We start from the raw sequence: 144179 nt of genomic DNA, 5'->3' as shown, positions 1-144179 counted from the left end.
ATGAAGTACAATGTGTCACGAGAAAATAATCTCAGAATGGCCTGGATAAGTAAAAGTTATTACCACATAAAGTGACACATGTCAAATTAGCAAAATGTGGCTTGGTCCTCATAGTGAAAACTTGGTCTTGAAGGGGTTATTAACACCCTACACTGTAGGATCCATTTTTGGTGGCCAATGCCTTCTTCTCTGTCTTCTGATCTGTAAAATGGTGGCCGCCATTTTGAGCAATTTGCGAAGGACAAATCACAAAAGTTTTGGATTTGGTAAAACTGAAATTTTGGGGGAAATTCATAGCAAATTTGATTTGTGTAGAATCAATTAGCTCATATCTATTTTTCATTTAGCAGACCACACTTTGCATTGTATGGAACCACGTTGAAAATCTGCAAAAAATCTGTGCTCCAAATCCGTGATCATAAAGGGATATTACAAGAAGTGACACCTATGATATGCAGTGAATGGCCAGTCCTGTTCAGCTGTTTGAGAAGGCAGTGGTGCTCGCCGTAACACCGTGGCTTTCTCGCTGCTTTTCCTAGGCCAGTGACGACATGTTAATGGATGCCGTGGCCTAGGTGCAGCTCAGCTCCATAGAAGTGAATGGGGCTGAGCTGCGATACCAAGCACAGCCGCTATACAATGTCCGGCGCTGTGCTTAGTGACAAGGAAGAAGGCCGTGGTGCTCACAGGAGTGCCCGTGCCTTCTCAAACAGCTGATCAGCGGGGGTCTAACACCCACGATCAGATACTGATAATCGGTATTAAATTCTCAGAAAACCCTTTTAATAGGAGAATGGCAAAATTGTTAGGGTAAATGCACATGATCAGGATTGTGTGCAGATTTTCTGCACGGATTTGCATGTGGAAAATTCGCACACTATGCAGATTTTTTCCGTGTGGCTTGTGACCTACAGTGCGGATTTTAAAATCCGCAGAATGTCAGTTTATTTTATTTTTTCCTGACCAGATTTTCTCCATTCACTTCAATGGGGAGAGTAAAATCCGCATGCAAATCTGCACCAGTTGGTGCGGAATGACCGCACGGAATTCTTTGCGAACACCTGTGAATTTCAGTGTGAATTGTCTGCACATAAATCCTGAACGTGTGCCTTTTCCCCATAGTCTTCTTTACTTTTGCCCAAGCTTTGCATAGTAACAAGGTACACGGGATCCCTATTTTCCTGATGAGAGGGGGTCCCAGCAGGTAATTATGGGTACCCGTAATGCACCATATTAATGGGGGGGTATAACAGGTACAGACAGAGACCTGTTACAGAAAGTAGACTGTAATCTACTGCAGATAATATGAGCAATAGAACAGTTGTACACCATATAATAAAAACAGGATACAAAGTCACAAATAGAACAGTAGAAAGCTATGGCCAAGGGGGCATGCAAACATTAATATGGGGGGCTAACCCTTCAAGATGCTGTATATCAGGTAATAGTGAAGTGATAAATCCAGTCCCACAGAAACAAATGACTACAGAGAGAATAGGAGAAACAAGGGAGGGAGATATGGAGGAAACAAGGACACCACAAGGGGCAAAGCACCATGGACAGAATGAGCTGTCATCTTCATAGTACAGGCACCGGTCACCATCATGGAGTACAGGGAAGCTAGAGATTGTTACTCTAACCCTGCATGGTATACCATTTCTCTTCTGTCTCATGTATTGCAGATCTGTATTTATCCTTTATGTGCTTTCTTTGCTCGTTATATCTGGAGGTCATTAGAAGGAATGGTCACCTTTGTATATGCTTTACAATGATGGCTGTGGACTGGTGAGAGAATTCACGGGGTGACGGGGCAGATTGACGTGAGGAGCACAGTACAGTCACAAGGCTTATGACTCAATGTTTACTATACAGTTATGAAGGAGACTGAAGTCATTTTAGAGATCTGCAACCTGACAGTACCTAATTTATTTCTGTTTACTCATATTCCTATTATCAGCTCTCAGGTTGATATATTCCACAATTGTATGCATTATTTTTTAGTTTCTATCAAGTCATATTGTTTTGACAGGGTGCGCTGGTAAGCTGAGGTGCGTGAGGGAACCCTGGTTTGCTGTCAACATCTGCCGTCAGGGGTAAGAAGGACTGGACGTGTTAGATAAAAAAAATGCCCGGTTCTTTGTTCCCCTGGGACTTAAAGGGGACTTCGCTAGGATATGGCGCCAGTGTTAGATAGTTGGTGAAACCCTCACCCATCTCTAGAATAAATATAGAAATTGCGTGCGTATAAATGTCTAGAGAGGGCTAGAAGCCGTATGAACCGTAACCAAGTCAGATCCAATAAAGTGAGAATATAGGAATTAATAAAATCAGTACAGATCCGTAAATAAAAGTAGATCAGATATTGCCAAGTTGTTGTTGTAAAATATGGACATAAAGAAAGGCCAATACTGGAAGAAATACTTCACCTGGGAGGTGGGTGTGCAAGATAAACTTAAGACACTTGCCACCCTAACCTCCTTCGCCGAGGTCGCCTATCGTTTGTGCACACCACATCCGAATACAGGATGGACCAGGACTTCAATATTAAAGGTGCTTTATTTTGAATAAGCTCGATGCGTTTCGAGGAACCAGTATCTTCCCCTTCCTCAGGAGCATATACAATATGCAAAATACCGATGTTTAAATAGGTAGGCAATCGTAATTAGAACACACCTGTGTGGGCCGATCATTTGGCTGTAAATCACGTAAAATAACTAGAAAAATACCCCACAGGATAGTAGGATATAGTTCCCTTTGGTGGGGATGTATCCTTAATGAGGGTAAATCTATAATTTAGATAATCTAGGAAATATGTATACAGACAGACGGTCTGCTGGCCGTAAATACGCGCCACTGGGGCGCACATGCGTTCTGCTGAAGGACGAGACTGGAAGAGTATTCTAGTCTCTGCCGCAGAACCGGAAGAAGGAGGGCATCCCATATAAATTGGATCCTTGGAAAATAAAAGTGTGGACTCTACGCCCCTTGGTAGATTTAGATAAAACCAGGGACCATACACACAGAAAGACAGAAGCCTATCTCCCAAGAACTGGTGCTTAAACCATCAAAGACTTTCTACGACATAAGATAGACTGGTACTTATTAAAACTATATATTTCTTAACATCATTCCTAGAGGTTTATGACTAGCTTTTAAACCATTTTTTTCTAATGACATTACTTTTATAAATGAATAGTTTAATGAAATGGATAAATGCTCCCAATCTTTGATGACTACACTCATCACCAAATTTCAGTTAGTCTTCCAGGGACTAATCCAAACATTAAACAATTATATAGATAACACTAACAAGGAAAACACCACAACAACATTCTTACTACCCACAAGACACTACTTCCGAAAGTTTTAGTATAAGGAGGTTAGCAAGAAATGCAGCAAATTTCTTAGGGATATCCATGATTATCAATCAGGATAGATAAGAACTTGGGAATGTAATAATATAGCCCATGTTCTATCGTACCCTGAGATCAATACTGGGAGCACCCTCTCGAGAAATCCAACAGGTCAAAAAAAATTGTTCTCCTTCCATATCCCCTACTAAAATCAGTGCATCACAACTCAGACGTTCACCCAAGAAACATATGTCCACTAATTCAGCATCTTCTACAAAGTCTTCACCTGTCCATTTCCCCCTGTCTCCACTTCTGACAACTGATCCCATTAGCCCCCTGGGCCCAGACCCTGATCCACTCCTTGTCTGTAGGTCTTCCCCCAACAGCACCAAGTTACCCAACCCTTCTCCGAAACACTCTGGTGAATTTATTAACACTACAAATTTGAGAATAGTGAAAACTACACACGAACAACTTAACAATATTTCAGTATATAGCATTGAATCTTCAAATTTGGATAATTTTTTAGCCCTACCAACCAATCTCTCTGAAAACCCGCCATTAAATCAACTATCTCCTTCCCCAAGGCCCACACCACCATGGTCAGTTTTAACCAGCATTCAACTACTGTCCCGTTTTTTATCTCAGCCGTTCCCCCTACCCCCAACACCTGTTTATAACCCAACGCCCACAACAGACATTAAAAATAACACATTTTTACAACCCAATCACGCCATTATCCTGAAAAAACAAAAGACCGCCAGAAGGAGAAGAAGGTGCAGAGGGGGGAAAGGAAGAAAATCCAATCAACAAAAAGGGCCCGTCCAAATCTGAACCCATTATTGAATCCCATATTCCTTGCCTAAAAAGTAGAGATATTTTTTACTTATCTAGCTATACCCTCATGAGAGATGAGATGGAGGTACTTTCAAAAGGATTATCACTTTGCCCGACTGATCTTTTTGAACTTTTTGTTGATTTAAATCAATATGTCCGCAGATTAATCCTTAAGCGCCATTTCTCTCTCCGTCCATCTGCACCCGAACCAGGTTTTAGCATCCACCCATCCTAACAGGAGGACTCTGTGGAGGATATTGAGACACTACTGGACACATTAGAAACATTCTATAATATGGTTCTTCAGGATCTGTGTAACTGAACTACTCTAAGAGACCATGATTCTAATACTTCACATAACTTATCATCTATCCAACAAAAAGTGATTAAAACTCTAAATTCAAATCAAAGTATTGTGATTAAGAATACAGATAAAGGAGGAGGGGGGGGGGGGATAGTCATTATGGACTCCACTTATATAATGAAGAATCTATGCGGATTTTATCAGATGCCAATTACTATGAAAAACTCGAAGCAGATCCCACAGAAACTTTTAAGAAATCTCTTTTTGATCCCATCAATAAAGGAAAAGATTTTAAAATCCTAAAGAACGAGATTAAGTTTCTAAAAGTTTAATTCCCAGCGTTAACTTATTTTTACCAAAAAATCCACAAATCTCTTACCAATTCCTCTGGTCGCCCCATTATTTCTGGCATAGATTCCTTAACCTCCAACCTCTCAGCTTACATAGAAAACATTCTACAGAAATACAGTATGTACTGCATCTTCCATATTATCTATGAGACTCTAGCCATCTGATTACTTCCTTACAAGGGTTCATCTGGGAACCGGACATGTATTGGGTAACCCTTGATGTTTCCTCACTTTACAGTAACATCATACATGATCTGGGTATATGAGCAGTGGAAAGATTCCTTCTAGAAGACTTCTATCTCCCACCCATACAAAGATAATTCATCTTAGAATCAATCAATTACATCCTCCAACACAACTATTTCCATTATGGAGAAGTTTTTTACATACAAAAGTGAGTGACTGCGATGGGGATGAAATTTGCCCCATCCTAAGCAAATCTCTTTGTGGGTGCTTTCAAGAATGATGCACTCAATCATACCAATATAAGGTTTTATAAGAGATACATTGACTACATCATCTTTATTTGGCAGGGAGATTTCGACATCCTTAATGAATTTGTTCATAGCCATAACTCCAACACATGGAACCTCACGTTTACTGCTCACATTGACCCGCAAGAGGCGATCTTTCTTGATCTTGCACTATATTCAAGGCACTTCCATCATAACTAGCACTCATTTTAAAAGTGTGTATGCCAACAGTTATTTAAATTTTAACAGTTGCCACTAGCCAAATGAAGAGGGTCAGAAGGAACTGTACCGATGATAAGACTCTGAGGAAACAACTTACTGTTGTACAAAAGAGATTCCTCGAGAAAGGTTACCCATCTAGCCTAATTTAGGCCTCTTTAGAGAGAACTATGAAGTAAGGCCAACATGAATGTTTAAAACCACGAATCCCTACAAATGAGGTTGGATATTTTGGCTACAACTTCCTTACGAGATATAATTCTGAACACAATCTCATCAGGCAGATTTTTAGACAACACTGGACTAATTACAGAAAAAAACCATTATAGGGAAAGCACTACCGAATCAACCCAACATGACCTTCCGTAGACCCCGTACCTTGAAAAACCTTTTAGCCTCGCCCCGCCCTGAAAATCCAAATGAGGCAGTTCTCACTAATGCAAAAGGCTCATACAGATGTGGCTCTAAACATTGTAAATGTTGCGACATTATCTCACATGAGATACATGAGGAACAAATCACCAATACTAGTGAGACTATCCAACTTACACACCATATGGATTGCAGCTCGAGTTATGTTAGCAGTGCCCGTGTAATCTCCGATATATAGGTCGCACAACTCAATCTTTGAGGGAACTATTAAACCAACACTGCTTGAATATAATATCGGAATTATACCAAACATAGTGTTTTCAACTACTTTACCACTATTCACAACGGTGATCCATGTCTCCTTAGAAAAACCCCCGACAGACTGGATCCCTCAATCATATACTCAATTATGTAGGAGGGAGATGTTTTGGATATTCAGTTTCAACACCCTGACTCCATTCGGGCATTACAAGGCCCTGGAATATACCAATTATCAACTAGTTTATATGTTATTTTTGGAACATAAGCCCTATCTACCCTTTGCAGCGCTCTCTAAATGAGTGCTCACTGTGAAGGCGGCTGGGGTTAATTATTTTTCTCTCCCTGGTGGTTCCTATATATTTTAAAAAATTAACGTACTGTATGTACTATGCATATATATTTGCTCTGTCCTCTGGTCTGCAATTTTGACACTGATCATCATGGCTGGCACTGACAGTGAATAATTCTTCTGTAAAGGGCAGATCGTACAGTCAGCACTGGCTATTGAGGAGGAGAGACAGGGAGAAGCTGATTTACAATATATTAGGACCGTATATACTATAATCAGTGTGTCAATAATGGAGGAGGGCATAGAAAATATATATGCACAGTACAGATATTAACTTCTAGAAATGTATAACAGGGAGGGAAAAGCCATCTTCACAGTGAGCGCTGCTCTGTACCATATAGACGGACATATCTTAGCAACACTCATTTAGATAATGTTGCTACGGAACATTTCAGGCAAGTTTTCTCTTATAAATGTACAAGTTCTCTAAATAAAGTGTATTAGAAAAATGTTCCCTATCACATCCAAAGAAAAAAAAAAAAAAGCAGTTACTCTTTAATTTACTAGTGACTTTGAAGCAGTCATGGATTCTTTGCAATGGTCGCAACTGTTTCTCCCATGGGGAAATTCTGTGTAGCCATGACACCATATCCATTAAAAGAGTTCAATACTGATGGCCTATTCTCAGGATAGGTCATCAATCTCTGATGGGAGTTGGACCACCACCTAACACCCCCACTGATCAGCTGTTTGAAGAGGCCGTGGCGCTCTGGTGATTGTTGCAGCCTCTTCCTATGCGAGTGAGATCAGGTTCAGCGGTCACATAGCCTATTTAAATTTCCATCTCATTCAAATAAATAGGCCTGGGCTGCAATACCAAGCACAGCCACTATACAATGTACAGTGGTTTGCTTGTATGTATCCTCTTAAAAAAAACTGATCGGTGGGCGTACCATAAGTCAGACCCCCACTGAAACAGAAGAAAAATCTTTCCTCCAGTGACCATCAGACGCCTGGTAAATGAAAGATTTATGATTGACATTTCCCTGTGCTGGATCTGTTTCGGATTATATAAAAAGTCACTAAATCATTTATGTAATATGTAAATGTCCTGTTTTTCTGTTTCCACAACAGATTCCTCAAAATGTAACTCCTCCCGAAATACATAATTCCTCTAGTCTTGTGGTTTATCCTTGGTTTGGCTGTGCAACCCAAAGTTTAATCAGGCATTCGTGAAATTGCCTATGCTCAAGTCGTTCGCTTTCATGAAAAACACTGAGGATTTCACAGACACACTCCTCACACCAGCAGTAAAATACTAGTATGTCGAAAGTGTTTTACTGAGATAAAATATGTAAATCCCATCAAACTTGCATATTTACTGTTTTTACTTTATTTTGCATTGAGGAATTGCAGCATATTTGTACCTTCAGTATGCTGATTGCATATATCATCATTTACATTCCATATTTTTTGCTTTATAAGACGCACTTTTTTTCCTCCAAAAGTGGAGGAAAATAGCACTGCGTCTTCTAAAGCAAATACTAGTTAGCACTTTCATTATGTAAATGCTCATTGGTATGCTGGAGGCTCAGAGAGCAGTGACTGTAGTGCTTCTAGTGTTAGCTGTACTCATCTCTCCCTGGTCTTTTTCTTGCTATACTGTGTATAGTGTCAGGACGTAGTGCATGTAGGGGTGCACTTTGACTTGACACTATGCAATGTCAGGTCACAGTGCAGCGTGGGGCCAGCAGAAGACCAGGGAGCGGTGAGTGCAGGAAAAATGGAGTAGGAGGGATAAGTTAATTTATGTATTTTTCTGATAAGGTTTGATACAGATTGGGGGTCTGATCTGAGGTCTGACACAGATTGAGGCTCTGAAGTCTAATAACTATTGGGGGTCTAATCTGAGATCTTATAAAGATTGGGGGTTTGAACTGAAGTCTGACAAAGATTGGCGGTCTGATCTGAGGTCTGATGAAGATTGGCAGTCTGATCTGAGGTCTAATGAAGATTCGGGGGTCTGATCTGAGGTCTAATGAAGATTCGGGGGTCTGATCTGAGATCTGGTAATGATTGGGGATCTGATCTGAGGTCTGATAAAGATTGGCGGTCTGATATGAGGTCTAATGAAGATTGGGGAGTCTGATCTGAGGTCTGATGAAAAATATTTTTTACAGAGTTTCCTCTAAAACTTAGGTGTGTCGTTGTCACGGATGGTGTTGCAGAAAACTAGAAGACACAAATGAAGATCCGACTGACTTGATCCAAAACTAAGGAACAAGAGGGTAAGCCCTGTAACAGCCCTAGCACTCTCTCTTACTGCTCAGCCTATGCAAAAATCTCTATGGTAGATAATTGCATACCCTCGTTCCTCGACTGTATGACACCTGAACACCCTATAATAGTGAGGGGACATGACCACCGGCTCCCTAGGGAGTCAGGGTCACCTAGAATCAAGACCACAGGAAAACAGAAATAAAGGAACAGACTTATCTTGTGCATGCAGCAGTAGCAGCTTCTAGCATCAGCACAGTCCAGGAAGTTGTATAAACAGCAAGGTGAGTCAGTATGGGGAGGAGATATATAGGGAGGCAATCAGTGCTAATAGATGACAGCTGGGAGAAGGAGGAGAGATGTCAGAACGAAAGCAAAACAAAAGAAGACCACGCAGGAAGTACTGAAGAGCGTCTATCAGAACTTCTCAAAGATCTGGTGGTGACAGTCGTGTCTTATAATCAGGTGCATCTTATAAAGCAAAAAATATGGTATATTAAAATTAATATCTTACCTCCCCAAAGCACTATTATGTGAAATACTACACGAATAATAGAGTCTAGATCATTAATATATACACTGCCCGTCCAAAAAAAGAATCGCCACCAAAAATATTTTGTTGGACTGCCTTTAGCTTTGATTATGGCACACATTCGCTGTAGCATTGTTTTGATAAGTTTCTGCAATGTCACAAGATTTATTTCCATCCAGTGTTGCATTAATATTTTACCAAGATCTTGCATTGATGATGGTAGAGTCTGACTGCTGCGCAAAGCCTTCTCCAGCACATCCCAAAGATTCTCAATGGGGTTAAGGTCTGGACACTGTGGTGGCCAATTCATGTCTGAAAATGATGTCTCATGCTCCCTAAACCATTACAATTTGAGCCCGATGAATCCTGGCATTGTCATCTTGGAATATGCCCGTGCCATCAGGCAAGAAAAAAATCCATTGATGGAATAACCTGATCATTCAGTATGTTCAGGTCGTCAGCTGACCTAATTCTTGGAGGACATACTGTTGCTGAACCTATACCTGACCAACTGCAGCAACCCCAGATCATAACACTGCCCCACAGGCTGGTACAGTAGGCACTAGGCATGATGGGTGCATCACTTCATCTGCCTCTCTTCTTACCCTGATGCGCCCATCACTCTGGAACAGGGTAAATCTGGACTCATCAAACCACATGACCTTCTTCCTTTGCTCCAGGGTCCAATCTTTGTGCTCCTTAGCAAATTGAAGCCTTTTTTCTGGTTTTCCTCACTGATTAGTCGTTTTCTTACAGCTACACGGCTGTTCAGTCCTAATCCTTTGTTCCCTTTGCATCGTGCATGTGGAAATGCTCTTACTTTCACTATTAAACATAGCCCTAAGTTCTACTGTTGTTTTTCGATTTGATTTCACCAAACGTTTAAGTGATCACCGATCACGATCATTCAGGATTTTTTTCCCCCGCCACATTTTTTCCTCGAATACGATGGATCCCCACTATCCTTCCAGTTTTTAATAATGCGTTGGACAGTTCTTGACCCAATTTTAGCAGTTTCTACAATCTCCTTAGATGTTTTCTCTGCTTGATGCATGCCAATGATTTGACCCTTCTCAAACAGACTAACATCTTTTCCACGACCACGAGATGTGTCTTTCGACATGGTTGTTTAAGAAATGCGAAGCAACTCATTGCACCAGTTAGTTAGGGTTAAATAACTTGTTGCCAGCTGAAAGATAATCGCCCATGCAGTAATTATCCAATAGGAGGCTCATAACTATTTGCTTAGTTTAAATCCAGGTGGCAACTTTTTTTTGGGACAGGCAGTGTATGTGGATACTGCCCCCGATTCACCTGTTGTTTGAAAGCAAATGGCTGACTGACAACACAAGCTAAGAATAGAGAGGACATTCTGACACGTATCCCAGGAGCGGTTTGTGTAGAAATGAGAGGGTAGAATGTACAGTACATATAAATTAGCCATCTGGACTGGGTGGCAGCAGTATTATGTAGTGCTGCACCTAATAGTGCTTGGGGGAAGTGACAGATTCCCTTTTAAGAAATCAAGCTGTGTGTAACCCTCTAGAAACCAAGTGCGGCCTCAACCAAATGATATCATATATAACATCCCTCTCTTATAAAGAGAAGAATGTCCTACGTCTTTTTATGGCGGTCACTAAGGGGCCTTAGACTGGCCCGCTGCCTTTTCATGGTGGCCTGTTCTAAGCACTGCACTGGTCCCCCATGTAGTGCTGAGCGGTGGCACAGCTCTCACATGAGAGCCGCGCTCCTGCTCTTAATAGCCTGGATCAACAGGAGTGCTGATCCAGGCTATTTAAACACTTACATGCTACGGGCAGTGGCGCCTGCAGCATGTAAACGTTGACAGAGGGAGTGGACTCCCTCTGTCTCCATTGGCATCCTGAAAATGCGATCGCAGGGTGCCAATGTGTGTAAAGGCTGGCTGGGACCTGGTGTAGGCCCCAAGCCTGCCTTGAGTGTTCCCCAGCAGTCAATGTCAGTATAGCACTGATATTAAAATGCAATGTACTATAGGGATAGTGCATTGTATTTTAAAAGCAATCCAAAGATTGCCTGTTATAGTCCCCTTGTGGGACTTAAGTGGTAAAAAAAATGTTAAAAAATAACTAATTTATTAAATAAATAAAAAAACATATTTTTTAATTAAAAATACACTTTTCAATTAAAAAAATTGCTAAAATATAATCTCTGTGACATGTTTGGTATCACCGCATCAGTAACGACCTGCACTACACAAATATCATAAAGTATCCCCTAGCCGTTCCACAAAAATCAAGTCCCCACATAACTCCATAGAAATAAAAATAAAAAAGTTGTCGGTCTTGGGATGCGGCTAAGAAAAAAGATTTTTTAACGGGGTTTATTGCTAGTAGTAATACGTAAAAAAATAAAAATAAAAAAACTATGTATTTGGTATTGCTGTTTTTGTACTGACCCAGAGAATAAAGACATCATGTTATTTATGCCAAAAAATGAACGCCGCACAATTTATAACAGAAAAACTCAGTGTGGCGGTATTGCTGTTTTTTCCCAACTTTCTCCGAGAGGGAGTTAAAAAAAAGTTAATCAAAAAGTTATGTGTACCCCAAAATGGTACCATTAAAAACTATAACATGTCCAGCAAAAAAAAGCCCTCATATACAGAAAAATAAATAAAGTTATACCTCCTGAAAGGCGACGACAAAAAAAGGAAGAAAAACGCTTAGTCAGTAAGACCCAAAATAGGCTGGTCACTAAGGGGTTAAAATAATCATTTATGGAGGCAAGTGTAATTTTGTAATTGTATAGTCTAATCATTTATTTTACCTTTATTGCTCCTTTCATTCTGTGGTCACATGACCATGTCCATGCAGCCCATTCTTATGTCCTGTGATGTTATGTCCATTGGCATGTCACAGCAGCAACAAGGGAGGTGATAGGGGAGTGTCTATGTAACTAGCTGGTGGGAGGAGCTATAAACTAGCTGGGTGTTATGGGCAGTGATAGGGGAGTGTCTATGTAACTAGCTGGTGGGAGGAGCTATAAACTAGCTGGGTGTTAGGGGCAGTCATAGGGGAGCGTCTATGTAACTAGCTGGTGGGAGGAGCTATAAACTAGCTGGGTGTTATGGGCAGTGATAGGGGAGTGTCTATGTAACTAGCTGGTGGGAGGAGCTATAAACTAGCTGGGTGTTGTTAGGGGCAGTCATAGGGGAGCGTCTATGTAACTAGCTGGTGGGAGGAGCTATAAACTAGCTGGGTGTTATGGGCAGTGATAGGGGAGTGTCTATGTAACTAGCTGGTGGGAGGAGCTATAAACTAGCTGGGTGTTGTTAGGGGCAGTCATAGGGGAGCGTCTATGTAACTAGCTGGTGGGAGGAGCTATAAACTAGATGGGCATTGTTAGGGACTGTGCTAGAAGTGTGGTAGAAAAAGGAGAAGTGCATTTTATTATATATATATATATATTTATATATATATATATATATATATATATATATATATATATATATACACCCCACATGATCTAACCTGTCAGGTGAACACCGTAAAAAAAAAAAAAAAATGCGCCAGAACAAAGAGAAATGAAAAAACATGAATACCACAAAATAGTACAAATAAAAGTGTCACCTTATGCTATAATTTCCAAAATAGGGTCCCTTTTTTGAAGTTTATACTTTAGGGGTGCATTAGGGGGTCTTTAAATGTCATATGGCAATTTAAAATTATCCCAGTGAAATCTGCCCTCCAAAATCCATATGACGCTCCTTTCCTTCTGCGCCCCTCTTCCCTCCGCCGATCTGATATTGATTACCTGTCCTGAGGATAGGTCATCAATATGCAAAAAACAAACAACCCCTTTAATACAAGGCACTTCCTAAAATATTGTAATTGTCCATATTGCCTCCTTTGTTGGTTGGATTCATTTTTCCATCACATTTTAAATTGGTAGTTTCCATGGTTATGGCCACCCTGCAAGCCAGCAGTGGCGGTTATGCTTGCACACTATAGGGAAAAGCACAGGTCTCTCTGATTGCCGGGATTGTGGGAGCGTACATAGGCATACATGCACAGCAGTCCCATCCTGGCCACCTTGTATCTGTACTGCAGGGTGGTCGTAACCCCTGGAAACAAGCAGTGTATAATGTGACGGAAAAATCTATCTATCCAACAAAGGAGGCAATATGGGCAATCACAATACATTAGTAAGTGCCTTGTATTAACTTTGTCTACATGATAAATGCTATTTGCTGAAATGAGAAAACCCCTTTAAAGGTCTTAGTCCCATCTTGGCACATAGGAAATGCCCTGTCGCTGACTCAGTTGGGTCATGTGGAGAGAGGACCAGGAAGGAAAGACCAGAGGTGGCCTTTATTGACGGCTATATAGTGACATGTAAACCATATACTTTTATAAGCTGTGCAAGGAGAAATAACCGGTCCACAGGATCACCAGTGTTTTATTAAACCTTCAGAAAAACTGGCCTTATTGCCCCAAGTAACCATTGACAGTGATGGTCTGATTCATTGCTATGGGCAGCAAGGGCAGCTTTTTGTTAGTTTAAAATATAAAGGTACCAAAGTTGATCAAGATGATTGTTGGTCAGGTGAAGGCTAGCCAAGAACTATGGTTTTAGGTGACCAGTGGCTGAACAGGCATTGTCTGAAAAGAAGTGAGTTGTGTTTTATATTTTCATCAGATAGTTGGACAAAAAATAAAGATCTTTCATCCCTTGCCCCGGTGTCATTGAACATGTATGACCTTTTGAAGAACTGTAATGACTAATATGGACTAAGATGCGTATGTCTGCAAAACAATCGTTCACCAGATGACTAGTTGTTCAGAAATCAATTTACTTCTTTATAATGTGTATAGCCGCCTTAAATGTGTCTGTACATGTGCCAACATGCAGGGTAATTATGAGAAAGGAGTGGTCATGGGAATCCTTGTTCTTGATAATTGCCCTGTGTAAAGGTGCCACCGATCACCTGGTGAAGGCATCACTGATGTGGACACCTAACTCATCGTGCTGTGTGAACAGCGATCTGCTGCCCAGAAATAATGATTCTCTGTGGGGACTAGCGATCGCTCGGCTCCATAGAGCAGAGATGAATTCTGTATGTAAATGCAGCCTTCACCTCCTCTAACAAGCAGGCAATTATTGGGAATCGACAGTTTGTTCCCGATAATTGCCTGCTGTGTCGGTCCGTGTAAATGGGCCTTACTACCGTGGCTATACTACTAAACTTTAGGTGTTCAATAGAAAATGTTCTGAGGGATTGCTCTGTAGAACTCAAGATCCCAAATGCCATTGTGTACGGTAACTTGTAACCTAATACTCGTTGTATCTGCTACTATAATCTGTGCCTAATCTAGAATATCTGTATCACACAGGACACCCAATACAGAACTACAGCCGACTACGTAAAGATGTCACATTATACATACTAATTGTGCTTAGCAGGGTTCATAATTAGAGCTTTCATGTAGAAAACGGTGATTGTAGGCTCTTGGCAGAAGAAATCTATTAGCATCCTGGTTACTCATGCATTCGATAGGAGCATGGCAATAAATGCACAGTCACTCCTGATCCTAAATCCTATGAACCTTTTTAACTTACCAGGCTTTGCTTGAAGACATCTGCTTAGCAGGGGCCTGTTTTCCGCTGTATCTCATAGGCTGTTTGCAGGTGGCATAATTGTAGATTTACAGTACAGCGCAAGTGAGCCTGTGTTCAGAGGTACACAACAAAAGAATTAGGCAACTTATGCATCTGACAAAACTTTGTGATGGACGCCATTGTATAGGTATATAGTCATATATGGGCAGCACGGTGGCTCAGTGGTTAGCACTGGTGTCATGCAGTGCTGGGGTCCTAGGTTCGAATCCTAGGGGTTTGTATGTTCTTCCCGTGATTGTGTGGGTTTCCTCCGGGTTCTCCGATTTCCTCCCACACTCCAAAGACATTGGGTACATGGGGCACTATGACTACATTTAGCATATGTTCTGGAAGATTTCCCTGTGCATACACCAAACCTATTCAAATAATGAAGTGTAAACCAAGCTTTAATGGGGTAAGAAATTATCCATGCAGATTTGTAAATGCACACCACTGCAATGCAAAGGGTGAAATCCGCAGCAAAATTTTGTAAACTTCCACAAAAAACTACAATAAAAAATGTGTGGGTGTTGGTTTGTGTGTGTGTGTAAAGCAGCAATAATATTTATGAAGGCATGAATTTAATAAAAAATGGTTCACAATGAGACAAATTGAACAAAATCACAATTTTCTAGTCAGGTTAAACGCATCCCCTTTTGCTACCTCATGGTTAGTGTACATTTACACAAATATTTAGCGCACATCATAAATTTGGCCGCGTTTATGAATCCTCATTGCTATACCCCTTTTTCTTAACACCTTTTGAAACTGATGAGGTAGGCATAGGAAATAATACGTGGTGCAGTTATTACAGGATTCAGATCATCTAAAAAGGTTAATTCCTGGCTAAAGTACAAGCAGATGAGGTGAAAGCATACAGAAAGTGTCATTACGGAGAAAGTCTTTAGTGAATTTGTATAACTTTTAGCATTTATGAAAGGTAAATGATGTACTTTATAGATGCGAGTTTGTAACGCGAGGCAATACTTGTTATTGTGTAACCTTTTCATAAGACCCAGAGTTTTCCATTTCAGACCTTTATAATTATGCAAGTTAGATGTTCTTGTAATGCCTCCTTCACACGCCAGTGTTTTCATTAGTGACTGAGCCAAAACCAGGTGCAGCGCTAAACACAGATCAGGTGCAGATCTTTCCCTTAGGGCTCATACACACAAACATATTTTCTTTCCTTGTCTGTTCCTTTTTTTTGCGGACCGTATGTGGAACCATTCACTTCAATGGGTCCGCAAAAAAAAAAAAGAAAGTTACTCCGGAAGCATTCCGTTTTCATATGATCGTATGTCCGTTACGCTAAAAAAATAGAACATGTCCTAATATTGTCCACATTACGGACAAGGATAGGACTGTTTTATTAGGGGCCAGCTGTTCCGTTCCTCACAATACAGAATGCACATGGATGTCATCCGTATTTTTTGCAGATCTGTTTTTTGTGGACCTCAAAATACATATGGTCGTTTGCATGAGCCCTTATACCTTATGTCTGTGGAAGTTCCAATCCTGGTTTTGGCTCACAATTACTGATGGAAATCACTGACCAAAACACTGACATGTGAATTAGGCTTTAATGTAAAGAAGCATAGAGGCCACCACATTGCTACTGATTTTGAGTATTGCTTACAAAACAGCACATATATTACCAACGTTTATATTCTGCACTGATTTTCAGTAAAAACTGCATTTCGCTAAGACTTTCAACCACACTGCAACCATTTCTCAGCCAAACAGTGCTAGCTTACCATTAACCTTTTCTACCCTGGGCCATTTTTCACCTTAACTTAGCTTTTACTTATCCAAGCCATTCTGAGATAGTTTTCTCGTCACATATTGTACTTTATGACAGTGGTAAATTTAAGTCAAAATATTTAATTTTAATTTATAAAAAAATACCTAATTTACCCAAAATTTTGAAAAATCTGCAATCTTCAAAATTTCTATTTCTCTGCTTTTAAAACAGATAGTGATACCTCCTAAAATAGTTATTACTTTACATTTCCCATATGTCTACTTCATGTTTGGATCATTTTGTAAATGACATTTTCTTTTTTTTGGACGTTAGAAGGCTTAGAAGTTTAGAAGCAAATCTTAAAAGTTTTAAGAAAATTTCCAAAACCCACTTTCTAAGGACCAGTTCAGATCTGAAGTCACTTTTTGGGGCTTACATAATAGGCCCTCAAGGTATTCAAAACTGTTTTTACAAACTTGGTTAACCCTTTAGGTGTTCCACAAGAATTAAAGGAAAATGTAGATGAAATTTCATAATTAAACTTTTTGGGCAGATTTTGCATTTTAATAATTTTTTTCCAGTAACAAAGCAAGGGTTAACAGCCAAACAAAACTCAATATTTATTACCCTGATTCTGTAGTTTATAGAAACACCCCATATGTGGTTGTAAACTGCTGTACAGGCACATGGCAGGGCACAGAAGGAAAGGAACACTATATGGTTTTTGGAGTGCAGATTTCACTGGGATAATTTTAGGTTGCCATGTCACATTTGAAGACCCCCTGATGCACCCCTAGAGTGGAAATTCCCAAAAATTGACCCCATTTTGGAAACTACAGGATAAGGTGGCAGTTTTGTTGGTACTATTTTAGGGTATATATGATTTTTGGTTTCTCTATAATACACTTTTTGTGAGGTAAGGTAACAAAAAATAGCTGTTTTAGCACAGTTTTTTTTTTATGGTGTTCACCTGAGGGTTTAACCGCCTCCGGACCGCCTAACGCAGGATCGCGTTCCGGAGGCGGCAGCTCCAGGCACAGTCACGCATATACGTCTCGCGAGATGACGCGCTTAGCCGGCCCGCGCATGCGCATCGCGGGCCGGCAAAAGTTAGAGGTAGGTCACGTCACCAGCCTGCCAGCCAATGATCGTTGCTGGCAGGCTGGCGATTTTTAAGATCTCAAATCAGAAGCCATCTAACACATTATATTTGTAAATATGATGAGTTAAATGGCTTCCCTGCTCCTCTGCTGGTCCTTTTCGTCGGTTGGTCTCAGCAGAGGAGCAGGCATCACAGTGAGTAGCACCAAACACTTCACTTAGCCCCAGATCACCCCCCAGCACCCCAATTAACCCCTTGATCGCCCCTGTCAATCACCTAGTGAAAGGAAAAAAGTGATCAGTGTCACTTTTTTTTTTCACTGGTATTGACTGTTAGGTTTTAGGGATAGTTTAGGCCCCTTGGTTAGGTAGTTTAGCGATCGTTTAGCGCCCAGCCCAGCCCACCGCAGTCACTTATTCGCTGATTAGCGTATCGCTAATCAGCTTTTGTACTTTTATAGTATCTGTAAGTGATCAAAACTGATCACAGTCAGATCTATAATAGTATTAGTGTCACCTTAGTTCGCCCTCCATCCAAAACGCAGTGTTTGCCTGATCAGGCCTGATCGGTCGCCCACACGTGCGTTCACCTACGCCCTCCCCGCCGCAGTGACAAAAAATATATATTTTTTGATCACTGCACAATCACTTTACAAGCGCTGCAGCGGTAAAAAGTTTTGATATTTTTTATCAACCGCAGCGGCCTCCGGTACTTTGCTAGCCTCTCATTTGTAAGACAGGCTTGCTTTTTTTCTTGGGTAGTCTCAGGGAATACCCCTAAATTTAGTAGCCCAAATGTCAAACAGGGGGTATTCTTCTAAAGAGGCCTACAGGCTTCTGACCCAGTCGGATGAGGAATGGGAACCCTCATCTGATGAATCTAGCGGGTCAGAATATAAAACCTGTAGAAAGCAGTGGCAGTCTGACCCAAAGTTCGGACGAGGAGGTTGAGGTCCCTGATACCATCAAGCGTACCCGGCCCAGTGTCGCTAGACCACAGATTGCGCAGGATCCGCTTCAAGGGCAGCAGAGTGGGGCTGGCGCTGTCGGATTACGTGGTGAGGCATATACCAGCAGCGCAGCCCTCCCTGGACCTAGTACCAGCACTGCCGTACAACATGGTGAAGTGGCGAGCACCAGAAGGGCAGTTGAAGCTGGTACGGTGGCACGTGCAGTAGTTACCCTGTCGTAGCCACCGCACAGACAGGCCCGTAGACCTCCTAGAATCCCTGAGGTGCTGGCAAATCCTGATTGGCAGTCCCCAACTTCAGCTGCACTATTAGTTCCCCCTTTCACCGCCCAGTCTGGAGTTCAGGTTGAGACAGCTCAGATCGGTTCGGCCCTGGGATTTTTTGAGCTGTTCTTGACTGCGGAGCTCTTGGACTTAGTTGTGGCAGAAACAAACCGGTATGCCACTCAATTTATATCCGCCAACCCGGGAAGCTTTTATGCCCAGCCTTTCCGGTGGAAACCAGTCCAAGTTTCCGAATTAAACATTTTTCTGGGCCTTCTCCTCAACGTCTAGCAAAAAAGCATGAATTGCGGTCATATTGGTCCACGAACCCAATTCATCACATGCCCATGTTCTCTGCTGCTATGTCCAGGGCACGATTTGAGGCCATCCTGCATTTCCTGCACTTTAGCGATACCACCTCCCGTCCCAGAGGCCACCCAGCTTTTGACAGGCTCCACAAAATTCGGCCCCTCATAGACCACTTCAACCAGAAATTTGCAGATTTGTATACCCCTGAGCAAAACATCTGCGTAGACGAGTCCCTAATACATTTTGCCGGGCGCCTTGGCTTCAAACAATACATCCCAAACAAGCGCTCCCGGTATGGGGTCAAATTGTATAAGCTCTGTGAAAGGGCCACAGGCTATACCCACAAATTTCGGATCTATGAGGGAAAAGATCAGACCCTGGAGTCGGTCGGTTGCCCTGACTACATGGGGAGCAGTGGGAAGACAGTCTGGGACTTGGTGTCACCCTTATTTGGCAAGGGGTACCATCTTTATGTGGCCAATTTCTACACAAGTGTGGCCCTCTTCAGGCATTTGTTCCTAGAACAGATTGGCTGCTGTGGCACCGCGCGAACTAGTCGCGCGGGCTTCCCCCCACGGCTCTTTACCACCCGTCTTGCAAGTGGGGAGAGGGCTGCCTTGTGTAACGAAGAACTGCTCGCGGTGAAATGGAGAGACAAGCGTGACGTTTACATGCTCTCCTCCATTCACGCAGACACAACAATCCAAATTGAGCGAGCAACCAGAGTCATTGAAAAAATGAATAGTGAGGCGGTAATAAAGGAAAAACAGCGGCACTGCTCCTACATGAAAGACGCTACAACCTCCTGCGATCCGGAACTCCTGAAACTTGTGGCTGTGTCAGGGGACCCAGATAATGTGGTGCTCAGCGTGGTGAAAGTAATGCAAAGCCGGGAATGTAGGTAATAGACACGCGGCACTCACCAGGGTCGATGCTTCATGGATGCTTTATTTGCCGTTCAGCAAGATAGCGTGGGGTGCACAGGCTGGGGAGCGGACAGGCCAAGGTGCGGTTAGGCGGTGAGCCCCTCTGTGTCCACGACTATAATTTGCTCATGGGAGGGGTGGACTTTAATGACCAGATGTTGTCTCCGTATTTAGTTTCCCGACGCACCAGACGCTGGTATAAGAAGGTGTCTGTATATTTAATTCAATTGGCTGCATATAATAGTTTTGTTCTCTACAGTAAGGCTGGGAGAACAGGATCCTTCCTCAAATTTCAGGAAGAGATCATCGAGAACCTCCTGTATCCAGGAGGTTCCGTGGCCCCATCCACCAGTGTAGTTAGCCGTCTACACGAGCGACATTTCCCCAGTGCCGTTGCCGGTACCTCAACCCAACCGTCACCCCGAAAAAGATGTGTCTGTAGCAGGAGTGGAATAAGGCGTGACACCCGCTATTTCTGTCCTGACTGCCCTGACCACCCTGCCCTATGCTTTGGAGAGTGTTTCCGGAAGTACCACACACAGGTACACTTAGCATAGGGATCACATCTCACAGGACAGGCACACAGGGCTATTAGGGCCCTTTCACACACAGCTGCTGCAAACCTCTCCTTTCACCTGGGACAAAGTGCATAACGCACGTCGCCACATCTTTGGGCGATTTGCGCTTTGCACATTGTCCCATGGGAAAGGAGAGGTTTGTCCTATAAAAAACACCAGTAAGCAAAAAAGTTAACGTTCAGTTTCAAAGGTTAAATAAAGTTTATATGTTCTGTTCTAAAGTTATTATAAAGTTAATAAAATTTATTGCGTTGCGACCTGTTTTTTTCTTTTTTTTACCTTCCAGGTGTACCAACCAATCGACTAGCTGCAGCACTGATGTGCATTCTGACAGAAGCCTTGCGCTGCTGTCAGATTACACACAAGTCGGTGTATGCGGTTCTGCAAGACGAGATTTCTCCTCTGCAGTAAAAGATACGTTTGCCAAGGCATATGAGCTGAGGAGGCGGCGGTGTTCATATGCTTTGGCAAACACTTTGTGTGTGTATAATATATATATATATATATATATATATTAAAATAAAAAATCCCGGCAATGATTTATTCATCCACATCAATTGATGTGAATGGAGAAATCGGGTTTGCCAGGGCATACGAGCTAAGTGGGTATGGATGTTGGGCGGAGCTCCTATGTCCTGGCAGACGCCTTTCCCCTCCTTTTTTTTTCTGGCAGAGATTTTTTCATCCACATTGATCGATGCGAATGAAGAAATCTGTGCTGTTCATTTTTTTCTTTCAGCCCAGAGGCTGAACGAAAAAAAAAATCTCATTACCCGTATGCTCAATATAAGGAGAATAGCAGAAACTCCTAATGCTGGCCATACATGTAATGATTGCGGAGACCCTCAAATGCCAGGGCAGTACAAACACCCCACAAATAACACCATTTTGGAAAGAAGACACCCCAAGGTATTCGCTGAGGGGCATATTGAGTCCATGAAAGATTTAAATTTTGGTCTCAAGTTAGCGGAAAGGGAGATTTTGTGAGAAAAAACAAAAAATAATCAATTTCCGCAAACTTGTGCCCCAATTTTTTTTTTTCTATGAACTCGGCATGCCCCTCATTGAATACCTTGGGGTGTCTTCTTTCTAAAATGGGGTCACATGTGGGGTATTTATACTGCCCATGTGGGGTATTTATACTTTTTAGGGGCTCTAAAGCGTGAGAAGAAGTCTGGGATCCAAATGTCTAAAAATGCCCTCCTAAAAGGAATTTGGGCAACTTTGCGCATCTAGACTGCAAAAAAGTGTCACACATGTGGTATCTCCGTACTCAGAAGAAGTTGGGGAATGTGTTTTGGGGTGTCATTTTACATATACCCATGCTGGGTGAGAAATATCTTGGTCAAATGCCAACTTTGTATAAAAAAAATGGGAAAAGTAGACTTTTGCTGAGATATTTCTCTCACCCAGCATGGGTATATGCAAAATGACACCCCAAAACACATTCCCCAACTTCTCCAACATTCCAATGAGCACCTTTCTGATTTCACAGGCCATTTTTTACAGATTTTGATTTTAAACTACTTCTCACGCATCTGGGCCCCTAAAATGCCAGGGCAGTATAACAACCCCACAAGTGACCCCATTTTGGAAAGAAGACACCCCAAGGTATTCCGTGAGGGGCATGGCAAGTTCCTAGAACTTTTTATTTTTTGTCACAAGTTAGCGGAAAATGATGATTTTTTTTTTATGGGGTCACTTGTGGGGTAGTTATACTGCCCTGGCATTTTAGGGGCCCAAATGCATGCAAAGTAGTTTGAAATCAAAATCTGTAAAAAATGGCCTGTGAAATGAGAAAGGTGCTCTTTGGAATGTGGGCCCCTTTGCCCACCTAGGCTTCAAAAAAGTGTCACACATGTGGTATCGCCGTACTCAGGAGAAGTTGGGGAATGTGTTTTAGGGTGTAATTTTACATATACCCATGCTGGGTGAGAGAAATATCTCGGCAAAAGACAACTTTTCCCATTTTTTTATACAAAGTTGGCATTTGACCAAGATATTTATCTCACCCAGCATGGGTATATCTAAAATGACACCCCAAAACACATTCCCCAACTTCTCCTGAGTACGGCGATACCACATGTGTGACACTTTTTTGCAGCCTAGGTGGGCAAAGGGGCCCACATTCCAAAGAGCATATTTTGGATTTCACAGGCCATTTTTTACACATTTTGATTGCAAACTACTTTGCACGCATTTGGGCCCCTAAAATGCCAGGGCAGTATAACTACCCCACAAGTGACCCCATTTTGGAAAGAAGACACCCAAGGTATTTCATGATGGGCATAGTGAGTTCATGGAAGTTTTTATTTTTTGTCACAAGTTAGTGGAATATGAGACTTTGTAAGGAAAAAAAATAAAATAAAAAAATACATTTTCCGCTAACTTGTGACAAAAAATTACAAAAGTTCTATGAACTCACTATGCCCATCAGCGAATACCTTAGGGTGTCTACTTTCCGAAATGGGGTCATTTATGGGAGTTTTCTACTGTCTGGGCATTGTAGAACCTCAGGAAACATGACAGGTGCTCAGAAAGTCAGAGCTGCTTCAAAAAGCGGAAATTCACATTTTTGTACCATAGTTTGTAAACGCTATAACTTTTACCCAAACCATTTTTTTTTTTACCCAAACTTTTTTTTTATCAAAGACATGTAGAACAATAAAATTTGCGAAAAATTTATATATGGATATCGTTTTTTTTAAAGAATTTTACAACTGAAAGTGAAAAATGTCATTTTTTTTGCAAAAAAATCGTTAAATTTGGATTAATAACAAAAAAAGTAAAAATGTCAGCAGCAATGAAATACCACCAAATGAAAGCTCTATTAATGAGAAGAAAAGGAGGTAAAATTCATTTGGGTGGTAAGTTGCATGACCGAGCAATAAACGGTGAAAGTAGTGTAGTGCAGAAGTGTAAAAAGTGGTCTGGTCATTAAGGATGTTTCAGCTAGGGGGGCTGAGGTGGTTAAATAATGTTATATTTTTATACAGCAGATCGTTACGGACGTGGCGATACCTAATATGTTTACTTTTTTTATTTATTTAAGTTTTACACAATAAAAGCATGTTTTAGTGTCTCCATATTCTGAGAGCCATAATTTATTTTATTTTTTGCCCGATTGTTTTATGTAGGGGCTCATTTTTTGCGGGATAAGGTGATGGTTTGATTGGTACCATTTTGGGAGGTATACACCTTTTTGATCACTTGGTGTTGCACTTTTTGTGATGTAAGGTGACAAAAAATGGTTGTTTTAGCAAGTTTTTATTTTATTTTTTCTATGGCGTTCAGGTGAAGGGATGGATCACTTGATATTGTTATAGAGCAGGTTTCCCGATGGGACCCAATGGAGAAGCGGAGGGCACACGTACCCTCCGCAAACCCTCTGCATGCCGTGGTCAGCTTTGACCGTGGCATACAAGGGGTTAATATTCCGGCATCGGTGTCTTCACCGATGCCAGCGTATGCAGCAGGGGCCCAGCTGTCAGTGACTGCCGGGTCCGTGCCGCTGATCGGGCGGGCGCAGCTCCTGCACCCACCCGATCAGCCCGCCATACATGTACAGCGCTGGTCTTTAAGTCACGTCCACCAGCGCCGTACATGTACGGTGGGGGTCCTTAAGGGGTTAAACATTGTTAAAAAATGAATGTCTTTAAGGGGTTTTCTGGGATTTTTGTATTAGTAGCCTACCTTGATTGCTTGTCCATCAATATGTGATCTGTGGGGGTACGACACCCTGCATCTCCACCGATAAGCTGCTCCTGAGTAGCTCCACTGTTGGAACTACACAGCTCTGTCCATTGTGTAGTGGGCTAAACTGGTTACTGCGGCATTCACCTCTGTCCTCTACACAATGGAGCAGTGTAGAACCGACTTGGGAACAGCTGATCGGTGGAGGTGCAGGGTGTCGGATACCTGTCTATCAGACAAAATGGAAAAACCCTTCAATGGTTTTATTAACTGTAAAGGCAGACTTCAGTATAAGTTCCTTATTTTAATTATTGAGGCATCATAGAAACATGTTTGGTTAGTGGCGGGCTAGCAACAGTGTGTATTGCCACCATATTTTAGTATGGTAACCAAGTGCACCCCAAATAAAGCCCAACTATATAAATAAATATATTGACTGTCTATGTAATGCTGCACGTGTCGCCATTCACTGTATTGTTTATCCACCTTCATTTCAATGGGGCCGCAAAAAAATTAAAGACAGCACGCCGTGTACTATCCGCATCTGTGTGTCCATTCTGCAGTCCCGCAAAAAGATAAAACATGTCCTATTTTTGCCAAAGTGCAAAAATGTGTAAATTTCAGCATTTAGGCCACTGGTAAAATTCCAGCGTTTATTGCATCATCTTAAAATCCATTAGCCGACTGGATGCAACACAGACATCCATATTTTTTGTGGATCCGCATTTTGTGGACTGCAAAATACATACGGTCATGTGAATGCACCCTAAGAAGGACAATACAGGTCATCTGGAGTTGGAAATTGTGTGTTAGTACTATTCCTTGTTATGCTACTGGGAAAGCACTGACCTACAGGACTTCCATTTAAATGCCACAAGTAGTCTATTTTGAGGTAGAGTGGCTGATTTACATATTCTTCTTTAATCATCTGTTGTGTATGGCAATGTTATCCAGAAGCATTCAAGGCTGTATATAATGGAGGAACGAGGAACAAAGTAAAATTGTACAATTATGGAGAGAAGGCCACTCATAGTGACACGTGGCTCTACAGCGGCATAACCAGTACAATATGAGTGAACAAGACCTTGCTGCGGGCCAACCCCAAGATTGCTGTATTCATATCTTTGTTGCACAAATGTTTGAGGACCTCTTTGGCAATACAAGTTGACATCAGGAACAGACCAGGTAGCCCTAATCAAGGGTCATTATAGAAAACGACATAATGAAACTGCATGAATAATCCTGTTTTTTGGGGAAAACAAAAACTACTTTTGTCTTAACCTGTGTTATTTGGTTAGGCAGCCACAAAAAATAACTATTTAGTGAATTTTATGTTCACTGATGTTTGAAAGCATCTGACTGGACAGTCATTCAGGGTCTCTCATAGGGTGGGTTAAATGGTGGGGTTAAAAAAAATATACAGTATGTAATACTCACCTAGCAGTCATTCCCAGAGGCTCCACCTCTGGCTCACTGCTTTAAAATGGAGCAAGCAGGTAGACTTAGTCCTCAGGCTCCTCTGGCCCACCAGGGGGCATGGCTCTAAGGCCCCACCTTTTATCCACACAGAATATGCACACATCCATTTTTAATTGCATTGTAAACTTTGCTTTTATTGCATGCACAAAACATTATCAGTAAGCTGATATAGATTTGTGAATCAACTCATAAGAATGACGTGAGGCCTACCTGGATAGTCGATGCTCATGGATGGCCACACATGGAGGTCAGCTCCTCTGGTGTGGAATCTGTGGGTAACGACTGACATGAGTAGAAACTAGTTCATAGTACCAATGTAATTTTTTGTCATTTCAGCAAAAGAGCAGGGCTGGCAGAGTTCATGCAACACAATAATCAAAACGGCAAAGGTAAATGGCAGAAGATTAAAGCTAGGGGCAATCCAAGCAATACCGAAACTGACAAACCTATTGCTCAGGTAAGCAGCAGTGGTGGAGGGGTCCTTAAATATTGAGTTCAGAACTGAAAGTGTTAAGGACTGCTTTGTTGTTGAACTTGTTATGGTCAGGTTAGATAGAGGTAAGATGATCAGGAAAGATGGCAGAGCTGAATATGATACATGACATCCAGTTGGCAACAACAGATATAGTGGGCAGAGAGCGTGATAAAGAAGCAGACTCAAGGCTCCAAAATCACCTCCACATGGGGTTATTTTCTGCTAAATCTTTATTAAGTCTGGACCCACCAGAGAATTCTCTGGTACACTAATGAGCCCGCCAACTCTGCAAAGGTGAGTAACATTACTAGCTCTGGTAACCTATTGCAATCACTGGACTGTACTGTGCCAGTCTGGAGGAATACGTAATGCTACTGATGTCAGGGCTGGAGAAGCTATTCAGCCCAAACATCATGTCTGAGGCCTTGTTCTCACGTCAGTGCTTTGGTCAGTGATTGTGAGCCAAAACCAGGTGCGGGTCATGAATACAGAATTTGTGCAAATGTTCTCATCTCTGTGTAGGCTTCACTCTTTGTTGTGGCTCACAATCACTGACATGTGAATAAGGCCTAACGTGGATTTGAATATAATGAGGTGAACATCAAAGATCTATACTGTTCTTAAGATGAGTTCTTAACAGGACCATGACTGGTATGATAGATATTTTTATATTACTAACTTATGTTGAGGTCTGTCAGATTTCAGCCAGGGTTCTTGCTGTTTTTGACAACAAGAATAGAGGTACAGACTGTGCTATTCTTGCTGTCCGAAACACTCAAACCTCGGGGAGTAATAAATAACTGATTTATTGCTGTAGCCCACCAGTATATGGTGTTATTTGGAAGATGAATTGCAGTACAATGAGAAAACTATATGGCAGTATATTATGGGTTAGTATTTTGATATTGTATATTATTTGGCCATTATATGGAGGTGTATGATGTGTATATTGTAGTATTATTTTGACATTAATATACAAGCAGTTCTGTAGAGACCGTATGGCGGTATTATTGAAGCATTTTACGATGGTATTTTTGGATAGCGAACATCATTTTTATTTTATTTTGCATATGGGTCATTAGTCTTACAGTCAAGTCCATAAATATTGGGACATCGACACAATTCTGTTTCAAACAGTTGTTTTGGCCACACCTAATGTTTTTGCTATCTCTCTGATGGGTTTGTTTTGTTTTTTCAGCCTAATGATGGCTTGCTTCACTGATAGTGACAGCTCTTTGGATCTCATCTTGAGAGTTGACAGCAACAGATTCCAAATGCAAATAGCACACTTGAAATGAACTCTGGACCTTTATCTGCTCATTGTAATTGGGATAATGAGGGAATAACACACACCTGGCCATGGAACAGCTGAGATGCCAATTGTCCCATTACTTTTGGTCCCTTAACAAGTGGGAGGCACATATGCAAACTGTTGTAATTCCTACACCGTTCACCTGATTTGGATGTAAATACCCTCCAATTAAAGCTGACAGTCTGCAGGTAAAGCACATCTTGTTCGTTTCATTTCAAATCCATTGTGGTGGTGTCTAGAGCCAAAAATGTTACAATTGTGTCGATGTCCCAATATTTATGGACCTGACTGTATATACTGTAAACCTGCCACTTTGTAATATAATCAAGTGACTTGTATCCCTATATCTGACTGTCAGTCTGACAGCCCATCATACTTCCACCAGTGTCACGTCCATGACTTTGCTCTTTAGTCTTCCAGTCCAGAGATATTCACAAGAGTCAACAGCCTTTCTAATTTTTTTTAACAGTTTTTCTTAACTAAACCATCAATTAATGAACACAGATAAAAATCTGATGCCAAAATTGAGCAGCATAGGCTGGAGTGGAAAGATGGCACAAGGAGTTGGCAATTCAAAGGAATATGCAGGGAGGAACTCAGGATGTGCCTGACTGAGTGTAAAGGGAAAGAAGGAGTAAAGTCTCATTTACACAACCATGTCCGTTTTGTGGTCCGCAAATTGCAGATCCGCAAAATGAAGACTAGCCTTGTGAATCCTGCATTTTGCCATTCCGCACATCTTCTCCTATGTTGAAAATGCCTATTTTTGTCCACAAAATGGACAAGAATAGCATATGAATTGCATCTTTTTTGTGGGATGGTGGAACAGACATATGGATGCGAACAGCACACGGTGTGCTGTGGCTTTTTTTGCAGCCCCATTGAAATGAATGGGTCCACATTAGCTCCTCAAAAAATGCAGATTGGATGTGGACAAAAAATATGGTTATGTGCATGGGGCTTAAGGCAGAAGTTGGATAACCCTTATAAATGTCATTACTGTGGGGGCAATATATTTCAATAGTATGTAGCATTATATTTGGATAGTGTATGAAGGTGTTATTTAGATATTGTATGACAGTATTATCTTATATATTTCTTGTTTAAATTACAAAAAGGCCTGCCTAAAAATGGTGAGGGTGACCGCTACTTCACTTTTTACCCAAGGCTCTATTTTCTATAAAATCAGCCATACTATTAATGATCAGACAGATCCCTGGCTTGAATATCGTGTGTGTGTGGTTTTTTTTAATTATTTTTTTTTTTGTTGTTGTTGCAAGCACTCATCACTGAAACTTAGTTCGATTCCTGGAAGGAAGCCAAAAATGTGTCGAAGGTTTGTCCAGTTGCATCAATTTCAGCTTATCTGACAAACACCAGGAGGTGTTATCTCCATCTATAGAACAAAGGGCATATTTACACTTTGTCAAAGATTAGACGAGAATATGTAGGAGAACAGAAGCCATGGCTGGGTGAGGCGCTTCCCCATTTTCTTTTTTTATCAAATACTGGAGGCAATTTGGTAATTTTTCAAATAATATGTATGTATGTGCCTAGTATAGCAGTTTAGAACCATTCATTTTAATGAGGCAAAATTGTAATACCAGACACAGACCATGGATATGAGGGGCGCTGTTTCTGTAATAAAAGCAGAACACTTTTCTCACCATAAAAATTTTTTTATAAAAAAAACATGCTAAAAGAAACTCATGCACAAAGACTAAACAGCAGATTTAGGGATGAGCAAGAGCATACATACCAAAAATTCAGGGCAAGTAAACCCTGCCCTGGGAACACCCTAAATCCACCCAGGAACACCCACATTCATGCAGCCTTTTGAATTTGCCAAGACTGTTAAAGACAGTCCCTCCAAATTTAAGGCCATGGGACTAGCAGCTATGGAACTAGAGGGTCCTTGGATGCCAAGAAACCCTGTGACCGGGTTGTATATAAAATTAGGGTGTCTGGCATAGTGGACTGTCAATTGAACCTTCTTTCTGTTTTCTTCCTCACCCTCCCAGCCTTATTTTTCTGTTGTCATAACCTCTTTGTAAGAAGGAGGGTTAAGTCGCTCTCTGTTAGAGAGTGGAAAGGTAAAATTTGAACTGGTTTTCAGTCGAGCTTATGGCTGGTTTAGTTATTGATTTATTTATTCAGAGTTTTTATTATTATAGTTTTGCTTATTTCAGGGTTTATCTTAAAGAGGCAATGTACTTTGACACAATTTCATTTAATATAGAATGGTGTAACTGGCACATTTCTAAATAACTTAAAAAATATGCCTGCGTCCACCTGAAAAAAGCTGTAAAGTTATGGCTACTAGGGGTCTCACTTCTACTTATTTGCAGTCGACTGCCTGTTGTCAGGCAAGATCCATCCCTGGTAACAGAGACTTGGAAGATGCTCCTGGAAATTGGGGCGTGTTAGAGCTAGTTCAGCTTTTGAGCACTGCTTCTACACTGCTTTTGAAAAACAGAGAAGCTCCTGTGTGTCTAGAATTCAGATTTCTCCCTTCTTGTCAGCTTTCCGAGCTTCCTAGAAAAAGACAAAATGTAGTGGGAAGTGAGGTCACTGCATACATTACTGGCAGATGCATCTAGCTGTGCAGCTGAAATAGGGAATAATATGGCTGAAAAGACTTTAGGGAAGCCCAAACGTAACTGTTCTTTTATAGTTATGTGTTACTAAGAAGCACAGCCATTGTGCAAACTTTTTTTTTGAAAGATTAGGACATTGTTTAAGATGATATTTAATAAAGTTGGCCATGGCCTAATTTCTGTGTCCATGTGTCTTATTTAAAGACTATTAAATTGTGTGTGGTCTATAATCCCATGAAAGTTTCTTCACACATTTAGACAGTTTATTAAATCTCATGTCAAGTGGACTTTTTCCAAATAAAAGCAAAACTGGCATGCACTCCATATGAAAATGCATTAAGCTATTTATTCATGCACATGACTTACTGGTGGCCATATCTGAGATAGGTTTTAGCATAGGTTATTACTGGTGAAAATAAAGAGCACTTCACTGGTCCACATAAAATCACCATAATGATCAATTTAAATGGGATGAATGTATTAGGACTGGTATTTCATTCACCAATCTTAATAGTAAACCCCACTGGTGTCTGATGCACCATAATCATTAAGAGGCCATAATTCTGGCACATGGTGCCACAAAATACTGCCCCAGCAGAACCAAATACCAAAGTGCAGCAGAAATTACTGCTGCCCCTTACCACAGTATTCATCTATATCACCGTCCTAAGGATGGTTATACAGTTGAGTTCAGGGTGGACGCTCACTGCAATCGTTGGTGGCCATTTGGCACCAGGAGAGGTGTGGAGTGGGCTCGGCATGCATGTTGGTACCTGCATTCCCTGGATTTAATGGAGGCCATTTTGGCACCAAAGATAATAAAAATTAATATGGGCCCAGCATGCATGTGGAACCTACACTCACTGAATTGTATGGTAGCTGTCATGGTGCATAACAGGTAGAATTTAGTGTTAGGATCTAGTCTTACAGAGATCACCTTGACGTTTGGCAGACGGGCCCAAATAATTTTGTACAAAATGTATTTGCCAGGCATCTCTAATTTACATCTCTAATTTACATAATAAGCATAGCATTAGAATACTTTTTTGTACTTTATTTGGTTTGAAGAGAGCTGTTGCATTGTATTTTTTACTTTGTGTTTTCAGCCACAGCAACGTGCACCTGACTGACCCCCTTTTTTTTGTTGCATTATATACCCAGCCCATCGACCTACTGGGAAATCTCCCTGTAGGGTCTATGGTTAGTCCGCCCCTGTATGCCATTTTGTGTGTCATGTTTTTCCATAGGACTTAAATCCAAAATAAATTAAAAGACCAAAGAATTATGAAAACCCCTTAAACAAACTGTCGAAACTTAGCACTAGAGAACAACTTAAAGGGCTTCTGTCACCCCACTAAAGTCATTTTTTTTGGCTTCTTATAATCCTTATACTGTGATATATTAATATATAATGCTATTACTCATTTTGGTTCAGTAGTTACCGTATTTATCGGCGTATAACACGCACAGGCGTATAACACGCACCTTCCTTTTAAGAGGGAAATTTCAGGAAAAAAAATAAAATTTCAAATAAAGCCTCTGATCTGCCCCCTCTGGTAACGCAAACCCCCCCCCCCCCCTCCCTCCCCAGTATTAATCATTGGTGGCAGTGGCCACAGGGTCCCCCTCCTCCCCCCCATCATTGGTGGCAGTTTGCAGTTCCGATCGGAGCCCCAGCAGTGTAATGCTGGGGCTCCGATCGGTTACCATGGCAGCCAGGAGTCACGCTACTGAAGCCCTGGCTGCCATGGTATGTTAGTGAGCAGAGAGCAGCGCATTATACTCACGTGCGCTGTGGCCGACGGTCGCTCCTTCTCATAGGTCTGTGCGGCGCATTGCTAATGCTGTAAGCACTAGCAATCCGCCGCACAGACAGAATAAGGAGCGACCGGCGGCCACAGCGCATGTGAGTATAATGCGCTGCTCTCTGCTCACTAACATACCATGGCAGCCAGGGCTTCAGTAGCGTGACTCCTGGCTGCCATGGTAACCGATCGGAGCCCCAGCATTACACTGCTGGGGCTCCGATCGGAACTGCAAACTGCCACCAATGATGGGGGGGAGGAGGGGGACCCTGTGGGATATGGCCGGCACATTCATTGGTGGCGCAGTGGCCACAGTCCCTCCCCTCCTCCTCCTACTCTGTCCTCGTTGGTCTTCAGCGGCAGCCGCGCACAGTGGGGAGGGAGGGACTCCCTCCTCCTTCCTCCTCCCTCCTCCTCCCTCCGCTGTGCCGGCCGGCTCAGTCCTGCCTCTCAGCCCTAATCGGCGTATAACACGCATACATCATTTGCCCCCTATTTTCAGGGGGAAAAAGTGCGTGTTATACGCCGATAAATACGGTAATTAAAAAAACGGACTTTTATAATATGTAAATTACCTCTCTACCAGCAAATAGGGCGACTACTTGCTGGTAGCAGCCGCATCCTCCTTTCATAAAGACGCCTCCTCCTCATGTTGATTGACAGGGCCAGCGAACGCACTCGTCTTCTGGCTGGCCCTGTCTGCGTTAAAAATCTGGTGCCTGAGAGGAGGACGCTTGCTCGGCCGCTCCATCCTCAGTGCGCCTTCACCGGGTGTAGATGTGACGTCATCGGCGCAGGCGCATTGAGGATAGACCGGCCGAGCGAGTGTCCTCCTCTCAGTGCGCCTGCGCCAACTGAAGACAGGTACGGCGCAGGCGCCAGATTTTGAACGCAGACAGGGCCAGCCAGAAGACGAGTGCGCTCGCTGGCCCTGTCAATCAACATGAGGAGGGGGCGTCTTTATGAAAGGAGGATGCGGCTGCTACCAGCAAGTAGCCTCCCTACTTGCTGGTAGAGAGGTAATTTACATATTATAAAAGTCAGTTTTTTTTATTAACTACTGAACCAAAATGAGTAATAGCATTATATATATAATATATCGCAGTATAAGGATTATAAGAAGCCAAAAAAAAAAAGACTTTAGTGAGGTGACAGAAGCCCTTTAACTGGGAGAATACCCATGAAGGAAAGAGAACAGACATTAATAGAAGGTTTAGAACCACTAAGAACAAGTGCAGAACAGGGAACTCTCTACGCTTGTGCAGTGACTTCCCTGTGGTGGACACCAGACTCACTGTAGGTTCAGTGTATGTGCCAAGCCATTGATAATGCAGGATTTTCTTGAGGCAGATGCTGTCGCAGGTGGAGTTGAAAGAAGACAGTGAGGAGGAGGAGGAGGTGGACTGGAAGGAGTAAGGGGAGGTACTGGGAACAACTTGGGCATTTGGGAGAGGCAAGCTTGGGCTCTTGAAGTAAGCTGGCTTGAGTGCTTAAAAGAGGTGGGCTTGAGCTTCTTGAATCGTTGATGCCCCATTGGGCACTGAGCCTCATTTGCATACCAAACAAAGTTAATTATCTGGGGTTCAGAAAGCTGGATAATCCTAATAAAGGTACTGTATCGTTTTAATGACAGAGGTACATTGCAATGGCATTGGTTAAATACAGTGGAAGCAGGTGACAGATTCCCTTTAAAGATAAGGATGGTCCTTGGTGAGTGCAAAAGGTTTATTCAGTCTAAATAAACCTTTTGTGTCAAGCAAGGACTGTCCCCATCTTCAATCTAGCAGCAGAGTGGTCCATACAAACCAGTGTTCTTTCTTTTCTATGATTTACTGCATATGCAGCATTGTATATTGCCTGAAATACCGGGGATATGCAGCAGCCGAGAGTTGTGCCTACGTTGCCTAATTTATTCAGATGAGCAACTAGCAATAGGGTAGCTCTTCACCAGATCATGTATGCAAAGTATGCCATGTCTGCTTTTTCTAGTTTCTACAGCTAAACCTGCAATAACCCAATAAGGCTACTTTCACACTAGCGTTAAAGTTTTCCGGTATTGAGTTTCATCATAGGGGCTCAATACCGGAAAAAAACGCATCAGTTTTGTCCTAATACATTCTGAATGGAAAGCAATCCCTTCAGTATGCATCAGGATGTCTTCCAGTCCACCCCTTTTACGGTATTTGGCCGGAGAAAATACTGCAGCATGCTGCGGTAATTTCTCCAGCCAAAATTCTGGTACACTTGCTGGATCCAGCATTCATGTCCATTGAAGTGTATTAATGCCGAATCCAGTACCAAGTGTTCGGGAAATTGCTGCATTGACGGATCCACTTTTCCAGTCTATGCATGCGCAGACCTTTAAAAATGTGAAAAGAATAAATACCTGATCCATTTTTCCAGATGACACTGGGGAGACGGATCCGGTATTTCAATGCATTTGTCAGACGGATCCGGAAACAAATGATATCCGTTTGGATACGGATTTCCTGATCTAGCAGGCAGTTCCTGCAACGGAACTGCCTGTCGGATTCTTCTAACGCTAGTGTGAAAGTACCCTAAGAATGCCACCTAATATGGTACTTAAAGGGTTTCTGTCACCACAATTTTTGCTATTAAACATGTGCAAATGTCACCTGAATTTAACTCTGCTATTCTTTTTTTTTTTCAGTGTGCCCCTGTTTTTATGCAATTATAACTATTATATGCAAATTAGCCTCTAGGAGCAGGGGGGCGTTGCACATGCTCCTAGAGGCTCCGATCTCCCACCTCATGTCATGTCCTTCTACTCGTGATTGACAGGGCCAGGCCAGCATTGGTCTCCTCCTGCCGGCCCTGTCTGCCAGGGAAATCCAGCGCCTGCACCGTCCCGTTCAGTATTCGGAGCAGGCGCAGTGAGGAAGCCAGCAGCCAGAAAGCATCCTTTCCTCACTGCGCCTTCGCCGAATACTGAACGGGACGGGGCAGGCGCGAGATTTCTCTGGCAGACAGGGCCGGCAGGAGGAGACCAACACTGGCCTGGCCCTGTTAATCAAGAGTAGAAGGGCATGACATGAGGTGGGAGAACAGCCTCCAGGAGCAGGTGCTTTCTGGCTATTATATCACTTGTATCTGCCATTTTTTTAGCAGTTTTCCCCTGTGCATGCTGAATGTCTAGTCTTTCATTTCTCTTAGATGTGATGGGTGGAGACTAGCTACCATCCACTGCACACAGAAAGTAGAAAAGAATCTGCTTCTTGACTTTCTCTTACGGACTCGCAAGCAGCCCCAGGATCACAGAGGACATTACACAGAAGTACTGACCTGTATGGTTGTGAATAAAGTACTTGCTATAAAACAAACTTCCTATTTAGCTGCAGCGGTCTCTTTTGCTGTGCCCGTCTCACACTGCTGCTGCTGCTCACTCCCCCCTCCCCTCTCCATGAACTTGTATTGACGTGCAATATGATCCTTCTGTGAGCTGCTTCTGTACTGGATGGATTCGAAGCATATTTCAAAGAGAATACCATTTAGCAAGGAAGGGGGAGAGATAAACTGTGATGAAACATAAGAACTAGACATTTTCACTGATAAGACATATTTAAAAAGTTTCTAGTTGCTTGTAATATTGATTTATGCAAAAGTTGTGTGAAACGTTAGTTAGCATTATGAAAGACAAGTTGTATTTTTTATTGCCAACATTATTTTTGAGGTACCTCTACTGTATTGGAATTTTTATTTTTATTTTTTATGGGGGGGGGGGTGACTGAAAAAAACATTGCAATTCCTGAAATCGTTTTTTAGGTATTTACTACATGGCAAAAATTAAATTAAGTTTATTCTACGGGTCAGTACGATTATGGTTATACCAAATTTATATGCTTTTACTTTTGTCTTACTACTTTTAGAAAACTAAAAAGCACTTTTCTTAGAATAAAAGATTGCTTTCTGTTGCCATATTCTGAAACCCATAACTTTATTATTTTCTACCGCTGGAGCTATAGATAGGGAGAGCTATAGATTTTTATTGATGCCATGTTGAGATATATGTAACCTTTTTGATATTTTTTTTTTATTTGAGGAGGTATTCTGGCATATTTCTTTTTTTTCAGCAGTGTATGTCTGCAAAACGAATCTGCACCATCGCATTTACAATTCTGAAATTTGGCACACAGATACATCGGGTGTCCGGGAAGGTTTTAGACGGGTCTCAGCTCTTTAGCATGTACCGTTACTGAGATATTTCCAAAAAATGCATTACCCTATAGAAGCCTAGTCACATGACCCTTCTCAACCAATAGAAGCTCTTAGGCCTCTTTCACACTGGCGTCGCGTTGCGGGAAATTGAGCGAGTGCAAAGCGTTTTAATGCGTTTTGCACACGTGTGAGAAAAATCTGCATGTTTGGTACCCAGACCTGTACCCGGACTTCTTCACAGAAGTTCGGGATCGGTGTTGTGTAAATTTTATTATTTTCCCTTATAACATGGTTATAAGGGAAAATAATAGCATTCTTAATACAGGGATGGAGGGGTTAAATTTTTTTTTTTTTAACTCACCTCATCCACTTGTTCGCGCAGCCTGGCTTCTCTTCTTTGAGGACCTGGGAGAAAAGGACCTTTGGTGACGGCGCTGCGCTCATCACATGGTCCATCACATGATCCATCCCCCATGGTGATGGACTATGTGATGAGCGCAGTGACGTCACCAAAGGTCCTTTTCCTCACAGGTCATCAAAGAAGGCAAGCCGGGCTCCGTGAACAAGTGGATGATATGAGCTTAATAATTTTTTTCCATTTTTTAACCCCTCCATCGCTAAGTTCTGTATTAAGAATGCTATTTTTATAAATAATAAAGATCGGGTCCCCATTACGATAGTCTCCTAGCAACCGTGCATGAAAAATCGCACCGCATCCGCACTTGCTTGCGGATGCTTGCGATTTTCACGCAGCCCCATTCGCTTCTATGGGGCCTGCATTGCATGAAAAACGCACAATATAGTGCTTGCTGCGATTTTTCACGCAACGCACAAGTGATGCGTGAAAATCACAGCTCATGTGCACAGCCCTATAGAAATAAATGGGTCCGGATTCAGTGGGGGTGCAATGCGTTCACCTCACGCATTGCACCCCCACTGAATCCGGACCCATTTATTTCTATAGGGCTGTGCACATGAGCTGTGATTTTCACGCATCACTTGTAAGTTGCGTGAAAATCGCAGCAAGCTCGCCCGTGTGAAAGAGGCCTTAGTCTCAACATACACACAGTTTTACACCAGATTTCTATAACAACCCAGCCATTTTTCTTCACTGCTATAGGTCGGCTTTAAAGGGGCAGGGTGCTGTGGAGGTCACAGTTAAGGGGGCAGGTAGGGTGGCCATTAAGGCCATCCTCAAAAGACGGACTTAAAAACATTACCCCCAGTTCCTGCTAAGCCACGCCCCTGACCCAGTTAGGCCACACCCCATACCACTCCGCAGCCGACGGGGATTTAAAAAATGAAGGTAAAAAAATCAACCTCTGTGAGCTACAGTGCTGCTGTCTGAGAGTGAGCTGTTCAAAAGGACATCCCTGTATTTGTCCAGACCCTGCGCCGGCCAGAGGACAGGGAGTCTGAAAGCCGGACTGTCTGGCCTAAAACCAGACCTCTGGCCACCCTAGGGGCAGGCCGCTGTAGAGGTTACAGTTAAAGGGGTGGTTCTCTATGGAGGTCCGTGTTAAGAGGCAGATTGCTGTAGAGGCCACTGTTAAGGGAATGGGTTGTTGTGGAAATCACTGTTAAGGAGATGGGGTACTGTGGAGCTCACTAATAAAGGGGTGGGCGCTGTGGAGTTCTCTTTTAAGGGGGCAGGGAACAGTGGAGGTCACAGTTAAGGGTCGAGGTGCTGTAGAGGTTACTGTTAAGGGGCAGAGTGTTGTAGAGGTCACGTTTTAAGGGAACGGAGCACTGTGGAGAGCACTGCTAAGGGGGCAGGTTATTGTGGAAATCGCTGTTAACAAGACAGGGTACTGTGGAGGTCACTAATAAAGAAGCGTCCGCTGTGGAGGTCACTGTTAAAGGGGAAGGGACTGTGGAGGCCACTATTAAAGGGGCAGTGGCATACTGTGAGGTCACTGTTAAGTGAGCACGGTACAGTGGCGGTCCCTGCTAAGGGAGCGGGGTACTATGGCAGTCATTGTTAAAGGGGCGGGTGCTGTAGAGGTCACTGTCAAGGGGGTGGAGTGCTGTGGAACTCATAGTTAAAGGGGCAAGCTGCTGTGAAGGTGTGTGAAGCCGAGTCCTTCTGTATACATATACAGTTGCAAGAAAAAGTATGTGAACCCTTTGGAATGATATGGATTTCTGCACAAATTAGTCATAAAATGTGATCTGATCTTCATCTAAGTCACAATAGACAATCACAGTCTGCTTAACTACCTCCCGACCGCTGAACGCACGGATGCGTCCGGGAGGCGGTCGATTCATTTCTCCTGGACGCATCCGTGCGTCATATCGCAAGACGCGAGATTTCGGTCTGAGCCGGCCCGCGCATGCGCATTGCGGGCCGGCAAAAGTTAGAGGGGGGTCACGTAACCAGCCTGCCAGCCAATGATCGTGGCTGGCAGGCTGGCGATTTTTAAAATCACAAATCACAAGCCATCTAACACATCATATTAGTAAATATGATGTGTTAAATGGCTTCCCTGCTCCTCTGCTGGTCCTTTTCGTCGGTTGGTCTCAGCAGAGGAGCAGGCATCACAGTGAGTAGCACCAAACACCACACATAGCCCCAGATCACCCCCATCACCCCAATTAACCCCTTGATCACCCCTTCTTGCCCCTGTCAATCACTAGTGAAAGGGAAAAAAGTGATCAGTGTAAACGGTCACTTTTTTTTCTCACTGGTATTGACTGTTAGGTTTAGGATAGTTTAGGCCCCTTGGTTAGGTAGTTTAGGGATCAGTTAGCGCCCAGCCCACCGCACCGCAGTCCCTTATTCGCCGATTAGCGTATCGCTAATCAGCATTTGTACTTTTATAGCATCTGTAAGTGATCAAAACTGATCACAGTCAGATCTATAATACTATTAGTGTCACCTTAGTTCACCCTCCACCCAAAACGCAGTGTTTGCCCGATCAGGCCTGATCGGTCGCCCACACGTGCGTTCACCCACGCCAGCCCCGCCGCAGTGACAAAAAAAAAATATTTTTTGATCACTGCACAATCACTTTACAAGCGCTGCGGCGATAAAAAAAATCTGTTTTGATATTTTTTATCAACCGCAGCGGCCTCCGGTACTTCGCTAGCCTCCCATTTGTAAGACAGGCTAGCTTTTTTTCTTGGGTAGTCTCAGGGAATACCCCTAAATTTAGTAGCCCAAATGTCAAACAAGGGGTATTCTTCTGAAGAGGCCTACAGGCTTCTGACCCAGTCAGATGAGGAATGGGAACCTTCATCTGATGAATCTAGCGGGTCAGAATATGAACCTGTAGAAAGAAGTGGCAGTCTGACTCAAAGTTCAGACGAGGAGGTTGAGGTGCCTGATAGCACCAGGCGTACCCGGCCCCGTGTCGCTAGACCACAGGTTGCGCAGGATCCGCTTCAAGGGCAGCAGAGTGGGGCTGGCGCTGTCGGATTACGTGGTGAGGCATACACCAGCAGCGCAGCCCATCCTGGACCTAGTACCAGCACTGCCGTACAAGATGGTGAAGTGGCGAGCACCAGAAGGGCAGTTGAAGCTGGTACGGCGGCACGTGCATTAGTTACCCCGTCGCAGCCACCTCAAAGACGGGCCCGTAGACCCCCTAGAATCCCTGAGGTGCTGGCAAACCCCGATTGGCAGTCCCCAACTTCAGCCGCACCTGTAGTTCCCCCTTTCACCGCCCAGTCTGGAGTTCGGGTTGAGACAGCTCAGATCGGTTCGGCCCTGGGATTTTTTGAGCTGTTCTTGACTGCGGAGCTCTTGGACTTAGTCGTGGCCGAAACAAATCGGTATGTCACACAATTTATAACCGCCAACCCAGGAAGCTTTTATGCCCAGCCTTTCCGGTGGAAACCAGTCCAAGTTTCCGAAATTAAAACTTTTCTGGGCCTTCTCCTCAACATGGGTCTAACTAAAAAGCATGAATTGCGGTCATATTGGTCCACGAACCCAATTCATCACATGCCCATGTTCTCTGCTGCTATGTCCAGGGCACGTTTTGAGGCCATCCTGCGTTTCCTGCACTTTAGTGACAATAGCACCTCCCGTCCCAGAGGCCACCCAGCTTTTGACCGGCTCCACAAAATTCGGCCCCTCATAGACCATTTCAACCAGAAATTTGCAGATTTGTATTTCCCAGAGCAAAACATCTGCGTAGACGAGTCCCTAATACATTTTACCGGGCGCCTTGGCTTCAAACAATACATCCCAAGCAAGCGTGCCCGGTATGGGGTCAAATTGTATAAGCTCTGTGAAAGGGCCACAGGCTATACCCACAAATTTCGGATCTATGAGGGAAAAGATCAGACCCTGGAGCCGGTCGGTTGCCCTAACTACCTGGGGAGCAGTGGGAAGACAGGTGACTTGGTGTCACCCTTATTTGGCAAGGGGTACCATCTTTATGTGGACAATTTCTACACAAGCGTGGCCCTCTTCAGGCATTTGTTTCTAGAACAGATTGGCTGCTGTGGCACCGCGCGAACTAGTCGCGCGGGCTTCCCCCAACGGCTCGTTACCACCCGTCTTGCAAGGGGGGAGAGGGCTGCCTTGTGTAACCAAGAACTGCTCGCGGTGAAATAGAGAGACAAGCGTGACGTTTACATGCTCTCCTCCATTCACGCAGACACGACAATCCAAATTGAGCGAGCAACCAGTGTCATTGAAAAGCCCCTCTCAGTCCACGACTATAACCTTCACATGGGAGGGATGGACTTCAATGACCAGATGTTGTCTCCGTATTTAGTTTCCCGATGCACCAGACGCTGGTATAAGAAGGTGTCTGTATATTTGATTCAATTGGCTCTGTATAATAGTTTTGTTCTCTACAGTAAGGCTGGGAGAACAGGATCCTTCCTCAAATTTCAGGAAGAGATCATCGAGAACCTCCTGTATCCAGGAGGTTCTGTGGCCCCATCCACCAGTGTAGTTAGCCGTCTACACGAGCGACATTTCCCCAATGTCGTTGCTGGTACCTCAACCCAACCGTCACCCCGAAAAAGATGTCGTGTCTGTAGCAGGAGTGGAATAAGGCGTGACACCCGCTATTTCTGTCCTGACTGCCCTGACCACCCTGCCCTGTGCTTAGGGGAGTGTTTCCGGAAGTACCACACACAGGTACACTTAGCATAGGGATCACATCTCACAGGACAGGCACACAGGGCTATTAGGGCCCATTCACACACAGCTGCTGCAAACCTCTCCTTTCACCTGGGACAAAGTGCATAATGCACTTCGCCACATCTTTGGGCGATTTGCGCTTTGCACATTGTCCCATGGGGAAGGAGAGGTTTGTCCTATAAAGGTAAAAAAAAAAACAAAAAAAAAACACACCAGTAAGCAAAAAAGTTAACGTTCAGTTCCAAAAGTTAAATAAATTTTATATGTTCTGTTCAAAGGTTATTATAAAGTTAATAAAATTTATTGTGTTGCGGCCTGGTTTTTTCTTTTTTGTTTTGTTTTTTTTACCTTCCAGGTGGACCAACCGATCGACTAGCTGCAGCACTGATGTGCATTCTGACAGAAGCATTGCGCTGCTGTCAGATTACACAAAAGTCGGTGTATGCGGCGCTGCAAGACGAGATTTCTCCTCTGCAGTAAAAGATACGTTTGCTGAGGGATATGAGCTGAGGAGGCGGCGGTGTTCATATGCTTTGGCAAACACTTTGTATATAAAAAAATAAAATAAATCCCGGCAATGATTTATTCATCCACATCGATTGATGTGAATGGAGAAATCAGGTTTGCGAGGGCATACGAGCTAAGTGGGTATGGATGTTGGGCGGAGCTCCTATGCCCTGGCAGACGCCTTTCCCCTCCTTTTTTTTTTTTGGGCAGTGATTTTTTCATCCACATTGATCGATGCGAATTAAGAAATCTGTGCCGTTCATTTTTTTCTTTCAGCCCAGAGGCTGAACGGTAAAAAAATAAATCTCATTACCCGTATGCTCAATATAAGGAGAATAGCAGAAACTCCTAATGCTGGCCATACATGTAATGATTGTGGAGACCCTCAAATGCCAGGGCAGTACAAACACCCCACAAATAACACCATTTTGGAAAGAAGACACCCCAAGGTATTCGCTGAGGGGCATATTGAGTCCATGAAAGATTTAAATTTTTGTCCCAAGTTAGCGGAAAGTGAGACTTTGTGAGAAAAAATAAATAAATACATTCTATGAACTCGCCAGGCCACTCATTGAATACCTTGGGGTGTCTTCTTTCTAAAATGGGGTCACAAGTGGGGTATTTATACTGCCCTGGCTTTTTAGGGGCCCTAAAGCCCTAAAGCGTGAGAAGAAGTCTGGGATCCAAATGTCTAAAAATGCCCTCCTAAAAGGAATTTGGGCACTTTTGCGCATCTAGGCTGCAAAAAAGTGTCACACATGTGGTATCGTCGTACTCAGGAGAAGTTGGGAAATGTGTTTTGGGGTGTCATTTTACATATACCCATGCTGGGTGAGAGAAATATCTTGGTCAAATGCCACCTTTGTATAAAAAAAATTGGAAAAGTTGTCTTTTGCAGAGATATTTCGCTCACCCAGCATGGGTATATGTAAAATGACACCCCAAAACACATTCCCCAACTTCTCCTGAGTACGGTGATACCACATGTGTGACACTTTTTCGCAGCCTAGGTGGGCAAATGGGCCTGTGACGAAACCAACCTCGCCACGGTGTTTTGGGGGGGGCTGGTTGCCAGCCTCCTGCCTCAGGATTATGGCCCATACTAACTTTAAAGAAGACAGGCCGGCCGCACAGCTTAAATCTGTCTTTGGAATTGTATTTTGTTATGTGAGGGTACCCAGATGGCTAGTTTAATTGTATTTGTGTGGTCTGAGTGCCATTCGCCTAATGATATGCACTCAGACTTGAGCTATCTGGGAATATGTTAAATGTCTGTGGTTGCTGGGAGGGTGTGACATTGTGTGTTTAAATGGTGATGTCTGTCCTGTTGTCTCCACATGTGTCTTGGCGATCTCCCCTTTGTCCTGAGAGATAATTGGATTATTCCTCGGTTGTCTCTGGGGCAGAGAGGAGGAAACCATGATGCATTGTGGGGATGTGTTGTATCTGTTTGGTGTGTCGCAGTCTCCATTCTGGTCCCCTGGGGGCGTGTCCACCAGATGGGGACCTGCATAAATACGGGCGGGTAGCCCTCAATAAAGTGTTCCTGTTTTATCCTTCATCATGTTGAGACTGGTGTTTGGATAACTGATCAAAACTGGGGGATTGCTATACGCTGAAGATTTGCTATACTCCCCTGGCATAACTACTAGCTCTTGTAAGAGCTGTTCCTGCTCTCTGGCTGTAGGAGAGGTTCACCCACTGGAGCCTGGAGCCTTGTCGTAGGACCAGCGTGGGTGGAGGACCGTGAGACCCCAACCAAGCTGCGGCGGTTCGTGGGGTCTGCAGGGCGTACTGTGTCAAGTGGAGTGCTTGGAGTCCTCGGAAAGCACTAGGAGCATCTATCGATGGAGGTACCCTGTCGGGGTGCTAGGAGATCCGTTACAGGGCCCACATTCCAAAGAGCACCTTTAGGATTTCACAGGGCATTTTTTACAGATTTTGATTTCAAACTACTTTTCACGCATATGGGCCCCTAAAATGCCAGGGCAGTATAACTACCCCACAAGTGACCCCATTTTGGAAAGAAGACACCCCAAGGTATTCCGTGAGGGGCATGGCGAGTTCCTAGAATTTTTTATTTTTTGTTACAAGTTAGCGGAAAATTATGATTTTTTTTATTTTTTTTATTTTTTATTACAAAGTCTCATATTTCACTAACTTGTGACAAAAAATAAAAACTTCCATGAACTCACTATGCCCATCATGAAATACCTTGGGGTGTCTTCTTTCCAAAATGGGGTCACTTGTGGGGTAGTTATACTGCCCTGGCTTTTTAGGGGCCCAAATGCGTGCAAAGTAGTTTGAAATCAAAATCTGCAAAAAATGGCCTGTGAAATCCGAAAGGTGCTCTTTGGAATGTGGGCCCCTTTGCCCACCTAGGCGGCAAAAAAGTGTCACACATGTGGTATCGCCATACTCAGGAGAAGTTGGGGAATATGTTTCGGGGTGTCATTTTACATATACCCATGCTGGGTGAGAGAAATATCTCGGCAAAATACAACTTTTCCCATTTTTTATACAAAGTTGGCATTTGACCAAGATGATGGGCATAGTGAGTTCATGGAAGTTTTTATTTTTTGTCACAAGTTAGTGGAATATGAGACTTTGTAAGGAAAAAAAAAAATCATCATTTTCCGCTAACTTGTGACAAAAAATAAAAAACTCTAGGAACTCGCCATGCCCCTCACGGAATACCTTGGGGTGTCTACTTTCCGAAATGGGTTCATTTGTGGGGTTTTACTACTGTCTGGGCATTGTAGAACCTCAGGAAACATGACAGGTGCTCAGAAAGTCAGAGCTGCTTCAAAAAGCGGAAATTCACATTTTTGTACCATCGTTTGTAAATGCTATAACTTTTACCCAAACCATTTTTTTTTTGTCAAAGACATGTAGAACAATAAATTTAGCCTAAAATTTATATATGGATGTCGTTTTTCTAAAAAACTATTTACAACTGAAAGTGATAAATGTTATTTTTTTGCAAAAATTTAGTTAAATTTGGATTAATAACAAAAAAGTTAAAATGTCAGCAGCAATGAAATACCACCAAATGAAAGCTCTATTAGTGAGAAGAAAAGGAGGTAAAATTAATTTGGGTGGTAAGTTGCATGACTGAGCAATAAACGGTGAAAGTAGTGTAGTGCAGAAGTGTAAAAAGTGGTCTGGTCATTAAGGGTGTTTCAGCTAGGGGGGCTGAAGTGGTTAAACTAATAACACACTAAAATGTTATTAAATGTTACCATGTTTTTATTGAAAACACCATGTACACATTCACAGTGCTTGTGTAAAAAGTGTTTGAACCCCTAGACTAATGACATCTCCAAGAGCTAATTGGAGTGAGGTGTCAGCCAACTGGAGTCCAATCAATGAGATGAGATTGGAGGTGTTGGTTACAGCTGCCCTGCCCTATAAAAAACACACACCAGTTCTGAGTTTGCTTTTCACAGGAAGCATTCCCTGATGTGAATGATGCCTCACACAAAAGAGCTCTCAGAAGACCTATGATTAAGAATTGGTGACTTGCATAAAGCTGGAAAGGGTTATAAAAGTATCTCCAAAAGCTTTGCTGTTCATCAGTCCATGGTAAGACAAATTGTCTATAAATGGAGAATATTCCGCACTTCTGCTACTCTCCCTAGGAGTGGCCGTCCTGTAAAGATGACTGCAAGAGCACAGCGCAGACTGCTCAATGAGGTGAAGAAGAATCCTAGAGTGTCAGCTAAAGACTTACAAAAGTCTCTGGCATATGCTAACATCCCTGTTAGAGAATCTACGGTACGTAAAACACTAAACAAGAATGGATTTCATGGGAGGATACCACAGAGGAAGTCACTGCTGTCCCAAAAAAACATTGCTACACGTTTACAGTTTGCATAAGAGCACCTGGGTGTTCCACAGCAGTATTGGCAAAATATTCTGTGGATAGATGAAACCAAAGTTGAGTTGTTTGGAAGAAACACACAACACTATGTGTGGAGAAAAAGAGGCACAGCACACCAACATCAAAACCTCATCCCAACTGTGAAGTATGGTGGTGGGGCATCATGGTTTGGGGCTGCTCTGCTGCATCAGGGCCTGGATGGATTGCCATCATCGTAGGAAAAATGAATTCACAAGTTTATCAAGACATTTTGCAGGAGAACTTAAGGCCATCTGTCCACCAGCTGAAGCTCAACAGAAGATGGGTGTTGCAACAGGACAACGACCCAAAGCATTGAAGTAAATCAACAACACAATGGCTTAAACAGAAGAAAATATGCCTTCTGGAGTGGCCTAGTCAGAGTCCTGACCTAATCCCGATTTGATGCTGTGGCATGACCTCAAGAAAGCGATTCACACCAGACATCCCAAGAATATTGCTGAACTGAAACAGTTCTGTAAAGAGGAATGGTCAAGAATTACTCCTGACCGTTGTGCACGTCTGATCTGCAACTACAGGAAACGTTTGGTTGAAGTTATTGCTGCCAAAGGAGGGTCAACCAGTTATTAAATCCAAGGGTTCACATACTTTTTCCACCTGCACTGTGAATGTTTACATGGTGTTTTCAATAAAAACATGGTGACATTTAATTATTTGTGTGTTATTAGTTTAAAGAGGACCTTTCACTAGTTTAAAAACTTACTATATCAGTGGGCAGAGCGGCGCCCAGGGGTCCCCCTGCACTTACTAGTATGTCTGGGCGCCGCTCCGTTCGCCCGGTATAGGCTCCGGTGTCTGCAGCTCCCTCTGTTGTACTGGGCGGAGTTTTTGTATTAGGGTTGTCTCTTGCTGCAGCGCTGGCCAATCGCAGCGCACAGCTCATAGCCTGGGAGTCCCAGGCATAGCCTGTGCGCTGCGATTGGCCAGCGCTGCAGCAAGGGACACGCCTAATACAAAAACTCCGTCCAGTACAACAGAGGGAGCTGCCTATACAGGGCGAACGGAGCGGCGCCCAGACATACTACTAAGTGCAGGGGGACCCCTGGGCGCCGCTCTGCCCACTGATATAGTTAGTTTTTAGACTAGTGAAAGGTCTTCTTCAAGCAGACTGTGATTGTCTATTGTTGTGACTTAGATGAAGATCAGATCACATTTTATGACCAATTTGTGCAGAAATCCATATCATTCCAAAGGATTCACATACTTTGTCTTGCAACTGTATATACAGAAGGACACAGTTTTGCACACCTTCACAGCAGCCTTAACAGTGAGTTCCACAGCACTCCACCCCCTTGACAGTGACCTCTACAGCACATATATATGTGTGTGTATATATATATATATATATATATATATAAAACGGTGGCTCAATGGTTAGCACTAGTGCCTTGCAGCGCTGGGGTCCTAGGTTCGAATCTGACCAAGGACAACATCTGCATGGAATTTGTATGTTCTCCCTGTGTTTGCATGGGTTTCCTCCATGTACTCCAGTTTCCTCCCACACTCCAAACACATAATGATAGGGACCTTAGATTGTGAGCCCCATTGGGGATAGTTGGATGTCTGTAAAGCGCTGCAGAATATAGTAGTGTTATATAAGTGCATAAAAAAAAAAATATATATATATTTTATTTGTGGTCATGGCTACAGCCAAGAGATATCTGAAGAACCCTAGCCACTTCAACCCCGCTAGCTGAAACCCCCTTAATGACCAGACAATTCAATAATCCGCAGCACTCACCGGTGAATAATGAAAATAGTGGTGATTTATTCACTCAAGCAGCCAGTATACAGCGACGTTTCGACCTCAGTTGGTCTTTATCAAGCAGTCCTTAATGACCAGGCCACTTTTTACACTTCTGCACTACACTACTTTCACCGTTTATTGCTCGGTCATGCAACTTACCACCCAAATGAATTTTACCTCCTTTTCTTCTCACTAATAGAGCTTTCATTTGGTGGTATTTCATTGCTGCTAACATTTTTACTTTTTTTGTTATTAATCGAAATTTAACGATTTTTTTGAAAAGAAAATGAAATTTTTTACTTTCAGCTGTAAAATTTTGCAAAAAAAACGACATCCATATATAAATTTTTCGCTAAATTTATTGTTCTACATGTCTTTAATAAAAAAAAATGTTTGGGCAAAAAAAAAAATGGTTTGGGTAAAAGTTATAGCGTTTACAAACTATGGTACAAAAATGTGAGTTTCCACTTTTTGAAGCAGCTCTGACTTTCTGAGCACCTGTCATGTTTCCTGAAGTTCTACAATGCCCAAACAGTAGAAAACCCCCACAAATGACCCCCATTTCGGAAAGTAGACACCCTAAGGTATTCGCTGATGGGCATAGTGAGTTCATAGAAATTTTTATTTTTTGTCACAAGTTAGCGGAAAATGTTTTTTTTTTTTTTTCTTACAAAGTCTCATATTCCCCTAACTTGTGACAAAAAATAAAAACTTCCATGAACTCACTATGCCCATCAAAAAATACCTTGGGGTGTCTTCTTTCCAAAATGGGGTCACTTGTGGGGTAATTAAACTGCCCTGGCAATTTAGGGGCCCATATGTGTGAGAAGTAGTTTGCAATCAAAATCTGTAAAAAATGACCGGTGAAATCCGAAAGGTGCACTTTGGAATGTGGGTCCCTTTGCACACCTAGGCTGCAAAAAAGTGTCGCACATCTGGTATCGCCGTACTCAGGAGAAGTTGGGGAATGTGTTTTGGGGTGTCATTTTACATATACCCATGCTGGGTGAGAGAAATATCTTGGCAAAAGACAACTTTTCCCATTTTTTTATACAAAGTTGGCATTTGACCAAGATATTTATCTCACCCAGCATGGGTATATGTAAAATGACACCCCAAAACACATTCCCCAACGTCTCCTGAGTACGGCGATACCACATATGTGACACTTTTTTGCAGCCTAGATGCGCAAAGGTGCCCAAATTCCTTTTAGGAGGGCATTTTTAGACATTTGGATCCCAGACTTCTTCTCACGCTTTAGGGCCCCTAAAAAGCCAGGGCAGTATAAATACCCCACATGTGACCCCACTTTGGAAAGAAGACACCCCAAGGTATTCAATGAGGGGCATGGCGAGTTCATAGAGTTTTTTTTTTTTGGCATAAGTTAGCGGAACAAAAGAACAAAATTGAATTAAATATACAGACACCTTCTTATACCAGCGTCTGGTTCTGCGGGAAACTAAATACGGAGACAACATCTGGTCATTGAAGTCCACCCCTCCCATGTGAAAGTTATAGTCGTGGACAAGAGGGGCTTTTCAATGACACGGGTTGCTCGCTCAATTTGTATTGTCGTGTCTGCGTGAATGGAGGAGAGCATGTAAACGTCACGCTTGTCTCTCCATTTCACCGCAAGCAGTTCTTCGTTACACAGTGCAGCCCTCTCCCCCTTGCAAGACGGGTGGTAACGATAACGAGCCGTTGGGGGAAGCCCGCGCGAACTAGTCACAGGCGCCAATCTGTTCTAGAAACAAATGCCTAAAGAGGGCCACACTTGTGTAGAAATTGTCCACATAAAGATGGTACCCCTTGCCAAATAAGGGTGACACCAAGTCGCAGACTGTCTTCCCACTGCTCCCCAGGTAGTCAGAGCAACCGACCGGCTCCAGGGTCTGATCTTTTCCCTCATAGATCCGAAATTTGTGGGTATAGCCTGTGGCCCTTTCACAGAGCTTATACAATTTGACCCCATACCGGGCACGCTTGCTTAGGATGTATTGTTTGAAGCCAAGGCGCCCGGTAAAATGTATTAGGGACTCGTCTACGCAGATGTTTTGCTCTGGGAAAAAAAATTTCTGGTTGAAATGGTCTATGAGGGGCCGAATTTTGTGGAGCCGGTCAAAAGCTGGGTGGCCTCTGGGACGGGAGGTGCTATTGTCACTAAAGTGCAGGAAACGCAGGATGGCCTCAAAACGTGCCCTGGACATAGCAGCAGAGAACATGGGCATGTGATGAATTGGGTTCGTGGACCAATATGACCGCAATTCATGCTTTTTAGTTAGACCCATGTTGAGGAGAAGGCCCAGAAAAGTTTTAATTTTGGAAACTTGGACTGGTTTCCACCGGAAAGGCTGGGCATAAAAGCTTCCTGGGTTGGCGGTTATAAATTGTGTGACATACCGATTTGTTTCGGCCACGACTAAGTCCAAGAGCTCCGCAGTCAAGAACAGCTCAAAAAATCCCAGGGCCGAACCGATCTGAGCTGTCTCAACCCGAACTCCAGACTGGGCGGTGAAAGGGGGAACTACAGGTGTGGCTGAAGTTGGGGACTGCCAATCAGGGTTTGCCAGCACCTCAGGGATTCTAGGGGGTCTACGGGCCCGTCTTTGAGGTGGCTGCGACGGGGTAACTAATGCAAGTGCCACCGTACCAGCTTCAACTGCCCTTCTGGTGCTCGCCACTTCACCATCTTGTACGGCAGTGCTGGTACTAGGTCCAGGATGGGCTGCGCTGCTGGTGTATGCCTCACCACGTAATCCGACAGCGCCAGCCCCACTCTGCTGCCCTTGAAACGGATCCTGCGCAACCTGTGGTCTAGCGACACGGGGCCGGGTACGCCTGGTGCTATCAGGGACCTCAACCTCCTCGTCCGAACTTTGGGTCAGAGTGCCACTGCTTTCTGCAGGTTCATATTCTGACCCGCTAGATTCGTCAGATGAGGGTTCCCATTCCTCATCCGACTGGGTCAGAAGCCTGTAGGCCTCTTCAGAAGAATACCCCCTGTTTGACATTTGGGCAACTAAATTTAGGGGTATTCCCTGAGATTACCCAAGAAAAAAAGCAAGCCTGTCTTACAAATGGGAGGCTAGCGAAATACCGGAGGCCGCTGCGGTTGATAAAAAATATCAAAACTGATTTTTTTTTTATCACCGCAGCGCTTGTAAAGTGAATGTGCAGTGATCAAAAAAATATATATTTTTGTCACTGCGGTGGGGAGGGTGTGGGCGACCGATCAGGCCTGATCGGGCAAACACTGCGTTGTGGGTGGAGGGCGAACTAAAGTGACACTAATACTATTATAGATCTGACCGTGATCAGTTTTGATCACTTCCAGATACTATAAACAAAGGTTTAGTCTTACCGGTAAACGGTTTTCCAGGAGTCCGACATAACAGTACCCACTGGAGGATGTCCTATTGGATCTCTTTAGGGACAGGAAGCGTGAGAGGTTAAAAGGCCCCTCCCCTCCCACCAGTGTTCTTTCCAATTACTACACCAGATAGGATCCAACGCATTTATTGAACTTCCATGTTAATCTCCATTGGAAAGGTAATTTAAGGACCCTGGCAATAACCGAAAAGAAATATGGGGGGGAAAATAACGGGTACTGTCATGTCGGACTCCTGGAAAACCGTTTACCGGTAAGACTAAACCTTCGTTTCCAGAACTCCTAGAAATTGCTTCCTGGTGCTTGGTACTAGGTTGGATTTGGGGTAATTTATCACCCAGCCCAGATCCTTGAAAAGGGCTATGGTCTGATGGATATTGCTCTCGAGATTCTGTTTTGTGTCTGCAATAAGGAGAAAATCGTCCAGGTATGGAACAATCTTTATCTGCTGTTCCGCTTGGACGGAGGGGAAGAGGGGACTGGAAGGGAAGGGGGCTGACTCATTCCTGCCGCCTGTACTTCCTCTCTGACAATGGTTCTCAGCTCTTCCAGAAAGGATGGTTGTTCCTCCTTCAGGATCTTTGCTAAGCAATCAGTGCAGAGGGCCTTCCTATACGACTCAGAAAGCTTCTTAGTGCACGTTGCACATTTCCTAGCTTTTTTCTTGGAGTCTCCATGCGGTCTATGTCCCGTCTCCTTTTCCACCTTAATAGGGGGAGAAGGAGATATAAAACCGGTCCAGTAGGAAATTCTACCTAACCAGCAGGATACTACTTACAGTATTCTGGATGCAGGGCCGTCTTTACCAAGGGGCAAAAGGGGGGCTGCCCTGGGCCCAGTTGCTCCTGGGGGGCCCAAGGCAGCTGCCTCTTGAGCCCTGCTAGCTACTGCCCCGGGTGTCAGGCTGTCGGCTACACAGGCATCATGATCGTACTGTGTTAATGATCTTAATTCTAGGATAGAAACATAGAATGTGTCGGCAGATAAGAACCATTTGGCCCATCTAGTCTGCCCAATATATCTGAATCCTATGAATAGTCCCTGGCCCTATCTTAGATGAAGGATAGCCTTATGCCTATCCCATGCATGCTTAAACTCCTTCACTGTATTTGCAGCTACCACTTCTGCAGGAAGGCTATTCCATGCATCCACTACTCTCTCAGTAAAGTAATACTTCCTGATATTACTTTTAAACCTTTGCCCCTCTAATTTAAAACTGTGTCCTCTTGTGGTAGTTTTTCTGCTTTTAAATATGCTCTCCTCCGTTACCGAGTTGATTCCCTTTATGTATTTAAAAGTTTCTATCATATCCCCTCTGTCTCTTCTTTCTTCCAAGCTATACATATTAAGGTCTTTTAACTAGAGTTGAGCGAACACCTGGATGTTCGGGTTCGAGAAGTTCGGCCGAACTTCCCGAAAATGTTCGGGTTCGGGATCCGAACCCGATCCGAACTTCGTCCCGAACCCGAACCCCATTGAAGTCAATGGGGACCCAAACTTTTCGGCACTAAAACGGCTGTAAAACAGCCCAGGAAAGGGCTAGAGGGCTGCAAAAGGCAGCAACATGTAGGTAAATCCCCTGCAAACAAATGTGGATAGGGAAATGAATTAAAATAAAAATTAAATAAATAAAAATTAACCAAAATCAATTGGAGAGAGGTCCCATAGCAGAGAATCTGGCTTCCCGTCACCCACCACTGGAACAGTCCATTCTCAGATATTTAGGCCCCGGCACCCAGGCAGAGGAGAGAGGTCCCGTAACAGACAATCTGGCTTCATGTCAGCAGAGAATCAGTCTTCATGTCATAGCAGAGAATCAGGCTTCACGTCACCCACCACTGCAACAGTCCATTTTCATAAATTTAGGCCCAGCACCCAGGCAGAGGAGAGAGGTCCCGTAACAGACAATCTGGCTTCATGTCAGCAGAGAATTAGTCTGCATGTCATAGCAGAGAATGAGGCTTCACATCAGCCACCACTGCAACAGTCCATTGTCAGATATTTAGGCCCAGCACCCAGGCAGAGGAGAGAGGTCCCGTAACAGAGGATCTGGCTTCATGTCAGCAGAGAATCAGTCTTCATGTCATAGCAGAGAATCAGGCTTCACGTCACCCACCACTGCAACAGTCCATTTTCATAAATTTAGGCCCAGCACCCAGGCAGAGGAGAGAGGTCCCGTAACAGACAATCAGGCTTCACGTCACCCAACATTGGAACAGTCCATTGGCATATATTTAGGCCCCGGCACCCAGACAGAGGAGAGGTTCATTCAACTTTGGGTAGCCTCGCAATATAATGGTAAAATGAAAATAAAAATAGGATTGAATGAGGAAGTGCCCTGGAGTACAATAATATATGGTTAAGGGGAGGTAGTTAATGTCTAATCTGGACAAGGGACGGACAGGTCCTGTGGGATCCATGCCTGGTTCATTTTTATGAACGTCAGCTTGTCCACATTGGCTGTAGACAGGCGGCTGCGTTTGTCTGTAATGACGCCCCCTGCCGTGCTGAATACACGTTCAGACAAAACGCTGGCCGCCGGGCAGGCCAGCACCTCCAAGGCATAAAAGGCTAGCTCTGGCCACGTGGACAATTTAGAGACCCAGAAGTTGAATGGGGCCGAACCATCAGTCAGTACGTGGAGGGGTGTGCACACGTACTGTTCCACCATGTTAGTGAAATGTTGCCTCCTGCTAACACGTTGCGTATCAGGTGGTGGTGCAGTTAGCTGTGGCGTGTTGACAAAAGTTTTCCACATCTCTGCCATGCTAACCCTGCCCTCAGAGGAGCTGGCCGTGACACAGCTGCCTTGGCGACCTCTTGCTCCTCCTCTGCCTTGGCCTTGGGCTTCCACTTGTTCCCCTGTGACATTTGGGAATGCTCTCAGTAGCGCGTCTACCAACGTGCGCTTGTACTCGCGCATCTTCCTATCACGCTCCAGTGCAGGAAGTAAGGTGGGCACATTGTCTTTGTAGCGTGGATCCAGCAGGGTGGCAACCCAGTAGTCCGCACACGTTAAAATGTGGGCAACTCTGCTGTCGTTGCGCAGGCACTGCAGCATGTAGTCGCTCATGTGTGCCAGGCTGCCCAGGGGTAAGGACAAGCTGTCCTCTGTGGGAGGCGTATCGTCATTGTCCTGCCTTTCCCCCCAGCCACGCACCAGTGATGGACCCGAGCTGCGTTGGGTGCCACCCCGCTGTGACCATGCTTCATCCTCATCCTCCTCCACCTTCTCCTCATCCTCGTCCTCCTCGTCCTCCAGTAGTGGGCCCTGTCTGGCCACATTTGTACCTGGCCTCTGCTGTTGCAAAAAACCTCCCTCTGAGTCACTTCGAAGAGACTGGCCTGAAAGTGCTAAAAATGACCCCTCTTCCTCCTCCTCCTGGGCCACCTCCTCTTCCATCATCGCCCTAAGTGTTTTCTCAAGGAGACATAGAAGTGGTATTGTAACGCTGATAACGGCGTCATCGCCACTGGCCATGTTGGTGGAGTACTCGAAACAGCGCAACAGGGCACACAGGTCTCGCATGGAGGCCCAGTCATTGGTGGTGAAGTGGTGCTGTTCTGTAGTGCGACTGACCCGTGCGTGCTGCAGCTGAAACTCCACTATGGCCTGCTGCTGCTCGCACAGTCTGTCCAGCATGTGCAAGGTGGAGTTCCACCTGGTGGGCACGTCGCATATGAGGCGGTGAGCGGGAAGGCCGAAGTTACGCTGTAGCGCAGACAGGCGAGCAGCAGCAGGATGTGAACGCCGGAAGCGCGAACAGACGGCCCGCACTTTATGCAGCAGCTCTGACATGTCAGGGTAGTTGTGAATGAACTTCTGCACCACCAAATTCAGCACATGCGCCAAGCAAGGGATGTGCGTCAAATTGGCTAGTCCCAGAGCTGCAACGAGATTTCGCCCATTATCACACACCACCAGGCCGGGCTTGAGGCTCACCGGCAGCAACCACTCGTCGGTCTGTTGTTCTATACCCCGCCACAACTCCTGTGCGGTGTGGGGCCTGTCCCCCAAACATATGAGTTTCAGAATGGCCTGCTGATGTTTACCCCGGGCTGTGCTGAAGTTGGTGGTGAAGGTGTGTGACTGACTGGATGAGCAGGTGGAAGAAGAGGAGGAGGAAGCCGAAAAGGTGGAGGTGGCAACAGGAGGCAAAGAATGTTGCCCTGCGATCCTTGGTGGCGGAAGGACGTGCGCTAAACAGCTCTCCGCCTGGGGCCCAGCTGCCACTACATTTACCCAGTGTGCAGTTAGGGAGATATAGCGTCCCTGGCCGTGCTTACTGGTCCACGTATCTGTGGTTAGGTGGACCTTGCTACAGATGGCGTTGCGCAGTGCACACTTGATTTTATTGGATACTTGGTTGTGCAGGGAAGGCACGGCTCTCTTGGAGAAGTAGTGGCGGCTGGGAACAACATACTGTGGGACAGCAAGCGACATGAGCTGTTTGAAGCTGTCTGTGTCCACCAGCCTAAATGACAGCATTTCATAGGCCAGTAGTTTAGAAATGCTGGCATTCAGGGCCAGGGATCGAGGGTGGCTAGGTGGGAATTTACACTTTCTCTCAAATGTTTGTGAGATGGAGAGCTGAACGCTGCCGTGTGACATGGTTGAGACGCTTGGTGACGGAGGTGGTGGTGGTGTTGGTGGTACATCCCCTGTTTGCTGGGCGGCAGGTGCCAACGTTCCTCCAGAGGCAGAGGAAGAGGCCGAGGCGGCAGCAGCAGAAGAGGTAGCAGGGGGAGCCTGAGTGACTTCCTTGGTTTTAAGGTGTTTACTCCACTGCAGTTCATGCTTTGCATGCAGGTGCCTGGTCATGCAGGTTGTGCTCAGGTTCAGAACGTTAATGCCTCGCTTCAGGCTCTGATGGCACAGCGTGCAAACCACTCGGGTCTTGTCGTCAGCACATTGTTTGAAGAAGTGCCATGCCGGGGAACTCCTTGAAGCTGCCTTTGGGGTGCTCGGTCCCAGATGGCGGCGGTCAGTAGCAGGCGGAGTCTCTTGGCGGCGGGTGTTCTGCTTTTGCCCACTGCTCCCTCTTTTGCTACGCTGTTGGCTCGGTCTCACCACTGCCTCTTCCTCTGAACTGTGAAAGTCAGTGGCACGACCTTCATTCCATGTGGGGTCTAGGACCTCATCGTCCCCTGCATCGTCTTCCACCCAGTCTTGATCCCTGACCTCCTGTTCAGTCTGCACACTGCAGAAAGACGCAGCAGTTGGCACCTGTGTTTCGTCATCATCAGAGACATGCTGAGGTGGTATTCCCATGTCCTCATCATCAGGAAACATAAGTGGTTGTGCGTCAGTACAGTCTATGTCTTCCACCGCTGGGGAAGGGCTAGGTGGATGCCCTTGGGAAACCCTGCCAGCGGAGTCTTCAAACAGCATAAGAGACTGCTGCATAACTTGAGGCTGAGACCTGGTATGCATGGGGGTGATGTGACAGACTGATGGGGTTGGTTTTCAGGCGCCATCTGTGCGCTTTCTGCAGAAGACTGGGTGGGAGATAATGTGAACGTGCTGGATCCACTGTCGGCCACCCAATTGACTAATGCCTGTACCTGCTCAGGCCTTACCATCCTTAGAACGGCATTGGGCCCCACCATATATCGCTGTAAATTCTGGCGGCTACTGGGACCTGAGGTAGTTGGTACACTAGGACGTGTGGATGTGGCAGAATGGCCACGTCCTCTCCCAGCACCAGAGGGTCCACTAACACCACCACGACCATGTCCATGTCCGCGTCCCTTACTAGATGTTTTCCTCATTGTTATGGTTCACCACAACAACAAAAATATTATTTGGCCCAATGTATTGTATTCAAATTCAGCGGGATATAAATTTGAGGCCTAGTATTTAGGCGCTGGGTGACCGGTATGGATTTAGTGACAGAATTAGACTGGGATATGGCCAAAAAATAACCACACTATTGCTGGTTAAATGCACTTGGTGTGACAGCTTGACCAACCACACTACTGAGGGTTAAATGCACTTGGTGACGGGCGCAGCTTGCCCCTGATGTAGTATATGGCCAAAAAATGAACAGACTATTGCTGGTTAAATGCACTTTGTGTGACAGCTTGACCAACCACACTACTGAGGGTTAAATGCACTTGGTGACGGGCGCAGCTTGCCCCTGATGTAGTATATGGCCAAAAAATGAACAGACTATTGCTGGTTAAATGCACTTGGTGTGACAGCTTCACCCTGATGTAGGCTTTAGCCAAAAAACAACCACACCATTGAGGGTTAAATGCACTTGGTGACAGGCGCAGCTTGCCCCTGATGTAGTATATGGCCAAAAAATAAACAGACTATTGCTGGTTAAATGCACTTGGTGTGACAGCTTCACCCTGATGTAGGCTTTAGCCAAAAAAACAACCACACCATTGAGGGTTAAATGCACTTGGTCGCAGCTTGTGCTGGCGCACCACAAGACACAAAATGGCCGCCGATCACCCCAGAAAAAAGTGACTGACAAACGGTCTGGGCAGCCTAAAAACAGTGAGCAATTGAATTTCAGCAGCTCAATGATGCACAGCTGCAGATCGATCGATTAATCAAGTCCTTTGGAGAAGTTAATCTGCCTAATCTCGCCCTACTGTCGCAGCCGCAACCTCTCCCTACGCTAATCAGAGCAGAGTGACGGGCGGCGCTATGTGACTCCAGCTTAAATAGAGGCTGGGTCACATGGTGCTCTGGCCAATCACAGCCATGCCAATAGTAGGCATGGCTGTGACGGCCTCTTGGGGCAAGTAGTATGACGCTTGTTGATTGGCTGCTTTGCAGCCTTTCAAAAAGCGCCAAGAAAGCGTCACAAACGCGCCAAGAAAGCGACGAACACCGAACCCGAACTTTTACGAAAATGTCCGGGTTCGGGTCCGTGTCACGGACACCCCAAAATTCGGTACGAACCCGAACTATACAGTTCGAGTTCGCTCATCGCTACTTTTAACCTTTCCTGGTAAGTTTTATCCTGCAATCCATGTACTAGTTTAGTAGCTCTTCTCTGAACTCTCTCTAGAGTATCTATATCCTTCTGGAGATATGGCCTCCAGTACTGCGCACAATACTCCAAGTGAGGTCTCACCAGTGTTCTGTACAGCGGCATAAGCACTTCACTCTTTCTACTGCTTATACCTCTCCCTATACATCCAAGCATTCTGCTGGCATTTCGTGCTGCTCTATTACATTGTCTTCCCACCTTTAAGTCTTCTGAAATAATTACTCCTAAATCCCTTTCCTCAGATACTGAGGTCAGGACTGTGTCAAATATTCTATATTCTGCCCTTGGGTTTTTACGCCCCAGGTGCATTATCTTGCACTTATCCACATTAAATTTCAGTTGCCAGAGTTCTGACCATTCTTCTAGTTTTCCTAAATCCTTTTCCATTTGGCGTTTCCCTCCAGGAACATCAACCCTGTTACATATCTTTGTGTCATCAGCAAAAAGACAAACCTTACCATCGAGGCCTTTTGCAATATCACTTATGAAGATATTAAACAAAATTGGTCCCAGTACAGATCCCTGTGGAATCCCACTGGTAACATGACCTTGTTTTGAATGTTCTCCATTGACTACAACCCTCTGTTGTCTGTCACTCAGCCACTGCCTAATCCACTCAACAATATGGGAGTCCATGTTCAATGACTGCAGTTTATTGATAAGTCTTCTGTGTGGGACAGTGTCAAAAGCCTTACTAAAATCTAGATATGCGATGTCTACTGCACCTCCACCGTCTATTATTTTAGTCACCCAGTCAAAAAAATCTATAAGATTTGTTTGACATGATCTCCCTGAAGTAAACCCATGTTGTTTTTCATCTTGCAATCCATGGGATTTTAGATGTTCCACAATCCTATCCTTTAATAGGGTTTCCATTAATTTGCCTACTATTGATGTCAGACTCACTGGTCTATAGTTGCTCGATTCCTCCCTACTACTTTTCTTGTGAATGGGCACGACATTTGCCAATTTCCAATCTTCCGGGACGACTCCTGTTACTAATGATTGGTTAAATAAATCTGTTAATGGTTTTGCCAGCTCACCACTAAGCTCTTTTAATAATTTTGGGTGCATCTCATCAGGCCCCCGTGACTTATTTGTCTTCACTTTAGACAGCAAACTTAGAACATCTTCCTATGTAAAGACACATGCATCAAACGATTTATTAGAAATCTCCCATAATGATAACTTCTCCTTTCATTGTCATTTTAGCTATTTCTTCAACTAGTAGATCATCTAGTTCTTTAACTTGATCAGGTGGTCTATATATCACACCTACACGAGTTACTGCATGATTAGAAAACTGCAACGTAACCCAAACTGACTATGTTGGCCTCACCAACTTGTATTAGGTTAGATTTAATGCTATCTTTCACATACAGGGCCACTCCTCCTCCTTTCTTGCCTTCTCTGTCTCTTCTGTATAAAGAGTACCCTGGTATGGTTATGTCCCAGTCATTTCTTTCATTAAACCATGTCTCCATAACAGCCACTAAATCTACATTCTCAGATGCCATTATTGACCCAAGTTCATTGATTTTTTTACCTAAACTGCGAGCATTTGTAGACAGGACTCTGAGCTCATCATTTCTTAACCTCTGTGCTTCTGACCTGTTCTGGCATTGTTTCGGGGGGCAATTGGACTCTTATTTTCACTCTTTTGCCCCCCCTTCCTAGTTTAAATACTCTTTCGCAAATTCTTGGAGTTGTTCACTAAGTACATTTGTTCCTTTGAGAGAAAGATGCAAACCATTTTTTTTGTACAGTTCCTTTCTATTCCAAGTAGAGCTATCATGAGAAACAAAGCCAAATCCTTGCTCTTGACACCATTTACCAAGCCATATGTTGAACTCCTTTATGCGCCTCTGCCTATCATTCTGAACATTATGCACAGGCAGAACTTCAGAAAATGAAATGTGGATGCAAAATCCTGTACGTCATTACCAAGTGTGATAAAAGATTTTTTCACCTCTGACACTTCATTGCAAGCCAGGTCATTTGTCCCTAGATGGACAAGAACATCCACGTCCCCTTCCTGCTTTGCTTGCTTAACAATACGTCTTCTATCTCTTCTAGCAGTAGCCCCAGGGAGACATCTCACAAAACCATTTTCTTTAAGCTCCACACTTCTTATGATTGAATCACCCAGCAACAGCTGCTTCCTTTGAGACTTCACTTTATCTTTTTTGTCCTTGGCTGCAGTCTTGCATACATTAGACATAGGAGTCGATGGTTTCTCACCCTCTGTGCTTGAGTCCATATCCATGTTGTCCTTACATTCTGAGAGTGCTGCAAATGAATTATGGAGAACCACCGACTGTGGGACATGTCTTCTATCCACCACTCTAAGTCTTCCAGAACCTACAGTAACCCATCTGCCATTTTTGGGGGTCCTCTGTGGCAGTGGCATTGCAGCAGTCCTAGCTGGAGTTTGTTTAACAGATAATTTAAATATCTCAGATTTCAAAAATGCAATTTCCTGCTGCAGTAAGGAGAAATGAGTAATGAGTTTTGATCTAGGACCTTAATGACATCATTACCATGTGACCAGTAACCTAGCAATTACTGGTCACATGGCTATAAGGTCATCACAGGTCCTATCAGCAGTGTTGCAGAAGTTAACTGTGGAGCTTTTTTGTGTAAAGATTACATCAGAAAAAGGTGACAGGGGCTGTTATGTTAATATACTGTAAACTACTGTATAGTGGGGTGCTGTATACTGTGTGGTGGGCTGTATACTGTGTCGTGGGCTATATATTGTGTAATGGGCTGTATACTGTGTGGGGGCCTGTATACTGTGTGGTGGGCTGTATACTGTGGGGGGCCTGTATAGTGTGGGGGGCCTGCATAGTGTGGGGGGAGTGCTATACTGCTGTACTGTATAGTGTGGGGGGGGCTGTATACTGTGGGTGCGGTATAGTGTCAAGTGCTATACTGCTGTACTGTATAGTGTGAGGGGGCTGTATACTGTGGGTGCGGTATAGTGTGGAGTGCTATACTGCTGTACTGTATAGTGTGGGGGGCTGTATCGTGTATAGTTTGGGGTGCTGTATACAGTGAGGTGTTGTATACCGTGAGGTGCTGTATACTGTGGGCTGCTATACTGCTCTACTATATACTGTGGGTTACTGTATAGTGTGGGGTGCTAAACTGCATACTGTGTGGTGCTGTATACTATAGGGTGCTATACTGCATACTGTGGGGTGCTGGGGTGCACTGTAACACTAGGGTGAGCCGAGCCCCGGTCTCCTTCCTGCAGAGCGGTGCCCACTTCCAGCCTGAGCCCAGCTGCCCAGAGCACTGATCCTGAGCCGCTGGAGTCTTCAGAACTGGAAGTATTTACAATCATTCACTGGACTCTACCAGATGTGTGGATTTTTTGTGTGTGTGTGTTGTGGTGGAGGGCGTGATTGCATGCTAAGGTGTGGGAAGGCGGGATCCAGGGGGCCCAAGTAAATTTTTGCCCAGGGTCCAATCAATATTAAAGAAGGCCCTGTCTGGATGAGGGGGTCAGCTACCGCATCTAGTTTGCTCAAACCCTGGGCCTCCATGATGCAACCGCCAGAAGCACACATCACAGCTTTTTATAAAGGATCTTACCTTACTGGCCCTCCCCTCATCGCCGCCCGGAACCGCCTCCTCTTCCGGGGGACTCTTCCTAAGAAGAATCGACCCCACATGCGAGGCCTCCGGCTGAGGCCTCCAGCATGCATGCGCGCCGCCATCTTGGACGCGTCACTTCCGGGTCGCACAGGAAGTGACGCAGACCGCGTCATCCGAGGAGGACGGAGCCGCTGCTGTGCACAGAGCTCCATCGGAGAAGCCGCAACAGCGTCCTGGTACCGCGGCCTGCAGCAGATAGAGGTACCCGGAGAGCTAGGGGACCCCTTCCCAGAGGGGTGCTGGCTTTAGGCCGCAACGGAGGCTGAAGAGGAGAGGCATGAGCCCCCCGACCAGCCTCGGCCTAGTGATGTTCCCTACTAATAGCAGGGATCCCTTCTCACTGCTCCTATCCCTGTAGGGACAGGAAGAACACTGGTGGGAGGGTAGGGGAGGGGCCTTTTAACCTCTCACGCTTCCTGTCCCTACAGAGATCCAATAGGACATTCTCCAGTGGGTACTGTCATGGAGGGACGTCCTGGAAAAGTACAAATGCTGATTAGCGATATGCTAATCAGCGAATCAGTGACTGCGGTGCGGTGGGCTGGGCGCTAACTGATCCCTAAACTACCTAACCAAGGGGCCTAAACTATCCTAAAACCTATCAGTCAATACCAGTGAAAAAAAAAGTGACAGTTTACACTGATCACTTTTTTCCTTTCACTAGTGATTGACAGGGGTGATCAAAGGGTTAATTGGGGTGCAGGGGGTGATCTGGGGCTAGTGTGTGGTGTTTGGTGTACTCACTGTGAAGCCTGCTCTTCTGCTGGATTCAACCGACGAAAAGGACCAGCAGAGGAGCAGGGCAGCCATATAACATCATATTTACTAATATGATCTGCTATATGGCTTCTGATTGGATTTTTTAAAAATCATCAGCTTGCCAGCCACGATCATTGGCTGGCAAGCTGATGACGCGACCCCCCTTGACGAAATGGCGGCCCGCACTGCGCAAGCGCGGGCCGGCTAAGCGCGTCATCTCACGTCTCGCGAGATGACGCGCCAATGTGTGATTGTGGCAGCGTTGCCGCCTCCGGACCACAGATCTGCGTTAGGCGGTCCGGAGGCGGCTAGGGAGAGAAACAACGGGAGCAATCTAACCCAGCTAGGCGTGTCTTAGCTAACTTGACTAAATGGCTTGTTGTGTGCCCTAAGCCATGATCGTGGGTAGGCCTATAAGTGGGCAAAAACCAAGCCAAGTAGGGTAGAAAAGGAACTCGAATGGCATGTGCAAACTAATCCCCAAGCCAATTGCAAGGCATCAGGGATCTAGAGTGAAAATTCGGGGTGTATGAGGCAAGACCAGAAGGAGACCTACAACCCATCTTGTGGATGACAAGGCCAGAGACATAATGCTCAATATTGCAGATACTGCCCGAAGCGGAATGGAGGACTGGGAATACACTGTGGAATGGATGATGAAAACCAACTGAACCTTGTAAAGTTTTGGTTCTAGTGCGAGTACTGGCAATGTCCTAGCCTCAGGAGATCGTGGGACTGAACCCTAACTGCCTAGACTAGGCAGGAATGAGGGCCAAAAAGAACTATGTAGATAGGAAGATAATCCTTGAATAGTTCCCCAGACAACAGCTATCTGCTAGCCGTGGTCCGTGCGTTGTTCTACTGTGTGCCCCTGAGAATTGTTTTAACTCTTGAGACGTGAAGACCGACCTACTATTTGAATCTTCTACCGTGAGGAAATGCTGGCCCTTGTCCAAAACCTGATTCAACGTGGTTGTAGGGAGTCTGAGGTTAGTGCGGCAAGAAGCTACGAAGCCATAATATACAAAATGTTGTCTATGCTCTCCCATGAGTGAGGGAATGCAATTGCAATAAAGCTACCTGCGAAAATGAATTCCTGGTCGTGGTAAAAAGGCAATGACCTGGTTGACAAGATATGATCGACTACGGTCAGAGACTGAAATGCTAGAGGGAATTGACCTACTTGTTCCTCCTCTGGCAGGACCTGAACGAAGCATGAACAATTAAAGCAAGACGAAATATCTGCGTAAGACATGACAATGATGCTGTAGGGCGAACTAGACCAGTTTGTGGTCAAAACATAAAGTGAGCGATCAACATGGATTATTAGGAATTTAGGGAAGCAGATATGTATGTGATACATACGGGCCAAATCAGCCCAGATGCACAGATGGACAACCAACCAGGCAATCAGCCCAGCAGGACTGAAAACAGTCATCGGGCCCCTGAAGCCATGGGGCCGAAGCTGTCATCGGGCCCCCGAAGCCATGGGGCCGAAGCTGTCATCGGGCCCCCGAAGCCATGGGGCCGAGTTTTTTTTATTTATTTATTTTTTCAAGAAAGTATCACTATAATAAGTGACCTGAATAAGGCGCAGGTGAAATTAAACCATGAGCCTGACCGATGTGGCAGGCGATACCCAAGATAAACTACGTTGCCTGAACAACATGCAAAGCGAAATATCGTTAGAAACGAGACCTGACCGACGTGGAAGGTGACCCCCAACTGCATGACCTTAAAAAAAACGAAGGGAAACGTGACAGAAAATGGAGATAATAACGGACATTAATTAAAATGAAACCTAAAATAACATGAGCTGGCAAGCAGGTAAAGATGTGAGCCATGCGTGCGAGTCTCTTATGGCGGGAGCCATGCGTGCGAGTCTCTTATGGCGGGAGCCATGCGTGCGAGTCTCTTATGGCGGGAGCCATGCGTGCGAGTCTCTTATGGCGGGAAAAAGTATCAGATGGCCGGGCGAACTACAAGTGTCGGTGCCAATCGTGAGGTCCTATAAGCGAAGAGCCACTCGTGCGAGCCTCTTATGATTTTTTATTTTTTTTTAGAAACCACTTATGCAGCACCAGAATGCCTTGGGGACTCGCATAACTATGACCCCCTCCAACAGCAAACTTGGGACACTAACCAGCCTACAACCATGTTGTAACCCTAACAAACAAAACATGAAAAACGGTCATGGGGCCCCCGGAGCCATGAGGCTGGATCAGTCATAGGGGCCCCCGAAGCCAGAGGGATGACGTTGCGGCGACGATGAGTAATTAAAACGTAAGCCGGACCTGATGGGATATGAAGCGACTTGAATGATTGGATTGGCCAGAAGTTGGCCTAAGGAACATAACTGCCAACAGGCATTGAAAATATAGACATTAGTAATCCGAAGCACGTGCCTACATAAAACATTAACCACCGCGAACCATAAAACGTAAACATGAAATTGAAACAGAGATGGGAGAAAAACAAGAGCCTGAGGCGATGCAAGTTCGCCAAGAGAAGTCTCTTATCGTGACAAACAAATGAACAGCTTGTGAAAACATAGCAGGAAACTTACTCCTATTGGCCCAGTGACCTCCGCTGAGGAGATGTTTGGTGAACTGGGGCAGGAGACCAATCTGAGTGAATACAAACCAGAAGTAAAAGGAGACCAGTCTGAGTGAATATGAACCAGGATTATAGAACACCCCCCCCCCCCCCAAAAAAAATAAAAAATCCCTGAGGTGAACGGAAAAGTAGGCCTATGGAATGTGACAGACCACCGAGGAAAGGTATGTAAGCCTGAAAAGAACGCAGTTATGTTTGTCGGGAGAGAGGTACCAGAGCGGTGGGTGCAGACTGCCCCGGTGAGATTATGGAGTAAAACCATGACGTAGCAATGAACAGGAGAATGCAGCTTTGAGTGGGAGCAGAGTACAACACATGACGTAACAAATGGGTGAATGGAGCACATGAGAACACGCCCCTGTGAGTGAGGCTGTGGCTCGTATATGAAGAGCCTCCGCCCCTCCCACAAATGCAGGCTGACTAATCAGCCTTACCAACTTGTGGTCATGGCTACGGCCAAGAGGTATCCGAAGAACCCTAGGGAGAAAACAACGGGAACAACCTAACCCAGCTAGGCGTGTCTTAGCTGACCTGACTAAATGGCTTGTTGTGTGCCCTAAGCCATGATCGTGGGTAGGCCTATAAGTGGGCAAAAACCAAGCCAAGTAGGGTAGAAAAGGAATTAGAATGGCATGTACAAACTAATTCCCAAGCCAACTGCAAGGCGTCCGGGATCTAGAGCGAAAATTCGGGGTGTGTGAGGCAAGACCAGTAGGAAACCTACAACCCATCTTGTGGATGACAAGGCCAGAGACATGATGCTCAATATTGCGGATACTGCCTCAAAGCGGAATGGAGGACCGGGAATACGTTGTGAAATGGATCATAAAAACCAACTGAAACTTGTAAAGTTTGGTTCTAGTGCGAGTACTGGCAATGCCCTAGCGTCAGGGATCGTGGGACCAAAACCTAACTGCCTAGACTATGCAGGAATGAGGGCCAAAAAGAACCATGTAGATAGGAAGAGAATCCTTGAATAGTTCCCCAGACAACAGCTATCCGCGCATTGTTCTACTGTGCGCCCCTGAGAAATGTTTTTACGCTTGAGACGTGAAGACCGACCTACTATCTGAATCTTCTACCGTGAGGAAATGCTGGACCTTGTCCAAAAAACGATTCAACGTGGTTGTAGGGAGTCGGAGGTTAGTGCGGCAAGAAGCTATAATATACAAGATTCTGTCTATGCCCTCCCATGAGTGAGGGAATGCAATGCAATGAAGCTACTGGCGAAAATGGATTCCTGGTCGTGGTAAAAAGGCAAAGACTTTGCACGGGGACCTGGTTGACAAGATATGATCGACTACGATCAGAGACTGAAATGCTAGAGCGAATTGCCCTACTTGTTCTTCCTCTGGCAGGACCTGAACGAAAGCATGAACAATTAAAGAAAGACGAAATATCTGCGTAAGACATGACAATGATGCTGTAGGGCGAACCGGACCAGTTTGCAGTCAAAACATAAAATGAGCGATCAACATGGATTATTAGGAAATTATGGAAGCATGTATGTATGCGATACATAGGGGCCAGCCTAGATGCACAGATGGACAACCAACCAGGCAATCAGCCCAGCAGGACTGAAAACAGTCGTCGGGCCCCCGAAGCCATGGGGCCGAAGCAGTCGTCGGGCCCCCGAAGCCCTGGGGCCTATGAAAAGTGACATGAATAAGGTGCACGTGAAATTTAACCATGAGCCTGACCGATGTGGCAGGCGATACCCAAGATAAACCACGTGGCCTGAATAACATGCAAGGCGAAATATCGTTAGGAACGAGACCTGACCGACGTGGAAGGTGACCCCAATAGTTCAACTGCATGACCTGAAAAGATGAAGGGAAACGTGACAGAAAATTGAGATAATAACGGACATTAACTAAAATTAAATAACATAAGCTGGCAAGCAGGTAAATATATGAGTCATTCAAAAGCATAGCTGCACAGGTGGACAGACAACCATTGGTCAGACCCCTGAAGCCATGGGGGAAAACAGTCGTCGGGCCCCCCTGAAGCAACCACCAGGGGCCCATGGGGCCGGGCAGCCGCCGGGATGCGAACCTTAGAATTAAGGACAGCTGGGGAAAAGATTGGGGCTTAACCCAACGGGTTTAGTAAGCAACCGGGACTCGATAACCTAGAAAGACAAAGACATGGACTCGCATAACCATGACCCCCTCCAACAGAAACCTGGGACACTAACCAGCCTACAACCATGTCGTACCCTTAACAAACAAAACATGAAAAAACGATCATGGGGCCCCCGGAGCCATGAGGCCGGATCAGTCATAGGGCCCCCGAAGCCATGGGAAGACGTTGCGGTGACAATAAGTAATTAAAACGTAAGCCGGACCTGATGGCATATGAAGTGACTTGAATGATTGGATTAGCTAGAAGGTGGCCTAAGCAAGAACATGACTGCCAACAGGCGTTGAAAATATAGACATTAGTAATCCGAAGCACGTGCATACATAAAACACTAACCACAGCGAACCATAAACGTAAACATGAAATGCCTGGGGCATTGCAAGTTCGCTAAGAGAAGTCTCTTATCATGACAAACAAATGAACAGCTTGTGAAAACATAGCAGGAAACGTACTCCTATCGGCCCACTGATCTCCGCTGAGGAGCTGTTTGGTGAAATGGGGCAGGAGACCAATCTGCGTGAATATGAACCAGAAGTAAAAGGAGACCAGTCTGAGTGATTATGAACCAGGATTAAACAGAAAGTAGGCCTATGGAATGTGACAGACCACCGAGGAAAGGAACGTATGCCTGAAAAGAACGCAGTTATGTTTGTCGGGAGAGAGGTACCAGAGCGGTGGGTGCAGACTGCTCCGGTGAGATTGAGCAAAACCATGATGTAGCAATGAACAGGAGAATGCAGCTTTGAGTGGGAGCAGAGTACAACACATGATGTAACAACAAATGGGTGAATGCAGCTTTGGATGTAAGTGGTACCTAAAAACATGGTATAGGCGCAGCTCTGAGTATGGGTAGCGCATGAAAAGCATGGTATAAAGCAGACGTATAAATGCAACCTGAAAGTGAGCAGAGTATTGACGTGATGCGAAAGCAGACATGTGGACGCAGCTCTAGTAGTGAAAGGAGTATAGGACAAGATGTGAAAAGCAGACAAGCGGACGCAGCTTTGGATGTGAACGGAATATTAACTTGATGTGACCGCAGACATGGAAAGCGGCTTTGGCGAGTGGGGTATACAACCTGGTGTAGCAGTAGAAGTGTGAACACAACTTTGGGTATAAGCAGAGCATGAAAATTGGTATAAACGCAGCTCTGGTTGTGAGTGGAGCAAGGTGGGAACACCAGGGTGGTGCGTCCATAGCATGAAAACGGAGTAACAGAGTAACAGGTGCAGCACATACGGCCACGCGGTACTAGACCTGAGCACAGCCGCAACCATGACACGACCATCTTAGCAAGGTTGTACTCATGTTTTTTTCCTTCTTTAAAAAAAAAAAAAAAAAACACTTTTTTTTTTGTGTGGGTTTTAACAACAACAAATCTCCAAACACTTTTTTTGTAATGTCACTTTGAGACAGTTCCTGGCCCTTCCCCACCTTGACATTTTTTTCAACTCGCAGCATGTTCTGGGTGGGATGTTTTATCAGGTGTTTTTTTCCCCCCCAGAGACTTTCAGGGGGTCACAATCACAGACAACAGGATTTAATGTCCAAACTGGTGCTTTATTTTGGCACTTCAGCACCCGCACAAACATAAAAAAAATAAACACCTGCTCATCTGGGCTCTAACTAATACACAGTACTTTTCCCTGACTCACCTCCAAGCATAGCTTATACACAAGGGCCCAGATTCAGGTAGATTTGCCCATTACTTACACCTGAGCCGCTCAGCTGAATTTCTCTGCGCTGGAACAATTTTGCCAAATTGCCACCTGATTCAGGAATCGTTTGTTCATTTAATTTGCTCCTGTTTAAGGCAAAGCTGAGGGCGCAAGGCCGTGCAAGTCAAAGTGGGTGTGCCCCTATGTAAATGAGGAATTTTCGGCTCAGCAGAGGTTTGCTAGCATAATTTCAGGGCAAATCCTGCTCAGCTGCTTGCACTGAGCAAATAAATAGGAGCAGACTTGCGCAGGTTCTTTGCTGAATTTCATCCTGCTTTTTCCTACCCCCCCCTGAGCAAGGAAATTCAGCCCTTTTGCAAGACATGGCACCTCCCAAAGGGACCAAAATAAGGAAGGCCAACTTTGTGGCTGCAGAGATGGACATCCTGATTGCTGCACTCCAGCAGCATAAGGAAGTCCTATATGGTGCCCAGCGGGCAAACACCACCATTGCCCAAAGGAGGGCTATATATGAAGCCATTGCCCTGGACATCAATGCCCTGGGTAATGAAGTGCGTACCTGGGATGACATCCAGAAGAAATTAAATGATATGAGGCGCAGGGTCCGTGAAAAACTGGCTCTTATCAGGAAGCATACCGGTGGCACGGGAGGTGGTCCGCGATGTATGATCCGGCTCAATCAGGAGGAGCAGCTTATTGCACAAACGTTCGTGCAGGAGCAGGTGGAGGGACTTGAAGGGTACGACTCCACTGTTGGGAACTTGGGGACTGGTAAGTTATTTTTCTTTCATATCTGCTGTGCATCATGGGAGGGGGTACAAGTGAACATATGAGAAGTGTGTTGCACCAGCAAAATATGTCGTTTTGGTGTCATCCACAGGTGGTGATGAGGAAGAAGAAGCTGGGCCGTCTTCGGCTGCGGCTCGACCCAGCCCATCCAGACCAGAGCCAGGGGTCCAGTCAGGCCCCATGGACATTCTGGCTATGCTGGTCCAGGAGGAGATCATACCGGGGCCAAGTATGGAGGAGCAAGTGGTATTGGAGGAGGATTCCTTTTTCCTCATCCAGGAGGACTCTGGCTCCCTCCAGGAGGATACCACCATCCCTGTGCAACCCACCACCCCCCCCCGCCCAGCACGTCATCCCCCTCCAGGGCAAGCCCCTCCAGGGCAAGCCCCTCCCTTGTGGACCCCTCCCCTTCTCCCTCTGTCCGTGGCCGAGCCTCTCCTCCCAGGAAGGCTCTGTCCAAAACGAGGCATATATCCTCCAGCCTCCGTGACGGTCTGCTGGAGGAGCAGGCCCTGCAGACCCGCCATATAGGGGCCATGGTGGGAGAGGTGCGTCGTCTGGCGGACAGCATGGCATCCACCTCCACCTCTATGCAGCATGCCCTCACCCTGCATGAGGACCGGGACAAACATGTGGCACAGAGCCTGGGGGAAATTAGTGGCAACTCTAAGGCCATAGTCACCTGCTTGGTGGCTCTGGAGACCACACCAGCTTTGTTAAGCAGGATGACAGCTGCGGTGGAGGCCAATACCGCTGCTGTGCAGGCCAACACCGCTGCAGTGCAGGAGGAGGCGAGAGTTACCCGCCGGCATCAGCGGGATACCACCACCCGCCAAATGCGGATGTTGGCCCAGACCAACACCATCCTTGCCCGCCTGGCCAACGCCATGGAGGGCATGCAGCCACCACCTGCAAGGAGTGTGGAAGTAGGGGTTGATGCTCCTCCCCCCCCTCCTCCCCCCACCCCTCCATCCCCACCCCATGCCTCCTCCGCACCACGGAGATTGAGGAGCCAGAGCCGGGCACCCTTGGCCCAAAGAAAAAAACAAAAAAATAATTTTATGTCTACATTTTTTTGCTCAACACAATATGATTTTTTTATTATTTTTCGATATGCTCAGGGTATGAGATTATATTTTTTTTATATGCTCAGGATATGAGTTTTTAGATTTATTTGTAGTCCCTACACACGGTGAGGAGTGTATACTACAGTGTGACTGGTGTGTGAATGGGGGGGGGGGGGTGGCACTCCTGCTGGAAAAGGGGTGTCACCCTCTGCCATGTGAAAGGTGTATGAATGGACAGCAACATAATTGGAGCCTTGACGCGGCGTTGCTGCTCCCTAATACCATGGGGTATTGTTGGGTCTAATCCAATTGGGGGTGCATGTGTCGGGTGTGTGCTAGGGACTACAGTGGTGTACATACATGCATTATACTTGTGACAAGATCAGGGTGTGTTTAATGTGCAAAGAGACGTTCCACAAGACCATTCCGGATTGCTCTTCCCTCAGAAGATCCGGTAGTGTTTCTTGGGGGGGGGGGGTTGCGTGGTTCGGGGGTAAGGTCATTGCGTAGCTCAATGTGCATGCCCCTTCTTTGAGCTAAATTGTGGAGAATACTACATGCCCCTACGATTTGGCATACAAAGTTGGGTGAATACAATAGGGTCCCCCCTGATTTATCCAGACATCTGAATCGAGATTTAAGGATGCCAAATGTGCGCTCCACCACCGCACGGGTACGTGCATGGGCTTCGTTATATCTTTCCTCTCCTGGTGTTTGAGGGTTACGAAATGGGGTCATCATGTGAGGTCCCAGGGCATAGGCAGAGTCACCTGGAAGGGAAAAGACAGGAGGATGTTAGTCGTGCATGTGCCCCTTGTGATGTGTGCATCATGGGGGGGGGGGGGGCAGTCATACCTGACACCCATGTCACTCACCAATCAGCCAGCTGTCTCCATACATGTTCTGGTCAAACTCGGTTGGGATGGGGCTGTGTCGGTAAATAAAACTGTCATGGCTTGACCCTGGGTGTTTGGCACGGACATGCCATATGAGGCCATGTGCATCCACAATCATCTGCACATTTATCGAATGCCAATGTTTCCTGTTGCAGTAGATATGCTCGAGGTGCCGGGGGGGGGGGGGGCGTAGTGCCACATGGGTACAATCTATTGCACCCACAGTGCGTGGAAATCTGGCTAATAAATAAAAATCACTGATTGCCTTCTGCCGCACGTCAGCCGTGGTTGGTTTGATAAATTGTGTGCCCATTCGTCTGAGTATTGCAGGGATCACTTGGTGCACACACCTGCTCATGCTGGATTGGGACATCCCCGCCACCACTCCACCTGTGCGCTGAAATGAGCCAGTTGCCAAAAAATGAAGGGTTGCCACTACCTTCACCAGTGGCTGCACTGCCTGTCCCCGATGGGTCGGGCTGCTGATGTCATCCTGCAGGATTGTTACCAACTCAAGGATGACTTCAGGGCTAAAGCGAAACATGCGATACACCTCAGTATCAGTCATCTGAAAAAGGTTGTAGCGCCCTCTGTAAATCCTCTCCCGTGCCCTCCTACGAGTCGGCTCAGTCAATAGAATATCAAGAACCATAGCTGCCCCTGGCATGTTGGTGCACAGATGTGAGGTCCCGAAAATGTGGGTGCTCTGCTTGTTCAGATCGTCTGTCTAGGTGCTGCTGAAGTTGCGCGCTCCTTCAGATGACATTTGGCCATCTTTTGCTAACTTGCCCCTGCTTTTAACAGGAGCAAGTTTGCCCAGGGAAAAAAGCTTGCACGCTTCCAGCGCAAGATGCGCATCACACGCGCATGTTTCTGAATCATCGGCAGTACCTAATTTGCATATTCGCTGAGGGAATTCCATGAAGGCGCAACTTACACCCCGCGCAAAATTGCACGAAAATTGCGCAGGAACAGCTAGGCTGCGTGCGCGGGAAAATGGCCGCATTTCAGGCTTAACTGGTTTACAGAATCAGCCGCAAATTTGCATAGGAGCAAATCAGTACTTGCGCGGCGCAAATCACACTTGTTCCCGCGCAAGTGCTTCTTGAATCTGGGCCAAGGTCTTAGGCTCCAACCCTTAGCATATCCGGTCACTGAACACAAGTCCAGATAGGGAAGAGATCCAGCTACACGTAGCCTCATGGTCCCCTCAGCCCTCCTGGCTGAAACCACCCAGCGCCTCTGTTTCCAAGTTTTCTCTCCCCCAGACTGACACACAGAGGGTTGGTTTTATCCCTCCTTGATTACAGCAGGCCTCACCTGCTATGACCTCAGGTAAAAGACAATACCCGGACTGGAAGCGTGTGGACTGGCAGATCCCACTACCAAACCTATCCACCAGTATAATGAAATCCAGCCCAGAACAAAAATGTAAACAAAACTGTCTCAGTAAACTCTGCTTTGCTGAAACCCCTGCAGCTTTCTGGGTTTTACTTATCTCACCCAGCTGAGGTATCTGGGTGGGATATGCCCACCTTCCAGCACTTATACCTTACACACCACCACACTGCAAAACAAAAAGTCTGAAAAACAATGCAAAGTAATATGTGTTTTAAAAAAAGTAGCTTGAGGGGAAAAAAACGCTTGAATGTAATGATAATTTTTCCAAGTCAAAATCCACAGCGTTTTTTTTTTTTACTGCATTCCCGCTGAAAAAAATGCACATAAAAACCGTAACAAAACGGCATGTATTACATCCGGTTTTCATAGCGGAATAGCCAGAAGATTTCGCCTTCTCCATTGGAAAGGTAAAATCTGCAAGAAAAATCTACTGTATAAATTGACATGCTGCGGATTTCAAATCTGCAATACCACAGCTTTTCTGCTGCCTTTGTTTTACCCAAACGTGGATAAGAATTCAGAAATTGTCATCCACTTTGCTGGTCCTGTACAATGCTGTGGCACCATAACCGCATATGAGCCCTAAGTCATATTCAGCCTTGTTGGATCTCTTTTGAAGGTTGCAAGGTTACTGGGAATGTCCTTTCCATAGGAATACATGAAAGTCCAACAAATATTACCACTTCCTGTGGTCAACATGTCGCTGTGAAGCCTTAGCCTAGGTGCGTATTTGAACGATTATTATATGGCTCCATATGGGAGCTGTACATTTACTGCCAAGAACCAGGACAAAGCAGGGAAACCTTTCCCAAATAAAACCTTATCCTCTCCTGTTATGTTTTATGTTTCTAGTCTGTGTTAGAAACTGTAGTCTTGTTCATCATTGCCTTTTGGCCACTTCTTCATAATCACATTTTAGGTCTCCATAGAGAGAAGAAAAACATTTTCATCTGCTGTTATGCAATCCTGTTTTTGTTCAAAAAAATAATAATACAGGAACAAGTTAATCTTATGGAACAAAGTATAATATGTTCTTCTGAATAATTAAAGGTTTATCGGAGATTAACCAATTGTTCTGCTAGATTCTCTTCTGGCTTGCAGCTCAAGAGTTGTGTCCTTTCTGCTGTAGCTCTCTCCCTATCAAAGCTCAGGGGGCATGTCCTTTCTGCTCTAGCTCTCTACCTATCAAAGCTCAGGAGGGCATGTCCTTTCTGCTGTAGCTCTCTCCCTATCAAAGCTCAGGGGCATGTCCTTTCTGCTGTAACTCTCTCCCTATCACAGCCTAGATGGCATGTCCTTTCTGCTGTAGCTCTCTCCCTATCAAAGCTCAGGAGGGCATGTCCTTTCTGCTGTAGCTCTCTCCCTATCAAAGCTCAGGGGCATGTCCTTTCTGCTGTAGCTCTCTCCCTATCAAAGCTCAGGGGCATGTCCTTTCTGCTGTAACTCTCTCCCTATCACAGCCTAGATGGCATGTCCTTTCTGCTGTAGCTCTCTCCCTATCAAAGCTCAGGAGGGCATGTCCTTTCTGCTGTAGCTCTCTCCCTATCAAAGCTCAGGGGCATGTCCTTTCTGCTGTAACTCTCTCCCTATCACAGCCTAGATGGCATGTCCTTTCTGCTGTAGCTCTCTCCCTATCAAAGCTCAGGGGGCATGTCCTTTCTGCTGTAGCTCTCTCCCTATGAAAGCTCAGGAGGGCATGTCCTTTCTGCTGTAGCTCTCTCCCTATCAAAGCTCAGGGGCATGTCCTTTCTGCTGTAGCTCTCTCCCTATCACAGCCTAGATGGCATGTCCTTTCTGCTGTAGCTCTCTCCCTATCAAAGCTCAGTGTGGCATGTCCTTTCTGCGGTAGCTCTCTCCCTATCAAAGCTCAGGGGGGCATGTCCTTTCTGCTGTAGCTCTCTCCCTATCACAGCCTAGCTGGCATGTCCTTTCTGCTGTAGCTCTCTCCCTATCACAGCCCATTTGGCATGTCCTTTCTGCTGCAGCTCTCTCCCTATCACAGCTCAGGGGGCATATCCTTTCTGCTGTAGCTCTTTCCCTATCACAGCCCAGATGTCATGTGATTTCTGCTGCAGCTCTCTCCCTATCACAGCTCAGGGGGCATGTGATTTCTGCTGTAGCTCTCTCCCTATCATAGCTCAGGGGGCATGTGATTTCTGCTGCAGCTCTCTCCCTATCACAGCTCAGGGGGCATATGATTTCTGCTGCAGCTCTCTCCCTATCACAGCTCAGGGGGCATGTGATTTCTGCTGCAGCTCTCTCCCTATCACAGCTCAGGGGGCATATGATTTCTGCTGCAGCTCTCTCCCTATCACAGCTCAGGGGGCATGTGATTTCTGCTGCAGCTCTCTCCCTATCACAGCTCAGGGGGCATATGATTTCTGCTGTAGCTGTCTCCCTATCACAGCCAAGGGAGCACGTTCTTTCTTCTGTAATGTTGCTTCCCAACCTCAATTATAATGAATTGTACTGACATAATGCTGTCAGTACAATTTATTACAGTTGAGTTCAGGCAGCAACATACAGCATTATATAAATCATTATAATGCTGTGAGGTCCTGTTACAAGAGTGCAGGATGGGAAATGATGCTCTGCAGGGCACACAAGTGCTTTTTTGCTACTGGCATTTTTGTTAATTAGGTGCCTGGCATTTACCGTAGTTGTTTTTTTAGCACAGCATGTTGAAGCTTTTGGCATTTCTATATAGGAAAAAACTACAGAAAAAAAAGATTTGGTTTAAACAGTTTTTCTATACAAAAATACATGCTGTATAGAAAAAATGTGAATGTTTTCATGTCTTTTCTAGTGAGCAAAAAACACTAAAACACATTTAGGGTCTAATCTCACGTCCGTAGAATGTGTCCGCACCCATTCAGCAATTATCCGGAACGGGTGCGGACCCATTTATTCTTTATGGGGCAGGAATAGATGCGGACAGCACGTAGTGTGCTGTCCGCATCCGCATTTCTGGAGTGTGAGCCCGAACTTCCAGTCCGCGGCTCTGGAAAAAAATAGAACATAGCCTATTCTTGCGGACAATAATAGGCAGTTCCATGGGGTTGCCGGCCGGGTGTTTCGCGGATCTGCAATACACTACGGACGTGTGAATGGACCTTTATATGTGAAGGGGCTCTTAGGCTAGGGCTACACAACGAAATGTGTCGTGCAACACATAGGGCACAACTACACTGCTACATGTTTCGCGCGACATTGATGTCTATAGTGTCGCACTATAACATGTGACATGCTGCGACTGCGACAGTCACAGAAAAATCCAGTCGCAGCATGTCACATGTTGCAGTGCGACACCATAGACTATGATTATACAAATTGTTGCGTGACAAAATGTCACGTGACACATGTCGTCCTTTAGACCTAGCCTAATATAGCTGGCCATCCATCTGTCCAGGAGTCCTGAATGGCAGCGTTGTCTATTTATGGGGTACGACCACGCGGTCCGGGTTCCAGTTTTGGAAGTCAAAACCAGGAATGAATAAACAAAAAAGAGAAGTTGTATCTGTCCTTTATACGTTCTCTCCGGTTTCACTTCCATGACAGCTGTAAGGTCATATACACACAAGACCGGTGATTTATACACTGGTCTTAATCCCCCTGCGCTGGCCCACACCACACACCCTTTTCCCGCTACCTCGGCAAAGTCACAGATTTTGCAACAAAACCCCTTTGCGACAAAACCTGTAACAAAAATACACCAAAAAGCGGTGTAAAAACATTAATTAATGACCCTCACAGTGAGTATGTGTGGATTTTCATGCAGCGTAATACAGTACCATCAAGTATTCATTTTCAAAATCTCTTGTGTATGGTGCAGAAATTGACCTGTGATTGTCTGTATGGATTTTCAGAGAGATTTCACCCTTTGTAATGCACAAAAAGGAAAATCTACGCGGGAAAACCTGCATTAGCTATGTGCATATATCCTAATGGGAAGCATATAGATTAGTCATTTATTATAGTGGTTTGCGCCTGTTTTTTCAAAATTTTTCCTTGTTTGGATAGACTAAGGCCACCTGCACACATTGCGGAATACGTGCAAAAACCGCACAATACCAGTAACGCGTATGAGATTATACAAATTTCACACTCGGATTTCCAATTACACAGCATGTCGATTATGTTTGCAGTTTTAGCTGCAGATTTCATCCTTTTCCAATGAAGGGTGAGATCTATGGCAAAACCGCATCAAAAACCGCCGTTAGAAGTTGCAGTTTTTGGTGTGGATATGCTGCAAAAACGCACATTAATCTGCACGGAAATTCACGCGGCTCTTATGTGCATTCACCCATACTCGTGTGCAGTTGGCCTAATTGTTTTAGCCACATTTAGGCCTCCTGCACACGAACGCGTGCGCCCCGTGGCTGTGCTGCGGGCCGCAAAATGCGGGCCGCAATGCACGAACACCATACGTGGACGGCAGCCGCAGCGGATCGCAGACCCATTCACTTTAATGTGTCCACGATCCGGCCGTTCCGCAAAAAGATAGGACATGTTCTATCTTTTTGCGGAACGGAAGTACGGGACGAAACCCCACGGAAGCACTCCGTAGTGCTTCCGTAGGGTTCCGTTCCGTGCTTCCGTTCCGCACCATTCCGCATCTCCAGGTTTGCGGACCCTTTGAAGTGAATGGGTCCGCATCCGTGATCCGCAAATACGGTCCACAATACAGCAACGGGAAGCACACGTTCGTGTGCAGGAGGCCTTACTTGTTAGGCCTCTTTCACACGAGCGATACAGATTGTGTCAGGATGTGTTCAGGGTGCATTCAGTGAAACTTGCACCATTTCGCAAGAAAGTTCAGTCAGTCTGCATTTGCGTTCAGTGTTTCAGTTTTTTCCACGCAGGTGCAATCAGTTTTGATACGTTTTTTTCACACACGTGAAAAAAACAGAAGGTTTACAAACAACATCTCCTAGCAACCATCAGTGAAAAACGCATCGCATCAGGGCTGCATCCAGGGGTGGGATTCAAATTTTTAACAACAGGTTCCCTACTCAGCGGTGGATACGCAGCGCGTCACGAGTCATGACACATATATACATACACCATATATATGCAACACAGTCACGACATATTTACATACACCATATATACACTACACACAAATACACTATATATACACTACACACATACCACTCAACTTTTAAAAAGCCTTAGGCCCCCTCTTTGTTATTACTGTAATGGCCCCCTCTTTATTATTATTATAATGGCCCCCTCTTTATTATTATTATAATGGCCCACTCTTTATTATTAATATAATGACCCCCTCTTTTTTATTAATATAATGGCCCCCTCTTTGTTATTACTGTAACGGCCCCCTCTTTGTTATTACTGTAACGGCCCCCTCTTTATTATTATTATAATGGCCCACTCTTTATTTTTAATGTAATGGCCCCCACTTTATTATTAATATAATGGCCCCCACTTTATTATTAATATAATGGCCCCCTCTTTATTATTAATATAATGGCCCCCTCTTTATTATTAATATAATGGCCCCCACTTTAATAACAAAGAGGGGGCCATTACATTAATAATAAAGAGGGGCCATTACATTAATAATAAAGAGGGGGCCATTACATTAATAATAAAGAGGGGGTCATTATATTAATAATAAAGAGGGGGCCATTACATAGTGGAGTACCGCTTAAAAAAGCTGCTCTTACTCTGTGGGCAAAATAGATGTGTTTCCCTGTGTGTGGCCACCTTAAATATTGTCATCAACCCCATCCATAACTCTTGTTTGGCTAAAAGAATCTAAACATTGGGTCAGGATGAGGGGAAGGTGGAGTAGGCACCTGCTTAGGAGAAATAATTAATACTTACCTCTCTCTCCTTCACAGCTTGTGGCATCCTGGTACAGGCGGTCACCAATGCCTCGCTCACTGTGCCTTCCCGCGCCGCGTCATCGCGTCATCTCGCGAGATCCGCCGCAGGAGGTCACAGTGAGGTACGTGACTAAGTCCTGCGTCGCACCTCAACTGAAGCCGCTCCCCCGGCCCCTCCTCACTTCGCCTGCCCAGCTGCCCTGCACAGTGCGCGTCACACAGGGCCAGAGGCGTACATAGGAATCACTGGGCCCCATAGCAAAAATCTGAATTGGGCCCCTTAACCCCGCCCACTACCCACCATGGCCCCTCCCACTTCCTGACTTTGCTCCTCCCATGCCACACCCCCATTAAATAAATTTATACATGACCTACAGAAACTGTTAGGGGTTTCCTGGGGGTGACCTGTCACATGGGATATCTGCTGCAGCCTGCAGGTCTCCTTATTTGGGGTGCCATGTTAGGCTACTTTCACACTTGCGTTCGGGTCTCCGCTTGTGAGTTCTGTTTGAAGGCTCTCACAAGCGGCACCGAACGGATCCGTCCAGCCCTAATGCATTCTGAGTGGATGCGGATCCGCTCAGAATGCATCAGTATGGCTCCGTCTGTCCTCCGCTCAGCAGGCGGACACTTGAACGCTGCTTGCAGCCTGGCCGTGCGGAGGCAAACGGATCCGTCCAGACTTACAATGTAAGTCAATGGGGACGGATCCGTTTGAAGTTGACACAATATGGCTCAATTTTCAAACTGATCCGTCCCCCATTGACTTTCAATGTAAAGTCAAAACGGATCCGTTTGCACTATCATGAACAAAAAAAAAAAATGTTTTTTTTTTTTTTTGTTCATGTTAATGCAAACGGATCCGTTCTGAACGGATCTAAGCATTATAGGTGCGGATCCGTCTGTGCAGACACCAGACGGATCCGCTCTGAACGCAAGCGTGAAAGTAGCCTTAAAGGGAATCTGTCACTAGCAATTTACCCCCAATTTTTTTTTCATGAATCCATGTTTAACAGAGTACCTGTTTTCCATCTGTCTTGTTCTTTTGATTGTGAGTCTTGTCATGTCTTCAAAAAATCGATTCTTATGATATGTAAATGAAGCTGTAAGGAGCCCAGAGGGGCGTTATTCTTTCTCCACGGTGCCCAGGAACGCCCCTCTGAAGTGCCGTGCCCGGCTAAGTTTGAAAACTAATAACGCCTCCAAGTTCATCTAAATCGCCTCCCAGAGGCACGGCTAAGTGCTCAACACCCCCCTCCTCAGTGCCGCGCTCTGCGGCAAACACCCCGATCCTCCTCTCGCCGGCATCCCAAATCCCGCGCAGGCGCAGTGCCGTCAGTCATCTTATCATAGCGCAGGCAATCGCCGGCACTGCGCCTGCGCGGGATTTGGGACGCCGACGAGAGGAGGATCGGGTGTTTCAGAGCGCAGCGCTGAGGAGGGGGGCGGGTGTCTAGGACTTAGCCGCGCCTCTGGGAGGCGATTCAGCTAAACATGGGGGGGGGGCCCTGGGGAGAAAAGCAGCCGCATAGCCGGCTGCTGGTCATCAGTGGGCGGGGCCTTATCTGCGCTACGGGCCCCCCAGTGCCGCGGGCCCCATAGCAGTGGCGTGGTCTGCCTCTATGGGCGGTACGCCACTGCTGACAGGGCCTCTCCTCTCGGCTTCCGCTCCGCCCCCACCCCTATAGCTACGCCACTGGTGCAGGCGCAGCTGCAGGACCGGGTCGGGATCCCTGCTTCTCACCGGTCCTGCGAACCGCCTGTAATTTTAACAAACGGTTCGGCAGAACCGGAGAGAACCGGCTGGATCCCATGCCTGGCTGCATCGCATGCAATGTGTTTTTCACTGAAGCCCCATTCACTTTTATGGGGCCAGGGCTGCGTGAAAAAAGCTGAATATAGAACATCCTGCGATTCTCACGCAACGCAGAACTCGCTCGTGTGAAAGGGGCCTTAGGCTGCATGCACACGACAGTGAAAAAAAAAAGTCTATTATAAATGGATAAACTCTTCGTTTTTAACGGACGTTTTTTCTGTGAAATGGATGCTTAAAACTGTCCCATTCAGTTGTATGGGGACTGTTGGTCAGTGAAAAAAAACAAGACCAAAACAAACAGCAGTGTGAATAACCCCATAGTTACCATTGTTCCTAAAACAAACATGTGACGGCCGTTAAAAAAAACTTCCATAACACGTCCGATTTTCATTGTCATGTACATGTAGCCAGTTCATGGTGTGGGCGAATTTTGAGGGTGTGGCTAATTGTGCGGCATTTTTTTCAGCCTATTTACTGTATATACATGCGCTTTTTTAAAGTATGAATTTGACAAAAAAGTTTGACACCACTCATGAGGTGGCGTCGTTTCATTCGTCAACTGTTTGGTACCCGTACCTGTTTTTTAAAAAGTCACATCTGGTTGACGTGCGCCTTTTCACACACATAAACCTTTACTAACTTTTTATTTCATATGCAACTTTTCACCGCAGACGGTAGTCTAACTGCACGCGATCAACCTGGCCCTGGCGAATACAAAGACACCTCACCTAATTCATCAGCTGCTGTGCGACTCATCATAAATACTGGGGCACATTTACAAAAAACACTGTTTTCATGCTGGTCTTTGGGGGTTATTTATCAAGGGACCTGGAATAATTTTATACTTAAAGGGGTGGTCCAGGTTCAGAGCTGAACCCGGACATATCCCCATCTTCACCCCTCCGGCCCCCTTGATTCATGCTCCGATGCTCTGCGCTTTTTTGTTTATATTATTACACTGCTAGGCGGAAGCTTCAGCCTAGCAGTGTTCCCAGTGATGTCACCGGCTCTGATGGGCAGGCTTTAGCGCTGCCCTAGCCGTTTTACAGGCTAGGACAGCGCTAAAGCCTGTCCATTAGTGACGGTGACGTCACCGGGTTCACTTCTAGGCAGAAGCCTCCCAATGTAGAGGTACGACATCGGATCTCCAAAAGATGCCTTTTCCCTGCGCGATCCTGCGCAGGGCAAAGGAGAGCATTGGAGCGTGAAATGCTCCGATGCTCATATCAGGGGGGCCGGAAGGGTGAAGATGGGAATATGCATAATGGAAACGGGACGGATCCGTTTTGCAGCCCATAGACTTCTATTATGAAGGAATGAATAACGGAATGCCTCTAAAGTCCATGGTAATGGAATCCATAATGCAATTCACCTTTTACCGACAAACGAGGTGTGAACGAATTTCATAAGTGGAAATTTGCTCATCTGTAATTGCAGCTTTTACATGTTAATGAATCAGACCTGCTGGTTTCATCTATATCCCAGCTGCAGTGGTGTAAGCGCAGAACTGGTTGAACTTGTCTTTGCAGGAAGCAGAATGAGGATGGTCGTTCCCTTGTTCATGCATGTACGATGTGTGTCGTGCGGTCCTAAAGCATTTTGGCAGTGAACGTGTTACTGCTGCAGATGAGTAAAGGTGTGTGCAGGCGCTAGGACCGCCTTGTACACCTGTTTCCCACGGTGTGCATGTAGCCTCTGCTATATCTATGCTGATCAAAGGGCAAAGTAAGGTTCAGATCTATTCTATTGCCTCCTACCCAGTTTCACTTAGGTAGACCATGGCACTGTCACTGCTGGAAACTCTTCAGGACCCTCAGCTGGTGGCCCGATTCCAAAGGTTCTGTGGTTTGACCCTAAAGCCAAAGGGTGAGGCTAATGGAGCAGCTCCAGGGCATAGCTCTGAGAAAACGGCAGGGGTCAAGGGAGTTCTCCAAGAAAATGGCCACATGCCCTACATCAATGGATCATATACAAATGGAACACATAGACAGGTAAGATTACCCTAAATCCTAATTCTTCTATTGATGATTGTCCACAGGTCAGTGATGTAAAACGAGCCAACGCCTCTAGGTAACATTCTACTTAATTTTTTATAGATGGCTTCCTATGTCATTTTCTGGTGGCCTCTCCACATGCTAGTTCCCTGCAGCCATCAGTCACTTATTTCATACTGACACATTTGGTTATATATATATAGAGGTGTTTGCTGCCATCAGGGTTGCCAACCCGAATTTTTTTCAGGACAAATGACCCCAAAATCACGGACAGCCAACATTTTTTACGGACAAATTGGAAAACCAGAATGAATAATAAAGATTATAAGTGATACATGTCTATAGCTCAATGCACTGATAACACCTCATTACCAGCATTTACTGTGCGCTGTAAAATGATGAGAATTACCACCAAAATAATCTACTCCAGTACCACCAGCCTAAAAAAAAAATCACACAGACACATCTATTTATTTTATTTATTTATTTTTTCACGGACACAAGAAAGAAACGTTACCTATGTCAACCCTGACTACGATGTTATACTCGTGCCAAAGTCGTAGCTAGGATAATATGACAACACGATAAACTGGTTTCCAGTCATTTCAGCTTCAATTTTATACACCTCATTAAAGGGGTATTTTGGTTCATTATTATCCCCTATCCACAGGATAAGGATAACTATTAGATCACGAGAACAGGGGCCCCATATCCTCTGCAGCCCCCCCTGAAATGAACGGAGTGGCTGATTGCACATGCATGTGGCCGTTCCATTTCTTTGGGAGTTCCAGAGATCGGTGAGCGCTCTACGTGGCTACCTCTAAAATTCCCATAGAAATTAATGGAGCGGCCTCCTCATTCATTTCAGGGGGGGCTGCACGAGGTACGGGGCACCCGTTCTCTAACCAGAATACCCCTTTAAGGCTTCATGCACTCGCTGTGTGCATAGATCGGTCTGCAAAATACAAATACCTTCCACTTGCACTCCACATCTTTCTCGCTCCCATCAATAGTAAGGGCTACTCTCATCGGCAATAAGGACCAGAATAGGACATGTTCTATAATTTACGCAAAGGTCACACAGATGCTCTAAAAATACGGATGTGTACACGGCCCTATAGACATGAATGGGTCAGGTGGTGTGCTACCTGCAATAAGATAATAAAAAAATAAATACCGGTAATAATAATAAAAATAAAAAAACGGTCCTGTGCAGCGGTAGTCGGGAAAATGCTCCCAAGCTGGTGTCAAGACCTGAGCCCCAGTACAAAGTCATATCCCTTAAGGGCGCATTGTGGTCTGTCGCATCAGTATTATTTCCTAGAGGAAGGCAAGAAAATACAGTCGTGAAGGTGTCCTAAAAGCTAGTGACATCACCTGCCACCAGAAGTGATGTCACACAGGGTCCATTCACGCATCAGTATTTTTTTTCCGCAGATTTTCGTTCCGTTTTTAGCCGATCCGTGTTTCCACAAAAACCTTCTGTTTTTACCAATTGTGCATCTGGTTTTCTGCAAAAAAAAAAAACCCTGGAGGAATATACTAAAATAAAATGTATTTCTTTTTCCTGGAAACGGATCCGCAATTGCGGATTACATATTGGTGCATTACGCATGTCATCTGCATTTTTGCGGACCCGTTGACTACAATGGGACCACGGACCGCATTTTGCGGACAATAGTAGGACAAGCTCAATTATTATTTTTTTTTGCGGATCCGCATAACGGAACAAGGGATGTGGACAGCACACTGAGTACTGTCTGTATTTTTTTGCGGGGCCATTGAAATGAATGAGTCCACATTCCGTGCCGCAAATTTGCGGAACAGATGCGGATTACAAAGTACGGACACGTGAATGGACCCTAAAGGCGCCATATATACTATGGGAAGGAAGTATTTATTTGTACAGAGATAACTTGTAGAGTAGACGAGCACATACACAGGGGAAGATTTCTCTAACTGGAGTAAAGTACAACTGGCTTAGTTGCCCATAGCAACCAATCAGATTCCACCTTCATTTTCCAAAGGAGCTCTGAAAAATGAAAGGTGGAATCTGATCGGTTGCTATGGGCAACTAAGCCAGTTTTCCTTTGCCCCGGTTTTGATAAATCTCCTCAAAGTAAAATTTTGTGTTTAAAAGTGTTTAAGTATTTTAAGAATGAATGTGACTAATCCGCCAGACATCATTGAGCGTTGTTGAGCTGTGTTTGGACCTTTTTAAGGTGTCTGCCCACACAGCAATTTATGTGCATGAAATCCGCACCAAAACTGCACAAAAAAACGCACGTAAATCCGCACGAGTACTTTGGTGCATATTTTTTTTAAATGCACTTTTTGGTGTGATTTTTCCACAGCTCTCTCTCTACCATTGAAAGGGGTGAAATCCACATAAGAAAAACGCATCAACAGTTGACGTGCTGAGGATTTCAAAATCTGCACGGCAGGTCAATTTATAAATCTAAGAAAAAAAAGCGAAGTGTCCATGAGATTTGTCTGATCTCATACACTTTGCTGGTACTGAATTACACTGCGGTTTTTCCTCATGAAAATCCATGTGTAAAAATGCACACAATCCGCATTGTGTGCCTTGGAATGCGGCAGATTTTGTTGAAGAAAATCTCTACTAATGAAACATGGGGTTTGTAGAAATCCATGCGCTTTTCCCCAAAATTAACCATGCATTCCGAGTCAGCAGGTTCTGCAAAAAAAAACTGAACATGTCCTATTATTGTCGGCATTATGGACAAGGATAGGACTGTTCTATCAGGGCCAGCTGTTCCGTTCTGCAGAATGTACATGGCCAGTATCCGTGTTTTGCGGACCACAAAACATCCAGTGGTCGTGAGCATGCGCCCTTAGAGTATCATACGCGGCTGACAAAGCAGAAGGTGAAACCGACATTTTAACATTGATATGGCTGTTATTTTATCGATTTTGGGAGTATAATGAATTTGCTGGACATATAATCGTGGTTTCGGTGCTTCGCTATTCTCTAAGCAGGAGCAGGGCTCTTATTGAAGGCTTCACCGAGTGGAGCAGTGATTTACTGCACCTGTGGAATATCTGGAGCTGTGCACAAGCCCCATTTGTGACGGTTCCTTCCAGTTGATTGGGAGCCGCGCGGTTTTATGACTTTAATTTATCATGATTTATTGATGCCATGAATTCCTGCCTGACTAGGGATCTACTGTACTGTGAGTTCAGGAAATACAGACGTCACATGAAGCTTAAACCATTTCTATTGTGTATTTTCGAATTGTAGATTCTTTACCTGATTCGGTGTGACAGACTTTATTAGGATACTTCACATCTTCGTCACCCTATCCAGTAGTCTGTTCTGGCAGACTACCGGATTTCACTGTATCTAGCATAGCTGGATACTGCCGGACCACATTGACTATTATGGGATCCGGCGGCTATCTGGCATGAGTGGCGCGTTTCAACCAGATAAAAAAAGCTACGTGCATGAGATTTTTGTCTGACCAACACCCTGTACTCATGCCGTAAACCGGCCAGATCCCCACCGGATCCTATAATAGTCAATATGGTCTGTCGGTGAACGGCAGTATCCAGTATGTCGAATATAGTGAAATCCGGTAGTCTGTTCCTCTGCCAGAACAGACTACCAGATAAGGTAGCACAGATGTGAATGTACCCAACCATAAATTTCTGCGACTGAAAATCAGCTCCTTTCAACTGAATAGGTTGCTTTTGGCAGCAAGCACATGGACTTCTACAAGCTGTGTTCAGATGAATGCAATTCGTTTTCAGTCGCAGAAATTTCATATCGTCATCTGAGTTGTGAACAGCAGCTCCAGAGGTTTGCTTTACATCATCAGTATGGACATAAGAAACTCCAAAACAAGTCATTCACGCCATGTCATTGGCACTCCGAGTTTAGCGTCGCGTTCCCATCTACTCCACTTTAAATCCCTATTGGACTGGAAGTGTGATGTATCATCTATACGCATGTAACCGCTACCAGCCAATCAATGGCCTCGGTGGTGGTGGTGGTCCCATACCATGCCTGCAAATGTCACCACTGAGGCCAGTATCTGATGTGCGTAGAAATGGCAGGTCACAGTGAAGTCAAGCGGGGAGCAAAAAGGAGACGAGAGCTTGACACTCTATCTTGTCATATAAAAAGGGTTCTCTGGTCTCTAAGGACCACTTTTTAACTATGCTCTTGTTATCTCCTGCCTGGACTACTGCAACATCCTCCTGTGTGGCCTCTCATTTAGCACTGTCGCTCCCCTCCAATCTATTCTCAACTCCGCTGCCTGGTTAATCCACCTCTCCCCTCGTTTCCCCTCTGCTCCAATCTCTTCACTGGCTCCCCATTGCCCTGCAAATTCAGTTTAAAATGCCTAAAACTACATAAGAGGAAGTCCACAACCTGTCCCATCCGTACATCTCTGACCTGCTTTCTCGATACATCTGTAACGCCCCAGAGGTGCATTACTACTTTGCACCCTGCCACTATCTCCTATGGTTAACCTAATGTCATCCTATGTATTCATTTCCAGGTTCTGCAAAATGTGTATTCATATTTCTTGTTATGTAACTATTCAAGTGTAATATGCCTGGTTCACCAGCAGGTGGCAGTATAAATGGCAGAGCTACAGATACAGAGAATGGACCTTTGTATTCCATTCTAACACCCCCCTCTGTGCTGTCATGGGCGTGTCCCACTTGCTGCAGGGAGGGAGGAGCTCTAGTTAGAGGTCAGTCTAGCCTACCCTTCTAGGTCGAGTTCAGCTTACCCCCTGCTAGGGGAAGGCAGAAGGAGCATGTCCCTGCTGGACAAGCCCTGTCTGAATCAGCTAGAGCACCTTCAGATCTGCTGGACATGGAGGCAGAAGCTGGAAGCCTCTGAAGCAAGGAGTAAAGTTTTCCCTGGACAAAGCTAGAGACAGACCAGCTTACAAAGTGAAGTACAGTATAAAGAAGGAGCGGGGTTCTATAGCCAGACTATTAGCACAGCAGAGCCAGAGAGCTACAGACATAACAGAGAAGAGTCTGCCTGCCACAGGTAATGCCGAAGCCTGCTGGAAACCATGACATAGCCTGTAAATCGTTTGGAGAAAAGTTTATTCAAGTTAAGCTGTTATTGAACTTCATCACAAGGTCTGGACTCAATTTATTGTTCATCCCCCCTACTACTACTACACACTTTTTCTGCGTTCGGAGGGCAATGCCTGGGGTCTAGTGTATCCAGGTAGGAGCACCGTGACACGTGCAACACAATTAAGGGACATTTAGGCTACCCTATAGCACTCTGGCATTCCTACACCTAAAAGGGGCCCTGTGCCCTTGTTGCTTCACTGCAACTGGCGTCACGACAAATATGTACTTGCTGTGCGCCTGACGTGTACCGCACATCCCTACACGTAATCTCAGATCCTCAAAGGACGTCCCCTCCTTATATCTCTGACCTGCTTTCTCGATACATCCCCACATGTAATCTAAGATCCTCACAGGACCTCCTTCTCTTTTCCTCTCATCTGTTCTTCACACAATCGCCTTCAAGTTCTCATGTGCTTCTCCCCTACTCTGGAACCACACCAAGACATCAGACTCTCCCCCAACATCCAAACCTTCAAGAGTAACCTGGAAAACCACCTTTGCAGGAAAGCCTACCACTTGCAATAGCATGCTACTCCACACAGCCACATGAGCACGCCCCAAATGAACACGGGAAGAGGGGCCAAGTCGTCAGGCAGAGGGGGCAGAGCAAGCCTAGCAGGAAGGGGATAGAAGTTTGGTTTGCACCATTGGGAAGCCAAAACCTAAGACTTGAGTGAAGCAGCATCAGTCACGGTCGGTTGCTGTAACACAGGCTGGATAGATGTCTTTTGTTCACACCACAATTGTATGCAATCCCTTTACAGATTGAAAATTCCCCAGTCACTCTGATCGTAGATGGTCACATTGCTAGGATCCAACAGTCAGTTCTAACTTGGGGAACCACACATTGTTATAAAATGTCATCCTAGGACAGTGGTGGCGAACCTATGGCACGGGTGCCAGAGGCGGCACTCAGAGCCCTATCTGTGGGCACCTGTGCCCTGGAAAAAGTCTATGGTGTACCAATATGCCTTAGACTTTTCCTGCCATTCATCAGCGCAGGGCGCACTATGGACAGCACAGGCAGCACACTGAATGTAGGCAGGCTATTATAGCTAAATGATAAAGTATGTGGAAGATATACTGGACTGCAGCATTCCGGTTAAATAGCCATGTTGGCACTTTGTGATAAATAAGTGGGTTTTGGGTTACAGTTTGGGCACTCGGTCTATAAAAGGTTCGCCATCACTGCCCTAGGAGATCAATCGGTGTCCATGTTTTACCTACATATTGCAATACACTCTAGTGGGCATATTTAAAAGAAAAACTTCCTGTATTAAAAAATATTACCAAAATAATTTTCAATATATAAAATAAAGGGTCTTTTATTATAATAATCTTATACAGTGTCAACATATTCTAAAGCACATGTCAGCCTTGATAACTCAGAACATATGTGTTTGTCAACTGTATTACCATCCATTTTTGTTTTTTATCTTTATGTTGCAGATGCAATCTGGGCTCTGAATTGGTTTCTTTAGTGGTACTTGAAAGTTTGTGATCCCTTTCGAATTTTCTATATTTCTGCATAAATTTGACCTAAAACTACATCAAATTTTCACATAAGTCCTAAAAGGGTAGATCAAGATAACCAAATCTAACAAATGAGTCAACATATTAGACTCATTCTTTTATTTATTGAGGTTGCTATGTAACATTATTGCTTACATTTTAATGGCCAACAAGAATAGATCATACCTACAATACTCTTATTTTCTTTCTCTTAGGCCTCTTGCACACAAACGTATTAGTTCCGTGCAGTTTGCGATCCCCAATGCACGGGCAATGTCAACTTGAATGGGTCCGTGATCCGTCCGTTCCGCCAAAAGATAGAACAAATTCTATTTATAAATTTTTTTATTTTTTTTATTTTTATTTATTTATTTTTGTTTTATATTTTTTTTATTTTTTTTGCGGAACGGAACCCCAAGGAAGCACCTTCAGATTTGCGGGAATACACACAGCCGGTGCCCCGTGTATTGTGGACCTGCCGTATGCGGGCCGCAATACAGCCACGGAAGCACTACAGCCGTGTGCAAGAGGCCTTAGGGTAATTTCACACTAGCGTTAAAGTTTTCCGTTATTGAGTTCGTCACAGGGGCTCAATACCGGAAAAAAAAGTATCAGTTATATCCTAATGCATTCTGAATGGAAAGCAATCAGTTTCAGTATGCATCAGGGTGTCTTCAGTTCAGTCATTTTTACGGAATTTGGCCGGAGAAAATACCGCAGCATGCTGTGGTATTTTCTCCATCCAAAATTCCGGAACACATGCCGGATCCAACATTATTTTCCATTGAAATGCATTAATGCCGGATCAGTCACCAAGTGTTCTGGCAACTGATCCGGTTTTCCGGTCTGTGCATGCGCAGACCTTTTTAAAATGCGGAAAAAAATAAATACTGGATCCGTTTTTCCGGATGACACCGGAGAGACTGATACGTCTACAAATGCTTGCCCGCGGATTTCCGGATCTGGCAGGCAGTTCCGGCGACGGAACTGCCTGCCGGATCTTCACAACTCAAGTGTGAAAATACCCTTAGTAAGAGCACTAAACTTATTTATGGAGGAAAATGATCTAATGGCCACCTTCACACAGTCAGTAATAGATCAGTGTTTGTAAGCCAGAACCAGAAGTGGAACCTACATAGAGAAAATATAATGGAAATATTTGTGCCTGTTCTGTGTTTTGGACCCACTCCTCTTTTTAGCTTATGGCCTTAGAAGAAGAGTTGTTGATGCTCATAAGGCTAAAAAAGGTAATAATATAAAATCATCTCTAAAGAGTTTAGACTCCACTAATCCACAGTCAGACAGACTATGTACAAATGGAACAAGGAAATTTCAGACCATTATTACCCGCCCCAGGAGCGGTCGGGGTCATATTTGTAGAAATATGGATAATGCTGACAGGTTCACAAACTTCAAGAACCACTGTATTTGAAGTATATAGCCATCATACAACATCTCATTGAGCATCATGTCCCTTGGGTAATACAATGTACCGTGCATGTTGGAAATGTGCTGTAGCAAAAGCAAGTCTTAAAAACGCAGTTTTGAAGTACAAAATGTAAACGACATTTTCACATATTATTATGTTCCACTTTCAACCCAGGACATGTAGGTTCTAATTATGAAAGCTTTAAAACCCCCATGGCACCTGCTAAAATTTGGCACAACTTAAAAGATTATTTGCAGTTTCCATCTGGGCAGCTTATGTAAATGTCTCTAAAACTAAGACTAAAATAAGTAGTTTTTCTTTTTTGCACACATGGACATGTTGCAAGCATGACAAGTACCTGCATGAAATCATCCGGCTTGTGCACTTTATAACCACATTGTATAGTATCCACTCATGGTTAGTATACACTAGAGCAGTGATGCTCAGCCTGCGGCCCTCCAGCTGTTGCAAAACTACAACTCCCAGCATGCCTGGACAGCCTACAGCTATTAGGAAATGCTCAGAGTTGTAGTTTTGCAACAGCTGGAGGGCTGCAAGTTGAGCATCACTGCTCTAGAGGGTCTATGGATACTGTTCAGTGTCTTGTGTCAGGGATAACAACTATTGGAAAAGTTGAATTTAATGCCTTGAAGTACAACCTACAGTTAGGTCCATATATAATTGGACACGGACAATTTACCTGTTTACTAAAACATATTCAAGTTGGACATAAATTCAAGACTTTTAGCTTTCATTTGAGGGACGGTTTCCACATTAAAATTGGATGAAGGGTTTAGGAGTTTCAGCTCCTTTACACGTGGCACCCTGTTTTTTAAAGGGACCAAAAGTAATTGGCCAATTGACTCAGAGGCTTTCATAGGCAGGTGTGGGCAATTCCTTCATTATTTCATTTTCAATTAAGCACATAAAAGGCCTGGGGTTGATTTGAGGTGTGGTGCTTGCATTTTGATGAGAAGTGCGGTCAAAGGAGCTCTCCATGCAGGTGAAACAAGCCATCCTTCATCTGCGAAAACAGAAAAAAAACATCTGAGAAATTGCTACACTATTACGAGTGGCAAAATCTACAGTTTGGTACATCCTGAGAAAGAAAGAAAGCACTGGTGACCTCAACAATGCAAAAGAGTGGTGAAGAGAGCCCTTCACAACAGCCAACCAAGTGAACAACACTCTCCAGGATACAGGCATATCAATATCCAAATCTACCATAAAGAGAAGACTGCATGAAAGTAATTAATTACAGAGGGTTCACTGCACGGTGAAAGCCACTCATCGGCCTCAAGAATAAGAAGGCTAGACTGGACTTTACAAAAAAAAACTTTAAAACCAGCACACTTCTGGAAGAACATTCTTTGGACAGATGAAACCAAGATCAACCTCTACCAGAATGATGAAAAGAAAAAAGTATGGTGAAGGCCTGGTACAGCTCATGATCCAAAGCCTACCACATCATCTGTAATACATGGCGAAGGCAGTGTGATGGCTTGGGCATGCATGGCTGCCAGTGGCACTGGGTCCCTGGTGTTTATTGATGATGTGACACAGGACAGAAGCAGCCGGATGAATTCTGGGGTTTTCAGAGACATACTGTGTGCTCAAATCCAGCCAAACTGATTGGTCGGCGTCTCATAATATAGATGGACAATGACCCAAAATATAGAGCCAAAGCAACCCAGGAGTTTATTAAAGCAAAGAAGTGGAATATTCTTGAATGGCCAAGTCAGTCACCTTATCTGAACCCAATAGAGCATTTCACTTGGTAAAGACTAAACTTCACACAGAAAGGCCCACAAACAAACAGCCACTGAAAACCGCTGCAGTAAAGGCCTGGCAGAGCATTTACAAGGAGGAAACGGCGTCTGGTGATGGCAATGACTGCCTAAAGTGTTGAACTCATGGACAACAGAGGGTTTTCAACCAAGTATTAGAAATTAACATTTTATTTACAATTATTTAATTCTTCCAATTACTTTTGAGCCCCTGAAATGAATCTTCCAAAAAAAAAAAAAATACTTTAGTTCCTCACATTTTTAAGCAATCATTTTGTTCAAACCTGTGAATTAAAGCTGAAAGTCTGAACTACAACTGCATCCGAATTGTTTTGTTCAAAATCCATTGTGGTTACTGTACAGTCGTGGCCAAAAGTTTTGAGAATGACACAAATATTAGTTTTCACAAAGTTTGCTGCTAAACTGCTTTTAGATCTTTGTTTCAGTTGTTTCTGTGATGTAGTGAAATATAATTACACGCACTTCATACGTTTCAAAGGCTTTTATCGACAATTACATGACATTTATGCAAAGAGTCAGTATTTGCAGTGTTGGCCCTTCTTTTTCAGGACCTCTGCAATTCTACTGGGCATGCTCTCAAATCAACTTCTGGGCCAATTCCTGACTAATGGCAACCCATTCTTTCATAATCGCTTCTTGGAGTTTGTCAGAATTAGTGGGTTTTTGTTTGTTCACCCGCCTCTTGAGGATTGACCACAAGTTCTCAATGGGATTAAATCTGGGGAGTTTCCAGGCCATGGACCCAAAATGTCAACGTTTTGGTCCCCGAGCCACTTGGTTATCACTTTTGCCTTATGGCACGGTGCTCCATCGTGCTGGAAAATGCATTGTTCTTCACCAAACTGTTGTTGGATTGTTGGAAGAAGTTGCTGTTGGAGGGTGTTTTGGTGCCATTCTTTATTCATGGCTGTGTTTTTGGGCAAAATTGTGAGTGAGCCTACTCCCTTGGATGAGAAGCAACCCCACACATGAATGGTCTCAGGATGCTTTACTGTTGGCATGACACAGGACTGATGGTAGCGCTCACCTTTTTCTTCTCCGGACAAGCCTTTTTCCTGATGCCCCAAACAATCGAAAAGGGGCTTCATCGGAGAATATGACTTTGCCCCAGTCCTCAGCAGTCCATTCACCATATTTTCTGCAGAAGATCTGTCCCTGATGTTTTTTTTGGAGAGAAGTGGCTTCTTTGCTGCCCTTCTTGACACCAGGCCATCTTCCAAAAGTCTTTGCCTCCCTGTGCGTGCAGATGCGCTCACACCTGCCTGCTGCCATTCCTGAGCAAGCTCTGCACTGGTGGCACTCTGATCCCGCAGCTGAATCCTCTTTAGGAGACTATCCTGGCGCTTGCTAGACTTTCTTGGATGCCCTGAAGCCTTCTTAACAAGACTTGAACCTCTTTCCTTGAAGTGCTTGATGATTCTATAAATTGTTGATTGCACCTTAATCTTAGTAGCCACAATATCCTTGCCTGTGAAGCCATTTTTATGCAACGCAATGATGGCGGCACACGTTTCTTTGCAGGTCACCATGGTTAACAATGGAAGAACAATGATTTCAAGCATCACCCTCCTTTTAACAGGTCAATCTGCCATTTTAACCCAATCAGCCTGACATAATGATCTCCAGTCTTGTGCTTGTCAACATTCTCACCTGAGTTAACAAGACAATTACTAAAATGATCTCAGCAGGTACTTTAATGACAGCAATGAAATGCAGTGGAAATGTTTTTTTGGGATTAAGTTAATTTTCATGGCAAAGAAGGACTATGCAATTCATCTGATCACTCTTCATAACATTCTGGAGTATATGCAAATTGCTATTATAAAAATTTCCAATATTTATGTAATTCTCAAACTTTTGGCCACAACTGTACAGAACAAAAATTGGAAAAATGTTGTCTGTCCAAATATATATGGACCTAACTGTATATTGCAGTGCTCGTAAATGGTGCTACTCACCGGAGAGTCCTTATATTTTAAACTAAAAGGGGAAGGGGACATCAGGCTGATGTGGCATGGCAGCATATGCACTAATTATAATAAACATATTAATAATAATACTTCTCATGGTGTGAATATTATACTCCAGTGTGGCCATATAAAGCACATCATCAACAGAATGTCCAAGGTGTTTTATATTGGACATAGATATCGCGCATGTGTAGTGGAGGTGCTCAGAGATACATCCACTGGTGTCACACATCCTTCTGTGGCAATTTTAATTTTTTGAAAAATCCAGAAGTGGGTTGGAAGGGAATGAAAAACATAAAGGAAGGGCTTCTACTTCTCACCCTAGGGGATCCACTTCTGGCTTCGGCTCCAAAAACTGCCACATAAAGCAGTGTGTGACACCACCCTTAGGCCCCTTTCACACAAGCGAGTTCCACGCATTGGAATTGCATCCTGAGCACCTGTCCTGACCTCCCAGCACTGCCGGGGTCGCACAGCATTATATTGGTCTATGATGCTATGTAACCCTTAGGCCCATTTCACACGAGCGAGTTTTCTGAGCGGGTGCAATGCGTGATGTGAACACATTGCACTCGGCCTGAATCCTGACCCATTCATTTTAATAGGGCTGTGTACATGAGCGTTGCTTTTCACGTATCACTTCTGTGTTGCGTGAAAATGCAGCATGTTCTATATTCTGCGTTTTTCACGCAGCCCTGGACCCATAAAAGGGAATGGGGCTGCGTGAAAAACGCATTGTATCCGGATTGCGTTGCTTTGTAAATGCAAGTAACTTGGCAACAGTGAAGGGATTTTGGACAGGAAGTTGAGTTTGACAGCGTCTAGCTCCAGGCAGTGCAGTGTGAGAAGTTTGTTTGGAAAGTCTCCTGCCCTTGCGGACCTATTTCAGCATGCCCAAGCCACCCAAATCCATGGACGTTAAGAGGCTCATTGTCCTCGTGCAGGAGAGGCCCTGCATTTGGGATACAAGGTCGGGGGAATACCACAACCGGTACAAAAAGGATGCAGCATAGGTGGAAATAACCCAGGAGCTGTTTACCACTATATGGGAGAAAACAAAAGGCCAGAGTTTTGGTAAGTAGCCAATCTATGCATGTGTGATACTTGCTGTCCTCCCTAGCATAGCACATGTCATACGTTTTGTTCTCTGTAGGATTGTATTTTTTTTTATTTTTTTTTGTGCTAAATTTAGCTTTTGTTGTCTTTTTATTAAAAGTGGATGAAGCCAAAAATCGGTGGCGGAGCTGCAGGGACCAGTTCTGGAAGGAGCTGCAGCATCAAGGCCACCTAAGAATAGACACTACATGTTTAGGGAAAAAACACATGTTCCTACATGAAGTGATGGAACTGCGTCCGTAAGTTAATTATAAACACTGACCACTACATGTTTATCAGTACACACTGTATGTTGACAATGTGATTATTTAATTTTTTTTTTTAACCATTTGTAAATTAGAAATGTCATAGTTGCTGATAGCAACCAAGCCGATTTCTCCTTTCATTACAAGTGGAATCTGTTTTTTATTTTTTATTCTTTTTGCTATGGACAGCTATGCCACTTCTAATTTCCCCAATGTTGCTACATGACCACATATGTAATATGTTGGTTAGTATATGTAATACTATGTGCTAAATGTATTTTGCTGATGATAGTGATGAGTGGCAGGGATCATATTCGAATTCGCTATATTTCGCAAATATTTTTTAGAATATTCAGCGAATATTTGCAAATTCAAATATTCGTTATATTCTACTTTTCAGATTTTTCGTGTAAAAAAAAAAAAAAAATGTAATTGCGTAATATGCGAATATTTATTACGTGTTCAATACAGGCGTGCGTCAAAAAGGAATATATAGCACTATATTCGATTTATAGTGCTATATATTCGTGTTTTAGAATATTCTTCATTTTTTTTTATTTTTATTTTTTTCATCTGAAGTTACGATTCCACCCTGCTTAAGTTGCTTGTCAAGCAATTTAAGCAGGGCGGAATCATGACTTCAGATGGAAAAAAATGACGACTATTCTAAAAAACTAATATATAGCACTATATCGAATATAGTGCTATATATTCCTTTTTGACCTACGCCTGTATTGAAGCGTAATATTTGCATATTACGCGATCATTATATTGGCAATTTTTTAAGTAAAAATAAAAAAATGACGAATATTCAAAATATTCTCGAAGTTGGGAAATTTGCCATAAATATTCGTAATTCGAATATTCACGCTCAACACTAGTAATATGTGACGTGACTATTTTTTTTTAAAAAGTGTGTTCATATATCATATTATTTTACATGTTCTGTTTTTTTTTTTTTTTTTTAATTGTGAAGAACGGAGGACAACTAAGAGGAGGAAGCAGAAGAGTCTGCTCTCCAGCACCTACAAGGAGGACACTCCCTCTGGGCCACCTCCTACAGAGAGTGCTGAAGGACCCCGCACCTCTGCATCCACGCATCCCACTTCGGGAGTTGGTTTCCCCCCCCCCCCCCCCCCCGCACTTTGCCTTTACCCAGCCAAAGATGGGCCATTCCTCCTGCTGAAGCTCTGGTCAATAGCTAGGTACTGGACTATTTGTCTAGAGCCCGGCAGGAGGACCATGATGGGGAATGTAATGGATACCATGAGGTTTGTGGTGTATATGGTCTTTAATGAGGTATTAGTACATATTTCACATACCGTGTTCTAAGCAAAATATGTAGGCTCACAACCCACGTCAAGGGTCCTCATTATCTTGTGAGTCCCTAACTAAAAAATACTAAAACTAACTAAAAATTAACCATCCAGGTTGTGAAAAAATAAATAAACATGGCAACTACAACCTTCAATGTGTCGAGTACTACTGCTGGAAAAGGAATGAACTGATAGAGGACATAAAATAATCAGAAAATAACTCCCTCACTCTCAGTCCAGCAGATCCTAATCTTCCAAGTTGGAAAGTGTCTCTTCCAGGTGGTGGACTATATACTTCGGCGTCTTCATCAGGTGTTGACTCATAGGTGCGTATGTAGTTGTGCAGCACTAGACACGCTTTGATGACCACATTCACATTTTCGGGAGCCAGCTGTATGGCCGAAAGAAAAAAACCTCCATTTGAAAAAATGCCAAAGGCGCACTCCACAAACTTTCTGACCCTACTTAGACGATAATTAAAAGTGCACCACTTTTCATCCAAACTTTGCCTTGAAAAGGGATGCATCGTCCCCTACAGCCACATAAGGCACAGGTGGACTAGAGGAGCCAGGAAGGTTTGCTGGCTGTGGTACGTCCAGTTGGTTGGACTGAAGCCACCGACTTTTCCTGGAAGCCCTGAAGATGTGAGCATCTGCAGTACTTCCATAGGACCCAATATCTACAATTATAAACCTGTAGTTTGTGTCCGCCAAGGCCAACAAAACTATAGAGAAAAACTGGTTATAGTTATAGAATCAGGACCCTGAGTTCGGCGGCTTCTTAACCCGTATGTGCTTCCCGTCAAGGGCACCTATACAATTTGGGAATTGAGCCCTCTCCAGGAAGCCCTGGGCTATATCAAGCCACTGCTGCCTGGTTGGATGTGGCAGCACCGAAGTTTTCAGTCTCAACCAAATGGTGGCACATGTAGCCCGCACCATGCCAGCAATTGTGGAGGTCCCCATTCTAAACTCAAAATGTAAGGACAAAAAAAGAGTTGCCAGATATCTGAAATGAAAAACAAATACTAATTAGCACCATTAATACACAAAAGATCACATGTTTTAAAATCTTCAGCATTACTTATAAGTATTTCATGGCAATGTGTCTGGCACGATGAAATAAAATTATACTATACAACACTTTGTATTGAAATACACTTTAAAGTAAGGAAAACCGTTTAGCTACATCAACTTCCAGACATTTACCATATACACACAGGTGACGTATCCTCATCATTACAGCCAGGATTTAAATCCCCCATCCCCCGCGGAACTTGAATCTTGTGTGACTAATAAATGACTTGGTAGTACACCAAATGACTGGATAAAAAAATGTCCGGGGAAAAAGCTCACACAGTTTCTTACTGTAAATGTAAAATATACAATACTTGTGTACTACTATTAAGTACTTATACATAGAACAGGTAAAGTTCAGAATACACAGGCCACAGACCAAACTGCTATGTATTGGCAAACAGTGGGTCGGATAATATAGTCTTACCTTAAAGTAATAAAAAGACGTTCTTCAGGTGACACCCTCCGCCGCATTTTGGTGTCCTGGAAAGTCAAGGGAGGCCGCAACTCCCCCAACAGCCGATCAAAGGTAGCCACCGACATGCGGCAATAATTAAAGAACTTAACGGGGTGCGCACGGAGGTCAGAGTACAAACCAACAAATTGCCCTTTGCTGGCCCGCTGTGAAATTATAGGATGCACCCACATACGCTTCCTCAGCGGTTCCTCCTCTATCATTTCTGGCCGCTCTCCAAAACAACGGAAGACGGATGGAGTTCATGGCTGCTCTGTCTTGGCTATGTTAAATATAATACAACCGGATCCGTTCATGACTGTTGTATTATCAGTAACGGAAGCGTTTTTGCTGAGCAAAACCGCTAGTGTGAAAGTAGCCTAATGCAGTCAGGCAGGTAATGTTCTCCTGGCATTCACCAACCCAGACTCCTCCATCAGACCGTCGGGTAGAGATCTTGATACATCACTCCATAGAACATTTCTAATGGTGGCATGCTTTACACCAATCCATCTGACGCTTGGCATTGTGCTTGGTGGTGTAAGGCTTGCATGTGCAGCTGGAAGCCTGCAGGAGAGAGTGCTGGGAGGAGGATAGGAGTGGTAGTTGTGGCACTGATAGGGGTGGTAGTGGTTCACGGTGGCTGTCCTCACACTGGTGCTCCCCGGGGCCATGTAGCAGTGAATGGAGTGTGCACCCTTTCTTCCTTGGGCCTGTTGGGGACTCCTGCCTGCTAGTAGTTGGCGTGCCTTTGATGGTAAACATTTGGCAGGGTGCCAGGCAGGAGAGCAAGTGCAGGGCAGTATAATGGCAGCAGTGCAAGGCAATATTCAGGCCATTGTAGGGGTAACAAATCGAATGTTCTTTACTGAGATAGTTTAATCAGTTCATACACAGACACTGGTAGCATTCAGTTCAGTCTAAGCACAGGACATACAATACTTCTAAGGGCTCATGCACATGGCAGTGTGCCGGCCAGCCCCATATTGCAGCCCACAAACAGCGGGTCCGCAAAATACAGCCCTCTGAGGGTTCTTTACAGAAGGCCTCACTTCTGCACAGGCAGATGCTTCCTCTCACCTAGCCTGCTTGAACTCCACCACTAAGCTCCTGACCTCGAGGAGAAGACACTGAGCCGTGCACAATTACTAAAGTGTTCCCATTTCAACTCTAGGATTACAAAAATCTTATTGAAAAAGTGTATTTTAACAATGGACATTAACCTATTAAGTAGCAAATTAACCATTTGCGGTAACCCCGTGGGTGGCACATGCAGCTGCTCGACCATGGGAACCCATGCCATGAGGCCCCCCTGCACGGTTTTTGTGCTGATGTTGATGCCAGAGGAGGTCTGGCACTCAGCAGTTATGCACTCAGCAGAGCGCTGGTGGCTTTTATGCACTATGGGGAACATTTATAAAACCAGATATATCAGGGCTTTGGTGTGAAAATGTCGCACGACATGCCAATTGTGACTTTTTTGTGACATTTCTGCGACATTTAGGTAAGAACCTGGATTATGGGAGAGTGTTTCTATTACTGACAAGGTACTGGTGGGTACTGCTATGTAGTAACATAATACAGTATGTACATTGCTTTCCAGGTTCCCACATGTGTCAGTGGCTCATCTCTTTATGAAGTAGTGTTTATTTCACTATAGTACGGTTGCTCCTGATGTGTACTGGTCATGGTATTGTCGGCAGGGTTTTAGGAAGGTTAACGGGAGCTATTATTTCATGTATTTATACTTTTTGGAATTCTTCAGCATTGAGGAAATCCAGGGGTGTAGCTATAGGGGAAGCGGCTGCTTTGCGGCCTGAAGGAGGAGGATTAAAAGATGTTATTATAAGGGCCCCTCAACTGTATTATAAAATTATATACAGTGAGATGACACACAGTATGTACATGTAAGAAACGGACAGAGCGCCGTCTGAGACAGTGAACTTGCATAGGAGGAGGGGGATGGAAAGAAGTTGCTGGGCGGAGGGGCCCTTTCAAAAATTTGCTGTGGGGCCCAGTGATTTCTAGTTACCCCACTGAGGAAATCCTAACACCCGAAGGCAGAGGTTTTGCCTGCTGCCTCTATGGTGCATTACAATTTTGCTATGCTGTCCATTGAGGGGTCTCTTTGGCATCTGCCGCTTTCTCACCTTGCCAGAGGACCACTTAGAGTGAAATAGTCTCCAATCAGATAAATGAGGAGAGTGAGACCGCCCAATGTCACAATGAGATCAGCAGGACGCTTACACACCTTGAAGCCTTGTCATGATCACCTTCCCTTCTTGGCAGGAATGTCATTGTCCTCTTCCCTGACTGAATGGCAGGCGTCACCTCTGTGTTTCCTGGTTCATATCGGAGAGCACACAAGAAAGTGCAGTTCCTGTCACAAGTTACTGATAGCATGTGGCGGATAACTATTTTATCTGTATCTAATAACTAGAGGGCTTATCATAGCTGTGGCTTCACCATCCCTCCAGTTCTCCTGCTGGTGGCATTGTAAATTCAGTGTTTGGCCTACACGCCAGATACCAATCTGTTTCTCTATAGTGTGCACATAGCTCTTTCTGGTTCTGTGGAATGTAGCTGAAAACTGACCTTTCCAGTCGAGCCACGCGTATGTTTCCCCTTTGTCAGTTGGTTAGGTGTGTACTTTGTGCATAGACCGGTTCAAAAATGCAATACTTGTGGTTTCTCAAAATAGCTTTACAGTTAAAGGCCCAATTCACAAGACCGTATTTTTGGTCCGCATCCGATCCGCATTTATGGTGGATTGGATGCGGACCCATTTATTTCAATGGGTCCACGACAAATGCAGACAGCACACCATGTACCGTCAGTGGAGGCGAACCGCACAACTGCTATGTGGCTCGGGGAAGAGGAATGTGGTTGTTGGACCCAGCGCTGAACTCCCTCTGCGTTCTCCTCTCAATGTAAAAACACTGCATTGCATTTTCATTCAGCCACCACTAGGGGAAGCTCAGTACAAACAGAGCTCCCCCTAGTGGTGGCTGCAGGCAGTCAGCTTCGGAATAGATGAGAAGCAGGAGATTTATCAATGTATGTATTCCAGTTGTCTGAGAAATATGGTGTTCAAAATGAGTGCCATGTTAATGAAGCACCTGTTCCACTTTGCTGATCTAGAAGTCGAATAAAGTGGGTGAGCCTAGGTGTGACCTTTTATTATTACAAACTAGTAGAAGGACCCGGCATCGCACGGGTATAATTCATCTATTTAATTTAATGTTCCTGTGTGTCATTAAAAGATCTCAACAGTATCCCCCATAACAGTGACCTCTACAGCACCTTGCCCCCTTAACGGTGACCTCCACAGTGCCCGCCTCTTTAACAGTGACCTCCACAGCAGTTGCCCCTTCAATAGTGGCCCCTGCCCCCTTAACAGTGACCTCCACAGCGGCCTGCCCCTTTTAGTAGTGGCCCCTGCCAACTTAACAGTGCCCTGCCTCTTTAAGGCTAGGGCTACATGACGACATGTGTCACACAACATTTTGTCGTACCAATGTTGCGCAACATTTTTTATAATGATAGACTATGGTGTCGCTCTGCGACATGCTGCAACTGCGACAAGTCGCAAAAAATCCATCCAAGATGGATGCATGTAGCAGCGTAGTTGTGCCCTATGTGTCATGCAGCCCTAGCCTAAAGCTGACCTACAGCAGTGAAGAAAAATGGCTGGCTTGTTATGGAAACCTAGAGTAAAACTGTGTGTATGTGGAGACTAAGGCCTGCAAGCTTCTATTGACAAGGGACATGTGACCATGTGTATGGCAGTTGGGATATGAAGAAAAGACTTGCAGGCTTCTATTGACTAATGCAGGTAATTTTTTTGGTAATATCTCAGGAACGGTACGTCCTAGAGATCTGTGACCTCCAGGTAGCAAGGGATGTGTATACCAAGTTTCGTTGAAATTGATAGTTGCGTTTTTGAGTGATCGCGGAACATCCATCCATCCATACATACATACATATATACATCCATACATCCTTCTTTATATATTTATATCTCTTGCTTAAATAACAAAATGGAAAGTCATCATGCGCTTTGCATTCTGCATTGCCTAGGAGTGATTGATACATGCATACTCTGAAACAGGATGGGGTGGGGGCTCTTACTAGATTTTGTTATGTGACCCTGACAGATCTGTGTATTCCCCTGTGCTGGAGAAAGCGGAGTATGGTGTCCCATAGAGATGACTGGAGCAGTAGTGTGCATGTTCGACTTGCCTCTTTTGCTTGTTTTGGGCATCAGTGGTGCTTAGATTGTGCACTGATCCAGCAGGGCTGAAAGGTGAAGATGGAATACTGTATATATGAAAAATATGATCAAATATCAATGTATTTGAATATTATTTGAGATGCACCAAAGTGTGGGTTCACTTTAATATCTTTGACTCCCACATTGGCTCCATGTATTGCACTGACCGTCTGCGGCTTTCCTCCCATTGTATTTGGATTGCATGGAGATGATGTTGCTAATGCTTTTAGAACTGGGCATTAAAAATGAAGCATAATGCATAGGTTAGAGCGGCAGTTCTGCCCTGACGATGATGGATGCAGTCTGCACGTTGTGTGCTTACATGATTTTCTTGTGGTGTAATGGAGTAAGGCCCTGTGTGTGTGTGTGATAATAAATATATATATATATATATATATATATATATATATATATATATATATATATATGACTAGCCATGTGTTCAAGACGCACAATTCATCTTGCTCTATGTGAATGAAGGTACAGAGATGATTCTTACTGCAGATGCTTGTGTAAGGGTACTTTCAGACTAGCGTTTTTATTTTCCGGTATTGAGTTCCGTCACAGGAGCTCAATACCGAAAAGTATTTAGTTTTATCCTAATGCATTCTGAATGGAGAGCAATCTGTTCAGTATGCTTAAGAATGCATCAGTTCCGTTTTTCAGCCGGAGAAAATACCGCAGCATGCTGCAGTTTTCTCTCCGGCCAAAAATCCTGAACACTTGATCCGGCATTATTTTCCATTGAAATGTATTAGTGCCAAGTGTTCAGGAAAAGCGGATCTGGTTTTGCAGTCTGCGCATGCGCAGACCTTTTAAAAATTTGAAAAAGATAAATAACGGATCCGTTTTTCCAGATGAGAACCGGAAGACGGATCCGGTATTGCAATGCATTTGTCAGATGGATCCGCATCCAGATCTGTCTGACAAAGGCATCTGTTTGCGTCCGGATTGCCGGATCCGGCAGACAATTCTGGCAACAGAACTGCCTGCTGGAATCCTCTGCCGCATGTATGAAAGTACCCTTAGGTGTGGAGCGACACCCCTCCGGATCTCATTGACTATCTTCTGTAAAATAATATGTATTATACGCCGGACTCCGAACAGTCCAGAAGGGTTTATTCTCATTTTCAGTGCAATGTTTCAGCTTGGAAAAAGGTCCTGACATGGGACTGAAATGCTGCAGTGAGCATGAGATAAGAGGTCCCATGTCATGTCAAATACTCATTCAAGGGTATCACCCCCGGGCCCCACAATAAACATGAGTCTAGTGCTCAAATTGGTGCCATGGTACACTGCTGCATCCATGAGTAACAGTGACTGCTACTTGCTGCACTCGTGCTAAACTCGGCTTAGTTACATTAAAAAGGGTTATCCCATGACTGATGTAAAAAAATGAGAATCCGACCTCATATAAAACATGACAATCTCTTTCTAACAAAGCTACAACCACCCCTGTACCTCACATGGATCCAGAGATCTCCACATTCATTGCTCCAATTGCTCTGCTAGATTCTCTTCAGCCTGGCAGCTCGGGCGTGTCCTTTCTGCTGAAGCTATTTCCCTGTAACTGCCATAGCTTCTAACAGAACATTATAGCCGGTGGCAGTTGAAGATTTAGGGTCCATTCACATGACCGTATATTTGAGTCAGATTCCACTTCGCAATGCGGACACATTCATTTCATTGGGTTCGCAATTGCGGATTAATTAAGAATAGGCATTTCTATCATAGGGCTGGCCAATCCGTTCCACAAAATATGGAACGCACACTCCGGTATCCTTGTTTTGTGAATCCGCAATTTGCGGATGGCAAAACGCATACGGTCATCTGAATGAGCCCTTATACTGAGCACGTTCGACCAGCTTAGTGATATGGACAAAAAATAAAATAAGGGAAAGAACTACCGTAACAGCAGGTGGCGCTATACAGATAAATTTTTTATTGAATAACTCAGGTGTTATACAAAATGTTTAATTGCATTTAATTACAAAAGTATTCAGATCCAGGAGCTGGTTTGAAAAATGTAGAATATGTGACACAACCCCTTTAAAGGGAATCCATCCAAGGGACGCATTGAATGTGTCCTAGCCGTGATCGAAGCAACACACAAAAAGATGACAGCTAGTAAGTGCCAATTGCCAAAATATCTTCTACCCAGCAACACCCACTGGGGTAGAGGGATGGTCAATCTAAAATATCTGATTGGTGTTTTGGGGATCTGGTGCTGTCTTGGTTGTAAAAGTAGAAAGATCACATTTTTTAAAGGGTTTGATCACGTAAGGACACAAGAATGTATTACAATGGGGTCCACTGTACAAGGGTTAATGGGTGACAAGGGGCATTTCATAGGACTGTCAGCGAGCTAAGCCTCTGTCTGAAGATAATACTGCTCTGTGCTGCCGTATGCTACATTTATTATGTACCATTAAATCACATCTGTCATCCTGAGTCTAAGATAACAGTGCAATTATTGGGCTGACTTCAGCATGTCCCTCTCAGTCCACTCCCTTCTGATACGGCATCCTCTTCAGTTAACTCCTTCTATGCTGCCTCAGCCTGTGGATAGTGAATACCAACAATAATGCTTGTCTAAAAGGATTATCTAAGAATCAATAAAAACTGCAACAAAGAAAAAAGCCTTCTTCCAGAAACAGCGCCTCACCTGTCTATGGGTTGTGTCGTGTATTGCAGTTCCATTGACCTGAACAGAGCTGAGCTGCAGTACGACACACCCTGTGGACAGGAGCGGGGCTGTTTCTGGAAGAAAGTAGCCATGTTGTTGTAATCCTGTCATATCCATCACAGAGAAAGCCATGATGCCTGTGTGAACAGTGCCGCAGAAACATTCCTGAAAATATCAATTTAGATAAGTCCCTGAAAGCCCAGATCACCATAGGTCTGTATATTTAAAGAGTAACTCAACTTTTAATCAGGTTTTTTAATATTCTTTATTTATTGATTTTTGACTTTTTACTAAGGATATTTCACCATAAGGCCTCTTTCACACGGGCGTCCTGGATTTGCTCTAGATGCATCACGTGTGCATTGCGGGGAAACCCGCACGAGTTTGCACGCAATTTCAGTCAGTTTTGACTGCGATTGCGTTGTGTTCAGTTTTCATCGCGCGGGTGCAATGCATTTTGCACGCACGTGATAAAAAAACTGAATGTGGTACCCAGACCCGAACCCGGACTTCTTCACTTAAAGGGAACCGGTCACCAGTTTTATGGTGTCCTAACTAAGGGCAACATAAATAAGTGACTGATTCTCTTAGCAAAATGCTGGGTCACTTTCTTTAATTGACCCAGTCAATCTGCCAACATCTTGTATTGAAAAGCTCCAGCTGATAATGATAAGTCCTGAATATTCATGATCTCCTGACTCTCCCCGCCTACCTGCTGCTGATTGACAGTCATTTTCCATATGAATCAGCAGTAGGTGGGCAGGGGAGTGGCTATAGCTCTGAATTTAAAAAACGCTGGACTCGCTGACATCACGCTGGACTCCAATCAGCTCATTAGCATGCGGCATGTGGCATCTTTGTGTGTATATTATGAGGTAACCATCTGTCACACCAGTAAGTGAATACATCTAAGGCACTTTTTAGTAGTTAATGATTGTATATAATTAGTTAGAGTATAATCAAATATCCACATGACAGGTTCCCTTTAAGTTTGTGTTTGGGTTAGGTGTTCTGTAGATTTTATTATTTTCCCTTTATAACATGGTTATAAAGGAAAATAATAGCAATCTTAATACAGAATGCTTACTAAGATGTGGATTGAGGGGGTAAAAAAATAAAGAATATTAACTCGCCTTATCCAGCCAGCATCGTCTTCTTTCTTTTTCTTTCAGGACCTGCAAAAGGACCGTCTATCTTCATTCAGCAGGACCTGCACTGACATCACCACGTGGTGAGCGTGATTACATCATCAAAGGTCCTTTTGCAGGTCCTGAAAGAAGAAGAAGAAAGAAGATGCTGGATGCGAGATCAAGTGGATGAGGTAAGTAAATTATTATGATTATTTTTTTTAACCCTTCAAGCAACATTTTACTATGCATTCTGTATTCAGAATGCTATTATTTCCCTTTATAACCATGTTATAAGGGAAAATAATAAAATGAATAGAACACCTAACCCAAACCTGAACTTCAGTGAAGAAGTCCGGGTATGGCTACCACATTCAACAAGGCAATCGCATGGATGGTTAAAGATGAAGGGATTTTAGAGGGCAGTGCTCTTTATGTGTGATTGTAAAACTCTTCTACAAGCTTGTTCACATCTGCGCTGACTTTTACGTTACTCTGTTCCATCAGTGTGCACTTTCATCCCTAATTGCACCGTCCGTGTGCATGCCATTTGCGGATGCAAACCCATTCATTTGAATGGGTCCGCGATCCACAAGAGACACTCCAGACCGCAAAAAAATAGGACACGGACTAAAGTCCCACGGGAGCGCTTCGTACTGCTTGTGTGGTCATCCGATCCGTGCCTCTGCTACGTATATTGCGGATAGCAGACGCTTTCAAGTCAATGGGTCCACATCCATGATACAGAGTGCACAGGGCTGGTGCCCATATATTGTTTTGTTTTTTATTTAAAGCTTATGACGTGTTTTTTTTCTTTTTTTTTTTCCACTCGCGGTTTTAAAAACTACAGAGTGGGAAAAAAAAAAGAAGGAAAATTGTTCGTTTTTGGTGCAGGTTCCATAATTAATCCATGTCCAATGTGTCCACTGAAATACCAAAAACTGCATAAAAAACCACTGTGAATTGTGACGTGGGGTCCATATTGTTTATTTACTCCATGTAAACTCAGCCTAAGGCCTCATGCACACGACCGTTGTGTGCATCCGTGGCCGTTGTGCCGTTTTCCGTTTTTTTTCGCGGACCCATTGACTTTCAATGGGTCCGTGGAAAAATCGGAAACTGCACCGTTTGGCAGCCGCATCCGTGATCCGTTTTTCCTGGCCGTGAAAAAAATATGACCTGTCCTATTTTTTTCACGGCCAACGGTTCACGGACCCATTCAAGTCAATGGGTCCGTGAAAAATCACGGATGCACACAAGATTGGCATCCGTGTCCGTGATCCGTGTCCGTGATCCGTGTCCGTTTTTTCCTATCATTTCAATGGCAAACTTGACTTAGATATTTTTTTCATTTTTCATGTCCGTGGATCCTCCAAAAAACAAGGAAGACCCACGGACGAAAAAACGGTCACGGATCACGGACCTACGGACGCTGTTTTTGCGGACCTTAAAAAAAAACGGTCGTGTGCATGAGGCCTTAGGTTTTTCCTATTTTTGATGGAAGAAAAAGGTCTTTCTGCAGAACCTCTCTTTCCTGGAAAAAAATGGATACATGATGGAACGGAGAGTCCTGACTTTTTCTACATTATAGTCCATAGATGACGGATAGAAACAGACGGTGTTCCTTTTTGTAGGCATCATGCCATCGATTTAACGGATCCATTTTTTGTTCTGTTCCTCTGACCAAGGTCTCATGCACATGACCGTTCCGTTTTTTGCGGTCCGCAAAAAACTGAAGCCGCCCGTGTGCCGGCCCATTGTAGAAATGCCTATTCTTGTTCGTAAAACGGACAAGAATAGGACATGTTATATATTACACGGAGTGCTGTCCACATCTTTTGCGGCCCCATTGAAGTGAATGGGTCCGCACCCGAGCCGCAAAAACTGCGGCTCGGATGCGGACCCGAACATTGGTCATGTGCATGAGGCCTTAACAGCACAGAAAAGTCTATGCACTTGTGGAAACACCTTTAGTCTGTTGTGCCCACCATTGGAACAAGTTTGAATCTAGAAATATATGTTGCAGCCATAGATAATAGTTTTATAAGATTATATAAGAGGGCACAGTACAAAAATTACAAGACCATACAAAAAAAATTGATTAAAAATAGACAAAAAATATGTGGACACCGGCCGTGTGCTCCCCGCATCACGGATGCGAACCCATTCACTTGAATGGGTCAGCAATCCGGAGCTGCGGTGCGGAACGGAGGCACGGAACCCCACAGAAGCACTATGTAGTGCTTCCATGGTGTTTCTGTCCGTGCCTCCGCACCACAAAAAAATAGAACGTGTTTTATTTTTTTGCGGTGCGGATGGATCACGGAACCATTCGAGTTGAATGGGTCTCAATCTGTCTCAGCCGCACAACGACCGTGTGCATGAGGCCGCAGTGGTATGGCTCCGGCACCAGTCATGCTGACATAAAGTGGTCCACCGCCCAGTTTCCAAATAGATTCTTGTTATCACTAACTTCTTGAGCTGATCCCGAGACTTCCTGCCTATTTGTTCAGCAATTACGATGAAGCCTAGGATAGGAAGGATTTAATGTGCCAGCAGCTGACACTGTGCTTCCTGGCTTATTATGGAGCGTTCTAAAGCATTAAGGATGCCTATTAAATCTGGCGCATCACATGTCACTAGGAACTCACACAGGACGCAGTCATCAATGACAACAGCAGAGGTTCATGTCCCACCAGAAGACATAGTAGATACTAACAGAAGTCCTATTAACTGTTCCTTATTCAGATTACTTTTCTAAGGGATGATCAAACTTGTGTTTTCAAGTTCGGCATACAAGGTTCAGGTTATCTAAGCATTCTAATATGGATTCCGCTACCACGGACCATAAGTTATAGTCCGTGGTAGCGAACTCCATAACTGAATTCTTAGATAAACGGAACCTTCTACGCCGAACTTGAAAACACAAGTTTGCTCATCCCAACTTCTCACCCTTCCATTCCAGTTGTATGTTAGAACAGAGTTCTTGAACATATTATAAAATACTAAGTAGTGGAATGCCCATCGGGCTCTATTTACACTGCTTTTAGTTTTAGGATTAAGTTGGGGCCTACATTGGCAATCAGCAAATTTTGAAACCTCACCAGAATCTGATAGACCAAGTTATGAGATCCATCAGAAACTGGAGGTATCCATAACATGATGATTCCTGTAGAGTCTTGTGGCTTTTATTAAACAATATAGCCCCAAGAATAGTGTGGACAGAGCCGTACGCTTGCCTGAAGAAGGTGAACAATTCAAATGTCGGAAAAACTCCAACTCCAGTCACCAGAAACCCAAACTTGTGTGTTATGACGACTTGAGTGGCCGTGTAATCTTAGCCGAAAGCTGGCCATACACATTAGGCTTTTGTTGGCCTAATTCATGGCCGATAAGGCCAACACATTGATGTGTGTGGGGAGCTCTCAACTCTCTCCCAACAGATGACGTTGGGGAGACAAGGATTGGGCAAAATGGATTTGAAATCTGCAGCATGTCAGTTGTGCAGTTCTTTTGTGAAGATCCCATTAAATCTGCTCCAAAAACCGCAGCTAACACATGCAGATTTTGATACGGATTTGGTGCAGAAATGCACAGAAATCCTCACGGAAATTCATGCAGATGTTATGAAAGTCTTCCTATACCCCTGTGCACGTAGCCTAAAGGGAATCTGCTACCAGTTTTATGCTGGCCTCTCTGGGGACATCATAAGCTAGTGACTCTGATGCGTATACTGGGTCACTTACTTTTTTGGGGGGATCTGAGCTCTGGGATCTGAGCTCTGCAGTTCTCATGTTCATGAGCTGCGGCTTCCCTAAACATGCCGCGGTTGATTGACAGCTTTAAGGCCACCTGCACACGACCGTAGGTGTCCCGTGGCCGTATTACGGACTCGCAATACACAGGCACCGTTCCGTGTGCATTCCGCTTCATGGATGCAGACCCATTCACTTCAATGGGTCTGCAAATCCGTAGATGCGGAATGGTGCGGCACGGAACAGAACCCTACAGAAGCACTACGGAGTGCTTCTGTGGGGTTTCATCCCGTACTTCCGCTTCGCTAAAAGATAGAACATGTCCTATCTTTTTGCGGAATGGCCAGATCGCGGACCCATTAAAATGAATGGGTCCGCTGCGGCTGCCCCCGCGCATTCGTGTGCAGAAGGCCTTACTCCAATATAACAGTATAGGAAAAAAGGCAATAAGCGGCTGTGGGGAGGGGCGCAGCTCGTGAATTCGAGGACTCCACAAAGTGCACACATCATGAAGCGGGCTCAAACACTCGTGTCACATGGAGCACTGAATGAGGATTAAAAAACAAACAAAAAACAATTGACAAAAAAAATTAAGTGACCCTGCGTTTGACTCCAGGCCAGGACTGCATAAATCCGCCAAGCAATTTCCTTCAAGCTGTCGGTTTTCTGATGAGAGAAGACCACCCCATTTCCCTTCCCAGTTGAAACATGTATATGTATGTGAACCACAGAGACATATTTATGGGGAAGTTGGGGAACATGGCTTTTGTCAATGAGCTTTCATAAGCTGACTGTGCACATTAGAAAAGAAGGCCTAATGTATATGGCGCCTCCTGAACATTCCCCGGGGAAGATGTTGGGGGAATGGCAATCGGGCATGTGTTGGATAATAATATGCTTGATCCTTTACCTTGGAAGATAAATCTGTCAGAGGGTTCTGTCAGCATACTTTGTATCAAATATGCAAATAAAAACTATAAAAATAAATGTTTTAAAGAGATTTTTATGGCACAATCACCTTTACCTTAGAGCTCATTCACACGACCATGGTTTGGTTCCGCATCCGACCCGCATTTTTTGCGGCTCAGTTGCAGACCCATTCACCTCAATGGGACCACAAGAGATGCAGACGGCACTCCGTGTGCTGTCCACATCCGTTGCTCTGTTCCGTGGCCCCGCAAAAATTATAGATCATGTCCTATTCTTGTCCGTTTTGTGGACAAGAATAGGCATTTCTATAAAGGGCCATCCGTTCTGCAAATTGCAGAAGTCACACGGACGGCATACGTGTTTTGCGGATCCGCAATTTGCGACACATTCGTGTGAACAAGCCCTAAGTAGCAGGATGATGTCCAGTCAACTACAAGACTCAACATCCCTTCTGCAGTGTAGGTAGCTATTCCATACACCATAAAGTTCTGCAGTGTTTTAACCCCTTCTAATGCTAGAACAAGTGTTGGATGTCTTCATCCAATTACTATTGCCTTCTTCAATATAACCAGGGTCTGGAGCTAACCGGCCATGATCTTCCTCTTCGCACATCTTAGCTGCAAGCTTGTGCTTTATAGATCTGCAGACAGAACGAGCTGATTGATATATATATATATAGTTTTATGGGAAAAGATTCAATACAACTTGTCATATATTCATTTAGCCTCTGCACTTTTTATACACTGGAGTCATGTGGGCGGTCCTATCAGTGATTGACAGCTAATTCTGCAGGACTTAGTATAAAGGGATGGCCGTCGATCACTGATAGGACCGCCCACGTGACACTGATGTATAAAAAGAGAATAAATGAATGAAGTACAAGTTTTACTGAATCTTTTCCCATAAAACTATATATTAATCTGCTCAGCTCCTCCTGCTCTATAACCTGCTGCCTGCAGATTGCACTGTATTTCATGGTGACAGGTTTTCTTTAAAGGGTATTTTGGTTAAATGTAGTTTTCCCTTAACTACAGGATATGGAATAACTATTAGATGAGAAGGGGTCGGACAGCTGAGGCCCCCACCAATCCAACAATGGGGCCCCATAAGCCCTTAAATAAATGGAGCACAGGTCAAACATGTGGCCTGCCAGTCCCTTGATCTCTATGGAACTGTTGGCTCTTGTACTCTGCTATCTCCGACAGTTTCATGGCAAATGAAAGGAGTGGCAGTCCACATGCTTGACCTGCCGCTCCATTAATTTTAGGGTTATGGGGGTCTCTGTTCTTATGAGTGATGCAGGTCTCAGCTGTTGGACCCTCACGGATGTAGATTTATTGACTAAGGGCTCCTTCAAAAAACTGTATACATTTTTGCGGTCCACAAATCGCGGATCCGTGAAACATGGACACTGGCCGAGTGCATGCAGCCATTTTTTTTTCCTGCAGAAATTTCCTATCCTTGTCCACAAGCGGACAAGAACGGGACATGTTCTATTTTTTTTGTGGCGACGCGGAATGGACATACAGATACGGACAGCACACGTGCATTTTTTGAGGTCCCATTGAGAGGGATAGGTCCACATCTGATCCGCAAAAAATGCATATCGGATGCTAATCAAAACTATGGCCGTATGCATGAACCGGAAAGACATTTGTCTTTGCCAAACAGTATTGGGGTGGATTAATATTTTTGGGTGTGTTTGCCAATTTTTTTACGTGCATTTTTCAGTACATAAAAAATAAAAAATAACTCTACATGGTAGCTGACTGTAAGTCTATAGGAATTCTGAAATTTAGCAGTACAAATCTGTGATTTTATTTTTTATTTAATTTTTATTTTTAATTTTTTCATGTTTGCATTGTTTTTTTTTACGTTGCGGTCTCATTTGCTGGCATGTCTGTGTATGTTGCCTTTTATGGCGTTTCTATACAGCTTTTTTTTTTTTTAAGACATTTACAGATGTAGTGACATCACTGAGGTATAGATACTTTCCTATTTAAGAACGCATGGCTTTAAAAAAAAAAGACCAAGAAAAAAAAAGGCCAGAAACAATACGATAAAATTCACTATTTAAAAAAAATGCAAAAATTTAACAAAAATTTCATAAAAATGCATGTCAAAGGATAAAAAAAAGTGTGTTTTTTTTTTTCTCTTGTACTGAATAAAAAAGGAAACCAAATTTATGAGTGAAGGAGACCAAAGAATGTATGAAGCTCAGCCTTGGAGTAAACCCATGGAGACAATGTGGGGAATCTTGTGGTTTTCACAGGATTTTCACATTTCAGTCATTATTTCTGCCAGTTTCTACTGTATGTGCCCCCACACACCCGCACCTCGCCATACCCTCTTTTTGGAAACCTGTAGAGTGCAGTGTCAGTTATACAGTTGCAAAACCTGATTTATTTTTTTTTTTACAATTTTAAAGCCAGAAAGCTGGCATTGGGGGATGATCAATTTCCTGGTAGTTTTCTAGATCTTTTTTCCCATCATGAATCCATAAAATGTCCTTGTTTTCTTTATTTGCAGGGTCGGGAGAAAAAGTATGTGGTCCACAACTACTTGCTGTACTACCTCTTCAGATTTGCTGCCGCACTGGGCCAGGAAATATTTTATATCACGTTCCTTCCTTTTACCTTATGGAATATAGATTCTTTTATCGCAAGACGACTGATCATAGTCTGGTGTGTAAGTATCGCACATTTCTGAAGCTCAAGTCATGAAATTCAGTCTTTTCTTTAAAGGGGTTTTCTGAGTCTTATCCCCTTTGTAGGTCGTCAGTATCTGATCCTGTCAGCACCGTGGCCTTCTCTCTGCTCAGTTCCGTACATTGTATAGCGGCTGTGCTTGGTATCGCGGCTCAGCCCCATTCACTTCTATGAGGCTGAGCTGCACCTAGGTCCAGTGACCGATGAATATGACGTCACTGGCTTAGGCAAAGCTGCAAGAAAGCCGCGGCACTACTGCGAGTGCCGGTACCTTCACAAACAGCTGATCGGCGAGGGTCCCGGACGTGTCGGACCCCCACCGATCAGGTACTGATGACCTATCCAGGATCTGTATGGCATGTAATCGGCTTCATCCACTCATTTCATATGATTTATATGAACAGTCCCAAATCGGCGTTACTTTATTTAACTTTTCTTGAATTCATCATCATATAGACTCTATGCTGCATACAGTGTTAACAAGCACTGGAATCCAGGGGGTATTCCACCCAAATTATTTAGCACCTATCCATGGAATAACATATTGCGGGGGTCTGACTGCTGGGGCTCCCCATGATCCTGGACAGTGGCGTCACTAGACTCCTATAGGCCCCAGGGAAAACTTTGGACCAGGGCCCCCTCTCACTCGGGCAACACTGCCCAGAGGGCTTATGGAGAGCAAAGATAGCATGCAGCTGTGATGCGCCTTGGGCCCCCACCCCCTCGGAGCCTGGTTGCAGTCACACCCCCGGCATCTGTGATGGTTGCCGCTCTGATCCTGGGAACCAGAGATCTCCTCTCTGAATGGGATGGTAGGGCATGTACATCCACCTCTATTTACTTCTGTAAGGCTGAATGGACCTCCACCGATCATAAGAACAGGTTCATGTGTCCCCATCAGGAATGGAGCAGCAGCCGAGCATACGCACTGGGGACTGAAGGAGGTCTGCTCAGCAGTCAAACACCGTTTACATTTTGGGACAACTTCTTAAATCACTATTTAAATAAGAAGTTCCACAACTTTCCAATGTACTCTGCGTTTCAGTTCCCCACATTTTAAAGCTGTGTTTTTGCCCTCTGTGAATGAGAGCACTGTTCATTCAAGGTTATAAACCCATAAAAGCTAGTCACAGCCAAATATGTAGAAGTCCAGCACTCCATTAAAACTATTGACTTTATTCAACCCTAATCTAAAAGTCAAGAACTGCTAACGCGTTTCATGCTGAACAGCTTTTAGTCATAGCTTCACGAAGTATTGTTCAGCCCGAAAAGTTGTAGACCTTTTCAGTGATGGTGATTAAAAATGTTAAATGTTACACTCAAAATGGTTTATTTTTACACCGCCCCCCCCCCCCCTATGTGACTTCCGATGAGACTCGACGGATCTCACATCATCTGCTGTGTGGACAGTAAGCCCGTCACTCTCTTTATTCCTATGAGACAGACATCGAGGCTTCCATCGGAATGAATAGAGAAACTGACTTCCTGTTCACACAGCAGATGATGTGGGATTCAATGAGTCTCATTCCATCAATAAATTCATATGTAAGGTTGTTACATACGACTATCTACACCAGCACATTTACTAACGAGGGAGCCAGAACATTTTTTGTGGAAGCACCCTCTAGGTTTTATTAATAAAAAACAAACAAACTGTGAAACCCCTTAAAGGGTTAGTCTAGGATTCGAACTTTTTTTTGTGGGAGTGCCCTCTACATTTTATTGATAAAGAAAAAAAGAAAAATCGCAACATGTTCTATATTTTGCGTTTTTCACGCAACGCAGACCCCATAGAAATGAATTGGGATGTGTTAAAATTGCATAGCATCTGCAAGCAAGTGCGGATGCGGTGCGATTTTCATACATGGCTGCTAGATGATGTTAGTTAATTGATAAAAGTCAATTTACTGTAATATTTTCCCTTATAACATGGTTATAAAGGAAAATAATAGCATTCTGAATACAGAATCCTTACTAAAATGTGGATTGAGTGGTTAAAAAAAATAAAAACTCACCTTATCCAATTTATCACACAGCTGGCATTGCCTTCTTTCAGGACCTGCCAAAGGACCTTTCATGACGTAATCACACTCACCACATGGTGAGAGCGGTGACGTCAGCGTAGGTCCTGCTGAATGAAGATAGAAGATTTCATCATCAAAGGTCCTTTTGCAGGTCCTGAAAGAAGACAATGCCAGCTGTGTGATAAATTGGATAAGGTGAGTTTATATATTTTTTTATTTTATTTTTTAACCACTCAATCCACATTTTAGTAAGGATTCTGTATTAAGAATACTATTATTTTCCCTTATAACCATGTTATAAGGGAAAATTATGAAATGAATAGAACACCTAACCCAAACCTGAACTTCAGCGAAGTAGTCCGGGTCTGGGTACCACATTCATTATTTTATTTTTTTACGCGCCTGCACTCACACAGAAAAAACTGAACATCGGAACGCAATCACAGCCAAAACTGACTGCAATTGCGTGCCTACTCGCGCGCTTTTCCCGCAATGCACACGCGACGCATCCAGAGCCTTAAAATCTGAGTAGATTTGGGCTTTTAAGGCTTTTTTGTGATCAAAGTTGATTCTGAACCTGGATGTTGGCTCAGGACTGACTGTCAATCACCCCACTCTTGATCTCATGGGAACAGCTGTGCCCCTCTGGTCTAGGAGGATGTAATTGGTACAGCACAGTTCTGGAATATACATGTAGGTCATTTTGCTTTAAGGGGTTACATTAATTTTAATTGGAATACAAATATATATACACAAAACTTGCATATAAATAAGATTAATGAAGATATACGTCTGATATCTGTAAACTCTGATTTTATTACTAGGTAATGAAACTTTCATGTGAAAAATGATTCCTACAATAAACTATAACAATAATGATATATAAAACACCTCAGGGAAACGTTCACAGGTCAGTCTTATGACACTGAAGTGATCTGATCCACACTGGGCCCCTCGGGGGAATTGTCGGTCTGCCCCTCTTTTCCCACTGAGCTTATGGGATTTCTCTTCTTCCTCGTACTTGTGGTTTGGATAACCTCGTATTACACTGCTGATTTGTTTTCTTGGATTATAGAAGATTTCCCGCAATAATGGAGATGTGTAACACATGAGGGTGGTTCATGCAGTTGGCACATCACGTGCTTTACACCTGGAGACTATTCTGCGCACCGTCTGACTTTTGTGTGTATGGTTCTAGGTTAGGCAATAAATATCAGATCACAGGGTCTGACCGCTGGGACCTCTAGGGATCTCACTTTAAATGGAGCCGCAATGCACATGTCGGCCCACCACTCCATTCACTTCTATGGTAATGGCCTAGTGTATGGAGAGAAGGACTGACATTCATTACTGCTCCCTTCACAGAGAGGACTGAATGGAGCATATAGACGTCATATAGGTAGGTCCCCAGCTGGGGACAAGGTTTAAGAACAGGGAGCCACTCTATGGAAGAAAGTCCTGTTTTGGCAAACGCTAGCTGTCCTTGTATTACTTGGATGGCCATTCATCTATAATGTGGGGGTCTACATTTTGAAATTTGTCTTTGGTGAGGTAACCCCTTTTAATATACATATATACAGTACAGACCAAAAGTTTGGACACACCTTCTTATTCAAAGAGTTTTCTTTATTTTCATGACTATGAAAATTGTAGATTCACACTGAAGGCATCAAAACGATGAATTAACACATGTGGAATTATATACATAACCAAAAAGTGTGAAACAACTGAAAATATGTCATATTCTAGGTTCTTCAAAGTAGCCACCTTTTGCTTTGATTACTGCTTTGCACACTCTTGGCATTCTCTTGATGAGCTTCAAAAGGTAGTTACCTGAAATGGTCTTCTAACAGTCTTGAAGGAGTTCCCAGAGATGCTTAGCACTTGTTGGCCCTTTTGCCTTCACTCTGCGGTCCAGCTCACCCCAAACCATCTCGATTGGGTTCAGGTCCGGTGACTGTGGAGGCCAGGTCATCTGGCGCAGCACCCCATCACTCTCCTTCATGGTCAAATAGCCCTTACACAGCCTGGAGGTGTGTTTGGGGTCATTGTCCTGTTGAAAAATAAATGATGGTCCAACTAAACGCAAACCGGATGGAATAGCATGCCGCTGCAAGATGCTGTGGTAGCCATGCTGGTTCAGTATGCCTTCAATTTTGAATAAATCCCCAACAGTGTCACCAGCAAAGCACCCCCACACAATCACACCTCCTCCTCCATGCTTCACGGTGGGAACCAGGTATGTAGAGTCCATCCGTTCACCTTTTCTGCGCCGCACAAAGACACGGTGGTTGGAACCAAAGATCTCAAATTTGGACTCATCAGACCAAAGCACAGATTTCCACTGGTCTAATGTCCATTCCTTGTGTTCTTTAGCCCAAACAAGTCTCTTCTGCTTGTTGCCTGTCCTTAGCAGTGGTTTCCTAGCATATATTCTACCATGAAGGCCTGATTCACACAGTCTCCTCTTAAGGCTGGGTTCACACCTGAGCGTTTTACAGCGCGTTCCTACGCGCTGTAAAACGCACAAAAGGCAAGAACCAATGATTCCCTATGGGAATGGTTCTCACCTGGGCGTTTTACAGCGCGTACGATCGCGCTGTAAAACGGCAGACGCTCAAACAAGTGCTTGAGCTTTTTTTTGGGCGTTTGTCGCGCGTTCCCGCACATAGATATTCGGGAACGCGCGACAATGTGTGAACGCCAGTCTCTGTATGCGCGATTGTAAACGCCCGTACAATCGCGCATACAGAGCGCTCGTTTCAGAACGCTCAGGTCTGAACCCAGCCTAACAGTTGTTCTAGAGATGTGTCTGCTGCTAGAACTCTGTGTGGCATTGACCTGGTCTCTAATCTGAGCTGCTGTTAACCTGCGATTTCTGAGGCTGGTGACTCGGATGAACTTATCCTTTGCAGCAGAGGTGACTCTCGGTCTTCCTTTCCTGGGGCGGTCCGCATGTGAGCCAGTTTCTTTGTAGCGCTTGATGGTTTTTGTGACTGCACTTGGGGACACTTTCAAAGTTTTCCCAATTTTTCGGACTGACTGACCTTCATTTCTTGAAGTAATGATGGCCACTCGTTTTTCTTTACTTCTAACAGTCTATTCAGCTGTGTATCCACCTGACTTCTCCACAAGGCAACTGATGGTCCCAACCCCATTTATAAGGCAAGAAATCCCACTTATTAAACCTGACAGGGCACACCTGTGAAGTGAAAACCATTTCAGGTGACTACCTCTTGAAGCTCATCAAGAGAATGCCAAGAGTGTGCAAAGCAGTAATCAAAGCAAAAGGTGGCTACTTTGAAGAGCCTAGAATATGACATATTTTCAGTTGTTTCACACTTTTTTGTTATGTATATAACTCCACATGTGTTAATTCATAGTTTTGATGCCTTCAGTGTGAATCTACAATTTTCATAGTCATGAAAATAAAGAAAACTCTTTGAATGAGAAGGTGTGTCCAAACTTTTGGTCTGTACTGTATATAACTATAAGATTCTAAAATGTGCAACAAAAAAAAAAGTCAAGTTCCCTATGGCCTTCACCTCATAAAGGTAGCGAACCTGACATCACCTTATATTACACAGTCACGACTCTTGCATAGTTGTCAACTAGACTTAATTTGCAAGGATTGCCCATAATTTTTAGAGACAGTCCCGGCAAAATTGTGCTGTCCGGGGCTGTGAGCTTGTGGGTGTACACCAATGGGGGGTTCTAGGTGTGTTTGGGAGCGTTCCCATGGGTGGGGTTTATATGCCCTGAATTTACCAACTACAATGTTGGTGAGTATGCCCTTGAGGCCCAAAGTAAAACACTTTCTCAGCAGCCACAAAACCCACCTTCAGCTGAGAAGGGAGTAGTCGATGTGCCAACGATACTTGAATGCAGTTTGTTTTTAGGCCTCTTTTACACGGGCGTTGCGGGAAAAGGTGCGGGTGCGTTGCGGGAACATGCTCGCGCAGCCGGCATCGCTTCTGTCTCTTTCTTTGCTGATTGCAGTCAAAGGACCTGTGGTGACGTCACTCCGGTCATCACATGGTCCGTCACATGATCTTTTACCATGGTGATGGATCATGTGATGACCGGAGTGATGTCACCACAGGTCCTTTGACTGCAATCAGCAAAGAAAGAGACAGAAGCGATGCCGGCTGCGCGAGCAAGTGGATTAAGGTGAGTTAAATTATTTTTTATCTTTTTTTAACCCCTCCAGCGCTATTGTACTATGCATTCTGTATTCAGAATGCTATTATTTTCCCTTATAACCATGTTATAAGGGAAAATAATAAAATGATCGGGTCCCCATCCCGATCGTCTCCTAGAAACCGTGCGTGAAAATCGCACCGCATCTGCACTTGCTTGCAGATGCTTGCGATTTTCACGCAGCCCCAATCACTTCTATGGGGCCTGTGTTGCGTGGAAAACGCACAATATAGAACATGCTGAGATTTTCGCGCAAAGCACAAGTGATGCGTGGAAATCACTGCTCGTGTGCACAGCCCCATAGAAATGAATGGGTCCAGATTCAGTGCGGGTGCAATGCGTTCAACTCGCGCATTGCGCCCGTGCGGAATACTCGCCCGTGTGAAAGGGGCCTTACTTATTCAAAGTTTCTCAAATTTGAATCTAGGAAACCCTAACAAGTCATGTGCTGAACAGATGATTATATATAGCTTCACTATACTGACACTATGAGAACTCCTCAAGACATAAACTGTTGCAGATTTTTAAAGTCTTGTTTAAGAAATACTGCTGTAGTCTAAATGCCTAAATCGCCTAGGACAGTGATGGCGAACCTATGGCACGGGTGCCAGGGGCGGCACTCAAAGCCCTCCCTATGGGCACCCGCACCCTGGAAAAAGTCTATGGTGTACCAATATGCCTTAGACTTTTCCTGCAATTCATTCAGCGCAGGACGCACTATGAACAGCACATAGTTCACTGAATGTAGGCAGGCTATTATAGCTAAATAATAAAGTACATGGAAGATAGACTATACTGGACTGTAGTATTCAGGGTAAATTGCTGTGTTGGCACTTTGTGATAAATAATTGGGTTTTGGGTTGTAGTTTGGGCACTCGGTCTCTTAAAGGTTCTCCATCACTGGCCTAGGAGCATCCACAGTCCTGGACCTTCCCCTGTTCAGAACACCTAGCTACACTTATACCCCTCTCAATAGTTCCCATGTTCAAAGAGGAGCTTTTCAACAAACAAATCTGAAACCCATCTTCTCTAGATGTGTTATGACCCTTGTACATGAGCTGAGAAATGGGTCAATTATCAGGAATGAGCATTTGAACAAACACTCGTTCCTGATAATTGCCTCATGTATATGTGCCACTGATTACCTGACTAATGAGCAGATGCTCATTTGTTGGGTGATCACAACATTTATTTGGTACATAAGATTAGGGCTTACTGATACCACATCGCCCTTTGTAAATGTGCTGCTGTTTCAGTGACCCAGCAGATGATTTAAATGGAGTCTGTCACCTAATCTGAGCCTTTTAGACCGCTCACATCAGGTTATAGACTCCTTTGCAATGTTACCTTTTATTTCTGCTGTCCCTGGCCGAGATCTTCCAAAAAATACTTTTGATAATGAGTTTGGCAAGTGCCCAGAGGCAGCTTTACTGCAGTAAGTGCCCAGGCCCCTCGGTGATGTGCCCAGAAAACCACACCTCTTTCTCCCCTCTGGCCCGCCCTCCTTTCCTATTATTACCTCCTCCTCTCCCTCACAAATCCCGCTCCTGTGCCGCTCCACACTTGTCCTCATTAGCATAAGTTTTAAAAGTCTTTTTTGAAAGATCTCGACGAGCAACAGCACAAATAAAGGTACCATTGTAATGTGGGCAAAGGAGTCTATAACCTGATGTGAGCGGTCTAAAAGGCTCAGATTAGGTGACAGACTCCCTTTAATGTTAAAAGCACTCATTTCTTTATGCACTCCCAAATGGTTGTGTATAGGAAACAAACAGTTAACACTGGCAGTCTTGGCCTAGATTACAGGGTGATGGGCTAGAGGCAAGACCTACATGTGTGAGCCTACCCTGAGAGATTACCCCTGGGGGGAAGAGAACTAACATTCACAGAAAGTTTATAACCACGTTTTAAGGGCAATTTGCGGTCCCCAATGCACGGGCAAAATCAGTGTGGATTCCACACGGATCCAGACCCATTTAACTTGTGGTGCGGAGGCACGGACAGACACTTCCCTGAAGCACTCCATAGTGCTTCCTAGGGGTTTGCGTTTCTCCGTTCCACACCGGACCTTCCGGATTCATTCAAGTAAATGGGTCTGCATCTGTGATGCAGGGTGCCCACGGCTGATGCCCAACTGACACCAGGCAGGAGCCCCAATACCAGGGTATGCCCCGAGAGGCAAAAAAGGGTGTGCCCTCCACTCACTGCTTGGCCACAAGGAGCATTGGGGTGAGAACAGCCACCGTGAACCACAACTCCTATCAGTGTCACAACTACCACTCTACTCCTCCAGGCTCTCCCCCTGTGGGCTTGCAGCACTGGCAAACAATGAATTTGTACGGGGACAAACGAGCATAGTAGTGATCGTTCATCCCCATACAAAGAGGATCATTGCTGTATGTAAATGCAGCCCAACGTTGGATCAATGATCAGGCAATTACTGGGAAGGTTCACCCTATTCCCTGTCAGTCCGTCTGTCCATCTGCCTGTCTGTATCTTTATTTCTAGCTACAGTATCTATCTGTCTCTCTCTCATATCTGTTTGTCTCTTTATTTGTCTCATCTGTCGCGATATAAGAGTCTGTCTAATCTAGTTTATCTATCCGTCATGTCTATCTACAGAATTGTAGGGGACGTGGAACCGATCCTTTTTATAATTCTCATCATGTACTCGTGTATATACGAGGATGGGCTCGCTTGTCAGGTTGACCCGCACCTACGCCATTACTACGCAGGCGATCTGTCAGTGCCTGCTCCCGCTCACTTTCTATGTTTCTTCTCCAGCCAGACTTATTTTTAGTGACTTCGTCAGCCCAGTGTCTTCTCTGCTTTTGTTGCCATAGAAACGTCTGTTGGAGGTACCGGAGTCACAGCCAAAGGTTTCTTCCTGTGTTTTCTATGCAGGGAATATGCTTCGCTCCCTATGATTTCCTCATTCCAGCTAAAAGGGTAAAGATGCAGAAGAAATCCAGCAATGAGCTAATAATGGACGAGCGAGCAGATCTGTATCTGTGCGGCTGAAAAGCAGGAAATATAGGTATATAATAGTCGCGAGAGTGACCAGCAACCAGCAAAAAAAAAACTAAAAAAAGGCCGCCTGCGTCTTATTAAACTGATTAATAGATTTTCACGGATACATTTACTAAAATGAGATCTCGTAGAATAGTAAGAAACGTACTGTTCCATCCTTTGTAAACAAGAAAACCCCCGACACCGCTGTGTGACGTGTAAAATAATTGCCCCACAGCAGCCTATTTATTAAAGTGTAACCTAAATAAACCCACCTAAAGAGGGGGCGCAGAAGAAATTCCCTGAGGACCCAGGCGCAATGTTTTGTAGGGCTAGCTCAACTGTAGGTAATGACACCTTTAGCGATCTATTGCTTCGTTCTGGAGACAAAGTATGTTTAATCCATATGCAAATGAGCAGGTAAGTGCACTGAGGGCGGACCCAAGCCACTTGGTGCACTGCCTTCCTCTGCCAGCCCATTCCTCTCCTTTTTGATTGACAGGACCAGACGAGATGACTATGCAGGATCATGTCAATCATAAGGAGAGGAGGGGCTGGCTGCACTTAACTGCAACAGATCGCTAAGCGAACGTGCATGTGGCGGTGTCGGCTGTATGAGGGTTCGGCTGAGCTCTGTCTAAGGCTACTTTCACACTGATCCGACAGGGATCAGCAAAAACGATTCCATTACTGATAATACAACAATCTGCATCCGTTATGAATGGATCCGGTTGTATTATCTTTAACATAACCAAGACGGATCCGTCCTGAACTCCATTGAAAGTAAATGGGGAACGGATCCATTTTCTATTGTGTCCCGTTTTGCTCCACATCCCATGACTGAAAGAAAACCGCAGCTCTCCGGTATGGGAACGCAACCAAACAGAATGGAATGCATTCTGGTGCACCCCGTTCTCTTCAGTTCCGTTTTGTCCCCATGGGGACAAAACGGAAGTGTTTTTTTTTCTCCAGTATTGAGATCCTCTGCCGAAAATGTAAACAGGAGTGTGGGAGTAGGCCAAGGTGTGTGGCCATCTCTACTCTTGGTTGAGCAGTGGACACAATCACATTTATTTTGGGCCATTTTGTGTGAGCTAAACAGCCTAAACTTCAGACTGATACATTTTAGCAAAGTATCAGTAACCTTTATGCTGCTGCTCATGTATTTACCTCACAGAGATTTACAAAAACAAAAAAAAGCCTAAACCCAGGAAGAGGTCTACGTCCCTGCATTTTCCCTGGGCTCTGCACAGAGAGCGGAGTACAGTACTGTTTATGGCCTGTGGTCCGCTCCCAGGTAGTGAACCTTTAAAGAGTTTGGCTGTGCTTGCACATGCAACAGGCGGGGGTGGTGTTCACTACTCGGGGTCCCTTAATGTATCAGTTTTTTTTTGTCTGACACCAGTTGCATTGAAGCAACAAGGGACAGAGTCCCCTTAAGTCGATTATGCTGGTGGTTGGTACCCAGAGTAGGAATGCCAGAATGGTTTCGGGTGACCTAATGTCCCTTAAAGGTGTTGCACTTGTCACGGTGCTCCTACCTGGATACACTGAAACCCCAAGCGTGGCCATCCGTTGCAGGAAAAAAGGGTAGTTGAATGGTGGGGTGAAGCAAAATTTTGAGTCCAGACCTTGTGATGAACTTGATAACAGCTTTACTTGAATAAACTTTCATCAGAGAACAATCTTCCAGCTTTATCTTGGTTACCAGCAGGCTTTGGCATGAATTCTGGCAGGCAAACACACTCTGCTCTGCTACATCAATTACTCTCTGACTCTGCTGTTCTGACAGGATTAAATAGAAAAATGTCCTTTCTGCTGTACTTGGCTTTCTGTAGTTTGATTCTCTCTCTATCTCTATCTCATATCCAGGGAACTTTTACTCCTGGCTCCTGAGGCTTGTAGCATGGGCCTCTAGGTCCAGCATAGCTGATGGTGCTCTGCTGGCTTTAGCGGGGCCCGTCTAGCAGGGACGAGGGCCAGCTTCCTTCCCCTTAAAGGGGGGTACTCTCAACTCAACCTTTCCCGTAGAAGGGGTAGGTTAGACTGACTTTCACTAAACTCCTCCCTCTCTAGAGAGGGCTAGAATGGAAAGAGAGGCTCTATTCCAGGTAAACTAGCTCTGCCATTACTTCCGCCATCTGCTGGTGAAGTAGGCACATTACATAAAAAATAACAGTTGCATAGAAATAAATATACACATTTTGCAGGACCTGGAAATAAGTGCATTGATGACATTATATTAACCATAGAAGATAGTGGAGAGGCTTTGGCTTATGTGAGCTAGCACCAGAGAGGCCGACGCCTTTTTCTATAGTGTGCAAGCACGACCACTGCTACTGGATTATAGGGTGGTCGTAACCATGGAAACGAGCAGTGTATAATGTGATGGGAAAATGAATCCAGCCAGCAAAGGAGGCAATATGGATAATCACAATACATTAGTAAGTGCCTTGTATTAACTTTCTCTACATAATAAATGCTATTTGCTGAAGTGAGACAACCCCTTTCCGACCGCCCCACTTAAATTTACATCTGCAATTTAGCATTTAAAAATGGTGCCCGCTCATGAGCGAGTGCCATAACAGTTGGGTAATAATGTTGATCGCATACAATTAACTCCTCAGATGCAGTGGTCAAATGTGACAATGGCATCTGAGAGGTTAAAGACTGGGAGCACATGCTCCTGGACTTGTACCGGCTCCCCCCAGGCGAGGATCTCGGGAGTGGTACGAGGCTGCCGCACGTTACTTCCAAAAGACAGCCTGCCTGTGGCAGGGCTCCATAGGAAAGTAGTTCTGTATTACACCAACAGATTATCTGACCAATTTCAGTCCAATCAGACCAATAGTTGGTGTGTATAACAAAAGATCTGTATGTGTGTAAAAGGCCATCTGACCGATGATTGGTCAGATAATCTGTTGGTGTAATATAGCCCTTAGTGTACAGGTCCCGATGTTACAGCCAATGATTTGCTTCACAGTATGAGGACGAAGGGTGGCTATAGCGATCGCTCGTCTTCATACATAATCATTGTTTCTGGGCAGCAAATCCAAACACACTCCAGAAAGATATCAATGAAAAGTACAGATCGCTCTGCAAACACTGAGCCCTCACACAGGTATTTTATTTATTTTTTTTCTGTATTAAAACACTAGAAAAAGTATACATATGTGGTATCGTTGTAATCGTACCGACCTAGAGGATAAAAGTAACAGGTCAGTTTTACCTCCTAAGAAACAGTGTAAAAAAATAAATAAATATATATATATATATACATAAAACTGGCGGAATGGTGCTTTTTTTTTTTTTTTTTATTCCAGCCCATTTTGAAAAAAATTCCCACTTTGTACCACATTGTATGCAGCCGTAAAGGGTGCCATTAGAAAGTGCATCTTGTCGCACAAAAAACAAGCCCTCATACGACTGAGTCAAAAAAATAAAGAAGCTATGGCTTTGGGAAATCTGGGAATAAAAAATAAAAATAAATAAAATCCGGAAAATCACCCGGTCTTGAAAGGGTTAACCATTAAACACCATACCCAGGGTCACAGTGTCTGCAATAGATCTATCACAGAGCCCTCAAAACCCTTGGCTCTTCTAGGCTGCCTGCCATGACCATGTCTAAATAAGAAAAAAATAATCTCATCCTAATCTCATCCAGACCTTGTAGAAATACTGTTCCAATTAGGGCAGAAGGACTTCTCAATGACTCCAACGCATTTACTCTGGTAGGAATGTATAAACTTATAATAAAACCAAGAATCATAAGGATTACTCACAAAATTAGGTTTTCGCACAAATGTACCTTGATTTATTTTTTATTATTTTTAATGTGACACTGTAATGTACTTTTAAGTAGCTCGCCATGCATCTGTAGGATCCTGATTTTGATTTCCAGAAAATGTAATGCAGGCTGCAACGTAGGTTTGACTCTCAGAGGCCGCATTTAGGTCCCTATAAACCCAGTCTCGTTGAGTTTTTTTTCTTTTGGGTACAGTAGTTTCTGGTAGACACAGAATATTGCAGAACTTTATTAGCAAGCCAATTGAAATGCTATATGGGAATTAGACCGAGTACCACTGGGGCAGGGGCTGATGTGCTTATAAGAGCTTAGTGATAAAGTGTTACTTGGCTACAATAAGGTGCACCCTACATCTGTGAATTTCTACGCCTGTTATAGTAAACTTCATACAATCTGCTGAACCATCTGCTCTTAGTTAAAAGCTTCTGTCTGTTTACCAAATGTCCTTGTTAAACCTGTAGGCACCTTTTATTTATTGGATGTGAGGTTCGGCCGCACACAAAGTTGCCCAGTCATTCTGGCGAGTTAGCATTATATTGCAGACAATTATCCTATAGAAATCAATGGACAGTATTGATCACAACCAAAAATACAGTCAAAGAAAACTGAATAAACACATGGCTTCCAAAAGCATTGAGAAGTCATACTAAGGTTAGAAGTGATCAGGTCACTTGACCGAAGAAACTAATGGAGGAAACTATACGAATTTTTATTTTTATTTTTAAAGTTTTGCTCAGCACATGATGACCATTTAAAGGGGTATTTCAGCACAACACATTACAAAACCTATACTATCAGATTCCCTGCTGCTGTCATTCAGACGATGCCCAGGTCCCTGATGCACTTCACTTAGTGCTCCTGTCTCGACATAGCAGGAAATGGCTGGGAATGCCATTTAGCCAATCACTAGCTGCAGTGATGACCCGCCTCAGGCCGTGATTGGCTGAGCAGCACTCCCAGCCATTTCTTGATATGTCGAGACAGGAGCAAAAAGTGGACTTGGACACTGTCTGAATGGCAGCGTTGGGGGATCGGTGAGGTAAGTAGAGGTTTTTTTTTTTTTTTTCTTTTATACAAAATGTGCAACCCCTGGGATAGTGTTTTTTTATAGGCTGGAATACCCCTTCAGCCCTAAGGTTTGTAAATGATGATCATGGTACAAATTCACCTTGATCTTCTACAGAAGTTCTATATCTAGGATGCCCAATAAGGCATGGATGAAACAGTTAATACTTACTAGGACCTACTATTGGTTGTATCACATGATAAATCTTAAAGGGTGCTTGTCAGCAAAAAAAAAAAAAAAAAAACAGGCACAATGTCTAGTAGGAATAGCTCAGCATAAAATATTCCTACCTTTTATTTTTTGGGCAAGTGCTGAATTCCAGAGAAAACAAATTTTAATTTATATGCAATTAAGTTAAGGGGACCGAGGGCGGGCCTGAGCTACTCTGTTCACCCTTGCCCCATCATCTTCCTCTGCCAGCCCCTCCATCTCAATTGACAGGGTCCTACTTCTGCATTGTCCTCTCCCTAGGCCCTCAAATTTCATGCCTGTGCCATTCATCAGAGCTCTGGTGCATGCGCAGTACAACACCGTGTCCTTTCCTGATGATCTCTACAGCACGTGCAGCAATGTTCTAACAAATGGCACAGAAACAAGATTTTAGAGCTGGACAATATAAAGATGGAGAAGCCTGGCCTTGACCATCAAGAAGGAGAGGGTGGGACTGGCATAAGAAGGCAGCAGAGCTGGGCTTCACAGAATGGCTCAGTGCACTTTATAGATCATTTGTATATCAATAAAAATAAAAGTAGCACCAGATTGAAAAAATGAAAGGTATGATTATATTACGCTGGGCTAGCCTACCAGTCATTGTGCCAGGTTTAAAAGTTGTTCTCCTGCAGGCAGACTTCCTTTTATGTCTGTGGCCACATTTGCCACGATGTGTGGCTAGATCAAATGTACATTGGGTATAAGCATTTTGATGTATTCACATATACTGGAGAATTATGTCAATGTTGGTTGGGACAAAAATGACTCATTATTTGCAATGGTTGGCCAACGTAGTGTGTACAACACCACAACTGGTTGGCACATTCATCAAGGGACTACTACAGGAATATCTAGGTACATGCTGCCATGATCATCTCTATACACATCCCAATGCTTGCTTGCAGAAAGTTATTCTGGGACTGGTGAAGAACTCGACTACATTCAGATGTGATCTTTCTCTTTCAGATTGTTATGTACATAGGTCAAGCTTCTAAAGATCTTCTAAAGTGGCCTCGTCCTTCCTCTCCTCCAGTGGCAAAGCTGGAAACTAGAGTAGAAGCTGAATATGGCATGCCATCAACACACGCCATTGCTGCCACTGCAATCTCTTTCACGTATTTGCTGGCCGCCATGGAACGATACCAGGTTGGAGATGGTTTTATAGTTGTTTGACTATGGATTGATTTTTACATTGAAAGAAAAGAAATTCTTATCCGATGGATAATCCATAAAAAGTGAAGTTTCACTTTTTTATTGGGTCCAACGTTAAAACATCCGAATGAAGAGCAAAAATGGTAAGGTTTATGCGTGTTGGCTAGTTGCCTTAATTTTAACCTAATGTAAACAGAAGAGTCTCCTCTTAAAAACACATGATTAATACAACACATACATCTGCATAATTACACCATTAAAAGAAGCTCAGAGCTTCCTTAAATTAGGACTAGTGGAAGTATACAGGATAACGCATCAAAAGAGGAGAGAGACGCACTTTGTGAACTAGAACAGAATGCAGACCTGATGGTCAGGAATGCAGCTAAAGGAGGAATGTTGAATGATGTCAGTACATGCTGTATTTTTTTTCTTGAAGGTACTTAAAGAGGACCTGTCACCGCTCCTGACATGCCGGTGTTAATAGCTCCATGCATTCCCCATGTAATAACAATACTGGAGCATCTATTCTTATGGCTCTATGTTGTGCTGTTCCTTTATTAAGCTGAATTCACACGTCCGTGGAACATGGTCCGTAAGATACCGGACTGGCATCCTGCTTAGTGCAGGAGCACACTCCGTCATTGGTTGCTATGATCTATACGAGTGTATTACTGTACAGCGGTGGCGGCACGAAGCGCACTAAGCAGGATGCCAGTCCGGTATCTCATGGACCGTGTACCATGGACGTGTGAATTCAGCATTATTTCTACTAGAAGTTATGAATGACTTGCTAGCAGTCTGCAGTAAGGGTACAGCGGGGAGGTAACCAGTGCTATCCAATCAGTGCTGCCATTTTCAGGGACCCCCCCCAACTGGTTACCTCCCCCCGTACCCTTACTGCAGACTGCTAGCAATTCATTCATATCTTCTAGTAGAATTAATAAAGGAATGGCACAAAACATAGAGCCATAGGGGAATGCATGGAGCTATTAAAGTAGGCATGTCAGGAGGGGTGAAAGGTCCTCTTTAAGAGTGTGTTATAGGGAGGTGTGGATTTGGGAGTACTGGATCAGAAAATGGCTGATAATTATGTGTATATCAAGGATCTGGTTACACCCATCTTCCACTTGCTCCCCAAGGACCATAAGGACGTTTGTCCTCCACCTTTAAGAAAAATAGTGGCAGGATTTGGGAGTCTTGGGGAGCATTTTGGGATCTTGGGTGGACCATCTCCTGCAGCCATTGGTACAAAAGAACCCTAGGTACATCAGGAATGCAAAGCATGTTTTAGCTCTTATGGATGATTTTGAGTAGCAGTAGGGTTATAAATGGGCCACATGTAATGCTCTAGCCCTATACTTCTCCATTCCCCACCATACAGGGTTGCAATGTTTGAAATGTCATCTGGATATGTACAGTGTTTAAGGCCTCCTTTGAAGGAATTTATCTATACAGCAGTAGAATTCCTCTTAACTTAAATTTTTTTTCTCATTTATTTGTTTTTTATTGGCAAACGAGGGAGGGCATCGATGGGTGCGAAACGTCCTCCTCTTTTGCAAATTACATAGCCAATTGGGAGGAATAGTACCTTATGAAATACCTCAATTTGTATCTTCCATCTATTAAATGGTACGAAAGATTCATAGATGATCTGTTGTTGGTTTGGGATTCTATGGTTCCAGGGTTCACGCATTTTGTGCAACATCTGAACATAAATAGGATAAATATGCAGTTCACACATCATATACCATGTGAAAGCCTCACGTTTTTAGGCATAAAACTTTCCAACAATAAGAATAAAGGCCCCTTTACACTGCATAATGTAGCAGACGATTTGAATTCTGGAATGCAGAAAGGCTCCTATGTTAGGCACACTGTTGTCCCCAAATGTATTTTCTGACGCAAAACAGTCATATAATCCCCGAGACGTCAAATATTTATTCTAAGTATGGTCATAAGAGATGTAACTCCTGCTTGTTTGTTATAGTTAATAAAACATTTACATCAGTAATCACAGGTAAGGAATATAAAATCAGGAGCTACATCCATCTAGAGAGTGGTGATGGTGATCGGACTGTCAGGTATGCTTTCTGTTCTAGGTCACAAAGTGCCTCTCTCTCTCTCTCTCTCTCCTCTTTTAACACGTTAGGGCTCATGCACACGAACGTATTTTTCTTCCGTTTTTTTTTTTCGGAACCATTAATTTCAATGGGTCTGTAAAAAAAAATTGGAAACTACTCCATGTGCATTCGGTGTTGTCCGTTCAGAAAAAAAAAAAAACAGAACATGTCCTATTCTATATACAGGCTTTGTAACAATGGATCCGCTAAAAAAACATGATGCAACACGGACGACACACTGATGTTATTCGTTATTTTTCTGATCCTGTTTTGTGGACAGCAAAATCCATACGGTCGAGTGTGTGATCAATTATCCTGTATACCTCTACTATTCCCAATTAAAGGAAATTCTGAGCTTCTTTTAGTTGTGTAATTATGCAGACGTATGTGTTAAACTAATCATGTGTTGATCATGTGTTTTTTATGTTTAGATTATGATATGATTAAAGCAACTTGTCGAAACGTGTAAACCTTACCATTTTTGCTCTGCATCCGGATGCTTTAATGCTGGACCCAATAAAAGTTTTGTTTTTTTTAACCGGACACTGCGCTCTGATGGCATTGCTATATCTATAAATCAATCTCAATCCAGGAGCTCTGTGGACACCAGTATTGGCTTCTCAATGGTGAACTAACTGTGTGTCATGTATTCGTTAACCGTCTATAGTGGTCAATGAGATCCAGATTATAGGCAGATACACTTAGATGCAACCATTCATAGGAAATAATATCTGCGAGATGAGATATGCAATAAAAATCCCATCAGTGGGGGAGAGAGGTCACTACAGGGACTACCACCCCCAAAGAGTGGCTGCGTAGATAATGTAGCGGTTTCCATACCTCCAACTGACTTTAATGGATGATCACTGTTGTATCGGCTGGCAATGGGTCACTAAGCAAACCTGGAGTCCCAGTGGTAAAATTTTAAAAATCTTTATGTATAAGCAAAGTGAGAACATAGGATGAGGGTCTAAGCCCAAGATGCAATAGAATAATACAAAAATATGACTATGACAAGGCAACATAACCACACAAGAACATTTCTCCCATAGAAATACTAGAAACATAGTCGTATAAAAAGTAGCAAAGGGGACCCATAGAGGGATAAGGAGAGCATTGAAACCAGAGTGAGTGTTTACACCAACAGATTATCTGACCAATTTCAGTCCAATTAGACCAATAGTTGGAACAAAAGATCTCTGTGTGTGTAAATGGCCATCTGACCAATGACTGGTCAGATAATCTGTTGGTGTAAATTCATGTGTAATCAGGTTTAGTGTATAGTTCTTCTATGTTGTTTTTTTTAAATCTGGTTTATGGCCTCTCAATTCTATAATTTAGAGAATAGATTCTATAATATAAATGTAGATAAAGCAGTTATTGATTTGTTTATTGTGATGCCGACTGCGCTCATGCCGGCTGTTTGACCTTCAGTGTAGCTGACATACATTAAAGGGGTATTCCCATCACAGACAATGGTCTGTCTGACCATTGTCTGTCTGACCATTGTCCCTGAGTGGGACCAGCACTTACGCTGAGAATGGAGCAGGGAGAGTGGTGGCTGGAGGACCCCGGGTTTCCCGGGTCCGGCCACCGCCATGCGCTTTCCCCATACAAGTGAATAGGGGCCAACGGAAAAGGGTGAGCCAGGTCGGCTATTTTCGGCAGCCCCATAGAAATGAACATGCCCTGGATGTATAGTAAAAAGATCTGCAAAATAGCTCCAGAAGTGGAAGAGTAGCGCTATGGACACACTGTAATAGTGAACAATGTAGTGTAAGTATGTACTATAGCAGAGACTTATGCTATGACAGAGTCCCAACTATAGCAGTAACCAATATGAAAATACCGTGAATGTTGAGAATAAATGAGTCATGGTCATAGGAAGGGATGGAGGGAGGAGGAGTGTAGAGGGTTAAGTGAGTATGGATGAAATTACACTGCTCGCCTCTGCAATGTCGACTGCGAGCAAGTAAGCAGTGGAGAGACAGCAGCGCTCATGTAAGCACTGCATTCTCCCCAAACAGCTGATCGGTGGGGGGGGCCAGTGATTGGACCTCCGCCGATCTGATATTGATGACCTATGCTAAGGATACATCGTCAATATTGGAAACCGGACAACCCCTTTAACATAGCATAGGTACGGTTTTAATAGTCTATTCACGATTTGTTAGATCATAAAACCCCATTAATTTCTATGGGACTGAGTGACACAGGGCAAGAGTTAATGTTGATCTAGTTGAATAAAGTAAAAAACTGTTTATCTGAATGGTTTGGTCTATTTTTCAGCCACACCTACCTAGGAAGTAACCCACGCATTTCAGCTGTGTCACTAGAAGCCGCAATCATAGAAAACACCTTTAACCTACCTAACAGGGTTTAGCCACAGCCCATGATTACATTTCCAGTTATCTTACAATGTTTGCTGTATCTTCTATAACTCTAAGAAATATAAATATATGTTTTAAATGTGAACTGTTTCCAGAAAGCAAAAAATATAAAACATGGTGCAAAGATTTCCAGTGAACAAAATTACAATGATCACGTTTTTGCATCCATTTTTTTTTTTTTTTTAGGTGATTGATAATTTATCAAAATTTCCATCTAAATCTCCAAATTTAACATTTACAAAGAAAAAATGGTGCACTACAATGGAAAATGCAATTGACAATATATGGCTAAACCCACACACTGATATTAAAATAAGACTTAAGCCAATATATTTTTATATCAGGAACATACCGGAGCCCATGCACCCTGTCAAAATATCTCAAAGTGGCACGGGACCTAACGCTAACCTACTTGTGCTGTATGGGCAATTACAGAGGGATAAGGTCCGACACACAGCAAACACCTCCCAGTTACCTCCAGTGTGAAATCACACATACAATGGGAAGATACTGTGAGTCCCACCTATCACTTGGTCCCGTGCCACTTTGAGATACCTTGACGGGGTGTGCGGGCTCCGGTATGTTCTTGATATAAAAATATATTGGCTAAAGTCTCATTTTAATATCAGTGTGAGGGTTTAGCCATATATTGTCAATTGCATTTTCCATTGTAGTGCACCATTTTTTCTTTGTAAATGTTTGCTTTATATAGCCCATTACATCCACACATTTGGCTCGCCTGTGTAGGATGTTTTTGTTGTACATATGGTCCGCTGCCGGCATCCTCCATTGTATGCATTATTGCTGTTAGCAATGGATCACATGTGCAGGATTTGCTCCCCCTATTATGTATGCACAACAGCATATGGGGTTTTGAGCATCTTTCTGCCTTTTTATGGCCATTTTATTTTATTTAGTTTTTAATTTCCAAATTGCACCGTGTATGGCAGGCTTATCAGAGACTGTGCTGGAAAATAAGATGGCAAATGTGATAAATTGGGAGATCTTTTTAAAAGTTGTCTTTTATTCTGCAGTTTCCGTTTGCATTTGGATTTGTGGCCGCCCTTTTCCTCTCCACCCTGGTGTCCCTCAGCCGCCTGTATACAGGGATGCACACAGTGCTGGTGAGTTGTTAAGACCCTGCTAGTTATGGGCTCCATTCATACAGGTGGCTGGTCCTGTTCCATAGGCTTAGAAACTATTTTTGTGTCTTTTAGTATGACATGGTGCCAACTAACACCTAGTAGCATGAAACACTTGAGCATAGCTAGGTATGTACCCCAATGACTACTGGACAAATGCCAACTACCTTCCAATATGGGAATACACGTATGTTCACACTTCAGTTATTTGGTCAGTTATTTCCATGAGTTATTGTGAGCCAAAACCAGTAGTGAAGCCTACACAGAGATAAGGTATAATGGAAAGATATGTACCTGTTGTGCATTTTTGACCCACACCTGGTTTTGGCTCTTAATAACTGATCACATAATTGAAGTGTGAACTCAGCCTAAAATAGAATTTCCAAATTTGCACCATCCAAATCTCACAAAACTCAAAATGATCATCCAAAACCCTAGATTTCCCCGTCCTGCTATACATATCCTGTAAAGGCTGTCTTATCCGTCGGGCATGGTAGTTTTATTGGTACAATTACGACTAATAAAAATTAGCATAATCATAGACTACACAGACGACATTTACTAAAGCAGGAAATAAGCAGCTTTAGGCTGCACACTCATTTACCAGCTTGTAAATGATTTATTTGTGGGTTTATTAGTCCAGAACGGTTTCCACAAAGACTGATGCTTTCAGTTTTGACAATGCCGTGAACATGGATGAACCTCAAGTCCACATTCAGTCACACTTGTCCTCAGGATTAGGATGGTGGTAGAGCTATCAACATTTAGCCAATTCCAGCTCTGTTTAGCTAAACTTGTTATATGTTCCTACAACCAGGAGATGCCAGATCTATAAATAATGTCAGATGGCATAAAGTTGGTCATAGACATAAGATAGCTGCCAGCCAACAGCCACCTCCCCAGAGAACATGCAGTCTCATATCTGCCAGGCATTCATTGACAAGTTATTGAAGTAGCCCCAACAATTGTCAAATAAGCAGTGTGTTTAAATATTTCAACACGACTCTGCCATTCCTTGCCGGTAGCTGTGTTAAATGGGATTGACCTATTAAAGTCAGTCAGGTCATAGCCATCTTTAAGATGCGTGCAACTATCAGTCTATATTCTTGACCCTGTTGCCTCTTTTCTAAATGCTGATGGGGTAATTTAAAGAATAGTCCTCCTCAATATCGCCATACTTTTTAAAGTGTCCCTTGTCCATTGCCATCCAAAGCCCTGGGCAAGAGAAGCACATAATGAGTGTACCATGGATATTTCAGTGGAAATGATTACTCAGAGAAGAACAATGGCATTCATTGGCCCTGTCCCAGTAGGGGTGCTGGGTAATATAGTAAAATCTAGTGATTTGCTGCCTTTTCCAGCAGGGAGCGGATTAAACTTCAGAGACACATACATTACCCTAGTTCATGTGGCCACCAGGCAATTGGAAATTGTCAATAAGTCTTGAAAGCAATGCCGGAGGAGTCATATAAAGGATTTTTAAGAGGGAATCATGTGAAGGTCTCGTGAGATCGTTTCCATGAAATCCGAGCTTTGAAATTCAGATGGGAATGCTTTGTGGAATTACAGTATTGTTATAATGTCAGCTACTAGACTGCATGTCAAAGGACAAGCCCGATGAGAGTTGTGAGGAGCTCACAGTGTGTCTAGATGTTTTATCATTCCTACACACTCGCCGCAGAATGTAAACCCCCTCCCTAGGTCTATAATAAAATGTAGCATCAAAAAACAATATTTATCAAGAACAAAAAGATTTTCCCATCTCCAGCCTCCCATAATATCACTATACATAACTGGTACAGATTTTTATGAATCTTAAAGGGGTTCCCCTGATAAATCTATTTATTTTAAATGGGCCATAACAAGATCAGAAATAAACTGTACTTGCCCTCACCAATCCCCTGTTGCTGCTGGTCCAGTTCCTGCTGTTCTTCTCTGCCTAGCCCTGGCTTGACCCACCAGAAGTGACAGGAAAGGCCCTGTAGGAGGTGCTCACTGCTACAGCCAGTGATTGGATTAGCAGGCTTTTCCTAGCATGTCGAGCTTGGATTAGGAAGTGAAGAGCATTGGCATGGCCGCATGTACAAATCTGTAAGAAAAAAACCCTCTTGTGCCTCTGTACAATTGGAGACATAAAGAGGCACAGTATGGGCCCATAAAGTCCTCTCTACATCAGCTACTATGGTGTGGCCAGTCTACAGAGAATGGGCATATTTATACAACCTAGTATGTGCTATGTAAAACCCATATCAAGATAAAACCCGATACCTGCATTCTTCTTAATGAACCTAGGCTTGAGGTACATGAGTCTTATCGTTCCTCTTTTTGTTTGCAGGATGTGATTTGTGGCGCTCTGATCGCACTGTTATTTCTAGCAGTGACGTTTCCGTTGTGGGACTCAGTGGATCATCTGATTCTGACCAGCCCAATATGTCCTGTATTTTCTCTCGTTTTTGGTTTTCTTCTGAGCTACAACTACCCAAAGTTGGACCACTACAGCACTACTCGAGCAGACACCACCGTTATACTGGGCGTGGGAGCCGGGACCTGTGTGGGTACATGGATCCTCAATTTGATAGGACTGACGTATGTGCCTTCTGGACCATTCCCGCTTGGCATCCCCCAAATAACATATCCTATGCTGCTTAAGCAACTACTGAGGTTTGTTCTTGGTGTTGCCCTTCTGGTAATAACACGGTACTTTGCGAAGACACTTTCTCTCAAAGCTCTGGGCTCACGGTACAAAGTCTCAACTCAAGATGTACTGGTTAGGCAAAGGCTGGAGATTGAGGTACCCTATAAATTTGTGACTTATACATCAATGGGTGTAGTTGCCAATTCAACTGTCCCTTGGATATATTATTTGTTGAATTTATAAGAGCAGAAGTGGGAGATCAATTTGGAAGATGAATCGGTCCAGTGTCCAATCCCGTTCCTACTATTGGTTGTGCTACAGAACCATAAATTTGGAGGACTGTACTCAACATGGACAATAGGCCAGTGTATGACTCCTTGATTATTTCCACTCATCTGCTGAGCTCCCAACCACAGCAAGATGCTCCATTACTATTTATATGAGATGGCATAATGGACACTTCTAAACTTCACAATTATTTTTGGACATAAGACTGAACTATAATATGATGCTAAAAAAATGACTTTGGAAAAAGCGACCGTTTACAGTATTTCTACTGCACTGATTTTGTATTCCTTGTCTGTCTGATGCCGTATAATTTACAGATGATAATGTAATGAGCGGCTTATGAAGCAGCAGTATATTTATGTCTCTGCCTATTATTCTGAATGCACCCAAAGCAGCTTCTAAACCTAGAGCTTACAGGGATCAAGCTATTGGGGTGACTGCACACATGACCCAGTTGGCGAGTTGTACGTCTCCGCCATACCTGCTCTAATAAAGGTATTACTGGATTTCTTAAAGATGTTGTACATGAATATTAAATGGGAGTGTTCAAGCTTTGTAATATACCATGATATTATTATTTTCTGCAGCCATGTGCAAGACTCTGCATGTTACGTTACCTACTGATTTCTAAAAAGGTCTGTTCCAAGAGCCATACTGCAGAACACTTACCTGTTCCTGTGAGTTCATGCCAAGAGCCAACTCAGCCCACAATATGTATACACAGACTAGAGACTAAGGCCTTTGGTTAAGGGACTTTTACATAGAGATTTTTTTTTTTTTTTTATGAAATGAGCACTGATCACACAATACAGCAATATAATCAGCACTCATTTAACTCCATAAACACGGAGGACTTCTCACCACTGCATGTGCCCAAACGGCCGTTACCCCCTTGCTGATGGAGTTTTTTTTTTTTTACTCCCTGCCTCACACAGCTGTATAAGGATTTTTATTTTTTTTTTTTTTTTTAACGAGGCAAGTGTTACTTTCTAATGGAACCATTTAGTAGTGCATAGGATGTAGGTAGAATAGTGGAAAAAATAATTCAATTCCGCCACAGCTTTGTTTTTGCGATGTTCACTATGCAGTAAAAGTGACTTGTGAGCTTCATTCTCTGGTTCATTAAGATTACGGCGATACCACATAGTTTTTCTTGTGTTCGAACAGTGATTTTTTTTTTTTTTTTAATCTTTTAAAATTTTATCTTCATAGCAATTAGAGTTGAGTGAACCTGCAGGTTTGGGTTTTAAGTGAACTACATTATGGATTCCGTTGAATCCATAATGTAATTCAATGTCGGCATGCCAAACGGAACCCTCGGGGCTGGCCATACACTTGTAGTGTGCAGCATGCCGGCTTTAAATTATGTGACGGATTCCGTGAATCCTTTACGTAAATCGGTTAAACGCCGATCTCAAATCTGTTAAAAGGCAGGCTCGCTCAACTCTAATAGCCATATGCTGACCCCTACTGAGCTGTGTGAGGGCTCAATTTTTGAGAGACAACCTGTATCGATACCATTTTGGGATGTGTATGACATTTTTGATCATGTTTGAAAACAAATACCGGTAAGCACAAGACTGCGGAATTCAAATACAGACAGAAATTATATGCCCATGTGAATAGCTGTATTCATGAACAGCGGATTAAAAATCCAGGCCATGTACAAATTGCAAATATGCTCATGTGAAAGAGGTCTTTAGGAAGGTGAAGTGAAGGAAAAAACTGCCATATTGATTTTTGATACGCCATTCACTGTATGGAACTTTTTTAAAAATATTAATAGTACGGGTGTTGTCGATGTCGTGAAGGGGTTGATCACTAGGATATGCCATCAATGTCAGGTGAGGATCCCACACCTATCTATGTCTAGAAAAAGTCACCCCCTCCGAAGTGAAAGAGACTGCACACACTGTCTATTCACCACTGTGGGAGTCTCTTTCACTTCAGAGCCAGGACACAGACAGTGTCCAAACAATGGTCGTGTGTGTGTGTGTGTGTGCGTGCGTGCGTGCGGCATTATATTGGTTCTATTAAGTGTAAATTTTAAAGGAAGGGGGGGGGTTGAATGCTTTTGGCTATTTCTGCTAAAGTAGTTCACCTGGTATGCCTTAGACGTTCATAGGTGATGCAAATTGAGCAGGTCACGTGCCACCTCCTCCCTAAAAGGATGTTGACATAAGCACACCAGGTAAATGAAGAGCTGGCCAGGGAGCAATACAAACCGGAGCCCAGCAATGGGGACCAGGTATGTATGATCACCACTGAGGGTCTGTTATTGTCTCTGATAACCCCTTTAAAGGAAATTTGTCAGGTCTGGGAAAAAAAAAACCTCTTTCCATGTGCATTCTAATGCTATGTGTCTGCAAAAGACAACGTTGGGCAGCAAATCCTGTAAAAATAAAATATATGTGCCGGTGTGCATCGCCATGGCTAAAAAGTAAAAGCTAACACAATGCAACAGCACTCTGCCACCAGAATATATGAACTAATGCTATAGTCACTATATAATTATTTTAATAACTTATATAGCGCTGACATATTCTGCAGCGCTTTAGACATAATCACTTGCTGTCTTCAACAGGGCTCTAGAAGTTCCCTATCAGTATATCTTTGAAGTGTGGGAGGAAACCCGTGTAAACACGGGGAGAACATACAAAGTTTTAGTCAGATCCAAATCTAGGACCCCAGCTCAGCCAGGCCCACAGCAAATATATTTTGATCAAAATCATCTGTGCCCATCCACGACGACACAGTGACCTCTTTTGGATGGTAACCGAATCTATATGATTAGTCAGTGGCTAGAGGAAGCGAGAATTATTGTGAAACGGCCGTAGCCCCTGCCTGTTACCCTGAATATTTTTAAGAATAAAAGGACTGATTTTACAACACAGCATTGGTGAGTGCCGCCCTATTCATTTTCTCTCTTTTATGGAGATTGTTGCTTCTATGGGGGCTCGAGCACCGCTATATTGCTTTTTTGATGACATGGACGTGCGACGGATGTCTTTGAGGTGTGAAGTTGTTAGCTGAGCAGCTGTGCCGCCAGTTTCTGTGCTAATGCATATGATACCCCAGGCTGTGCACCCACAGACCAGCAGTGAAATGTACCGAGAGGACTCCAAAAGCAGTCCAATCAATACAACTTACTGCCGGTTTGTGGGCGCACAGTGCTGGAATGTGAGTATGAAGATACACAGTACATAATCAGATTCCCTGTCATTTACACCACTTACTGTAGAGTTGCGGTGTTTTGGAGTTGAAAGATTCTCTAAATCACTGTGCAATTTTTGCAGGTAAAGCTGCAGCTTAGTTTAAAAAAAAAAAGTACATTCCCATATCACATATTTGTTGCAGAAATATCTCTAACTGTACTAATCATCAGAATAGGGGTTGCAGAAATGCTTGCAAATGCCACAGAAACAGCCCCAATCGGATTTTTATTTGCAGAAATTTCTGCAACAATTCTGCCATGTGAATTTTCTCTAACACTGTTTTGCAGTAAAACCACATTTTGTTAGTCCTCATCATGTGTGTCCGTACCTAATATGTACTGCAAGACAGGATAAGTATATCAGGGAAGTCACCTCCATACTGTGATTAGGTCAAACCCTGTTATGGGCCCGTAGTAGTAGTTCCAGAGAAGAGGATGCTGCTGGGTTTTGTGCTCATCTTGCAGCCTCATGTTCTGTTATGGCAACTTATGCATTATATATCATTCCAATGTAACAAACGTACTTTATTGTGAAGCGACTAGTATCATTTACAGGAATAAATAAAAAAATTCTCTAGGTCAGGGAAGCTCAGCCTGTGTTACAATTTAACAAGAAAAAGTATTCTTTACTAATATATGAATCTATTATTTGGAGGTCAAACAGTTGTAGGCATCGGAGCCCTTCTCACTCTGCCACTGGGCAATTTCACACCAGCATATTCAGTCCATGACAGAAGTGTGTCCTGGACTGAACAGCTTTATAAATGATTTAAATTGCTGTGTGTTGCTGCCTGTCCACAGCTGTACTGATGGCATTATGAAAGTACAATTCAGTACAGCCGAGATCGGGTAGGAACACACAGCATTATAATGCTGTGACTTCGTGTCACAGGAGCAGTGTTGTCACATGGAGCATGTTTCACGGTCCGAATACCCTTGTGCGACATCGCCCATTATTGAGACAATCCATTGACTATGGTTGGACATATTCCCAGCATATAGTTGCTGGGAATTGCCAACAAATATGCTCTACATGGGAGAGGTGTGACAGTAAGACTACTGGCTACACACAATATTGGAATCGCCAAAGATGGACATAAAATATCCCTAACCTTAAAAGGTGTCTCAGAGATTTTAAAACTGATGACCTATCCTCTGGATAGATCAGTATCTGATCAGTGGGGGTCCGACGCCTAGGATCCCCATGATCGGCTGTTTAAGAAAGCGCTAGCTGTAGCACCGCGTCCTTCTCACAGCTTTGACACATTCATCGGTCACACGGCCTAGGTGCAGCTCAGCCCCATAGACGTCAATGGGCCTCAGTTGCGATACCAATCACAGCTGCTATCAAATAGACGGTGCTGGGCTTGGTCAGCTAAGAGAAGGCTGCAGTTCTACTGCGAGTGTCAGCGCCTTCTCAAACAGCTTATAAATAGGGGTCCTGGGAGTCGGACCCCCACCGGTGAGATACTGATAGCCTATCTAGAGGCAGGGGTAGGCAACCTCCAGCTGTTGTGAAACTACAACTCCCAGCAAGCATACTTACCCTGCTCTTCTCCATACTCCCATAGAAATGAATAAAGCATGCTGGGAATTTTTGTTTCACAGCAGCTGGAGTGCCGAAGGTTGTTGCTCCCTGGGCTAGGTCATCAGTTCAAAAATCCTGGAAAACCTCTTTAAAGGGCATCTGTCAGCAGATTTGCTGGACGCTCTTCCTCAATAATTGTCTTAGGGTACTTTCACACTAGAGTTATTCTACTCCGGTATTGAGTTCCGTCCTAGAGGCTCAATACTGGAAAAAAAACTGATTCGTTTTATCCTAATGCATTATGAATGGAGAGCGTTCTGTTCAGGATGCATCAGTTCAGTCCCTCTTATGTTTTTTGTCCGGAGAAAATACCGCAGCATGCTGCAGTTTTCTCTCTGGCCAAAAGTTCTGAACACTTGCTGGAATGCCGAATCCAGCATCAATTTCCATTGAAATGTATTAGCCAATTAAAATTGACGGATCCATTCTTCCGGTCCGCACATGCCTTTAAATCTATGGAGAAAAAAAAAGTACCAGATCCGTTTTTCCAGATGACATCGGAGAGACTGATCCGGTATTTTAATGCATTTATCAGATGGATCCGCATCCTGATCCTGCAGTCCATGTAACTGGCTGACCTGTTGATGTGCTCTTGGCAGCTGAAGACATCTGTGTTGAGCCCATGTTCATATGTGCCCGCATTACTGAGAGAAATAAGGGGGCATTGTTGTTACACCGAGAGGCTCTGCTCTTTCTACATCATCACACCGGGCCCTGTCAATCAAAGTGCAGAAGGTACAGCAGTTGCAGAATGAGCAGAGCCTCTAGGTGTAATGGTAACACCCCCATTGCTCTTAGAGGGTCATTTGTATATATTAAAACATAATTTTTCTCAGCAATGAGGGCACATATGAACATGGGACCAACATAGATGACTTCAGCTGCCAAGTGCACATGTAACAGGTCAGCGAGGTACAAAACTGCTGACAGATGCCTTTTTTACATGGACTGTGAATTGGGACAATTATTGGGGAAGTGTGTCCATACAATCATTTCCAGTCTGTGAGCAGCACTTTGCCCTGTGTAACAGGGATGTGCTCCCAACAAAAAAGATGATTATGGGGACGAACCAACATAGAAGCGGGCAATGCTCTGCCGACCTGTGTCAAAGAGCCCTTAGATCTC

General features: G+C 44.1%; 1 protein-coding gene across 2 annotated transcripts; it reads left to right on the top strand.

Annotated features, from left to right (window-relative positions):
- The first annotated feature begins 82373 nt into the window (after positions 1-82373).
- Positions 82374-138789, top strand: SGPP2 (sphingosine-1-phosphate phosphatase 2). Of its 2 annotated transcripts, none has more exons than XM_044291896.1 (5): positions 82374-82676; positions 114033-114191; positions 129492-129671; positions 135222-135311; positions 137665-138789. In XM_044291896.1, the coding sequence occupies exons 1-5, from the start codon at positions 82464-82466 to the stop codon at positions 138205-138207; spliced, it is 1185 nt and encodes a 394-aa protein (XP_044147831.1). In that variant the 5' UTR covers positions 82374-82463; the 3' UTR covers positions 138208-138789. The 2 variants fall into 2 exon arrangements, with proteins under 2 accessions (XP_044147831.1, XP_044147832.1); XM_044291897.1 differs by lacking the exon at positions 82374-82676 and adding an exon at positions 97442-97528.
- Positions 138790-144179: the final 5390 nt, after the last annotated feature.

The sequence above is a fragment of the Bufo gargarizans genome, chromosome 4 (genome assembly GCF_014858855.1).
Source record: "Bufo gargarizans isolate SCDJY-AF-19 chromosome 4, ASM1485885v1, whole genome shotgun sequence".
In the NCBI taxonomy this organism is placed as follows: Eukaryota; Metazoa; Chordata; class Amphibia; order Anura; family Bufonidae; genus Bufo; species Bufo gargarizans.
This window is presented reverse-complemented; position numbering and strand designations above follow the sequence as displayed.

Excerpts from the sequence above, each read along its gene's own strand:
- SGPP2 (XM_044291896.1), top strand. The coding sequence starts at position 82,464 with ATGGCACTGTCACTGCTGGAAACTCTTCAGGACCCTCAGCTGGTGGCC. Across the intron at positions 82,677-114,032 it reads CAAATGGAACACATAGACAG|GGTCGGGAGAAAAAGTATGT; the intron begins GTAAGATTACCC and ends CTTTATTTGCAG. Across the intron at positions 114,192-129,491 it reads GACTGATCATAGTCTGGTGT|ATTGTTATGTACATAGGTCA; the intron begins GTAAGTATCGCA and ends TTTCTCTTTCAG.